Raw genomic sequence first — 144,179 nt, forward strand, 5'->3', positions numbered from 1 at the left:
GAATGTACATGGAGTTCAAGGAAACATCTCCTCCCGTTTTCCTAAGTGTTCTCAACAGCTTGGCAAAATTCTTTAGGATCAAGTTGTAATTTTACCTACAGTGTGTGAAATTACCAGCTGTCAAAATAGGATTTCTAATGGCTGCTGTTGAATGAATTTGATTTAGTCATATCATCAGTGACCTTGACTGCTTTTCAGACCAGACATTCCTTCTTCCTCTAAGTCCTGAATACAAAAAGATCTATATTTTATAGATATAAATACTGCTTACATTGACCTGTTTGTGATAGTGTATTGACTTGAGCCCTGCACAGTTTTGGTTGTATGTGTGCGTGTGTGTCTAAACTTTCCAAATAATTTTGTGTTGAAGACCTTCACTATGCAATAGAGATGATTTGTTTTCTTCACTACTATTTCCTTCATTGCATTTCATCTTAGGACATGATCTGTGGAATAACTACATTCCTGCAGTGTCTAGTTATAGTTTAGTTTGGCCTTTACTGACATATACTGGTGTGTTATGAAGTTGGGACTACGGATCTGAGTGGTTTATGTATCTGACTCAAGATTTATCATCTTTACAGTCTTCATTTGCCATTCTGGCATACACACAGCACACTTTCTCTTTCCCCTATAACAAATAACCTTTAGGATCTAGGACTCAATTTTTCAAACATGTCAGAGTGTTTAGTAATGCTTAAAGAGGTAACATTTCTGTATGGGGGATGTGGAACTTTTTGATTGATGACACCCTTCTGGAATCTTTAACCAAACAGGGGAAGAAAACACATTGTAGGAGGTGGGCTATGTTTTTTAGGTTTTGTCCCACAGATAGAAAGTTAGTTCTCAGGCAGTCAGTCTTCTGTGACTGCCTTTGGGTGATCATTCATATTTTACCTTGTAAATATTTTAGACAGATTTGGAGGATACTATTAAAAACTGAAAAAAAGAAAAGAAAAGGAAACCAACAAGAAAATATAAATATAAAAACTAACGTAGAGGTAGGCAGGCAGAAGCCATTAGTGTAGGCTTCTGCCTGCACTAGTCAAATCTAAGAATAAAAGAAAATTACTTCTATGAATACAGCAGCTTTGTGTGATTATGTTGCTCTCCACAAATCTTGCTCTATGTTCAAAGGTATAGAACTCAAAAGGAAACAAAGATTTTTCTCTGGGAATCATCCATTTAAAAAAAAAAAAATAACTTGCCCCATGTCAGTTAAAAAGTCATTTGTTTTATTGTGTTTAAATAATTTCAGTGTCATTTTTAAATATCTGTATATTTTGAAAGAAATTTTCTTTTCAAGACAATCAAAGTGACAAGTCCGTAAAGTGATGGCTTTCTTCATATTAGAATATTAATCTGACTGCTAAGGTCTACATGTTCATCTGCTATTAGAAACACCATTCAAGGTGTGTAACTGCATAACTATATAACTGAATACTGTGCATGCACATACAGTTATGCCGCTCAACCTTCTGGCTGGGATCATTCCAGTTTTATGTAAACATCAGCTGTCCTTTTTAAGCAGATGAACCTTGTTTACACTATAAAACTGCCATAACACCTTAATAAGTTACTTCATCACTGTAAGGAAGAGTATTGGAATCTCTATTACAATGTTCTGGGTATCATAATGAGGCATACACATTTCAGTTGTTTCAGGGTACGATCATGCTTTTGGTCTTTACCATTGAAACTCAAGAGGTAACATCCAGATGAGCCTGCACGTGCCTCTTACCGCATCTCAAAGCAGTTTGAGATGCGGCAAGAGGCACACTGAGAACAAAAAAATGTTCCCTGTGCTGTATATTTGCAGTGGGGGCTCAGAATTTGATACCTGGATATCCAGGTATCAAAATAAAACACAGGGGGAAAAAAGTGGGGCAGGGCACAGTCCAAGATCATGTTCAAGATCATGAGGAAACCGGAGGCTCAGGTCCTCCAAAACCAGCCAGAGCATCTCTATGGCTCCCTTGCCCCACTGCTGAACCATGCTGCCTGCCCATGCGGGGCAAACAGCAGTGCAAGCTGCAGGGACCTGAACCTGGGCTCCATTCCAGGTAAGTAGGGGGTGGAAAAGGACTGAAGGGAGTAGACTGTGAGGGTGTAAGGGACCATGGGGCAGCCCAGGAGAGGTGGGTCCCCTGCTCACCCCCCACAGGGCCCAGAAATCCACCCCCCCCACCCCTACATGGCCTGCAGCTCACCAGCAGCAGCAGTGGCCAGTGGGGTGCTTGGGGCCTCGTGGCACAGCCCCCTGTGTGGCACAAGGCAACACAGCTCAGCCTCAGCCACCTGGCACTTTCTCTGACATTTCATGAGTGTGGCCCAGCTCAACATGTACCACGCAGGACCATGCACCTTCAAGCAGCGCCAGGCCACTTGGGCTGTCACCCAAGGCCCCACGCTACTCACGAGGACTGCCTGTAGCACCAAGCCATGTCATGTGTGTATGAAAGTGGCCTGGGCTGACAGCACTTGGGGCCATGCAAACAGAATCCAGCCCTGCATGGCAGGTGGTCCCCATAATTAGTGCAGGGTTCCGGATGACAGTCCAAGTGGCCCAGAGCTGCTAAAGGTGTGGGCCCTATGTGGCACAGTGCAGGGCCAGGCCACACCCATGCGATGTGGCAGAGAAGGTGTTGGGTGCCAGGCAGCTGAGCCAAGCTGCGCTGCCTCATGCCATGTAGGGTGGCTGTGCTAGGAGGCCCCAGGTGCCCCGGGGGCTGCTGCCACTGTGGCTGAGCTGTGGGCTGTACTTGGAGGTTGGGACCATGTGGAGAGTCTCTGGGTGCTGCAGGGGGCTTTGGCCCATGTAGAGGGGGCTCTGGGACATGCAGAGGGGCTATAGCCCCATTGGGGGGAGGGTCTGTAGCCCCTGCAGAAGAGCTCTGGGCACTGTGGGGGGGCTGTAGTCCCTGCAGGGGGTCTCTTGGTCCTGCAGGGGAACTGTAGCCTCCTTGGAGGGCTCTAGGCCCTGTGGGGATGGAGCTGTGGGCCTAGTTGGGGCAGGCTGTGGCCCCTATGGTGGGGAGAATCTGTGACCTGTGGGGGGGCTTCACCCTGCAGGGGGCAGGGGACCCACCCCTCCTGAGCAGCCCCCCACAAAGCCTCCCACATCCTCAGCCTCCCCCCCATAATCCACCCACAAACCCAACACCCCCAAAACCCCTCACCTGCATAAATGGCCCTGTGGGTCAGGAGTGAGAGGACTGGGGCAGGGGGCAGGCTGTGGGTGTAGAGAGAGAGGTAAGGGCAGGGATAGTGCACTGGTATATCAGTGCTGCACATCCTGGTGAGTGAAGGGGATAGGGGCAGGTCTGATTTTTCTATGACAAGAAAGCCAGCAGTAAATGCCAAAGTGTACAGATATTTAGAATTTATTTTATTATTGTGATAGAGGCACTGGCAGGCTTCCAAATTGCTTTAAACTTGTAAATATCAAGAAAACATTGCCCACTGATCTTTCTCTATATAGTGACATTTAATTTTAATAGCAAAAGAACACTAGCTTGGGTATCTTAATGAGAGGATTTGGGGTTCTCATCAGAGAATTTGCAATTTTTAAACAGGGAGCACTAGGATCTCTGTTGGTGAGACAAGTGGCAAGACCCAGGCAGAGGAGCCTGTCCAGGGCCAGCACTGGGGACCCACCTGGAGGGCAGATGAATTAGCTGACCTGTTGGCCGTTTGGGGCCAGGAGGACACATTTGGACAGTTCAGAGTGGGCCACCAGAAGCAGCACATCTTCTGGGTGATAGCTGCCCAAATGGCAGTGCAGGGGCATCCCATTTGGGTCTGGCCGGTGTGCAACCATGGGGCCACAGGTCCAAGGGGGTGGATGCTATCACAGGTGGCAGCAGGTCACAGCCCCCACTGCCACACTGCTGCAGTGGGTAGAGAGGCTGCTTCAGGTCAGGGCTGCTTCAGCAGTCCAGCTGGCACAAGGGGTAGTGTCCTTAGATACCAACTGGCTGGGCCTCAGAAGCTGCTGAGGGCAAGTAGCCCTAAGCTACTCACCAGGGCAGGTTTTTATACTGCTGGAGCTAGCACAGGTGCTTGCCCTAGGCTCTAGCTCCCCCTGGCTGCAGATCTGGGAAGAGCTGGGCAGGGTTATTTTGCCCAAAGTGATACAACTTGTCCCACACCAAAGCGCATGTCCAGGCATGTGCACTGAGGGAAAAATCCTTGGCTCATATCTGTGCCTCTCCTATTTGAGTTGCTGCAAGCACACATGCCTGCATGTGTGGACGTGCCCAAGAAGTTCAGTTTGGATAAGCATTTAAAAACTGTGACATGGATGTTTATCCATATGATTTGAATCAACTGAGTGTCCCATCAATTCTTTCTAACAGATGATGTTATTTGAGAACTAGTTCACAACTGTGTGTGAGCCAGGTCTTTAAAACCAGTGGATGGGAGAGAGCACCCTCACAGAGGGTATGTTGAGCGCTTGCACCCACTGGGATTCCAGGGAATGCTGGCGAATTTTCACTTTTCTGCTCTGGGATTCTAGGAACTGGGGCATTGCAACAGACCAAAAGGGAGACTCTTCTAGAGTTGGGGACCTGGAGATTTCAATATTTATACTTTGTGGTGGTGACAAAGGTCCAGATCTCTGCCCCCGGATCCCTCAGCCTGAAGGCAGTAACTTGGGTTGGGATATTGGCTTCACAGCAGCTAATGTGGATGCCCTGCCAACTCCAATTCACACCAGAACTATTGGGCTTTTCCTTCTTCTGAGTAAGGACTTTTTGAAATCCTGGGACAGGCTTGATCATGCTAGGGAAGTCTACATAGCCTGGCTGTTCAAGAGCCACAAAACCTGGGAGCCTCTACAACTGGATAGAGGAAAAAAAAAAAAAGACAATTTTTTAAGTCTTGCAACTATCATTAATGGCTTGCATACACAGGCAAAATATCACTACCACTGAGCAGCCAGAGGGGTCTGGGAAGGTTGTTTCACTTATAAAAATTATCTTGATGTTTTTAACAGGAAAATATTTACTGAATATCCAGTATGGGGGAAACTAAACTAAATTATTAAAAAAAGAGAGATAGGTTTGAAGTTTGATATGTGCCAAGAAAAAGAAAGAAAAGAAATTTCCTGCTAAAGATCCAATGGTTTGGCTAGATCTAGACCTAACATATTGTTTCCATTTTCTCAAGCAATTAATTGTTTTTATTCTCAGATGTTTCAGGCTTAAGCCTTGCAGAGAGAACCAACTAGAAAGCAAAGAGAAACCAGAAAATGATAAGCAACCTATCTGGATCCATTTGGAGTTGGCCAGATTCTTGCACTTGGCAAGCCTGTCCTCAAACACCTAATTGTGTTGCCCTTGGTTGCTGATCCACAGATGAGAGCTGCTTGCTACTGGTCACAGCTAATGGGTATAAACTGAGATTTGTTTTAATGGGCTCCCAGACTTAAAATATCATTAAGAAGTGTGTTACCAGAGAATAAATGGCTATCCTTTTCTCAAAGTCCTTTTCTGCAGCAAGCTGGGTTCTTAAAAAAAAAAAAAAATAGAACTATCAATTGTTTTTTGTTTTTTTTAAAAACAAGATTCAAAAAATTTGGAGCAAGACATTTTGGATTAAATCCCCATTGCTTATACAACCCCTTCTTGGACTCTGTCCCACTAGAATCACATCAGAAAACCCCTAACTCTTGCAATGAAATGAAGGAAGGAAGGAAGGAAGGAAGGAAGGAAAGGAGATAATGGGCTGTTGCTAAGAAAGTTTTTTTTTTAATTAACTTGCTTTTACTTTATTAAAAACAAAATAATATTAGAAATATTTATATGCTTTGCCTAAATGCAAAGACAAAACAATTAACCAACTTCACTATTACTAGAAAAGAGGCCAGAACAGCAGCTTTTAAAATGAGCAAAAAATCATTTTAACGTTTTCTTTTTTTTTCTTTTCATTCTTTGTGTCTAATTTGAAAAACAGCCTCTAAATTATGCAATTCACATCCAGATAGTTTAATTGTAAGTTCAAACAATTAAATTACATTGTACACCATTAATGCTCAAACCTCACAGTGTGTTATCTTTTCTGAGATGTTCTGTAGTTATTTTTGAAAGGATGGGTGAAGTTAAAAACTTTTAATTGATCCTGCCTAAAAGTATAAAGTTTACATTTTCTGTAGATTAGCTGCATCTGTTCTAATACAGCAAGTATTAACACATTTAAACTGTAATTGTGCTCCAATTTACCCTCTTTTTATTGCTACAAAAGAAATGGAAGAAGAATTAAATTATTTCATTTCATGCAAATGAAGTCATTTGGTCATAGATTTACATTGTTCTTTGCTCATTTTTAGGTGAATATATTAACAGTGGAGGCAGAAACATAACAAGGCATTTGGGTGCCTGGGACCATAGTGACTTCCAGCTGCTACTGTGCCTCCATTTGGCTTCAGTGACAGCTGCTATTTTTTCACCCCTCCAAGTCAGTGCCCAGGGTTGCTGCCCCAGTAGCCCCACCTTAGTTACACTAATGAGTGGAGGAGGAAATGTTTCTGGAAGTATAAAGACCAAATACAATAGGCTGAGAATTAAACGTTTGTTATGTGTCTCCACATGCCTAGATAAGAATCTTCTATCAATTAAGGTAGTCATTTTGGACATGTATAGGTTTTCTCTTTAGAAATATAATTCAAGTACTTATTTCACATGTTACCATCAATCAGTACTCCTCTTAAAACATACACCATCTATAACATAATTCTGTAGATATGAAAAACTTCCAGAATTAAGAGCCAGAAGATTAATTGTTAATGTAAGCTTCCACATATGCTATATAAAGGGAAAATAGTACAGTCATTAGTAAAGGAAAACTGGGCTTGGTAATGAAGATGCAAGACCAATAGAGGCTAAAAATGTAAGCAGAAACCTGACATTATGGGACAAGCTATAATGTCCTCCTCCCCTTTTCTGCCCCAACTTTTCCCAATAAATGTCTTAATTCCTGTCTTACAATTTCTCTGTTGTGCATAGCAGTTTAATAAAGTTATTGGAGGTTTAGTGAGATGGTTCTGCTCCGTACATGTCTTTTCACTGCACCTTATGAAGTGAGCTTGGGCTCATGAAAGATCATGATATATAATTTAATTAGTCTATAAAAGGTACAGAGTGTCTCCCTACCTTCCATGGGACACTCCAGACCAGGGGTGGGCAATTATTTTGGGAGGAGGGCCGCTCACTGAGTTTTGGCAAGCCAGGGCTGCATGGCAGGCAGCCAGGAGCAGATTCATATTAATTTTCAAAATTTTTTTATGGGCCCCACGGGCCGATAGAATGACCTGGTGGGCTGCATCTGGCCCATGGGCTGCATTTTGCTCATACCTGCTCCAGACTAAACTGACCCCTTTTGTGAAGGAAGTGTAGATTTCTACATTTAGGAAGAATTATTGAGTGTTGCAGTTTCTTACTGTAGAGGTAGAACCCAGATAGTTGTTCATTTCAATCAGACACTGTTTACAATCAATTTTGCAGCCGGCTAAAACACCAAAATAGTTTCCCCCCTTATTCAATTTGTTTTTATCTATTTTTTATTTTTATTTTTCACTTTTATGTAAAAAAAAACAAAAAAACCCAAAATTAAATCCCCCTAAACTGAAACCTTTCAGTTCCTCTCACTTCTATCAACTCTTTCTTTTTCCTTTTCTGCCCTTTTTGAATAGATGAATGACCAGAAGCCCAAGAATTTGTTGCAAAATTAAAAGCTTATATTAAATTATCATATTCATTCTGAAGAAAGGATTTTCTTTTTTTTTTTTACTTGAACAATATTTTGATGGGAAATTTCCAGTCACTTCTAATTATTTTACATATTCAAGCAAGCTTTACTAAGAATGACGGTGACATGGGTGGGGCCTCCGATTTCATGGCTGTATCATGACCAGGGCTGCCCTATTGAAGGTGGAACAAAGCAACCTCCTCCCGCCTCTGATTAGCTGAGGGGTAACAGAAGTCCCACCCCTCCCAGGCATTGATTGAAAGCCCTATCTGGAGCTTCCTGGTTTATTAATTTAAGTGATTATCACCCTCTTCAAGGGGTGGAGGGCAATAATTACTAATTAAACAAACAGCTTAAGTGTGGCAATTAAACCATTCTAATACCCAGCTGGAGTGTAAAGCAATGGAGACAACGAATTTTGAAAAATATCAACTGTAACTTTTGGTGGGCTTTTCCCCGCTCCCCCCTTCCCTTCTAGTAACAAAGAGATGGGAACTTTTTCCACCTCTCTCTCTAATCCCCTCCCCACCCCTGTTTAAGACGACAGGGAGCCTGCCTTTTTTTCCCTCTATCTTTGCTCCCTTCCCCTCCTCCTGCTCTTCTAGGAGACAGCTTTTTGCTCGCTCTTTGCCAGCGTTTCAAACATAGCCAGTTCCCTGCACATTTTGATGGGGACCTGGCTATTTTACAGGAGACTGCCAATTACATGCATTTCACAGAAATCATGATTACATGCATTTGGTAGGTCCCTACTCATGTATCATAACCCTCAACTCCAGTTAATATATTATAGGACAGATATTGATTCCAACTACGGAATTTTCATTTTATTCTGGCAACGAGAAGCTATGGAGCTGCATTAAGCAACCAGTGGCTGAATCCAAAGTCCACAGAAGGCAATATAAAAACTTTCATTGACTTCAGTGACCTTTAGTTCATGCACAACCTGAAAATTCACCTAAGCACTGGTAGCACATCTCAGGGAAAGACCTGTAACATTCCTCAGACAAAGTGGCAATAGGAAACAGTAGTCTTGAAGCTTGTCTGCTTTACACTGGAACAGCTGTTGGCAATCCCTAAGATTAGGATAGGGACAACAACACCCTCAAGGCTTGTGTTGTCCATAGTCTGTGAGGATGTTGGGATTTGGCCTTATATATAGAATATTCTACAGTGTTTTTAAATGACTTACTCCTGTAAAATTCTAATATTTTACTTTTATCTCTGAAAAAGTATTACAGATATAAAAAAACACTTTCAGTCTCATTAATAAAATTTAAGTCAGGCAATTCATAGTTTCAAAGCAGAGTTTAATAATGGACTCAGATATTGAGAGTTACATTATTAATGTGGGTTTTCTCCTTGTTAATTACCACACTTCCATCTAGGATACATAGCCACCTAGTGACTAATTTCAATTACATACAACATTTATGTGATGTACACTATTCATTATACTTCACCATCTCCATTTTATAAACATTCTGAAAAAGCTGCCAAGGATGCACCAACCAACCTGCAGTTGGTGGGCGTGACAAATAGATCCTTGATATGAACTAGATGAAGACTATATCCGTGATATTACTTAAACAGGAAGCAACCAAAGCATCATCCTGCCCTACCACCCAGCACACACAGTTAGAAGGACTCAACAATTCTTGATGTAAATCTCAACATGTTCACAAAGTAGGTAGGACAAAAACATTTGATTTGCATTTGTACTGCTGATGTCATTCTGTAAAAACTGTTAAAATATTGGGATTGGAAAATAATTCCAAATAAAATATAAACCATCACTCGAAACTTGAGCTGACACTTTGAAAAGAAAAAATAATTTTAAAAGCATGATTTTTTTTTTAAAGGTTGATGGGGACTTGGGAAAGATGTTAGAGAAGGCTGAATAATGAGCATTTTTAGATACTTTTGTAAATAGCTTACAAACAGCATTTGTAAATGCAAATAAATATTTGCTTGGGCAAAACTAGGTAATTATGCTTCTAGCTATACATAACTCTCAGAGTGTGCTATTCCCTTTAATTGGACTGCAGTTACAAGTTTGGTACTTGCATGGAATGTCTTAAATATTTGTGTATAGAAACTTTACCAAAATATTATGAAGAATATTATAATCATAACCAGGGGCATAACAAGCAGTGACTGCACCTTGGGAAATGGCAGCAGGGTGAGGGGCTAGCTCAGCTGCAGTGACTGCAGTGGCAGAAGAGGCTCAAGTACAGCAGCTAAGTGGGCATCTAGGGCTGGTGCCCTAGATGCCCACCACTAGTTATACTAGTGATCACAATCATAATCAAGAATAACATTGGAAAATTGAGCTATCCCCACCTGCTAATAATTCCTTGTAAAAATGTTCATCTTGCCTAGGACTCTACTTGCTACCAATTCCTTAATCACCGGTGAAGTGAGGACTTATCAAGCTGGGAAAACTGAGGTGCAAGCAGGTATTGGAGCTGGAGCTTGGCTAGGAAATATCCAAGGATCTTAACCTAAAGCAACACAATGGTAGCAACTCATGGAAGAGAGGGAAAGTCAAGTGTGTGTGTGGAGGAAGGGGGGGGGGGGGCGCGGGGAGGGAGAATGGCCCCGTCAATTCGTCTTTGTCTCTTGGCTCTCCAAAATTTTGACAGTTTGTCTACCATTAGGAATGATGCAATGAACTAGTTGTCTCATTACTTAAAACACCTTTGCTCCAAGACTATAGAAGAGCATGCATTTCTCATCAGTTCAGTTATGATTTCTAGTTTAAATTAAATGTTTGTTTTGTCAATTGATACCCAAAATGTATGCTTCCAAATTTAAAATGGGGGAAAGAAACTTTGTGATACTTAGTATAAATCTGAAATTCCTGGCTATTCTGTATATTTCAGAGTGCTATTTTGCTGTAGAATTACATAAAATGAGCTCTGCTGAGGGCAAAAACAAAACAAAAAAAACCCTATAGTAATCTAACATAGAACTAATTGTATTTGATACTTCACAGCTGTGCAAATTACATGCTAACAGCCATGGGTGTGGAAGCAGTGGTCGCGATGAATGAGTGTTCCCTGACGAAATGTACAAGAGATAATGCTTCTTGATGGTTTATCATATACAAGCAATGTTTTCCACTGTGCTTCTCCTGCAAAAGTGGTGTGAATCACTTGCAGGGCAGCTATCTGAATCAATATTAAGCTGACAACAATTGCAGGTATAGTTCCACATTACCACTGAACTACCACTGATAGTTTCAATAGCAAAAAAGAAGACTTTGTTATATTGTGCAAATGAGTCGATCAGAAAACCCAGAGAGTGTCGTACTATCTACAAGGGCTTTGCTTAGGTAAAGAAGAGAGTATGCATCTTCACACCGGGATCCACCTGTGTCTCTTACAAGTTAAAAAGATGCTTTAAAAGTGTTCCAAGTAAACTGACAGACAGGGGGAGTTCTTTACCTATCTAAACTAAGCTATAGGCTTCCTTAGACAATGATGTTCACCTGTGACAGTCACAGATAAATTTTAAGATATTTTTCTTTTCCCTAAAATGAATTCTATCAATGCCTCAATCTGGAAATTCTTTATTCACAACTATCTACTTTGAAGGCCCTCATTATTCAATAAAATCTAATTATCATACTAACTAGTATAATATAGTATATTTTTGTCACTGTGCTAAAGAGATGAGACAAAAAAAAAACCCTCCTGATTTTTTTTTTTTTTTCTCACAAGGGAATCCAGAACTGCAAGAGGAAATTAGGTTCACTAACCAAAATGTTCCACTAGAATATCATGTGTGTGGGAGGGGGGGATTCTTTGCGTTACATTTATCTACTATGTAAACTACATTTATATACTTCTGTTAACACTTGGTTATTTGAAATAAATCTGTCCCCCGTGATAATCAACAACCCTTTCCGTTCTCTACTACAGGAGGACAATTAAAGAAGTCAGACTCTAAATGCCTTCACTAGCCTCTGACAAACATTGCCATGGTGAAAAAGGAGAGCACCAAGGAGAAAACTAGAGTGCATTTTCCCTTTGAATGAGGCTGTGTGCCTCATAAATGGCAGAAAACCAACGAGCAGTTGGAGAAATATATTTTGAACACACAATTTCAGAGAGATTAAAAAGAAAAGAAGAAAAGTTTAAAATTAAAGTTTTTGGCTAATGCTGTTTTCAAGAACCCAGAGTTCAGAGGTATCAGGATGCCAGAATGTTAACAGATAAAACTGAAAGTTTCAAATCAGGACAAAGATTTATTAGTATCTACATTTGGACTAAAACAATACTACAGTTTCTGAATGTAGTTCCATAACCCTTTTCATTCTGAATGAAGACCACAGCATTGTGGCAATGAGTAATCCGTGGCTGGAAGTTCCACCTTTCAGATATGTTAAGCCAATGTTTCTGACCACTTATTATTAACGGTTGTTCTTCATAAGGACATTATGGTTTAATTCAGTTTCAAGTAATTATGTTCTGCTTTTGGAAATTCCTCCAGTTTCAGCAGTCACTTCCTGTTCTTAATTGTCTATCTGTGAATTACAACATAGATATTATTGTTTACCCTTGAGGGAACCATATTTAGTGACATGAACATGAAGTTTAAAACATTAAATATCTTGAGACACGTGATTCTGCATTACTAAAGCCAATGAGAATTGTGCTATTGATATCAGTGGGAACAATCAGACTGCGATATGCAATACAAAATATACTGATGAAACACATTTGAGCATGCGAGATTATTACTTTTAGAGAGTCACGTGGAATCAATCTTAGTTACACAGTTTTCTGTAAGTGGCGTAGCTTAGGCTGGTAGTGAATAGCACACACATCCATCCTTTGGTGGGGAGAGGGGAAGAGAGACAAATCTTACACCAGGTTCTGCCATTTTTAAACCAGTCTGTGTGTGCCAGACTTCTGTTCTGTTATGGGTATAGACTGGTTCTGTGGTGAAACTTTTGTTCTGTTACTGGTATAGAACAGTTTCCAATCACTTATACTGGTAAGTGTCATATTTCTACTGGCTTTTAAGTTGTCCCAAAGATCATAAGGATGATAATATTGATGAAGACAGAAACTGTCACAGCTGCAGACAAGGTTATTTTAATGTTTCGTGCATGGACATTACAATACCTAAAAAGCTAAGAAAGGAAGCGCCGAGTCTAGTCTGTGATTGTATATCACATCTCAATGAAAACCCAAGTGCTATGGGAAGTAATTTTAGTTATACTTTTAGATAACAAGGCATATTTTTCCACTTAGCAATTATAAACTAAGGGTTGCATGTGGTATCAATTTTCACTACTTATCTTGTCTTTATTTATTTATTTATTATTTGATGTGGGAAAACTGACCAATCTATTGATTGGAAAGATTGTAAAGGGTAGCACAGTGATGGCTAGGCTCTCCCATTAAATTTGAAGTATAGACTGAGTGTAGACGAAATGAGGGGCATCGCTTTAATGATGTTGGTGTTTGCATATGTCAGTGACATTTTGCGCAAGAATTCTAGCCGCTGTAGCAAATTGGTGGCGTAATGTGCCTTAAAATGACTTGGGGCGTAGCAAAGTAAAATGCCTAGGAGGAGTTTTAGTTTGCTGCCTTCCAGCTGTGGAGTGAAGCACCAGGCTCCATGAAGCTCAGGGGCTCTGCAGGAAGTCCATGCAGGCAGCCTGGCAGCAGCCTGGGAAAGGGGGCTCCACCAAGAAAAAAATAAAAGTGGTGAGCCTGAACTTTTTTTTTCCCCCCCTTTCCCTGGAGCCTGCCTGAGGTCCCAGTGCTTCCCTCCACAGTTTCAGTGCACCTGGCTCAGGTGGTCCTGGGGGGCCTGTGGGTGGGTGCCACCTGGGGGAGGGACCACTGCTGTCATAGAGGGAAGCACCAGCCCCCCACCCCCGTAGCCCAGGGACCACTCCACCCACCGGCAGCTCGCCCTCCCCTCCCCGCCACCGGAGAGCCAGTTAAGTTTGGGTGTGTGCATGACATGAGTGTTTAAAGGGCCCTAAATTGAAGTGGTGTTTTTAAAAACCCACCACTTCAATTTAGGGCCCCCACACACCCATAGACTACAAACTACAACCCACTAGCTGCATCTACATTAGACGTTTAACTGCTCTGTAGCATAGTTTACTATGCAGTAAGAATGTGCATCTACACATGCACATGCTTACCACACAGTAAACCTCACCAATAGCAAGTAAATCTGCTACCTACAAATGCAAGTAGCAAATTTAATTTCAATTAGTAGCAGTGCAGTAGCGCTCATGTAGATGCCTGACCAAGAGCAAATCAGCTCCTGGTCAGCCATCCACCAGGGGGTGAGAGATTGCTCCCTGTCCCCAGGAGCTGCCTGCTGCTGGGGTGGGCTCTTCCACCAGAGCCCGGGCAGGGACTATGTCCCTCTGCTCCGGTAGCAGGGAGCTCCAAGCCCCTGCTCCAAGATTGCGATCCTTATTTTCCAGCCCCTAGTCTGCCATTGCTCTTTACCAGGCCTCTCCACATGCAGGGATGTGGGAGCAGATTTGCAGTCTCAGGGCGGGTGCTGGTGATGCTTATCTCCCAGCACCAGTTCTGCAACCAAAAATCTGCTCCCACTTCTCTGCATGTGGAGACACCTGCCCAGGAGCATTTACTCATGAGTAGTTTACTCGCAAGTAAACTGATCCTGGATCAAATGCATGTGTAGATGTGCCCACTGTGTTGCAGAAAAGGTACTCTTTCTGATGACGTGGCTGATAAACTTCAGAATAACTTGTGGTCATTATATTTTATTTTGTTTTTCTCATAAGGCTAGGTAATCTACCTCAGCCAAATCAAACTTCAATGATATTCTAGTTCTGAAAAATTAAACTTTCTACAAAGCCATTTTCTGATTCACAATCAACTGCCATGAGGAATCTGCATTTCAAGTGATTTAGATTTGTTCATGCTGAAAAAGGCTTCTTGAAAAAGAAAAATATCTATTGACATTTACTCACATTCAGATAATATCTAATGCCACACTTGCTATGCCCTTGCTATCATGAATAAGAAATAACTATTCATACACATTTACATGATAGCTATGAGTGGTCCCCCAGAAGTTTCAAAGAAGCCAATGACTGAGCTACCATGAAGTATTAAATACCTTCCAAATCTTATAAGTGAGTGTCTTAATCTAGATAAGTAACATTCCAAATTTAGTGGGTCTAAACCTGAGAATTTATTTCAGTAGGCTCTGCATTTGAAAGAAAACTTATTAGAAACTAAGACATGTTATAAATAGCAAATTGGAAAATGAGTAAAAGATTTAGTAAGGTTTGTTCTGTTAACTACTTGTGCATCCTATGAAAAGCCCCTTAATCCTACTACACCACAGCATTATACATGCATAAATTATGCCAATGTTAACATTTCCTCACCCCACAAATTTCAAAATAAAGGCATTTTCTACATTACTTGCTTTTAAACACCTTTATTAATAAGCATCATGATCAGGGTCACTCAGCTTGCTGTTGTAAAAAAAACAAAGTTAAAATGTGGCTGAACCATTGTAACAACTAAAACTTTAGAATTTTTCCAGTCTTAAGTGTGCGGGCCGACTGGGGGTGAGCCGGGGCCCGTCTTTGCGCACACGGGCTGTGGCCAGCAGCCTGGGCGCACGGGGCCGGAGAAGACTGCGACGAGCTAGAATTGATTACGGACACGTAGTGGTTGATTAAAAGATTGTTTACTTACACCAAAAGATGGTAGTGGTGTAGGCTGGATAGCTTTCCAGGCACAGCTCCGCTTGAATCCCCATTGGAGGATTACGACAAGTCAGCTCTTTTCTCCGGAGTTGTCGAGGCTCCGTGGATTCAGTTCCCCCAGAGTTGTTGAAGCTCCGTGAGTTCGGTTCCCTCTGGAGTGGCTGAATCTCCGTGGGTTCGTACGGCACTAATCTTCTCCGGAGTTATTAAAGCTCCACGGGCTTGGTTCGGTTCCCTCTACCACGGAGTTGCTAAGGCTCTGAGGATCCGGCTTGGGTTTATAGGAAAGGGATACGTCTAGGATTGCGCTCGGCGATGGGGAGAGGCCAAAGGCTATTTAGACCTCTGTTGCCTGCTTAAGAGAGGTGCGTTGGGTCCGTAAGGGTCCGCATCGTTTAGAGATCTTCACACAACGCGAAGTCTCCTCCTCCTGGCGAGTTCTCTCTCTCTCCAGTTTTCCTCTCTCTCCGGCTTGGGCGGAAGCCACCCAAGCCTTTTATACGGCTAGCAAGCCAATAGCTAGCTGCCATGTGTGCCTTTATTCAGAATTGGCCAATAATGTGGCACAAATCTGAATACAAATGGCGGGAACTCCTTTGCACCGTGCATCTCCAAGATGCAAAAGAAATGCACCATGCAAAGAAGCTGCAAATTTGGCGGGAAATTCCCCGTTGCACCAGAGTTCTCTCCCACAGCAGAGAACTCCGCCATGCAAGGAAGCTGTAATTTTAGCGGGAACATAATTTAGTGTTGCCGAAGCACACACAAACAAAAACTCACAACTTTGGGTTGTGACATTAAGAAGCACACACTTTTGTGTGTGTGTTTGGTTTTTCATTCTAACCCAACCATTTATTCACTCTTTATAGCCAGTTTTACGGATATTTTTTTTAGTACCAATTACTTTCCCTTGCTCTCTGAACTAAAGCTAGGCCAAGACTATTCATACCAAGCTCTTGTTCATGGGTTTGTGGTCCTATGTGCTCCATATTTCTACTTCTTATGACAGGCTACAGGCAGGGCCATTGCAATATGGGGAATGCCAGTCACACTGCATTTGATCTCACAGATATATACTTGGTGGTGTACTCGAGGTGGCAATTCATTTCAACACATCAGTGCTTTTGGATATCTAATCCAGGTTGGGTATGTATGTAGCACATTGGCAACTTCTGTTTTGTTATCTGTAGTCCAAGTAGGTGTCACAGACCGTGTTACTCATGATGCCTTCTTCTGCAGCTAGAAAGGGTACACATCATGGCACTACACAAATGCATTTCCTTATGGAATTCTAGTTTGGTTGCCTTATGTCTTCATTCAGTATGGACTCTCCTGCAAGACTTCCAGTCTGCTGAGGTACTTTGGAATCATTTATAAGCACTTTCATTAGTCTAACTTCCATAAAACAAAGTTTTCCATTGAAAGCAGATAATTCACTTCCCCTGCCCTTTCCCCCCAAAACCTGAAGGTATATAAAATCAGTTTTCCATTAAAAAAAAAAAAAAAAATCTTCAAAAACATTTTAAATAGAAACATTTAAAATAGAAATCAGCTGGAAAAAAAAGAAGCTAAGAACAGACAGCTGTGTCCTTTTCTAAATCAATCTCCAAACTTCTGAGGTTGTCCTATCACTAATATTTTGTATTGGTATGAATCAGTAGGTAGATAATCATCTACAGAAGACATTGTATCTGTCTATTTAATCTCATGGCCCTGTTATATAAAAAGGTACGTGCTTTAGTCCTGGACTAGAAGTGTTAACAGAAATAGATAGCAAATTAATTGCCAAAGGAATTACACAGAGTTCAAACCAAATAATTCTCATCAATATTAGTGGATTCCTGTAGCTTGACTTTGATAATTTTCCACAATGACATGATGTACACCATTGTCAGTTCCACTTTTTCTATATAAATATTATAATCATGTTGCAGAAAAGATCTACAAGTTCTCTTATGATTTTACTTTATGTAGTGGTTCAACACACAGTTGTGCTGTATCCCAAAACATTTTACCACTAGATCATTATTTACTAATGGGCTTTAGGGTAGCAATAGAACAAAACCTCCAAGGCACCAAGATTAATATTTAATCCAGCATTTCTGGCCTTTAATAATTTATTAAAGCCATGCTGTTTTGCACTGTCCTGGAAATACTAAATTCCATTAATGATAACCATGATCCTCACTGGACTCAGATTTTAGCAACCAGCAAACACACAACTTCTAGAAATTAAACTAAAATAATGATCATCATAAGAATTAACAACACAGAGGAAAATGGTATTTTGAGTATTTGGCCATTTATAAAAAAAATCCCCATTATTTCTAGGAGAGGGCTGAAACCTAAGTTCCTTTTATCATCTATTACTCTTAGACTCTCTTGCTAATAAGAACATCAGAAAAAAAAAAAATAGACAGCTACCTTGGGGGACTGATGTTCTCCAGGGATAGGTAATAAGATAATGGAGCCTTTCTCCTCTAGGATGCCAGCTCAAATCTAGTTCAGCCGAGCCACTTGCTGTAATTGATGGCTCTTCAGTAGAATAAATTAATTGGTTTCACAGTCCATTTCCTAATGGTCACATTCACATACAATATTTGTTATTAATTTCAACATCATAGCAACAAATGCAGAACTAAATGTACTCAGTTCTAGATAAATACAGTTCATCCAGGTCAGGGTTGATGCAAAGAGCCTTCTACAACTATTTTCTTGCCATTCTTATTCTGCAAATAGAAGAATTCGGTTTGCAGTGTTCTCAGAGTGCCTTTTGCAAACACTTTCTCCATGAAGCTAAATAAAAGCAACAACTCTAACCAATATTTGGACCATGACTTCCCTTTCCACTTAAGCTTCAGATAGCTTGGAGTATGCTAACTTCCCACAGGCTTGGTATGGGACAAAAGGAAAACAGTACAGAAACTCTCTCTCTCTTCCCCAAGAAAAGGTGGAAAATCATCTCCTCTATGTTTTACTGAATAAGCAGAGGTCATACAAGCCAATTTCTCACTGCTACATAAGTAAAATCTTTCCTGAGATTTTAGTTTTGGAAAAATATTAACAAGCTTTATTTTCCAACAGGTGCACTCCCAATGATTTCAATGAATTTCAGGTGCCTGAGAACAGAGACCTCATTTTACCTTCTAGAAAGCAACTTGTTGTAACATTTTCCTCTGACAGTACTTCTGAAAAATACCAAATTCAGTTTTAATACTTCAAATAGTATTTAAAAGAAAACAGAGACTTATGCCATAATTAATGGTAAATCAGAACACTTGTATAACTAACAACTTGATTGTTTTTTCTTTTTTTTTTAACAAAGGAATATAGAAACCACAATAGAGGCATTTGTCTCTAATAAGGAAGAGTGACTAGTTCCTTGTCCTTATGTAGTGACGAGAGGCTTCAGCTTAGCACAACTATTGACATAGAAGTCATAGAAAATAGGCTTGAAAAGGATATCAGGAAGTCATCTAGTCCAACCCTCATCACCCCCACTTAAGACTGGAACCTTTCTTTTGAAATAGTCCTGGAAACAAATTTGTCTAATCTGCAATAAAATAAGTGATGGAAATTCCACCTCCTATCTAGGTGATCTGTCCGAGTATTGCCTTCATAGAAACTATGTTCATGACAGTCAAAGAGGGTATTATGGCTGTTCTTAAAGTTAAGCACTGAAGTTTTTCACTGGATCCTTAAAAATGAAATGAATATAGAAGATCCATAAAGGAATTATATCTCTGCTAGTAATTTCAGTAGATTTCAATGGCTGGGGGGAGGTGGGGCGGGGGACAAACAAAAAAAAAGCCCACCAACAAAAGAATACTGTGGAACATGTTGGCAATGGGGTACTTTTCTCTCTCTCTCTCTGATAAATGTCACAAGTAGGACTATTATACTGAAGGCAGCAGTATCCCATTTATCTTCCTCCTCCTCCCATTATGTTGCAGCAGCATCTATTACATTCAGATTGTATTCCATGGCCAAATATGCTTAGTCACCTTTTACTTTTTTTTTTTTTTGCATGTGTGTTTTTTGATATCAAAGGCTTGATCCAGTGCCCACTGAAGTAAATATAAAGGATCCCATTTATTTCAGTAATGCTGAAGACTGAGGCCTTTACATATAATCTTGCCAGTCACCTACTATTAAGATGTCTTTACAATCTCAACCTATCATTCTCCCAGGACAACTATAATTTCTATCTTATCTTTAGCATTTTCCTCTGTATGATAATCTTTTTCCTTATGAATAATTTTATTTTAAATTATTTTTTTGAATATTAATTATCATTTTTTCTAATGAAGATGCTCTTTTTTATTGCAAGATTTGCATTCTTCATATTAGGCGATGTGGAGACAGCCCCATCTTATTACCCCTAGCTCCACCAGTAAAAATGAAGTGGAGTAAGAAGAAACCACTCTCTCCATTTTTATTTCTTCTAACATTTTAGCAGTAGGAAAGGGGACACAGGAGTAAAATAAGATAGTAAAATAAAATAAGATGCTCAAGTGGAAAACTACATCAAAACACTTCTCTCACAAATTTTGTTTTCCAGTGGGGAGAGGGAGAGGATATTAACTAGAGTTGTAAGCTGAAGAGAGAGGGTAAAATCTGCTTTGTTAAAGAAGGAAAGCGAAGAAAAAAAAAGTTAAAATTTAATTGTTTTCCATTTTTAGAAACATTTTGAAAACCATTTCTGCAGGTCCTCCCCCAACAATTGGGCTCATTTCAAGTTAGACCTTTTTTTAATACTTTTTGAAAAGTTCATTTCTAAGAAACCTGTTTTGGAGAAAAAAATAAATGTAATTGAAAGCATTTCCACTAGTTCTAGTCTTCACGTTACATCGCCTAGGGATGGCAGCATTTGCCTGACCTGAGCACTTCTTACCAACTGTCAATTTTCCTTTAGCTTCTAGTTGCAGCAATCTAATGCCACTTTAGTTAAAGTGAAACTCATCCCTTCTGTATAGATCCTTGTTTTTCCAGAACCTAATAAACCTGTTTTCACAAAAAAAAGACTCACTACTTTTTTTTAAAAAAAATCTATCATTGTACACTATGTTAGTTGGCCCGACCCTGGGACTGAAACAAGTAGCATTTAGGAGAAACCTGCTCTAGAAGTGTTGGGGTAATCCTTTGTATATTCTAACTTCCCCGGCATCTTTGTTAGGCTTCTCAAGCACAAAGCTTGTGATCTGTGGAGGTATGTTAACAAGTCTGAGTTCTGTGCATTTGGCAAAGAGCTGAAGCCATAAAAACCTGCTTTTGCTTTCTGAAATGTTTTGTAAATAGTGGAGTTAAAATGTTACTGTAGCTGGGAAGATCTAGGAAAGCTATGAGGTGAAGGGCTCTTTTGTTATGTTTATTATTATTATTGTTTGGTGATATCCTTTATTGATCTAATTCTAGTCAAACCTCTCTCCCAACTAAATAGCCACTTACTAGATCTTCATCAATTAATGGCTCAAGACTTTCAATATTAGGCAAACAATTCCAAACATGTTTCCTTCTTATTGCTCAGTTTCCTGGCAAACGTAAAAAGTTCTGAAGTTAGTGAGGGGTTTGCAGCAACCGACTACATCCCAGAGAGTTGGCTTTTTAAGAAGAATGCAGACAAAACAATCCAAGGTGTTTAATAAATTAGAATTCACATGATACACAGTTCATAGAATCATAGAAGTAGGGTCAGAAGGGACCTTGCAGATCTTCAGGTCCAACCCCCTGCCTGGGCAGGAGGAAAACTGGGCTCAAATGACCTCAGCCAGGTAGGCATCAAGCCGCTTCTTAAAGACCCCCAGGGTAGGAGCCAGCACCACTTCCCTTGGAAGTTGGTTCCAGATCCTAGCCGCCCAAACTGTGAAGTAGTTCTTACGGATGTCTAATCTAAACCTACTCTCCAACAACTTGTGGCCGTTATTCCTTGTTATCCCAGGGGGCGCTAGGGGAAACAAGGTCTCCCCCAAACCCTTCTGGTCCCCCCTAGTGAGTTTATAGACAGTCACCAGGTCCCCCCTCAGCCTTGTCTTATGAAGGCTGAACAGGTTCAGGTCCCGTAACCTCTTGTTGTAGGGTCTGCCCTGCTGTCCCCGGATCATGCGGGTGGCCCTCCTCTGGAACCTCTCAATGTTGTCCACATCCCTCTTGAAGTGCAGCGCCCAGAACTGGACACAGTACTCCAGCTATGGCCTGACCAGTGTCACGTAGAGGGGGAGGATCGCCTCCTTGGACCTACTTGAGATGCACCTGTGGATGCATGATAAGGTCCGGTTAGCCCTGCCGACCGTGACCTCGCATTGTTGGCCCATGTTCATCTTGGAGTCAATGATGATTCCAAGATCCCTTTCTGCCTCTGTGCTCTCAAGAAGAGAGTTTCCTGTCTTATAAGTGTGCTGCTGGTTACTACTGCCCAAGTGCAGCACCCTGCACTTGTCCGTATTGAAACGCATTCTGTTTTTGTTAGCCCACCCCTGCAACCTATCCAGGTCTTTCTGCAGTCTCTCCCTCCCTGCTAATGTGCCCACCTCTCCCCATATTTTGGTATCATCAGCAAATTTCAACAGGTTGCTTTTCACCCCGTCATCCAAATTGCTGATAAAGAAATTGAACAGCGCGGGCCCAAGGACCGAGCCCTGGGGGACTATGCTGCCCACTTCCCCCCAGGTAGAATATATCCTGTCCACCACCACACTCTGAGTATGACCCTTCAGCCAATTCGCAATCCATCTGACCATGTAGGCATCGATGCCACAGTCACCTAGTTTTTTAATGAGGATGGGGTGGTCGACAGTGTCAAAGGCCTCGCTGAAGTCCAGAAAGACTACATCCACAGCGACACCTGCATCTAATGCTTTTGTGACCTGATCGTAAAAGGCAATCAGGTTGGTCTGACATGACCTGCCCCTAATGAAACCGTGTTGGTTGCCCTTGAGCGTCATCCCTGATGCCGGCCCGTTATATGTTATATACATTATCATTAACACAGGCCTGTGCAACTGGAAGTATGTGTGTTGGTGATATTTCAGTATGGCAAGTGATATTATAATGGTTACATGGTAAGCCATTTTAGCGGTTTTGGTGCTTTTCTACCAACTCCATGCATTCTCAAGGAAAAATTGTTACAAAAATGAAAAGATCACAACAAATTGCTTTAAAGCCTCTTCAAATACCGTTCCCAATATAGTTCATCTTTTTTCCTGCAACTTCTATGAAGCATAATTAGAATTAATGGTACAACAGATGATTTACAGATGCTCTTTTGGGGTGATATGTTAAAGTCCTGACTCCAGCTCTTTTAAATAATATTAGTTCCTAACTCATGCTAACAATATATGCACATGTGTATGCATGCACACATGTGAATACAAAATACCAAAATGTTTATCCTGATCCACTGCATAACAAATGTGTTAAATCCTTAAATCCTATTTCAACTAATGAGCAGGCTTCTCTGTGATTTTCAACCACAATCCTTTTGGAAAAGTTCTACAGAATTTGATAGACCCTAACCTTTCTATGGATCTGGTTAACCAATTTGTGTTGAGATGTGTGTTTCACTTCTACAGGTTGGTTTAAAAAGTGAGAAAGCGAGGCAATAACTAATGTTTTACATATGTTTTGTTTACTAAAAACATACAACAATTTATAAGGAACCTACTATATTTAGATGGAGAAGTTTCCTCCTGATTAAAATTGGGTGCATCTACATGTGCCCCTACGGTGCTGTTGTTACTACACCGTTATTTAGTACTTCCAAAAGGAAGTAATAAATGATGGTGCAGTAACAACCGATACTGCACTGTGCTGGCAGTAGCATCACAGGTAGTGCCTGCCATTGCTACAACACATGTACTTCATGAAGGAGAAGCAGTTAATAGATATATGTATGTGCAAATAGAAGGGAAGCTTTAGGAAAGAAAAATTCTTGGAGTCAAATAGGAAGCTATGCCCAGCCAGAAATGCTAGTATTAATTAAACTCACACCACACCAACAATAACAGCAATGATTAAAATTACAGTGTCTTTTCCCCTTACTTACAAAAACCTTTTAAAAACAAGCACTTGAGAAGCTTTCATGAGTAAAACTTCGGTAGCCATGAGGTGCATGTGCCAGGAGAAGTTTTAGTCATTTTGGTTTTTTTCTGCTATTTATATGCAGGAGAAAGTATGTTTGTAAAATGGTTGATTTATTATAATTGCCAGTAGGTCATTTTTCAGCACTTAACACACTTAATTCAAATACTATACAAAAGAAACTAATTATAAAAGCAAAATAGAAATGCTATAACAACCATGACCACTCCTCTCGCCCCTAATTGCACTATATATATAAAAAAAAAAAGTTTTAGAAGAACCTAAATGGCCAGTATTTTATATATTCTTCAAGATGGATATGCTTTCCACTGCTTAAAAACAAACAAACAAACAACAATTGAAAAAAAAACAAACAAAAAACCCTCTCTTTCTTCTCTCTTGGTTTTGAAATTGCTCACCTTTTTCCTTCTTGCAGATCAGACAAAAGACCTGTGTAACTGCTGCAGAAAGCTAGTATGATGGAATGAAGAATAAAGCTCCATTTCTCCTATATGAGTTTCATTTGAGGGTCTCTTTTTCTGTCTCTTATGAATAACCTAATGTTATGATGTTGGAGAAATATTATAGTAGTGATGGTCCAGGAAATGTGGGTGATATTTTTTATTGGACCAACTATTGCATGGCTGAGATATAACCACAAAATTTCTTGTCTAATCATATGACATTTTGAACAAGTTCTCTTGCTGATATATAGAACTGATAAAATGATTTTCTTACAGAAATATTATTTGACTTTAACACACAAAATTGAACATAATGAAAGGAAAATGGAGGACTAGGAGCTTTTTGCCATCTCAGAAACAGTAGAGAATCCCCCTAATGGATATCATAATTTTTATATTATTTAAAAAAAATGGCAAGTCAGTTTTCAAACTATCCAACCCAATATATTTCACAAAAATAATCTGTATGATTCTGAATTTAATAGTTGGGTGATATGGGCACAACTATTCACTTGAAATAATTTACAAAAAAAAAAAAAATAGTAATATGGTGTGGATAGCAAAAGTTTTATTGTGAAAGTATAATCTAAATATACAGTGGGTACATCTACATGACATGTTTACTGTGCAGTTGACTAATTACCTGTGCAGTAAATGTCTCAGTGTCTAAACATGCACCCCTATTAGACTGGAGTAAACCAATTTAGAAAATTAAAAAACTCTGCAGCAGCATATGTGCAGATGTTGTCCAGCTGGCTGGGGCATAAGGGTACTTCAGTGCGAGGGTTGCCTGTTGGCTAATCCTGCACTGAAACTCTCTTGTGCCCCAGGCAGCCCTGGGCTGCTAGGCTGACTCCTAGGGCTCCCTGCCAGCAGCCCCGGCTTTATGTGCTGTTCCCAAATTATTGCTCCAGAGTTAATTGCTCCTGGACATCTGTTCAAATGGTGTATGTGGGAGCAATTAACTGCAGAGCAATAAGCTCCATAGTTTATACAAGTGCCGTAATTGAAAGTGTAGATGTGCCCAGTTTCTCCTCCCAAGTGCTCAATGATTTGAGTGTCCTATTCTAAACACAAAACAATGGGATTCTACTCTAACAGGGACACCTTGATACTACCACAATAACAAAGCCATTGCAACCAGATTTTTGCTAAGTTTCTATCTATCCTAGATGGTTCTTAATTATAGTAGTTGAAGTTTCACATAGACCAAGTACAGATGTTCAAAAAGCCCAAGGCGGAATCAAAGTTACGTGACTGTAAGCTGCCTAGGTTACATTGGTAAAGGACAGTGTATACATTTACCCTTTGGAGGTGGGGGCGGGGGTGGGGAAAATGCAAGTTGCCTGCACTGGCCTTGGCCTCTAGATTGGGTGTGTTCCTGCATGCCTCCTAGTGTGCCCCACAGGCTCCCTAGGATGCCGGAGACTGCTGAAGCACCTAGGCCATACCTGATTAGCTGCCAGACATGGACAAGCATGACCCTACACTTCCCCCCGCACTAGTACTCCAGAACCCTGTAGCTACGGCATAAAAAAGCCTTGCGGCACCACTGGTGCCCATGGCCCAGGTACCTGCCAGCAGTGGCCAAGCTGCAGAGTTCTCAGGGTTGCCTTCATGCAGACCTAGTCTCAGTGTTCTTCTCCCACAACCCCAAACCACCAGAGGCATACCACCTGCACCAGCTCCTGCTCAAGAAGGGGGGGTTCCATGCTGGGGTCTGGGGAGCAGGGTGCTTGACTCTAGCCACTGAGATGGTGTGCAGGAGCTAATGTTGGCTCCATTGGACTGTACATGATCACAGGGGTCCCTGGCTGTGTGGAAGCCAAGGTTGGACTCCATAGAGCTGTGCCCAAGCACTAGGGTGATCATCTGTCCCTAATTGGGCAGGACAGTCCCAGAATGGGATCAGGTCCCAGTCCTAGGCTGCCTGACTCCAGGACATCATTTTGTGTCATCATGTAGTGATCTAGGTTTCCCTTTGCAGGCCAGCAGTGTTCCAACTTGAAAGGGGTTGTTTGGGGTTGCCAGCAGAACAACACAGGGAGCACCATGTGCATGCCTGCACATATCCATGTTACTGGGAAAGAGTGGGGAAGCATAGAGACCAGCTGTCTTTGAGTAAGTCTTTGGGGGGGCGGAGGGGGCATGGGGAGGCAGCTCAAGGACCCCATGGTGAGGGAGGGCGAGGAGCAGGGATTGGGGCTGGGGGCACTGCCCAACCAAGATGGTGGATTGGGTCCCCGGGCCAGGATGGGGAGAGGGACAGGGACAGAACCTCGAGTGGCTTTTCCAGGGGGCACAGGGGAAGGCAGCTCCCCATCACTGTGCATGCTCCCCTAGGGATGGGGGTATGTGGGGGCATTTGCCCCACAGATTTGTAAGCAGGGTGAGGGCAGATGTGGGCTGCCTGCTGCAGGCTTGAAGCTTCTTACCCTCCCCTGGGAGCTCTACACTGCCATGGTGATGTGCCCTGTGCCTGCCTGGCAGTACCCAGGGTGATGGTGGCATGGAATTGTGCCCCCACTACTGCCAGGTGGACTGGGGTCACACAGTGGGTGTGGGGCTTCCAGGGGAAAGGCAGCAGGGCAGGGAGCCTGCATTCACTCATCCCATTCAGCTCTGCTCTGGTCATGCCACTGGTGGGGAGAGGGGTGGGGAGCAGGAGACAGGCACCTGTGCCACCCTTACATTTTATAAGAGTGATCACCCTACCAAGCACAGGAGCATGGGAGTCCATGGCTGGGTGTGCAGGAGCCAGGGTCAGACTCCACTGAGTTGTGTCTGAGCATGGGGGTTCTCCTGGGCTCAGTGTCAGCTGTGTATGTACATCATGGGGTGCTTCATGACACAGAGTGCAGGGACATGGCCTGGAAACATGGGTGCCCAGGTCCCAGGACTCATGCAGGAGACACAGACACCTCCCTTCCCTTTCTCCTCCACTGCCTGCCTGTAGCTGACAGATGGCCAGACATAGGAGATGGGGCTGAGGAGAGGGTCTGTGCTGACTTGGCTCTGGGAGAGCTCAGGGACAAGCCTGCTAGGCACTCAGCTGGCGCAGCCATGCATGGGCCAAGTGATAGTGTGCCTCATTGTGAGGGGGAGGGCTGCAGGGGAGCTGCAAAGGATGCCAGAAGACAGTGATATATTGAACCAATAGGGGATCTAGCTGAGAAATTAAATTCCCCAATTGAACCAAAATCAATTAGATTTGATGGGTTAGAGCTAGACTGTTCTTGGCAGTGACAGCTGATAGAACAAGGAGCAATGGTCTCAAGTTGCGGCAAGGGAGGTTTAGGTTGGATATTAGGGAAAACTCTCTCATTAGGAGCATGAAGAAGCATTGGATCGGGTTACCTAGAGAGGTTGTGGAATCTTGATCTTCAGAGGTTTTTAAGATCCAGTTCGACAAAGCCCTTCCTGGAATGATCTAGTTGGGGATAGTCCTGCTTTTAGCAGGGGGTTAGACTAGATGACATCCTAAGGTCCCTTTGAGCCCTATTTTCCTATGATTCTATAACGAAGTGTAGACAAAATGAGGGGCATGTGTGAATGAAACTTTAAAGCAGGTTAGATGCTTTTGTACTGCTTTAATGGTGTTGATGTTTGCACATGTCAGCAGCTTATTGTACAGTAATTCCAGCTGCTGTAGCACATGTGGCAGCATAATGCGCCTTAAATGACTTGGGGCTCAGCAAACTAAAACTCCTCCAAGAAGTTTTAGTTTGCTGCCCTACAGCCGTAGAGTGAAACACAAGGCTCTGAGTAGTTCAGGGGCTCTGCAGGAAGCCCGTGCATGCAGCCTGGCAGCAGCTCAGAAAGGCAGGCTCCACCTGAGAAAAAAAAAATCTTTTTTTCCCCCTGGAGCCTGCCTGCCTGAGCTGCACAGGGGCCTGGTGCTTCCCTCTGCAGCTGCAGTGCCCCCCGGGACTTCCTGACCTAGGTGTCTGAGTGTGAGTGCTGCCTAGGGGGTGCCACCGCTGCCATGGAGGGAAACACCAGTCCCCCCCGCAGTCCAGGGACTGCTTCACCTGCTGGCAGCTCACCCTCCCCTCCCTGCCAGAGAGGCAGATAAGTGGGAATGTGCATGACACAGGGGGTTTAAAGAGCCCTAAATTGAAGCATTGTTTTTAAAAACCCACTTCTTCAATTTAGGGCCCATTTCATCTACGCACACCAGGCTCTGACATTTTTAGATCAGTCTATGAGCAAACTTCTGTGCAGTTATGGGTTTAAAATTTCTGATCACTTCAACAGTGTAATGTTTGTACCAGGCCATGATGTTATTTACTCAGTGTGAGAGGCCATTTCAGCAGCACTCTGGGAAAGGACACAAAGTCAGTCTTTCCCTACTGCCCATGGTAGTTAACTCCACATTAGATGCAAGAGACAGTTCTGTAAATACATGGCTTGATATGTAGTAAGCAGAAGTCTCACCTCTCCACTACTTTTAGTTGTGCTGTAAAATATACAACTATGTAATATCAGGGGGATATTTACAAAATGATAAATGAGAGAGATTAGACAAAATGTTTCCTTGCTGAAGTTTTCAAGATATTAGATATTCATGATAGGAAAGAGTTAGTCACATTTTCTGGCTGCTGGTATTAAAGTAAAAACAGCGTAGCATCATATTATTCAGAGCTAGAGCTACAAAAGAGTTGTTATAGGTTTCAAACCTGCAGTAAGTGACTCTGAGTTTTTTTCTTTCCCTGTTCTCCTTTTACTTGTGGGTGATCTAAACCTTATCAATTTCTTCCCCTTGAAGTTCAGAACAGTTTGGCTCTCAGGTGACTTGTTCTCTTTCAGTTTGTTGTTACCTCTCCTCCCCAGCCTGCTGGTCTTCAAACTTATTTCTGAATTCACTTATGAGCCTTCATTAAATATGAAAGAGAATTATGAAGGCAGAGAATTGCTGAAATAGAAACCTCTGCCAAAACCAACTCACCCCCCTCCCTCTACCAAACTCAAATGTCTGATATCTATAGCAACAGTTTTTTCTGCATTGATGAATTTTAATTTTTGTTGCTCAAGGGTAACACTTCTGGAACAGCATGAGTGGTCATTATACGACATACATATCAGAGTCGCTTTCTTTAAACTCAATGCCTGAATTAATAAGGTCCTCTTTCTGTACAGTGCTGCCATATTGGCAAATACTTTTTGACTGGGTAAAAACTAAAGTGCAAAAAAATGCTTTCCTAGCTGTCAAGTGTAGTCAAGATCAGAGAGTGGCACGCAGGTTTTGATACCTCACATTAGTATGAGCATTCCCTGGAGTTCTCCACATCACTTTCATAGGTCAAGTTTGTTGGAAGTCTTGACTCAGGGAAAAAAATAAATAAAATAAAGTATACTGGCTTAAAAATATATAGAGTTAGACCAGATCAACAGCATTTCAAGGGGTTGGGGGTGGGGTAAAGGAGTCTCTTTTTACAATGTCACTGAAAAGTTCTCTCTAAAACAATGCCCATCTTTCAACATTTCAAATAATCATTCAGAATGTTCATCTGCAACTATTTATCATGTACTTCAGTTGAACACTTTTTCCCTTCTGTTTGTTTGCATACTAAATTTTGCAAGTGGTGATCTGAAAAGAACAGGCTGAAGCTGAGAATGCTGAGATCTACTACGTGCTTAAGAGAGTGTTGTGTGTGTGTGGGGGGGGGGGGTTGTCCTAAACAAACAAACAAACAAAAAACCCAACTGAATACGAAGGTATACATACCCACTGAACTGGGCATGCACTTGAAAAGTGGCGGTTTTATTTTTCTTTCAGAAAAATGGATCTCTCTCAAGCAGTGACACAAGACTCCCTGTAGCTAAAAAATACATATTAACGTGGAAAGCAAAGCATTACTTTCAATTCTACAATGTGGGGGAAAAATCTCTGTCAAATACTGGTTTTGCACATCAATCCCCTAAACTTAAAAGAAAACAAACCAAAACAACTTGAGGTTCATGGCTCCAAGATGCTGCCTAGTTGCTTCATTCTACTGGAAATCCATGCAGCGGGGCAAACTGCTTGTGTATACACATTTATTTTTTCAAATGAAAAATAGCCTTTTAGGATAAATTATTATAGTTATTGGGAGCATAGATGGACTCTTGCTAAATTCTAGCTACATAAACAGAAGCGGACTACATGACTTTTTTATAGGTCGCTGCTGCCTCTAAATACAATAATTTTGGGGTGGGGGTTAACAACTGCTCTTAAGAAAAACTCAAAAGAAATAGGGGTTCTTAATACAACTGCATGGATGAAAGGAATAAAAATGGTAGAAGAATAATTATGTTGTGATTATGCAGATTGCACACTGTTTTGCTTGAACTATACTGGAGCTGGTATTTTCCCCTCCCACTAAAAATGAAGGATGCAAAAGCCTGACATTTTTTATGCCATAGAATTGAATTTGTTGCTCTGGCACCTGTCCTATCAAATAAATACAAGCTCTGGTTCCAAGATATTTAACTAAGAAAAATGAACACTCATTTTACTACAGCATAGCAATCTTGTCCCAGCTTATCAAGAGCCAACCTGGAACTGTACACAAGCTGCTGATACTTTTTTTCTTGTAAGTGATCAGTCAATACCTGATAAGATCACTTCAGCAGCAGGGAAAGTCTTCTGATATTAACTAGTTTGAGATTTTATCATTCTCGGGTAATTGTGCTGTAACCAGATGCAAGCAGTTAGCAACTGCAGCAGCCTAAAATGAGATTATAGAGCTGCATATGAAGCATTTGTTGGAGTGATTCATTCACCTTACTTTTACCTGGTGTGTTTTTTGATTCTGTCATAATGCCTACTGCCCACAAGACACAATCATTCTAGAAAGCTAATATATGCCTTCTTATCACTAGAAAATGTTGTGTTACAATTTGAAATTGACTCACAACTGGGTAGAGTCAAAGGAAATTAAAAAGCGTAGTGATAGCAATGTGACCTTAATAACACAGAAGCAAGACTCATGGCATACCTAGTCTGTTTCCAATTATTAGCAGAAGATACTATGTTTTTAAAGCCATTAGAGCTCCCAAGTTGTTTTCTTGATCATCCAATACAAAAACCCATAGCTTTATACAGCTTTAAGGAAGTCTAGCCTAGGTAGACAGGATAAAAGCTGTAAATTACATTATCTTAACATCATCCAAGATCTCTTTCTTTGGGCCTCTGCACATACCTGGTTAAGATTTGGTTAACAAGACGCTAATGAAGCGGATGCAAGAAACATGGGCTTTTTAATTAATCATGAGCATTTAGCCCACTGTTTAAATTGTGTATGCTATTATGGTGAGGTTTCTTAATGCTCACAGTGTAGACAGGGAACCCAACGCAGGATATAAAGTCACTTTCTTTTCCCCTGTTGGGTTACATTCATTCAAGATTCAGTCACATTTATGTTACTAGTCAGTCCTCATGTTATGCAGTAGAATTTGCCACTAGCAGATACAAATCAACTTGTAATAGAGTACTTCCAAAATGGACAGATCTTGCTCTACCTACAAAATAAACTTCTCTCACTGTATAATTCATTCTAATATAGAGACAAATTATTCTTAATTTAGATTACAGCCACACACTAAATATAAAGTCTTCACACAGAGAAAGTCTGCCTTGGAGAATGTTGGCAACAAAGTGGCTCCATAAACACATTCCTTCATTTCTACAAACAAGTTTTAAAGTACCCCTTGCTAATGCTTTATTCAGTGGTGCTCACATGTTTGGCCCTGTGGGCCAGATGAATAGCATAGGGCTAGTCTACAGGCCGGGTCAGGCCCTGGGATGCCCTTGTGTGCTAGGATCAGGCTCCAGGGCAATCCTGGCACCATCTCCATGAAGCCACAGCTGAATCCTGTCTGATATTGATCCTGATCCTGGCTGAATCTCCACCTGGCTAGGATGGGCTCCAGGGAATCTGCGATATTCAGTGGAGAAATCAGACTCTGGGGGCAGGGGCACACTGCCCCTGCCCAGCCTCTGTGCAATGGGATAAAGCCCTGAACTGCCCTGAAAACCCGGTCTAGCGTATAGATTTGTTGGGAGCCCAGCAGACTGGATTACATGGTGTCAGAGGCCATATCTGGCCTTTAGGCTGGGGGTAAAACACCACTGCTTTATGCCATATATTTAATGGGGAACCAAAGATATACTGTCTATTCCAGTATTATGTATAAAAACATGATGTTTAAATGGTAAACCACAAATATTGTCCTACCAAAAAATGTTAACCGTTGTGTTAGCCTTTTCTAGGAACATCAGTATAAAAATGTTGTTTCAGACAAAAAAAAAAAAAAAGTCTCCCATTTCCCCTTTCCAAGCTTCAGAAGTGATGTGAAAAAGAGACCCTTAAAGAAACGTAGACAGGGTTGGAGCTCTGCCAAGTCTTCAAGGGAAACAGTGCAAGAGGAAGGTCAGTCAAAGAGTCTGAAGAGAAAAGAATGACCTGTCCAAAGCAATGAGAGAGAGAAAAAATGAGAGCGAGTGTGTAAAGAGAATATAAATCATTTACACATACATATATTATATACATACACACACACCTCTACACCTATTTTAATATATATTATGTATTAATATTTGCCCCTATGAAAATAACTCCTCCATATCAGGTACCAAGCTTGTTGAAATAGGGCAAAATTGTCCCCATTGCCCTCACTATCCAGTAATAGACTGAATCGTAGGCAGCCTAGCCTAGTGGTTAGTGGCTAGTGGCTTTCCCAGCAGCCTATTAGACCACCCAGACAGTGGCCAGCTAGAGTCATTAATTGAATTAGGAATGCAAGTCAAAGCCCTAGGTAGGTGGGACCCCTTAGGCAACTGATGGAGGCTGGGCTGCCTTGTAGGGTCCCTGACATATTCTTTAGATGTTAAAAAGAAGAATTCTAAATCAAGCTGTTGGTCAGAGCTTTCACAAATACGTTACATACACATGGATTCTAGTGGCATAGCTAGCCATAGAGAATGCATCAGGCCTCTTCTGGTTATTGTCTAGACAAATTATAAAGAAAGCTATTTGGTTGTGTAAGGAGATATTTACTTTTTTAGCCAATGGAGTTTATGAAAGATTGTTTAAAGTGAAAGTGAGGAAGTAAACATGTAAATGGGTCCTGAGCTCATCATCTTATTTTGTCAAAGTCTATGCCTAAAAATGACCTAACACCTTTCTTAATTTAAAACAATGGTGACAGTGCCATTCAATGAACATAATGAGAACTGATTTCCAATTTCTCATCCTCTGTATTTTTTCCTGGATGGTTTTAGGATCTGCACAAGCATGTCATCACTATAGAACTCCAAGGGATCAAGACCAAGAGCATACTTACACAATATACCAAAATGAGTCAAAACAGGATTTATCATATTAATAAGTAGCAGCTAAGATATGGTTTTAAAACACTACATACTATGCTATATATTAGCTACTTGTTTATCTATTAACACTAGTCAATAGTCAAAGGGGCAGCAGTGTGACCTAAAAATAGCTTTTAAACACCTTTCCCCCCCCCCCCTTTGGTTTTCTGCATGCATGTTTCAAAATGCATATCTGTATATGACAAAATACACTACCTCAGTTATAAATATTATCTCAGGTCATGTCTCCACATGCATATTAAATGTGATGCAATAAACTCTGGTGCATACCATGACAGAGTTTATTGCTCCTGGGTGCCATGTCTATACATGCACCCAGGATCACAGCATTTTGAGCTGGGTCAGAGTAGCCCTGGCTGGCAGGGGGCCCTGGGGGTCAGGCTACCAGTCTGGGGCTGCTCTGACCCAGGTTGATGTGCTGTGGAGGGGCTGTCTGGGGTATAAGGGTGTTCCAGTGCAAGCTTAGCCCCGCACTGAAGCACCAGTCAGCCGCATCAGCGTCTACTTGTGTGCTGCTTCAGAGTAAAAATCTCTGCAGCATGATAGTATTGTATTTAAAAGCAGTGCCCTGTCACAGAATTTAATTTACTTCAGCCTAACATCTCTATATGAGTAGATGTTGAAACATTTACTGCAGAGCTAGTAAACTCTGCAGGAAATGTCTCATGTACATGCACCCCCAGTGCAACAACCCATCAGCATCATCTTGTCACTTAAATTTCTTCCTTTTTCTTTCATTTTGTAGGCATGCATCAAAACCCTGTCACATGGAGAATTTAGTACATGTTTAATCTGTGCAGTATTAAAGGGTGTTTATACATGTGCTCCAGGAGGTGTTAAAGTGCTTCAATTAAGTGGCTCCTTGAGCCACTCGAATTAAAGCACCTGGAGCACCATGTATAATCCGCATCCCCACACTGAAAAATGGCAGCGGGGCCACCTTAAAATGCTCCCAAAGCCATTTTTCAGCATAGGGATGCTGATACATATGATACTGGAGTCTACTGGAGCATGGCAATTACCACACTCCAGCAGACTCGATTAATTGAGATTGCTGTGACTGATGGCTAGAAAATGGTATTTAGAGGTTTGCTTTTGGAAACTGGCTTTTGTCACAACCCAAGGGTGTGATTTGGTGTGTGTGCGCTTCGGCACTGCTAAATTATTTCCCGCCACTCGGAGCTTTCTTTGCAGGATGCATTTCTTAGTTGCAAAGAGAAATGCACAGTGCAAAGGAGTTCCCGCCACCTGCATGCAAATTTGTGTCCCACTATTGGCCAGTTCTAAATTATTCCCACATGGCGGCTAGTGATTGGCTTGCTAGCCGTATAAGAGGCTTGAGCAGTTTCCGCCCAAGTTGGAGGACTCCACGACTATCAGGAGGAGGAGAACTTCATGTCTTGTGAAGATCTCCAAGCGCTGCGGAGCCTATTGGACCCAGCATGTACCTTGAGAAGGCTATAGGGGTCTGATCAACCTCTGGCCTCTCCCCGTCGCCGAACGATCCCTCGACGAACCCCTTCCCTGCGCGCAAGTTCCACGAAGCCTAGCAAACTTCGTGTGAGTGTATCCAGAGCTGTTCTCCGAGTTGTTTTCTTCGGTTGACACGACGGGCTCGCATGTTTAGAGCCTTCAACCGGATTGGGCTAGAGGTTCGCGTGGAAGGAACTCTTGTCCGCTTCTCTTCTTTTCTGTCTGTAACTGCAACTCAAGCAAGTTTTCCTGCCTGCACCGCGACCATCTTCGGTGTAATTAAAATAATCTTTAATCAACCGCTAAGCTTCCGTGCCTAATTCTAGTCCGCCGGCCTGCATTCCCCGACCCGCGTGCCAGGGCTGCTGGCCACAGCCCGCCGTGCGCCCCCGAGGGCCTCGGACCGCTCCCGGCCCACACAGCTTTTAGGTAAAGTAGATATGAATTAGAATAATGGTCCAGGACAATAGCAAGGGTTAATTAATTTTTTAAAAGCCTGTCTGTGATAAAGTTTCTTCAAGGTTGTCTGTGTCTGCTATAGGCAGGCAGGGAACAGACACTCAGGCTGGGAAATTGAAGGCATGTACCACACTATTCCATAACATGAGATAAGGTGGGATCATAGTCATAGTGCCCAAGTGCAGAGTCCTTGAGAGTTCTGGTTTTGGGGAAGAGACCAAATTAAGAGAAGACAAGTAAAGCCCAAATTAGGATGTGTGCATGTGATGCATTTGTGAAACAAAGGAATATGTAGATGGGACAGAACATGGACAGTATGTAGATTGGTCTCTCTGTGTTCATCAATGGCCATAAATGAAGTGTCATCAAAGGGATTTCAAAGCAACAAAGGGCCCTGAGAGGGCATACCACCAGCCCATCTCACCCACCCCACTGGGGGTGGGGGGAGCGGGCCTCAGCCTCCAACCTCCAGACTGCTGACATCTGACAAGATGTCTGACAGATTCTCAAGAGAGAACCTCAGAGTGAATCTTGCATACTGACCAGACATACCTTGACTCTGATGACAGATCTAGAACTAGTAGATATAGAATTGTTTGCATTATTCTTGCTTCTTTGCTATCACTGTGTATCAAGAAAATTTGCCTGTTATCAAATGGAAAGGTCGTGGCCAGTCTGAGGGGTTTGGGTCCACCTGAAACAAGGTATCTGGGTCATAGATCCAGTGCCAACACCTACATGCTGTAATTACAGTGTGTTGGAACAGCCTCAATGAACGTGTATAGGCACCCAAGGTTAGAATGTGTTCTGAGTAGTTGCATGGTAATATTTACTACAATCTCTAACATGTACAGCCCCAAGACTACAACAGAAACTTGAACTAGCTCTACTGTGGTACTAGGACTAGGACTGAATATCAGCTGAGTTTTGGTACAAGCCATGGGACTCTCTGGTGCTACAGATATTTCATAGATTTCATAGACATTAGGGCTGGAAGGGACCTCAGAAGATCATCGAGTCCAGCCCCCCGCCCAAAGGGCAGGACGTCAGCTGGGGTCATAGGATCCCAGCAAGATAAGCATCCAGTTTCATCTTGAAGGTGTTCAATGAAGGCGCTTGAACAACCTCCGGCGGCAGGCTGTTCCAGACCTTGGGGGCTCAGACAGTAAAGAAATTCTTCCTTATGTCCAGCCTGAAACGATCTTGTAGTAGTTTGTGACCATTCGTCCTCGTCATCCCTTGGGGCGCTCTGGTGAACAAACGTTCGCCTAGATACTGGTGATCACCCCTGATAAACTTGTAGGTGGCCGTCAGATCACCCCTGAGCCTGCGCTTTTCCAGGCTAAAGAGCCCCAGGGCTCTCAGCCTGTCATCGTAGGGTCTGCTTCCCTGACCCCTGATCATGCGCGTGGCTCTTCTCTGGACTCTCTCAAGCTTCTCCACATCCTTTTTGAATTGTGGAGCCCAAAACTGGACGCAGTACTCCAGCTGCGGCCTCACTAAGGCCGAGTACAGGGGGAGAATGACGTCCCGGGATTTGCTTGAGAAGCATCTATGGATGCAAGCCAGCGTTTTGGTCGCTTTACTAGCCGCAGCATCGCATTGCAGGCTCATGTTCATCTTGTGGTCAATGATGACCCCCAAGTCTCTTTCTTCCATAGTGCTAACCAACATAGCACTGCAGAGCCTATAAGGATGCTGCGGGTTTTTCTTCCCAAGGTGAAGAACCTTGCATTTATCGGCGTTGAACACCATCAGATTCTCATCCACCCACTTGCTGAGCCTGTCCAGGTCAGCCTGGATCACCTGCCTGTCTTCTGGCGTGGATGCTTTGCCCCAAAGTTTGGTGTCATCGGCAAACTTGGCCAGTCCGCTTCTGACACCAGTGTCCACATCGTTAATGAAGATGTTGAACAGTATGGGTCCAAGCACAGAGCCCTGGGGGACCCCACTGGTCACAGGACACCACGATGAGTGACTTCCATCAATTACTACCCTCTGGGTCCGACCCTGGAGCCAATTTTCCAGCCAGTGGATCGTGGGGGACCCAAGGCGACAATTGGCCAGTTTCTCCAGGAGACGATCATGGGACACCAGATCGAAGGCTTTTTTGAAGTCAAGATATATGACATCAATCTCATCTCCCTTGTCCAGGTGATAGGTCACCTGGTCGTAGAAGGAAATGAGATTGGTCAAGCAAGACCTACCCGCAACAAACCCGTGCTGGCTTAAGATGTTGGCGTTGGCCAGTCCATTAAGGATGGCCTCCTTAATAAACTTTTCTAAGATCTTCCCCGGGATAGAAGTCAGGCTGATGGGCCTATAGTTAGCTGGATCCACTTTCCTCCCTTTCTTGAAGATAGGCACCACGTTGGCCTTCTTCCAGTCTTCGGGCACTACACCAGAGCACCAAGAGTTTTCAAAGATCCGCGCTAGAGGCTGGGCTATGATGCTCGCCAGCTCCTTGAGTACCCTGGGGTGAAGATTGTCAGGGCCGGCTGACTTGAAGGTATCCAGCTTCTCAAGATGTTCTTTCACAAAGTCAGCATGGAGTCCCACCAGGTCTCCGTGATCACTATGACATCGTAATTGTTTGCACTGAGCAGGAGGATGAGCTCCTCCTGCTTATTCCCCAAGCTCCTGGCATTTGTGTACAGGCAGGCAAGCGCCCCCTGGGGGGCTCCTTCCTTGCCCACAGATTTTACCAGGGCTGGGGCTGGGGCGGGCTCCCTTGAGTGCCATGATCCGCTGGCTTTACAAGATTTGCTCAGCGGGCCAGCAGTGGCGGTCGTGCCCCCGTCCCCCAGCGGGCTTAGTTTAAAGCCCGGTGGAGCAGGTCAGCCAGTCTGGCTGAGAAGAGCCTCCTCCCTAGGGGAGAGAGGTGGAGACCATCTCTTCCCAGCAGCTCGCTGCCTCTCTCGCCAAAGAGCGGGCTGTGGTCATGAAAGCCAAAGCCTTCCTGACGACACCAGCACCGCAGTCTTTGGTTGACCACATAGATCCTCCTGTCCCTTCTCAGCCCATAGCCTGAGACTGGGAGGATCGATGAGAACATCACCTGTGCCCCCAGACCCTTAAGCCCCGCTCCCAAATCCCTGTAGCGCCTCATGACCTGGCTGGGAGTGCTCTGAGCCGTGTCATTGGTGCCCACATGAATAAGGAGCATGGGATAGCGGTCTGTGGGTTTGAGGAGCTTGGGGATCCTCTCCACAATGTCCCGGATGCGGGCCCCTGGGAAGCAGCAGACTTGCCGGGCTAAGGGGTCAGGGTGGCAGATTGGCTCCTCCGTCCCCCTCAGGAGGGAGTCTCCCACAACAAACACCTTACGTTTTGTCTTGGGGAGAGCAGGGGTGGGAGTTGCAGTTGGGCTCATGTTGCCTGTGGGGGCCGGCAACTCAGCAGGCTCTGCTGGGGCAGCAAGATTTGCATACCTGTTGCTCAGTTGTGGCAGGGGTGGGGCCTTGGTGCAGCGGGCCTTAGGGCCCTTGACCACCTTGGTCCATGCCCCTGGCTGGACACAGCAGGAGGTCCCAGAGTCCTCCTCTGGCCTGGAGGGAGACTGTGATCTACCCTCTGCCTCCCGGGGGAGAAGGGCCTGGCAGTAGGAGTCTATCTCCTGCTCGCAGTCCCTGATGGCACGCAGTCTGTGGACTGTGGCCTGGAGCTCCTCCAGCTGGCATGCCAGAGACCCCAAAAGGGAGCAGACCCCGCAAGGGGAGGTCGCCATGCTCCCAGGCCCCAGAGCCTGAAAAAGGGACAGGCAGCCCCCGCAGCCGAGAGCCAGGGGCTCCGTCTGCGTGGAGCCCGGAACCAGGGGCTCCTTCTGGGTGGTTGTCTCTGAGGTGCCAGGGGGGGGGGCCGCGGAGCCCGAGGGGACCCTCGGGGTGCAGCGCATGCCCATCCGTGTCATGCCTCTGGTAGGCAGGCTACGGCTGCGACTGTCTACCCTGGGGGGTGCGCAGGCAGGGTCTGGCGCCCTCCCGCACGCCCTCCCGCGCGAACTCCGCGCTAACTCACGCGCCGGCAGAGAAGCGTGCCTGTTTGTGCAGCCTGTTCACGCGGCTCCGGTCGCGTGGCTCCCTGGGGGGCTGGGCCAAGTAGGGGCCTGGGCGGGCCTTGACCCGGCCCGGCTCCACTCAGCTGCCGCCTCCCACACACACACTAAGGGGTTAGCCCCTTCTCTCCACGGGCCCCGCTTACCCCGGCTGCGCTGGGGTCAGCAGGGGGCTCCGCGGCTGCTGGAGGGTTTCTGGGGGGCTTCGGGGGAGCGGGGGCGCAGCGAGCTTTCACCCGCGCGTCTCTCGCCGCTCCCGCATCTAACTGATATCTGGCTTTTAGCTTGATCTTGGATGAATTTGAGAAGTGAAAGATCTAGGATCCTTCCTTCTGAGATGTGGGGCTTTCCTTATGCTTTGTACAGCAGAAGGGTCCCTTGCTGATGTTACAGTTCAGTGAGGACTGCAAGCTGCTCATATTATCTTCATGGAGCAGTCTGAAGCTAGCTGAACACATGCTACTTACTAAGATTTGGAGCTACTCCTTGCACAAAAAAGAGCGTCTCCAGATTCAAACACATTTAGCATGTGTTTTACTTCTCAAACATGTGATCACTCACTTTTTAAATGCATTTAACATATGCTAAGTGTAAGGTGCAACCTGGCCCCCATTACATGGGAGATGTACCTTGGTACACGGGACACTTATAGCACACTAAGTCTGTGGAATTTTATGTAGTATTAATAGTTAGTATCCATAATGAGCAGTCACACAATAAAATTTATAATGATGGACTCATTTTGGCAGCAAGTTACAACTGTGTGAGGGTGGTGAGCTGGAGTCTGAATAGTCATGTTGGGAGTACTCATGCTGCAGACTACATCTCCCAAGTACTCCTACTGCTTTCTCATACCACAGGGCAGTCAGGCTGTCAGTCAGGGGACCTCAGTATGTGTGGAGCCCATGGGAGTGCTGGGGCAGAGGGGAATGGAGCTGATGCTAGAGGCTGGAACCCCCTAGTATTGAAGTGTAGGAGGCTAGTAGTAGCAACTGGCTTCTGCCTCTTGCTCAATGTTATAAGCATTTGCTCAATGTGTTCTTCGTCCCCAGCTTTGACCACACCATGGGGTGGGGGGGAAGTGCTACCAACAGGCAGCAAATGGGTCAAGGAAATGATATCCTACAGGTAAATTCCCAGTAGAGTGCTGACAGGTAGATAGATCCTCCATGGTTGCGTGGGCTGGGAGAAGTACACCTTAGGATGCTGAACGGCTGCAAGTTGCTTCTAGTATCTCCATAGAGTGGTCAGACAATAACATAGCACGGATTACTTACCAGTCTGGAGATACACCTTGCACAAGACAACATATATTTACAATGATAGGAGCTTACTTTGCCTGTTTTTTCCTGCTTGAACATAAAGATGCTCAGGATTTTAGCACAGTTACCATTCTATAAGTGTCCTGTGTAACAAGGGCCTTACCTAATTAAGCAAATAAATGGGCAAGATCGTAGCAACACACCAGCACAGAAGGAAAAGAGAAATTGAAGACTTTATCACTAAGTAGTAGAAAGAGTGGATTAAGAAGTATGGTTTTGGAAATACTTTTGCTAATTCTTTGTCAAGACTTATATACCTCTGTTTTTTTTCGTTTTTTTCTGGCATGAAATCAGTAGACTTCAGAGGATTTACATTTGAGAGAAATTTGGCCTTTGTTCAAAATTATCCTGAAAAAAAGCTAAAAGATTTCAATTTTTTTTTAGATTTTCTCTTTAGCATTACTATGTATTGGTTGCTTCTATAAAGATATGAAGCAGATGTTAGCAGGCTGCCTTTAAAAAAAAACCCTATCCAATTATGGTTCTAACTAGGAGTTTACACTTCAAAATAAATAAATGAAAAAAAGATACCCCCTTTTTGAGATTCTTACTGTATTAAGTCCCCACTTTTCTAATAGAAATAAGCCATTTGACTAAAAGCCAACACTGATATTACCATATTAATTGTGAATGTGGTTGGTAGAGGTGATTCTAATAATCATGTTACAAGCAAACGATGTGCTATGCCAAACACCTATGATACTTGAGTACACGGGTCATTCAAGTCTTTTCATTGACAATTCAAGGCTGAGTAAACTGACTCAGCTTTAAAAAGTATGTTTTAACTGATATTCTAGCCTGAGGTTTCATTTTTATGAAAAGTGCATATTCTATACTTTTGAAAGACTTCTGGGAGGAAGGAAATGAAAAGCCCAAAACAAAACAAACAAAAGTCACCAAACATATTTTCCATATAATACCACCACAAAAGTCAGATGGTGGCTGTGCACACACATTCAAATGATCTGGAAGACTTCTCCCAGGTTCGTTTTTCTGGTAAAAAGCCTTACCTGGAAACTCCTGAACAAACATTTGAATGGCGAGTCCCTGAGGAGAAGAAAGCTTAAAATGCTGACTTGAGATAGCCCATGCACACATCTCAGTATGGTCTGTAGGCTACCATAGTCTATTTGGAGAGAGATGGTAATAGTGCATAAGACCACCATGTCTGACTGTCTGGCCCAGACTACTCAGAGTCAGCCTGTGTGAACCCCTGCAGTACAATGCGGGGATTGTGGAGAGGGGATATTCGACTCCCTGCTTGGCTTGAGCAGAAGAGGCCAGCTCAAATGACACAAGCACCCTGGGATGCTTGAGAACTGTGCTGTGGCTTCTCTCAGAAGGGAACATGGACAGACATTTATTCTCCAAGGAGAAACTGTCCTAGGAGTGATTAAATCTGGTTGTTCCCAAGTTATTTTTCTCCTGGAGTGACTATGTTTTGTTCTGAGAGAAAAAAAAAATTGTAAACACTTATACACTCATAGCAGCAACTCTCCCAGTAGAAACTAAATGTCTGCAGGTGGAATTAGGAATCCTTCTTCAACTTTTCTTGTCTAAACCTTAAACAAGAGGCTGGATTGTCCATTCCCCTTTGGGCCGCCAGTGTCTGGAAATGGTCAAGAGAAGTTCTTTGTCATCAGAAGGTAACTTACTATAAGAGGAGAAGTCATAGAAAAGGAGAGATTTTCTGCCTAATTTTCAGTTAGGGTAAAGTCCCCATTTTTCTCCCTTTGACTGTAACTCATGCTAGATCCAGGAAACTCTAGATGAGAAGGTGGCAGCCAGTTCTACAGGACATTTTTTGACTAAGATTCCCTTGGGTGGGGTAGGCAGACAAGGTTCCTTCAGTGAATCTGATATCTTTTATTAGACAAACCCAAATAGTTGGAAAATAATTATTAAGCAAGCTTTCGGGTAAGCACCTTTCCCCCAAGCTGTCAAAAATCACTGCTTAAATATAGTACTACTGCCACTGACTTGACAAGGTTCATCTCTGCACTGGGCCAATGCAAGGTGCATGCAGCCCTTCACTTGAACACTTTAGAAATGGGATGTTAATGGTGTATGGGCTGTGTGCTGAAATTATTTTATTTAATCCTTCCCCATCTAGTGCAGCAGTCCTTGTTTAAATTGCTTGTGAATCTCTTCATTGAGTTTCAGACTCTAGGTTGTATAAAAACTTTATGCCTTCATCCCTTGGCAAATATTCTGTTCAAGACCATTTTGAAAATCCAAATGTAAAGTTGTGTGTCAAGTAATTTTACTGAAAACAAATTAGAAAAAAAGAACCCTTCATATCTCACATTCATATTCATAGGCAGATATTTTATAATCTCAGCTCAGAGTATTAAAATCAATTTTCAGGGGTTTTTTTTTGGGGGGGGGCAAGGGGGAGGTTGAGGACAAAGTAATCTGTCAGTGAAACAGAAAGAGGCAACATACAAACTTCTACAACACTCTGAGGAAGGAGAAGTGACCCGACACTGAAAATGTTAATGATAATGATAAAGGTAATAATACACAATGAATGCCTCATAACCCTTAACATAACCCCTGCACTTAATTCAGCTGTTCTTGTCTCACCCACTTTCTGCTACACACTTGTTCAAGAGTTATGTTATCTTGCCTTATAACTTTGACCTCTGAAGGTGAGGGGCACACAGTCAATCAATTCTTCATACTTTAGAGTTACCTACAGGACTTTATTCTACTGTACTATTGTATTTTATGTCTGAAAACGTCTTTGAATATTGTGAACACCCCTTTCATATCCAAAACTACTGTGAAATGCACAAAAATGCTTGTGTGTTTATATTGAAACCACGGTTTTATTTTGTTTGCTTTGAGGGAAAATAAGAAGTCATACTAAAATACCAGTGTGTTTCATTTGTGTATAACAAACTTTGTCACAGTGACAAAAATATTTATATATCTGAAGATGGAGTTTTGAGGAGGGGGGAGGGGGAAGAATGACCTTTTATCCTTAATTCACTCTCACAAATCATTCTCTGTGTTACTAAAGCTATGTATAATGAATGAGAGGAAAAGAAGAGCTACCTTTTCTTTTTAATTTAGCGGGTTCCTAAAAAAAAGTTTTATTTAGGATAAGTCTTTATTTCTATGGTGGACATGGTTCTGCTTAATTTCAACCATAAGAGTTAGTCAATTTAAAGTAATTGTAACTTTGCCAAACCTTTACTGCAGGACAGATACCCAATTACCTAATCTCAATAAATGGAGATTAAATATTAGCTACTGCAAATACAGAAACTCTTCCACAAACAACAATGTATTTATGAACTTTGGTTTCCCCATCTTCCAAAAGATGAACATTGTAACACATGCTATTCCTGGAACACAAAATGTGCAGAATCCAGTGATGTTTTAGGAGTGTTGATTATAGCTGTATTGGTCTAAGGATACAGTTGAGTTTGGCTTCTTTCTTCTTCATGTTGTGTCCTCCCTCCTCAATTTACCTGCCTCACACCCATTAACTCCTACCCCCTCTGATCTTACCTGATATGCATTTGCATTTTTACAGACCTGCATTTTGCATATTGGCTTAAGTTTGGACTCCACCCAAAAGAGTAAACAAACACCAGCAGACTCTCCCTATGCCCAAAGAGGGCTGCTTGTGCCCAAAAGCTTCTAAAGAACAATTTTCCAACTATTTAGCTGGTCTAATAAAAGATATCACATTGACCCAAAAAACCTTGTCTGCTGGAATCTAGTGAAGGTTTTATTCTAGTCAGTTTCCCTATGTTTAATTTCATGAAGTTCCATTCCCTTCCTTTGGATCTGTTTATGCACCACAGGCAATTTTGCCCCCTGCCTATAGTTCTCTGAGAAAGTATAAGAAATAAAATATTTGAACAAAGAAATTAAAATACAAACAAATCAAATCATTGAACAATCTAGGGAAAAGCCAACTTGCTTGACACAAATACACTATTGAGAATACCTCCTAGAGGCAAATAGTTATCTGTTGGTTAATGCTTAACTTTACCCTACCCTTTGGAAGGTTTTAGTTTTCTTCTTAATTAGGAAACCTATGTGAAAGGATTCACTGACCCTTATGGGAACCTTATAGCTATCAAGCCTTATTTGTACTTTCTATAAACACCTTTTTTTTAGTGTTTGAGCTGCTGCTATGTCTCTGAAAAACAACACAAAACTCCTTACTAGTTGCTGTGTAGTATAAGAAAATGAATTTAATAAAGTTTAGGATGTATGTATGTATTTAAAAATATATATATATTTCCATTTGTTCAAGTTACTCTTAAACAGAGAAGTTCAACTAACACAAAATAGAAGAGTAAGTATACAAACCTGGAGCCTGAGAAGAACTTCCAGACAGAATATGCCTTCCCCAAGGAAAAGAACATTTCTTCACTATAATTTAAATACAAATAAGTGTGAATTAGATTCTTTACCTGAATTGCTTTAACTGTTTGAGAGAGCTTAAGATCCAAACATAGATTTGCGTTTTACAAGCTTTTAGAGCAGTGGTCACCAACCAGTTGATCTCAGACTGGTCAATCATGGGGCCTCTGACAGTCAGTCAATCTCAGTCTGTCAGAGGTTCCATGATTGGGAGTGGCAGGACACATGTGGCTGGGCTGAGCCACGCTCCCTGCTGTCCAGGCTAGGCTGGGTGAGCGGGATCAGAGCCTGGTCTGGGAGGCAGGGGGGCAGGGAAGGGGCAGTAGATCCTGGGGTGCCCTTTACTTACAAAAAGTGATCTTCACCATAAAAATGTTGGTGACCACTGTTTTACAGTCAATTATGGGACACCTTCAAGTTTGGATAAGCCATTTTTTTCCTTGCTTGATATTCCCTGCCTCCTGCTTATATATTCTTCATGACTATCCACTTTCCCAATTGTGTCAATGTTTAAAGTCCAGATCCACAAAGGGATTACTACCTAAATACCTTTCTGGATATGAATACAAGAATGCCCAAAATCTCTCCTATTGAGGTAAAAAGGCTACATCAAATCTTCAGTTCCCAGCAACCAAAACTATGACCATTAATCACTCCCAATTGGTAATTTCTTAGAACAGCTGGTTCCTATTACACCAGGGATAGCACTCCAAGTTGTTTTGGCCCATATAGTTCAATGAATTTTAACAATAAATAAATTAAAAAAAATACAGCCAAGGATATTGTACAGGTGCCAAATTATAATGCATTGGCATGCTGTCTCCAGTCTAAGTGAAAGCATGATAATGTGGTGGGACACACATTTCCCCTGTGTTAAGAGGCAAACAGAATCTTTAGTTCAGAACAGAAGGTCATTGATTTTCCTTTCTCATTTTAAAGGATAATGATGTCCTTCCACATGTGTGTAGAATAAGATTATGCTTAATGATGCCATATTTTCTCTCCATACCCTTTCCCAAAAATCAGCCCTCCAAAACTGGGGTGGGTGTATTAAGGGGGAAGCTGATTTTCTGCCTGAGATAGAAGCACCCTGTTTTGCTTCCTATTCCACAGTGCAACAGTCCTTGAATTATTATTTAGGCAGGTGAGGGGGGTCAGATGGCTCTTTCTTCTTCATTCCACAGGTCTTAATGATCATCTTTCCTTTTTAATAGTCTTGATGTTCCACCAATGAAACTAATTTTTCTTAGATTTTGCTGTATTTTAGCTGCTTCTGCTTTCTCTTTCTATTTCATAGCCTTGGAGATTTTTTAGCTCTTTTAAAAAAAAAAACATAGGTCTAACCATGGAAGCCAGTCTTCAGCAGTAGCTAGGATTTGAGACTTAGGTAAGCAGGAAAGGAAGGATGAGATGGCTAAAGATTAAGCTCTGTCCCTCTTCTATGCAGCAACAACTCTGGGGAAAGAGCTTTTTAATTCATTCTTTCCAAACAAAAAAAAATGTGTATTATATTCAGGGGTGGGTTTTGGGGTTGCTGGGAACTGAAGATTGATGTAGTCTTTTTACCTCAATAGGAGAGATTGGGGGTATCATACTTACAAAGGTATTTAGGCAGTATGCAAAAAAAAGTATGCTATGGCATTGAGATGTTTAACAGGTGCCATCATTTGAGCGACTGTTCTACTAATTAAAGCACATGCATGCTACTGATTCAGAACTGCTACAAGTTCTTTAATAACCAGCGTCCAAATTTAGGGATGCAGTCATACTTATTTAGAAAAACCAAGCACCCTGAGGATTAGGCAGATTTTAAGGAATCTTCCAAAAGTGAAGCAGAATTGTCATACTAACGCAGTCCATTGCTGCATTCAATATATGAATATAACCCAACTTGCTTAGTTTTATAATGAACTACAACTGCAATTCTGAGTAATTTAAAAAACATTCCTAGTATCACTTGTACAATGAAAAAATTCAGTGAGCTTGAGAAAAAGAAAAAAGCTATGTGCAAGTTAGCGTAAAAAGTTACTTTTCGGGGATCTGATGTTAACAAATAATTTAGGTGACTATGTCCACAATTATAATACTGAAGCACTCAACTGCCATCTAACTTTGAAGGCACTTACATTTGCAACAGAAAAGTTTCCTAAGCACCTAAAGTTCTACTTCTGTATATACCCAAAGGTACCTCAGTCTGGATGGAAGTTGCTAAGCTGCAGAACATCTCCTATATACACCCATCTAGGGACTATAAACTGTGCGGGCCGGGCCCCGAGCCCGCCCTCGTCGCCATGCACGGTGGTGCCTCCAATCCCATTCTGGCCGCCATGGGCAAGCTGGGGGTGAGCCGGGGTCATACCGGACCCGTCTCCAGTGCACGCGGGCTGTGGCTGGCAGCCCGGACATGCGGGGTGGGAGAGAGCAGCGAAGCGGTTTTGCGCACGTGAGTTAGAATTAGTCACGGAGGCGTAATGGTTGATTGAAAAGATTGTTTACTTACACCCAAAGATGGTATCGGTGTAGGCTGGACAAGTTTCCAGGCACAGCTCCCGCTTGAACCCTCGTTGGAAGATTCTGACAAAATGATTGCTCCCACGGAGTTTGCTAGGCTCTGCGGGTCCGGTTAAGTTGGGTTCGAAAATTTCCCCAGAGTTATTCAGGCTCCGCGGGTCCGATAAGTTTTCCCCGGAGTTTGCTAGGCTCCGCGGGGTCCAAAATTACAGGAAAGGGATACATCTAGGATTGCGCTCGGCAACGGGGAGAGGTGAGAAGCGAAAGCTCCGTAGGCTCGGTTCTATTGCCTCTCTCGCCTGCTTAGGGGAGGCGCGTCGGGTCCGCGAGGGTCCACAGCGCTTAGAGATCTTCACACAGAATCTCTCTCTCTTCCTTCCTCCTCCGGCTTGGGCGGACACTACCGAAACCTTTTGTACGGCTAGCAAGCCAATCACTCTAGCTGCCACATGTGCCTAAATTAGGAATCGGCCAATAACATGGCGCAGATCCTAATACAAATGGCGGGAACTTCTTTACAACATGTATCACTATGGTGCAAGAAAGAGATGCACACTGTAAAGAAGTTGCAATCCGGCGGGAAATCCCCCGCTGCACCAGAGTTCTCTAGCAACAGAGAACTCTACCGTGCAAAGAAAGCGACAAATTTGGCGGGAAATAATTTAGCGGTGCCAAACCACACACACAAACAAAAAAATCACAACTTTGGGTTGTGACATCCCCCCTTGCTGAGAGCACAGCTAAATTATGCCATACTCTTCTGGGCAATCTAAAATCTGTCGTGATCGTCCAACGAGTAAACAAGCCATCAAACAAATACACAAACATAAAATTTGCTGTCCTGGGATCAAGTTACATAACAATCAAGAAATAATAACCAACATAAACACACAATCTGATTCATGACAAAACAACATGATCAGGGCTTCAGTGGGCATTGTGACGAAGTCGTACGTCAGGCCCTCACTTCCTTCCAGTGGTGTCATCCCTCTTAGGGCTCCTCCTCATCACATGCTCTGAATTCCGGATCTGTAAACAAAAAACTCTCAAAACAGATTAATGATCTGATTCAACAAACTTAAACAATCTTAAACGATTCGTATAGCTTAATTAGATGAAATCGTCGAAGATTCATCATCTGGTTCTTCTAAATAACGGAAGCCTAACTCATAAGCCAACTGCCATTGGCCTGTGTCCCCCAAAATTCGAAGCTGCCGCTTGTTGAGTCCGGAACGCTGTAAGAGAAATCCAAACATGTATCGCTCCTCTAGGGTTCTCGGTGGCAGTGGTGGAAGATCGGATCCACGTTGTCTGGTGCCTTGGGTTCTGCTCGGGTGTTGACAGTTCCAATCATAAGACAATCTTGGCTCCATCAGGATACGCAGTCTCGGCAACTGACAAAGAAGATTACTCATGGGTTGGTTTACCATTGGACTGAACAGAATTCGAAGAATGACGATGTTCTTTTGTCCGTAGATCTCGAGACAACTGTCTAGGCTGTGAGAGGTTAGTGGAACGGTTCCAGGATCTCGCAAGTGACGGTGAGGCCATGGTCTTATTCGCTGGAGCGATGTTAATCCCAGCGCACGTGCTCTTGGGTTCCAAGCACAATACGAGACACCAATCATTGCCAGCATAAGGTGATCTGCGCCGGTATATTCGGGCTGTCCTGCATGCCACACGTGGGCTTTTTGACTAATCAGTCCTGCAACAAGCGCTGGCAGTGGAATAGGCCAGTGAGTATTACATGTTATCATGTTGATGTCAGTGACATGTCCTCTACTCCACGAAGCTTGTCTGACTAAGAAGCTTGCTTCTTCTTGGTTCAGCAGGTTGGATCCAAGTTCAATGACTAAACATCCTAACCATACAGCTAGAGTTTCTTCAGGTTGAATCTTTGATGCTCTACATAAATCCTGCAACTCAGTTCTGGTGCGAGCATAATAAGTAGTAGCAACTCTATTAGTCGTTGTTGTAGGACAAGCTGCTCCTTCGGGAGATGATGCTGTCATAGACTGAACTGCTGCCACTGGGGTTACTGTTGCGGTTGCTGCTTCAGGCAGGAGGGGCAGATGCTCCCCTCCGCTTGACTCTCTCCTTCGTCAGCAGGAAGGTGTGGTCGGTCGGGACGCCGCTACGTCGCTAGGCAGGGTTTCCGGCGACGATGCTGCGTTGATGGGCGGAGTCGCTAACCGAACTCTCGCGGGTTCGTTAGAAGCTCCACCCTACTTTTCCGGTTCTTCCACATGGTCTCCCTCTTGCTGGGTGCTATCTTGGACTGACATTTCAGGCTCTTTTTTCTCAGCCGCTTCTTTGACCGATCGGATCGCCACCTGCAGCTGGGCTTTCAAACTTAAGTTTCTCTGCATTAGATTCATTATAGTACGAATAGTTGCACTACCTTCTCCCCCCTTGTCGTACCGCAAGGCCGTTCTTTCGTCCGCGGGGCGCTCCTCCATCTCCAGATCTTCATGGAGCTCGGATGGAAGCTCACGACCCCGTAATCTAGACATTACTATTCCCGGAGAGAACGGGCCGATGGGCTCCGGTTCTTCACTCTCCCGAGCATATCGTAGGCATCGGGCACACTCCCGGGTGAAAGTCGGGTTTGTTTTGCCCACCGGGTTGGGTTCGGCGAGGGACACAGTATTGAGGGGCCTAAACAGGACCCGCTCGTCTCTCATTATACACCTGAACACCGCAGGGAGCAAGTACACTTGCCTTTCTTTCGGGGTTCTGTCTTCGGAGATTCCCTCTTCTCCTTTTAGAGACAAACGTCCGCTTACAAATCTTTCACCCGTTCTGCCCGCCTGGTGGTAAGCGATATGGATCTCTAATTCTTCAAAGCTTTTCACTTGGCGTTGGTTATCGCGCCAAGGGCAATTCCTAACCAATTCTAACTCTAGCGTGCTCTCTCTTAATTCTGTCTGAGTTGTTACGTGCGCATTCTCTCCCGATCTTAATCCCATCCTCGTCGCCATGTGCGGGCTGGGCCCCGAGCCCGCCCTCATCGCCACATGCGGCGGTGCCTCCGATACCATTCTGGCCGCCATGGGCAAGCTGGGGGTGAGCCGGGGTTGTACCGGACCCATCTCCAGTGCACGCGGGCTGTGGCCGGCAGCCCGGACACGCGAGGTGGGAGAGAGCCGCGAAGCGGTTTTGCGCACGTGAGTTAGAATTAGTCACGGAGGCGTAATGGTTGATTGAAAAGATTGTTTACTTACACCCAAAGATGGTATCAGTGTAGGATGGACAAGTTTCCAGGCACAGCTCCCGCTTGAACCCTCGTTGGAGGATTCTGACAAAACGATTGCTTCCACGGAGTTTGCTAGGCTCCGCGGGTCCGGTTAAGTTGGGTTCAAAAATTTCCTCAGAGTTATTCAGGCTCCGCGGGTCCGATAAGTTTTCCCCGGAGTTTGCTAGGCTCCGTGGGGTCCAAAATTACAGGAAAGGGATACATCTAGGATTGCGCTCGGCGATGGGGAGAGGCAAGAAGTGAAAGCTCCGTAGGCTCAGTTCTATTGCCTCTCTTGCCTGCTTAGGGGACACGCGTCGGGTCCGCAAGGGTCCACAGCGCTTAGAGATCTTCACACAGAATCTCTCTCTCTTCCTTCCTCCTCCAGCTTGGGCGGACACTACCCAAGCCTTTTGTATGGCTAGCAAGCCAATCGCTAGCTGCCACGTGTGCCTAAATTAGGAATCGGCCAATAACATGGTGCGGATTGTAATACAAATGGCGGGAACTTCTTTACAATGTGTATCACCACGGTGCAAGAAAGAGATGCACCCTGCAAAGAAGCTGCAATCCGGCGGGAAATCCCCCGCTGCACCAGAGTTCTCTAGCAGCAGAGAACTCTACCATGCAAAGAAAGCAACAAATTTGGCGGGAAATAATTTAGCGGTGCCGAAGCGCGCACACAAACAAAACAAAAAAAAAAATCACAACTTTGGGTTGTGACAAACTAGGCATGATTCAATATGCACGTAATGAATGGTGTTCCACACAAAATGCAGTAGCACCACCAGTTTTGGAATGTAGCCAGAGAAGAAAGCAAAGGCCCTATCTTCTACAGTGATTCAGTAGTAAGAGCGCTCCAAAAGGAACACAACCCAAGTTCAAATTTTCTTCTGTGTCTCAGAAGAGGCAAGCCATATCATTCAAGGAAACTGACCTTATTACTAGGCAATTGGTTGTTTTGGGGGAACTGTTCAACCTTCCTGCTGAAGATGTTCTACTTTGTATAAACCAATTCAAGATTTATTGTACTAGAAAAAAAGTTAGCATTCAAGAATGAGTACAATTCTCTAGCCTGGTAGTTAGGTCACTCACCAGGGGGAAGACCTGGGTTCTCTTCCTTGACTGAGGTACCATTTATACATTTTATCTAGTTCTTGTTGCATACAGAAATCAGATTTTAAAATATTAGCAAGAATTTCTGGAAACAAGAATCAATGCTTTTTCAGAAGAGAAATCATCTTATGTTTTATAATGCATCTCATATCTGATAAGGATGGTCTGTGAGAGGGTAACTGGTTTCTCTGAGGAAACAGGAATTTAATACAACAGGACCAAACAGGATGCGAACTATGAGCCTCAGTAAGGACTGCTCACTACTAAACAGTGACATTAAATATTTAATCCATGTATTTAAATACAGCAGCATGATTTATTATTTATATCTTCACAAAGGAAAATCCACACAACTTCATTATTTTATAACTGTACAGTTTGATGCACAGACACACATGCTGTCCTGCTTGAGAACTCTGCTCAGTGCAAATGGCATTCAGATGAATGCTTTGGGTCTTCTGAAAAAGGGACAGCCAGACTTCACTGACAAACTACTGATGAAGTAGCCTTATGGTTCAGTGTAACAGACTGGTGGTATGTGTGTGTCAAATTGTGACCTCCATCTTGTTTTGTTAATACCATTTCTTTTCAGGGGCACTTTATGTATTATACCCTTCATTCTGGAGTGCAACCTTCACATCATAGTGAAGGCTGTGTTATGGACTGGAACATCCATCCTGCAGTCAGAGCTTGACACATAAGTGAATGGCAATATGACTTGCATGATGAAATCTAGAGCTACCAGCTTTGATTGTCTCAACTTGCAGCCCGCAAAACAACAAATTCAACACAAAAACTTGTCTAGACACAAAGATTGCTCAGCTTGGCACATTTAATGAGGTATTACTTCTTTGTTTAGAAAAGGAGATGTAAGAAAAAAAAGAAAAGAAAGAAAAAGAAAGAGGCATGAAGTACACGGGAAGCAGACTCAGGATTTTTGCTTTTTTTTTTTTTCCCCAAAGCTTTGTAATTCTCTATTGCCTTTTAAATTTAGCAAAGAACACAACAAGCCTGGAATGAGGACAAGAGATTTGTTTTCTTTATTGTAGTCACACTGGTCCAGATTCTGTTTCATCTATCTTAACCTTAAGATTGTCACAAAAAACAGTAAGGAGGAGGACCATTAATACACATTGGGCATCATCTATTTTTCATGAACTCAGGATGGAATAGGATCAGATTTTAGATGCCTAATTGGTAGAATAGGATCTGGTCCAAGGTCTGCACCAGGAAGCCTGCCTTAAAGAATAGCCAGTCATTTCTACCCACCTAAACTTAGAAACATGTGGGATAGAGCAATTGGGTTCACTGAAAATAGATTGGTTTCCTCTCCTAAAAGGGGCTGGACCAGGCTGCAGCATTAATAGCTGCAGAGATTTGAGATCCAGTTCAATACTCCCTATACAGAGAGCGTCTCTACATGTGCAATTAATGCGTCTGAATTTTCTGCACAGAAAATTCAGGTGCATGTAACCGTGCTCCCACACACCTCTGAACACGTACCCATATCTACAACTACTAGGAAATGGCACATTAGATTCAACTAATGTGCAGTAATTGCTGCACACAAGCAGAAAGTGTACACATACCCAGAGGGTAGCAGAAATGGTTGACACTGACTGGCTTGATTTAATAGATTGTTTTAGGAGGATATTTCCTACTCACAAGAGACTTCTCTGCTGGTCATCTGAATCTAGTTCATATCCCCTTTTCTTCTCCCAGTGCCACAAAGGGTCAGATTTCAAGAAAATCAAGTCTACAGTCTCATTTGAAAGCTCACATCAATGTAAGAGTGTAGCACTACTTTTATGACTAAATATCTAGTTGGGGGGGGGGGGGAAGAGCAGGAGAGTCCTTTCCTCTTCCTTCTCTGCGCTCCTCTTTTTTAAAAAAACAGCATTTTCACGTTATCCTGTGAACTCATTAGATTTCTTTTTTCAAAGACAGCCACTAGTCTTTTTTCCTTCATAGCATGTGCTCTTGTTTACCTTCTTTCTTACGCAGCAGTAAGCCAACAAACAAGGTAGGCCCCAGATTTTCACCAAGGGAAAAAAAAAAGGGAAATATGCCTCTAACGAGAGGTAGACACTTGTCTTAGTGCCAAGAAAAAGTGTTCATGCGCCATTAAACAGAAGGTGTATTCCTGTCTCACTATTTTTTTTGTTTGTTGCCTCAGATTGTTAATCGGAGCAAGGGCACTCTTGTCTCCAAGCACCTGCATTTAATTGCAGCTTATTGCATTCCCCACAGGGAGGATGGAACAGCTGGCCAAGAAACACTGTATTGATGCAAGAGAAGAAAGCATTTCCTACTAGGGGAAAAAAGAGAGAAAGAGGGAAAGGGGCACACAAAAAAAGTCTCTCTTTTCTCTTTCAAAATGAAGCAAAGGCAGTGGCCAAACTAAAGTACTAGTCACACTTACTTTTGTTCTGTTTTGATTTAGCTTTACTCAAGCAGGCTTGTCTGATATGTTATGGACAGTTTAATATGAAAATAAGAGATTAAAACCTCACCTTATGGGGAGGGAAAGAAGTAATGAAACATTACAGTAAGAACTACTGAACTTCCAGCCTTCTTTGTATTCATTTGTTGAAAGACTGCACACTCACTCCTGTCTGCAAGGCAGTATATACATTTCAATAAATGCCACTCTATAAGACTAAATATATGGTCTACTTCAGAAATAGTTTGCGCAGAACATGCACTAAAAATGTAGTAAAGTAGTGATGAATTAACTGTTTTTATCCTGACACTTCTACATAGATTCGTTGACTATTTTTCAAAAGGTATGCAGTGTAACTATGGGGCAGCATTCACATTTTTGTCTCCATAATAATTGTTTTCAATTTTTGAATCTTTCTAGATTTTATTTCTGTCAAAAGAACTGCAAATAGAGCATTAAAAATAACTCTGTGCACACCAAAATTTCCTCTTTTCTTTGCTTGTTGGATTTTCTATATTTGTTTTGTAAGAAAACTCATCAGGGAGAATGCCACAGGCCCTGCTTGAGAATAGGCTAAACTCCACAATAGCTCCATTCTGAATATTGACATTTCATCAACTAACTTTTGTTCATTATTTGCATTTTAAATCTAAGTCAATGTAGTTCATCTTTTCTCCCAAGTTAGGTAGTTACTGGCCGCATCTACATGAGATGCTGACTATGCAGTAGCCTGAGACTACTGCACAGTAGTGTTGTGTGGCAGAAAGTATGATGTGACACTACTGCACAGTAGTCTTGGGCTACTGTGTAATCAGTGTCACAAAAAAAAAAACCATTCGTTGGCACTACTGCATAGTAACAGGTTTCTGTGCAGTCATTTAGTAATGACTGCACAGTAGCGATTGTGTGCTTCAACCTGCTGGATCTCTGGCATGTTGCAGGATGAAAAGGTATGTGTATAAATGGCCTAAATAGTCCAGGGGCAGTAAGTAGGTGGTAAATGGATGCAGCTAACCTGCTAGGTGCCTGTTAGAGAAGTCTTCTGTGGCTGCAGGTGAATTCTACATATTCTCCTTCCTAGTTCCCAGCATGTGGAACACTTTGGTGGTGTGGCTAAATGGAAGGCAACTAGCCTGTATTCTGGTGATACCCATAGAATACACTGGTCCCTATGGACCACAGCCAACTGGCACACTAATGCCAGCATCCCTGAATTACTTATGAACAGGGTGTACATGGAACTGTCTCAAGGAATGGGAGCTCCAAGGCTAGGGACACAAGTTACACAAAGACCACTAGCACCAGAGCAAAAATGTTTAGAATCCTGGGTGCTTTATTTTAACCTATGCCATTTTTTACCCTTTGTCTTCTCTATTAGGCTGGATACCTGTAATTTTGCACTTCTAGGAGCTTCTGCAGGTAATTTTATTTGTCACACAAGTGCCTTTGCCCACAGCTCTGTTCTACCAAGGATATCTGTCTAAGTGTCACACTGACCTTTGCAGCCCTACTGTATTGTTCATTGGGCAAATAATTTGGAGCAACTCACATCTGCAAATTTCTTTTTCTTACTCAGCCAGCCATGGGTTATTAGATAACATTTGGTACATGTCAACTGACACAGTATTCACAAAAAATAGTTTCAGATTATAATAAATGAATTAACTTGTGTTCAGATTCCTGGAAAGGATCCAACATCTTGAGGGGAAAGAAAAAGTGAGAATGATCCCTGCTCAGATTTTGAAGGAAGGGCTGAGAAGATTTGTGTCAGACTGGAAAGGACATACAAACAGTTCGGCATAAATTCATGTCCTCAGTGTTTCCTATCAGATGTGCCATGTATTATGACTCCTATTATAAGATATATCATTTTTTCCATGAATTGGGTAGGGTGTCTAGGAGACTAATGCAGGGAGGTAGATATGCAACTTGGGCACCTAAAAAAAAAAACTTTAGGCATGGTGATGCTGAGCATAATGGTACTTAAATTCCTGTAATCTCATCCCAGACATGCCAAAAAAAATAAATAAATAAAAAAAAATCAATTAAAGCTAGATGCAATCAAACAAGGATATGTTCAACAGAAACCAGAGCAAAGCCCTATACTGTCTTGTTATTGTGTAGGTGCAAGAAGATATCCTGTTTATTCAGGCAATGTAAACCAGAAATTTGTTCCTGAAGTTATATATAGCATACTTCAGGAACAAATATATATAATATTTATAATAATAAAGTTTGTTTTATATAATATCTATAATAATAATAGGTTTATTCTATCTTTCTGGAGCACTCCAATTGTCTCAGTAGCCAATCACAATGCTTACTGAAATAACCAGAGTGTTCCAGACAGACAGAATAAGCCTGTTATTATTATAGATAGATCCCGAGGCATTTCAAACACATATGCAGGCAAGTCAGAGCTAGAATGAAACACTGGGCCCCCCCACTGCAGAGTGGGCAGGCTCTGCAAAAAGTGGTGAGGGGCCCGATCCCTCCCCCCTCAGAGCCTGCTTGCTTCTCCTGCAGCAAGGGGGTGAGCTGTCAATGGGCCCTGAGCTGCCAGGGACCATGGCCCTTCCCTCTGTGGTGGTGGTGCCAGCAGATAGGTCCTGCCTGGGGGGCACTGCTGCCATGGAGGGAAGCACCAGGGTTCCCTTCAGCTCAGGGACTATACAACCAGCTGGCAACTCACTCTGCAGCTGTTGGAGATGCAGGCAGGCTCCAGGCAAAGAAAAAAGACCAAGCCCCTAGCCACTTCCCACCCCTCCGTAGAACCTGCCCGTGCGAGCTGCCATCAGGTCGCACAGCCCCCAAGCTATGGGGAACTTGGTGCTTCCCTCCATGATGGCAGTGCTCTCTGGGGCAATCCAGGCAGGGTACTAGCTGCATGGTGCAGCCCTAGCTCACAGGCAGTACCCACTGGATCCAACAGTGTATGGGGCACTGGAAGCCAAGGCGTGCTCAGGGAATCTTGGGCTTGGCAGGTTTCCAGCACCCTGCACACCATCCCTGGTGCCTTCCAGCCACCTGGGACCACCTGGGAACAGGCTGGCTGCCCTGGGAAGGTGGTAGGAAAGTGGCTAGGTAGCTGGAGAAGGCAGCTGGGATGGTGCACAGGGCAATGGAAGCCTGCCAAGCCCTAGCTTCCCCAAGCACACCTGGGCTTCCAGCCCCATGTGCTGTCCCCACCACCTTCTCCAGATAGGACCCTTATACACATGAGGAATCTCACTGTAATTTGTTACATAGCAAAACTAAAATACATGGGATGTGTTTCAGTTTGCTACCTAAAAAGTCATGTAAAATCAAAATACAACACTGAATATGTACACTGTTACAAAATGTAATCATAACATGCCACCAAACATACACTGTTACACAATTCATTTGTTAAAAAGGGCAATTAAACCACTAAAAACAGCAATTTCCTCACATGTACAAGGGCCCTCTTATTCTATGACTATAAACAAGTCACAAGGTCAGATTTTTTACAACATATGTATTTATATTCCTAAGCCTGTATTTACACATGGACAGCTTTATGTAGCATTTTCAAGGGTGAGAAGTTTTGATTCCTTTAAGGTATTCAGTCAAAGGATAACTAAAAATTCTGTATATAAATAAATACTTTTGCAATAAAAGATTCTGCCATGGCTAACATTCAAAATTTATTCATGGTTTAACTTCATGTAGTCAAACAGAACTCATAAGATTTAGTAATAGCATCTTCTGATGACCCTCTTAAACTGTTTGTTTACTAATCACTGAAATATTGAATTGCACAAAATGATTCTACACACTCAAAATCAAGATTTGCAGTGGACACTGCAAGCACACTGCTTTTGTTATCCAAGTCTGAAGCCATCTTTTATCATGATGGAGATGCCACAGCATGACAGATCATGAACTGTTTCAGTTGCTATTGAAAACTGGATATTTTTAAAACCACTATGATTTGTGAAAGGGACACCAGGCCAACACAGAAAAATCTCTGGCTTTGTGGTTGTGTTTTCTACTCCCATGCATGCCATTTGAGTTATGGCCTCAATGCTTAAGGCAATCAAATTGTCATTTAAAAACATCCAAAAAATAATCCATAACTGTTATGTTAGTTCCTTGTACGATGTCCAAAACACCATCATCATGACTTCTTTTACTTTTGGACAGTCAGCAATGTCAGTTTTCAGCTATGATCTTCCTAAATTACAATTCTGATTTCTATCAATCTTTTCTAGCCCTGGCACACTAGACATGAATAGATGAATTTGGTCTGAATGAGTACTCTGAACCATCATGCCCTACCTGAAAGAAATCACCTATGGCATCAGAATCCTTCCCAGACTATATTTAAACTATCATGCTGCATTTCTGAATACCCAAAATGATGTATGGATTGTATAGCACAGCAGCAAATATATATGAGAGAGAGAGTTTTATTTATATAACTCTAAAGGATGGTATGTTTTAAAGCTTCACAGGTTTGTTAACTTTGTTGTAGGGAGAGAGAGAGAGAGAATTTGAAATAAACTGTAAGCTAAATCCTATTCTTATAAAAAGAATGAAAAGGAAGACTGGAGAAGAAAATTACAGGAGTATCCACAAGGTTGTGTGTTAATAGGGAGCTCCCTCCACTATGTAGAGCTTACTATGGTTCTTTCCTGAATCTCTGCAAGTCCACAGGAAACCAGCTCAGCCTGAGAATGTGGATATAAAAACATGTATCAGTGTAAGTGTCAAGAGGGGCACATGATGTACAGATCTATCTCAGGTAAGATCTCTCCTACTTAGGGTTAAATTGAACCTGGGAAAAACACTAGTGCAACTTGCATCATCATATCTATTGTGTGTCTGCAGCTCAGGTCAGTTCTAAGCTGGAGTAACCAACCCCTTCCTCATAAAGGCTAGGGACAGACATAACACACAAACTGGTTTAAGTGATCAAAAACTGGTTTAAATCTGTAACAGAATAGGCATTCAGTGCACATAAACCAGTTTAAAAATGGCTGAAACCAGTTTGAGAGAAACCTGGTTGAAAGTAGTATCAGACTCAACTGATTTGGCTCAAACTGGTTTATGCAATGTCTGTCCCACGCCCCTTCCTGGTTTAAGTTAAATCAGATTCCCCCAGCATCCTGGCATGCTCTCTGGGTTGGGTGGGCCCTTCCCATCTGCTCCCTGGCTGGAGCTCTGGCAGAGACTTGCAAACATACCAGCATCTGCATGGCTTCCCCCATGCCCCCTTTCCCTGCCCCTCCCCCTCACCACTCACTGCTTAAGCAGGGTTCCCTTCCTCCTTGCTCCCACAACACACGGCCATAGCCAGCATGTGGTAGGCTAGCTAATGCTGAGAGGTGTCTGTGTAAGGCACACGGGACAGTGTTGGCTTAGAGCTTTTTGGAGCTAATCAACAGGTCAACTGGTTATGTCTCTGCATTCCTTCCTTTGAAAAAAGCTGTTTAAGAAGAGCTTGAGCTCATGAGCAAGTCTTTGTTTTCTGATGGGGTGCTGAATGCTGATAAATGCTCTGTTATCAAGGAGGGGGGAACCCCTCCCTAATCAGAGTGTCCTACCAGGGCCTGGCCATGTCCCCCACCAGCTCAGCACTAAGGAAGCAAAGGGAGGACTGCTCTATTGCCCCCTGGCTTCTAGCCTGAGTCACTGCAGGCATGTGCCAGAATGTTTTCAGTCCAGAAGGGATGTCTGTACAGTTACAAACAAATTCAGTCTCACCAGGTTAGACTAACCTGCAAAGATTGAATCAATTCAGGCTTAGGCTTTTTGTATATCTGTCCCTAGTGAAGGAGACAGAGCAGTGTAATAGTAACCTATGCTTTGTCTGTCAGATAAATCGGTCATCTGTCTGCTTCTGAACCTAGCATAATTTATACTGGTAAACAAAATTGATGTCAGCATGTGGACTTTAATACCTATATTCCTCCTTCCATTCCCTTTTAGCATGGTTCCAAATGCAGCCATATTAATAGGCACTTTCTTACTTTGGCTATTGCTGGGATCCTTCATAAAGGAAAGAGCTAAAGAAAAGACAGTACATTCTAAACTGGAATTATGTTTAGCTGGCAAATTAAGAAGGGGTGGTTGATGATAAAATTATATAAATCCCGAGGCCCCAGATTTTTCTCCATTCTTGTGCTAAGTACGGCTGTCTACTTCCCTTGCACATATCCTTACCTCTCCCTGAAAAAAAACAAAAAAAACAATTTTCCTGTTCTTGGAGAGGAGGAGGGAAGCAGAATGGCTGGTAGAGTGAAAGCCACCACTTTGTTCACAATGATCAAAGGACACATCTATTCAGGGCTTCTTTGTGCCACATGGCTCATGACCCAAGGTTTTTTCAAAAGACAGTACATTAGCTATAGAAATCTAATAGCTAATACCAATTACTCTGTAGGGTTGTGCAAAGCTTCAGTAGCCAATTCAAGTCAGATTCGGGCTGATTTGGTGGCTGAATCTCCAAATCCGAATCCAATTGGGAGACCCACTAAAAGGTCCAAATCAAATTAGAAGCCTCCAAATTGTTTTGGAAAAAGATTTGATGCTGCTTCAGAGATTTAGCCATGGCCTAAACAGGCAGCAGTCCTCAACCATGCAGGACACAGCTGTCTCCAGCTGGTAAGTCTGTTGTGGTGGGTGGAGGGGGGAGCTAAGGGATGTGGGGGAGGGAGGGCAGATCAACACTCCCACAGGACGGGAGGGATTGAGGCTGAGGCTGGGACAAGCTGCCAGCCAGGATGGAGGGGCACGGGACTCAGGGAGGGGGACTCCCACCATTGCACACCACCAGTCTGGGAGGGCATGGGAGCGGGTGTATGCCTCTGGATGTGCACAGGGTGGGCTGGAGCAAGCTGCACTCTGGGAGCAAGCTGTGCCTGCATTGCGCCCCTCCCCCCCCAACCCCAGCTAGGCAACTGGCAGCAGGGCATAGCCCCCGCTCCCAGCACTGCTGTCAGCATCCCATGCCCCCCCACCCCAGCTGGACAAGCGCAGGAGGGCATAGCCCCCCTCCCAGCACCTTTTGCCACCTGTCCAGAGTACAGCTTATCCCAGCCCACCCCATGCAGATCCTGGGGCACACATCCACTCCCATGCCCTCCTGGACCAGCAGCACATGGCAGTGCGCAGTGGCTTGAGCCCCACTCCCTGAATCCTGCACCCCCCAGCCCTGACTGTGCAGCTTGTCCCAGCCCCAGCCTCAATTTCTCCCTCACTGTGGGAGCATTGATCTGCCACCCCCATTCCCCTTCCCTCCCCTCTCCACAACAGTCTTAGCAGGTGGAGACAGCTGTGTCCAGAGCAGCTGAGGACTGCTGCCTGTTTAGTCTATGGCTGAATTGAATCAGAATAGGGACTTGAATCACCAAATCAAATCACTGTCCCTCCAAATCAGCCGAATCTGAATCGGATACTTGCTGCTTCGCACAGGCCTATTACTCAGTATACTGATGGACACTTTTGCCCAGTAGGAAAGAACAATCAGTGGCTTTCCTGTTCTCTAGGGCTAGGAACAGACGTTCAAAAAGCCTGAGCCTGAATTGATTTAATATTTGCAGGTTAGTCTAACCTGGCTAGGCTGAATCAATTTGTAACTGTACAGACATCCCAGAAATGCAGGCACATGCCTGCAGTGGCTCAGGCTAGAAGCCAGGGGGCACTAGAACTGCCCTCCCTTCCCTTGTACAGGGATGAGCTGAGTGAGGAGAGGCCAGGCCCCAGCAGGATTACGGAGCATTTATCAGCTCTGTTATCAGCATTTATCACCCCATCAGAAAAACAAACAAACAAATAAAAACAACAGCCTCTCTCATTAGTTCAAATTCTTCTTAAACAAGGAATGGAGGGACATTACCAGCTGAGCTTTGATCAGCTCCAAAACACCCTAAGCCAACATTGCCATCTGCTACAGCACAGACCTAGCCAGCATGTGGTCTACTACCTAATACCGAGGTCTCTGTGTAAGGAAGAGGGACAGAGGATCCCTGCTTAGCAGGGAGTGGGATGGGGATGGGGAAAGCAGGGGGAAGGCAGGCAGACGTTGCTGTGCCTACAAGTCTCTGCCACAGCTGCAGCCAGGAAGCAGAGGGGAGGGGCCAGCTCTGTTGTGGAGCAGAGCACCCCACCCAGCCCAGAGAGCATGTCACTATGCTGAGGGAGTCTGATTTAGCTTAAACCAGAAAGGCGTCTATGACAGACATTGCATAAACCAGTTGAGCCAAATCAGTTAAGTCAGATACTACATTCAACCAGGTTTCTCTCAAACCAGTTTCAGCCATTTTCAGACTGGTTTAGATGCACTGAACATCTGTTCTGTTGCAGGTTTAAACCAGTTTCTGATCACTTAGACCGGTTTATGTGCAATGTCGGTCTCTAGCCTAGGTTATTATCTCTCCAAGTGAGAAAGTACTCATTCACAAACACACACCATTTTAATTTATACTATTTTTTAGTGTGTGGAAGACACATTTTCTGGTCCCATTAACAAAACTATGCCAAACAAAAAACTATGTTCATATTATTAGCCCAAATTTGCTTGGGAGTTATAAAGATTCCATTAAGCTTATAGGAAAATATACCCTGCATTTTTTAAATATTGTTAAGGTCATTTTTGAATAAGTCACAATTTATACACCTTATGTGAAAGTGTTCTTCCAGTATAGCAATGTATTAGCTCTTATAAAAGTTATAAAAATCATACATTAAAATAATCAACCTAAAAGTAGAGCATATGTGAGAAGCTACAAGTGACAGGAATAAGTACACGCATTTCTATTAAAGCTGTGCTAAGAGTTTGAACAACACCAGAATATATAGTAAGCAACACAGGAATCTTAGTTTATGCAGAAACTAAGACATTCCTGTACTGCTGTGATAAAGAAGTTGAATAATCTTACAGATAGACCTCCATATCGGTTCTGAATTCTAAGTATTTTTAATCTCTTATTCAAGTTTCCTTCTACAAATCTCCTGACAACCATAGTAAGTCTTGACCAAGCATGACTGACGATCCTTTTTTTTAGATCATCCTAGAATGTCATGTCTCAAGTGCTGTAAAAATCTAATTAATGCCTGATATTAAGTAGATATGTCACATTTGCTAGTCAATGAAGGAACACACTTCAGGATATGGGGGTTTATGGTTGCTGCTGTTTGTGTTGCAGGGTTCTGTTTGTTTGCTTTAATTTTTTCTTGGAAATTATCATCCAAGGAAAAGATTCTGTGAACCTTCCACACACTGAAGTAGCAATTAAATTCCTGTTTATTTCAATTAGGCCACTGACAGTAAATTGCTATCTAATAGGCAAGTAAAAGATAGTTGGTTTGGCTCTCAGAAATAGAGAAAGTAATTTCACAACTTGACTGAAGTATTAGAATATTTGTAAAATGGTAGGAATTTCCAAGGTCATAGTATTATAGGAAAATAGGGCTAGAAGGAATGTAAGGTCACCTAGCTCATCTCTGTGCTCAAGGCCGGATCATCCCAGCCAAACATCTGCCTGATTTTGAAAATTTCCAAGGATGGAGATTCCACTTCTCTGTGTACCTTGTCCCAATGCCTGACCACCCTCATGTGTGTCCCAGATCAAACAGTTTGTGCATGTATTCTAATGTGTAGAGTTAAAACCATTTCCTGGGACAAGTGATCTTCTTGTATTATTTGTCAAAAACAGTGATGAATCTGTAGCCTTTTCCATGGATGGGCCTGTAAAACTTGCTTGTTGTTTGTACAGCTAAACAGCTACAGCCTCTGGAGTGCATTTAACACCGGCATTCTCAAAGCATGGTCCAGCGGCCCTTTTGATGCAACCTACCATCCAGAACTGTCCCTTTGAAATGTCCCTTCAGGGTAGAAACATTGGGAACCCCTGCTATAAGGTATTTGTCCCTATTTGATAGGGAGTGTGGATGAGAACTCTGACTTTCAGGAAGGCAAACTAAACAAAAAATAAAAATAAATAAAATCAGGGTTTTAATTGTTTAAGTTAATTTTGGGGAAAAAAAGATTAGTTTCTTGGAAGCGGTTTTCAGCCTGAATACAATTGTACTTGTAATTTTGCACTCGCAAAACATATTGAGAATGCTCTGCTGCATTGCGATACTGGGCAGGGTTGCTGATCCTGAACCAAATGATCAGACATGATTCAGGAGTGATAAAGACTGGAAAACTCACAAAATGGCATTCTCCAGAGATTAATGCTTTTACTGATGTGGTTTCAATGATAACCTAGTTATGTAGGCATGCAGGTTCATGTATACAGATAATATATCCTGTAGCCATCTAAATTTAAAATCATCTCTCAAAGATTAACCTACAGATTTTGACATGTTCTTTAGAAATGAAATCCGGTGCTTGACAAAAAATGGTTTGCAGCTGCCTTCACCTACACTTTGCCCAAACAAGATTCTGAATCCTGGGGCATCCCCACTTTACTATGGACCTTCCAACAGATTTCTGCATTTTAGTTATGTCTTCCCTTTGGCTGCTAGCCCCTTGCTGACAGCTCCTTTCTTTTTTCTCTCTCACTTGGTCTCTGCCATCCTCTTCCCACTCTGCCTGTTAGCTGCTCTCTCTCTTTTTGTCTTCATTTTCCTACTGCATGTTTCTGTATTTTTCTCACCACTTACTAACTCTCTCAAGTGGGAAAAGATTAAAAAATAAAAACCAAAATCACCAGCCCCCCCCCCCCCCCAACATTTTAGGAACTCCGTTTAACCCACATTCCAATGATCACCATCCTGAATTAAAGGCATAGTGATACAAAACCAGTTTCAGATGAGAGTCAGTTGGAAAGCATTCCATGAAATACACCGTAGCGAGTTAACACTATCCTGACTTCAAGAACTAAGGAGCTGTGCAGAAACTAATTTATGCTAAAAACCTGGTTTCTAATCATTTGCCTACCAAGAGTGTCCTGTTAAATATTTGCATCCAAAGCAGTGTTCTAGCTCCTCATACATAGTAATATCTTTTCTTGAGATGGAAGCCGCTCAAAAATGTAAATATTAGAAACATTTAGTTGTTTGAGTCCTTGGATGTTCCAAACAATGTTACTAAAATCAAAGATAACTTAAATAGAATTTCATCCAACTTTCTGATTGCTGGAAAACCCACCACACAGTTATTTTTTCTATTTATACAGTTTATCTGGACTGCTAAAAGTGAGGCTAATTGTGAGGCCAGGCATCAGGCCAATTGCTAGAATTTTTGTATTATTCTTTTTAACCTTTACTGCAAGGACTACTACTAGTCTTCATTTGATGTTAAGGGTACATACAAAACAATTCCATCCTTGACATATTTTCAGTGTCTGAGAAGTGATTTTAGGTATACTTAAAGTCTTATCTGTGTTCAAAAGCTGATTTGCATTAACTAAAGATAAACGTGATTTTAATCAAACTTGTGACAAGCTGTGTTTGGACACATTAGATTGATGCAATGGACACAACTTGAACCCAATAAGGGAAGTTTATCATTCATTAGTAAGGATCTACTCAATTAGTGATTCCACAGATTTTGCAAAAGATGTAAAATATGGGACTGTCCACAAAATGGACTTTAAAAAAAACCCCAAACCCAAAAAAACTTTAATAAAAAATAAAGTGCTGGCTCCCCAGTGGGAGCCAGCAGTCCTTGCTGCTGCTGCTGCAGCCTGGCCCCACAGCCCACCCAGGGTGGTGGAGGGGAGGCACCAGCTGGCAAGGTGACAGAAAGGGTAGCAGTTGCCTTGCAAGGAGTGCTCTGCCTGGCTCCAGGTACTCACAAGAGGGCAGCTGCACCCTTGCCCCTCCTCCCTCCACTGGGGTATAGGCATCTAACTTAATTGATTGTGTTCATTAAGGAAAGCATAAATTAATATTTTTAAACTTTTTGTACAGCTTTAAATATAGTTTACTTATTTTATATCATTTATAAGCCCATCCAGGAAATACCCATGGAATTTGCTATTTATACCACAACCATCCCACTAAAATCGTTTCATTTGTCTGCGATTTAACTAGACCCCTATAGATGAGCATCTCCACAGTCTGCTTACGGTTAGCTACTTCAAACTAAAACACATTTTTAGTCAAATTTATACAAAATTGGTACTTAGGGTAGCTTTAGTAGTATCAATTTTGTGAAAGGAAAAAAATAAGATAAACAACTTCTAACAGAAAACAAAAACTAAAACTAAAACACACTCAAGCCACATATGCTTAACCAACTGTATACTTATTTTTAAAGGGTCATTTTACCACACAAAAATAAAGAGGGTTATATTTATATATAGATTATACAAATTTAGCAACAGGGCCAATTAAGTGATAAGGAAAAAAAAATACTACTTTTATACAACCTGTGGATTGAAGGCTTCAATATCGACTGATTTCTTTCTGCATTTACTAATTTTAGTTATCAAAAAAATTCTGCTGTAGTACAAATTTAAATACCAGACTACAAATAAAACTATGCAATTTAGCATACTGCAAGGTCTATCCTGCCTTACTTTTATGGATTCTAGAAGTAACATCAGAACACTATTCTTGCAATAAACACTACCACTTTGTTTTTATGGCTTCTTTCTTTTAATATTTTATTATATAAAATCTCAATGATGGCCACTTTGTTCTCAGTCCCTCTGGGCCTGTTGTCTGTAATTAAATATAAGTCTCCTTGATATTAGTACTGCATTGATAGATAGTTGCTTACCTACTAGGCAGCACTTAGAGAAATGGAAGTCCTTGAAAGCAAACTACATCAGAGTATAAATCAGCCCAAATGAAGACAGGTCAGAATATAGATTTTGTGGTAAGAATACACAGGAGATTGTTCTTAGAAATCCACAGATTGGAGATTACATCCATATTGATTTATCATCAGGCATGTATTGATCATTGGCTAAATGACTGTACAGATAAATGTATGTATCTTTCCACTATTGTCACTAAACTTAACCCCACTGACTACAGTACTAAAAAAAAAAAAAAAAAAAAAAAAAAAAAAAGGCTTAGACCATACGTGTTGATTTTACATTAGAACCTTAATGTAAAAGTCTTTGCACAGTGAAAATGGTCTGATAGAGGAAGCATAACCCAGCTTGTCATACCAACTGCATTAATAGCAAGTTGAAAGTATTTGAGATCTATTTCCAACCTTGTAAGTTAAAATAAAAAGAAAAGAAAAATCCCAGGGCTCCTTGACTATTTGAAATGTATTGTAATCTTTCTTTATCATGTATCTTTTATGGTCATATAGTTAGACTGCTGTCAGGATGCCAACATGCATTTATGTTCAAATTTCCTTTATTGCGAAAATATGAAAAAAAGTCTGACTATTCAGAGTAAAAAAAAACCCCGAAAAACAATTGAAACAGTAACTAACTAAATCCTATAGAAGGATTTCCATCCCAATTCCATTTTTAGTCATCCACTGCCTGGATTGCACTAGGAGGACAGCAGAGGTAGTGAGTGACCTTATCCTTACCCTGAACAAAGGTAATACTTGCTAATTGAATTGTGCCAGAATCAGAGCAAAATAATTGTTTACTGTCTCACTCAAATGCTACTGCTACAAGCTGAAACAGGAAGGGATACTTGTCTGATGGCAACTATTACCTTGTGCAATACTCTACTTACACAACTTCTGATCAAATTTCAGATGTATATTTTCCTGATTTTTTTTATTTATTTCTGAGTGACAATATGACATTTGGTTTTGAGTGTCATGAAATTCTGATTTTTGTTTTGCGTGTTTGTGTAAGATTTAATGTTTGACTAGACCATGAACTTGGATTGAAACTTGCATTAAAATTGAGCATATATAGATCCAAGCTCTTGGTACAGGCCTGCATTTAGTTTAGATACAAAGCTGACTCAACTAGTTTGAAGCTGGCTTTGAATAGTTTTCCTTTGACCACATACAAACCATTCTGTAGGCTTATAAGCATTACACCAATTGCATAATTCTTGCATTTATCCCAGCAATTTATGAATGTGCCAATAAGGAGGACAAGAAAAATAAAATATGTAGTTAGCTGATCAAAGCAAAGACATGATAAACAGACAATGATTAACACATGCTATGAAGTGTTCTATTAGAGTTGCAAGTAAACAGTATGAGCTCAAAATACAGTATGAAAGTATGCTTAAGAAACAAGGTGATATGAATATATTAAAAAAAATGCTAAATAACTGAATGAGTAGTTGCTTCCCCTAGGAGAAAGAAAAAGTCTATCAAGCCAAAAATTCTTATCCTGCAGCTGAGGATCACCACACTCCAGCTCCTGGGGTTTGAAGCTCTTGACTCTACAGCTTTAGGTAGGACTGTGTAGTGAGGGAACCAAGGCCCAACCAAGGTCCCTAAACAAAGCAGTTAGAATCAGTTCTTCTTTGTCCCTTATTATATGCCTGCATCATTTCTTACCTCACCACTGTTCTAGGCAGATTTCACCACTCATATCCCATCTTCTTTCATGGCTATCTGGACAGGTCCTCAAAAGCCTTTTGCTGGAAAAGAAGCTTCTCTGCAATGCCTTTTTCTTTTTTTCCCTCTAAGCCTCCCACTTTTCTGAACTGCAACCTTCTTGGCTTTCCAGCTGTTCCAGGGTTTGTAATTAGTCCCAACTGAGAACCTAGTTAATCTCACTGTTAACCATTTAGCATCTAGGGCAGAACATAAGGCATACAAACCACATGTAATATCTCATTGAAGAGCTCAGAAGAGTATGTTTGAACTAGTCTTATCCCAGCTTTGCATATGGGAAACAATAATTGCGCTTTCTGAGGGGGGGAAGGTAAATATTATTTTGTAAATTTTACTTATTCACAAGATGATGCTAAACACTGTAAAAGAGAAAATAGTACAGAAATAATAAGAATGGAGATAGAAAATAATGTTTTAAAGTTAGCATTTACATTTAAATTGCTAGGAATTAGCACATCAGTTTGAAAGTATACTTTAATAAGATTTGAAATGGACTGAATTTATAATATGTTGCTTCAGTAAAAGTACCCAGATTTATTGTTTTATCAGGAGAATATTGGGAGGACTAGAGCAGATAAAATGCTCAAAAGGATCAGTAAAAAGAACAGGTGCCACAAAAAGTACCTATTGGCACAGTGAGTTAATTTCAATGTGTCAAACTGAGCAGCATAAAAAGAATTGTGCTGTCAATTGTCATCATACTTGTGTGACCACTGCTGGGCAAGTTTTACCACCTAATTATTTTAGGATTCCCCAAAGCACTCATATTGCAGCATAAGGTGTGCTGTTTCCATATGAATGGTCAGCATTCAGTTAAAAGGTGTCACAGTGAATATCTTTTCTTGATCTGGAAATGTTGCTTGTAAATTTTAATGGACTGATTAGGTCATGCTGGATGTGGAACATAAGTTAAATAAACATCCCATATTACTGGAAGTGAACCGGAACAAGACAAAAATCCTGTTTACTGAGGTTTTTGTGAAATAAAAATTACAATGTAAAAGCAAGCCTATCTCTTTCAAAATCAAATATAAAAGCCAGAGGCCTTGCAAAAGTAAGGGTTAAAAAGGATAAGGCTGGTTGCAAGAGGGAAAGTAAACATCAGCAAGGAAAATGACTATTTAAGACAAAAAAACTGCCCGCCCTCCCAACTTCCCGTTGTCTCAAGGACTATTGTTTGTAAATTCTCCATGAAGAAATGTAGACTGCAAATTAAAAGAAGGTTTGTCTGACACAGTATAGTTTTGGGAATAAACTACCAGTAAGAATGTGGGATCCAAAAACCTCGCTTGTTTTAAGGTGGAACTTGGTAGGTTTAAGTGTGGGAATGAATAACATGGTTCCCTGAAATAGCAGCGGACTGGATATGAGAATCCAGTAGGTGCTCCCTATGTTCCTGCAAATACTATGAGGGTTTCCTATGGCAAAGGTCAAATGTAACAATACATCAAATCAACATCCAGAAAGAAAAAGTAAGTTGACCCCACCCCCTTCTTTTTCAACACAACAGTAGGTATTCCCTAGAGTTTTTGTCTATCTCAGTCACTCTTACCAACAAATTGTGACTCCAGTTTAGCACAGTGAATCTTTCTTTTCGCATGCTGGAAAAGAGAACTGTCATAAAGTGGAATTAATTCCTCAGTTGTGATACTTTGCAAATCTCTGGAGAATTTCTACACAGATATTTATAACAGCTTATCAGAAAGGTGTAATTTTAAGTTAATGGTATTAAATTAATGCAAAATCTGATGTGAACACTCTTAATCCAGTAAGAATGTGGTTGATGTTAATTAAAATCAGGCCAATTTCCTGGCAACTTAAATTATATCAATAGTGCATTAAAAACACAAAGCAAGACAAGAAAATGCAATTCTCTGTCCAAGTTATTTTAGCTAACCGGGTATATACATGTATTCCCATAGCCTTAACTACAGGAGAACATGCTATTTTTTTATAGGACTCCTGTTTCATTCAGTTCACAGGATGCCTCAAATTTTGTTCTCTAGATCATACATCCTTCTGTCTTTTGCATCTCTCTCCTGCTGTTCTCCAATTTCTTACCCATCTATATCAAAGTAAAGCTGTTTAACAACAGAAGAGAAACAACATCTTCAGCAGGTAGAAGGAGCAATTTCAGGAAAAGCTGTTTTTTAAATTTTGCAACCTCAGGTGAGATGACAGTATAGCAGGATGGAGGATGCTTACTTGCTGTGTAGGGTAGAAGCTACATAGCTAAGTGAGCACATAGGACCTATGGAGTATATTAAGGTTTGATGAGTCTTCAGATAATTTGACAGCCATACTTTAATAAGACTCCACTGAGCGTGGGAAAAATGAAAATCTTCAAAGGTTCATCATTTGGCCAACAGGAAATAGCAAAACACATACAACCCTGACACAAAGACCACTTGCAAAGTTTTGAACTCTTGCTACAAAGGAATGCAATTCTAGAGCTTCTTAATTTATGCTTTTAAGAATATTGTTAGCATGGGCATCCCAAGCCATTCTCGGGAGCTATTTAGCTAAAGCTTTCTAAGAAAAAAAAGCTGGGGTTGGGACAAGGCGGAGGGGGAGAACCTTCAAGTATTTAAAAAATAGGTCCAAAGATTTAGAGTTTGGCAAAGTTTTAAATGAGAACAGGCTCTTAAGTGTCAGATGGACTTAACCATAGACAACACTATTATGGCATCTTGAGGCCTGTAATGTGGAACAACTCTTTATTACATAAAAAACCCTTAGATACGACTATTTAAAATAAAAGGTAACTGTTTTGCTGGAGCCCTTGCAAAGATCTTGTGGTTGGCCTGCTCCTCTTTTGCCACCCAGAAGTTCCTGCTGGCCCCACCCAGTGCCTCATGGGCTACCATATTTCTGGGATACCCTCTGTGTCCTAGACACTTACTTTATGTCACAACTTCCCCTTTTTATAAAATCCTAACTATACAAATAACATTAAGATAACAATGCTTACACTGAAACTAACATATTTTAATCAATCTCTTCGGACTTGTGAGCAACTTTCCGGATCTATTGTATTGCAGCCCCTCTTTGTCTGTGTATCATCTGCATCTGAATGTTTAGTCTCCTGGGCTAAATACAGACAGTCAAAAAGCCCAAAGCAGAATCAATTAAATCTAGGCAGCTTCCTCTAAGCTACGTAGGGTGAACTGGTAATCAATTGAACTGACATTGAGTTTTCAGTTGGGAAAGGCAGGGGGAGGCCTGAAGTGACCCAGAGAAGTAGGCAGGGGGCACTAGGACACATCTTCCAGCAAATTGGCCATTGCCAGCCCAGCCCAGTGTCCTGGATTGGGTCCCCAGTACATGCTCCCAACCTGCTACTGTCCCCCCCCCCGGGGGGTTAAGAAGCCCCCTATCTGGGTGCTGGCCCACCTTGGGGGAGCCTCCCCCTCAGGAGATTTCCCCCAGCCTGGGTTCCTCAGCCCAGGAAGCCCTGGGGAGCAGAGTGGGATTCCCTCCCTCCCCCTTCCCAGCTGCTGATTGCTTTAATTGCTGCCACAAGAAGGAGGGAGAAGTCCTCCAGACCAAGTGCCTGTCTGTATAGCCCAGTGTGGGGGCACTGGGGAGCCCCTGCCATGGAGGGCTTCTCCCTACCCCAACCCAGGGTCCCCCAGCCCTGGGGAGCCCCAGGAAGCTGTATGGAATTCTCCCCCTTCCAAACCCCAGCGCTGCTTGCCTTAGCTGTGGTGAGTCTTAGAGATAGCCTGGGGTAGTCTCAAGGAGTCAAGATCATTTTCTTCCAGTTCATGAGGCTGCCTGAGACTCTCAGGGGCTAAAGCAAGCATGTCTGGGGTTCAGGAGGGGAAGAATTCCCCTCATCTCCCTGGGGTTGCCCTAGCTTGGGGCATCCTGGGCTGGGGTGGGGGGAAGACCCTCTTGCCATTCTTGAAAAAACAACAACAGAACCTCTGATTTCACAAGTCAGGTTTGGTGCAGACACCTGCATGTTCTGTTTTTTGGGGGGTGGGGGGGGGGGTTGTATAGGATGTGGGCATCCCCTTCTTGAAACCTGTATACTCTTCCTTGCAAGCAGGTACTTCATTGTTAATCTAAAGTAAGCATACTTGACATCCCTGGATATTCATCACAGGAGTATTTTTGGTAGTTAAAAGTATTGTGGAGTACCTCAAATGTAGCCTCCATTCTATATACAGGTCATAATGTTTTCTTGTAGCAGCCAAAAGCTTTGAGTTTGATTCCTGGTTTGCAGCTTGGCAGCTGTGTGACACTGGGAAAGTCATTTTATTTCCCTGATCCTGTTTCCCAATCTATAAAATTAAATAAATGAGGCTTACTCTCCTCTGTAATGTTTTAAAATCAATGCAGAGGAAAGTACAATACAAGAACTGTTCATGATTTTGAAGGTGGAAGCATTAAATCAAAAGTAGAGCAACACAATAAAAAGCGGCATTTCACGTGACAGTAGTTTGATGGGTGCTTTGTTGAATAACATTGCTAGAGCATTTTGTCGTCCTTTCCACATAACTGATATAAATATAATTAAATGATCATAAACAGCATCACAACTAAAGATAATACTTAGTATGGCAATTTTAGTTAAAGACTGAATAGAATTAAGCTAATTATAGCCCTGACAAAATAAGATCAATAGGCCTCAATCATTCAGTTCAGCGTAGAGGAGTATTGACATGTTATAAGTGAGAAGAAAAACTGAAAAATCAAACCAAAACATTCCTCCCTAGATCACCAAAATACTTTAGTATGGATGTTTGGTAAACACAATATTAAATAATTAGTATTGACTTATTTCCAAAATTATTTCATATTAAGAAAATACTTTTTAAGTCATAAGCCCTTTTCTACTATTTTATAGCCACCTTTTATCCTTTATACCAGTGCTTCTCAAACTATCTGATGTGGCGGACCGTTAATTTTTTTTCCAGTGGGCCAGGGACCGGTGCCTGTTTCAGCCAGTTGCAGCAACTGCATGTAACAGTGCTACACAAATGCACGACCAGCTGTTTCTTTCTCTTTCCCCACCTCGCACAACGTGACATCACCTGGAGTGTTGGAACTGTGGCACTATGACATATCAATGTTATGCTTCTGAAAATATATTTCTTTCTTTCCTGGCAACTCACTGCGGACCAGTGACCGGTGGTTCACAGACCGGCACCAGTCCATGGACCACCACTTTGAGAAGCACTGCTTTATACCACTCATGTAGCTGCATAGTTTCTTCAGTGTTAAACTGTTAGCTTTCATTCCTGTTTGAAAGGCAATAGTTGATAGTTTTGGATTGTCAATCCTTTAGAAAGCTGCATTTGTAACAATTCAGTAAGCATAAGTTATTAAAATTAAGCCTTTAACATGCTGAGAAGTCTATGTTTATGTTCATATTGCAAGGCAAACTTTCTCAAATGAGAGTGGTGTTCTTGGTATACTTTTCTCCTTTTATGTTTTTCTTTCTTTTCCCCCCGTCTCTTTGTTCTTAAAATATCTGCTTGGCCATATTAGTCAGAATAGAAAATGATTTATTACTGTAAAGGAACATATTGAGATGGAATAAAACATTATTTATGTTGAAATAGTTTAAAAATAAGACAAGGAGTAGGAGGACATCTTTTTGCTTATTGTGATCATTTTTTAATTTAGCACCCCAAACGTGTGTTCAGTGCACTCAGGAAAACACTCAGGAATATTCTAACAAAACAAACAAAACTTTTCACATAATTATGGGCTTATTGGCTTTAAAACACCACAACCCACTTCCCCTCCAGTCATGCTTTAAGAACACATAATAATTGAAAATGAGGCCTTTGTATTTTGTGGCTTCTAGTTAACATAAATTGATTTGTCCACTTATTTTTCTGTTCCTTTTTTTAACACGTTCCAAAGTAAATCAGCCTCCCAATGTATGCATTAGTGAATGAATGTCCTGCTGTGCCTCAAGAAAACCATGTTGATCAATACTACTTCTATATAATTTGTATATTCTTTGATCATTCTCAACTAGTTATTAAAAAATCATGTCCCTGTGTTAGTCATCTATACACAGACCAGCAATTTTTGAATTCTCTAACTGTGCATTCGGCACAAAGGGAGGAGTTAAAGAAAAAGAGAAAAAAACATAATTCAATCAGGAGAAAATAACATTGACAGGGATATATAAAAATTAAATAAAACAAAACATTGGCCACTTGCAGACATTTAAAAAATGGTGCTTTACTTTAAACTTGGCCTGCTCCTTTGCCAAGCCCAGTGCATGCCCAGAAGAGACAATCCATTAGTTGAACCTGGCTCACCCAACATCTGTATAGATTGGGCACGTTAGTGGGTTTTCTTGGTATTTTTATCTAATAGCTGATTGACTCAGCTTTACCTAAAGGTGCCAAAAAGCCGTGCTGAAGCACCAGGTCTATATAAACACTGTGGAATTGGGTCAAAAGTAACGTACTGCTTCTTCTGGTAAAGTGCAGGGGTTTTTTGTTTTTGTTTTTAATGTCTGCAAGCAGCCCTTATGATTTAGACCTTTATGGCTACAATTAGATCTTTGCATATTTCTTAAAACGAAAAGCATTCTTTATGCCAAAAAAAATGCATTTCAGCAAGTAATATTATGGTGATATATTGGCACGTTTGTGAGATTATTCATAGCATTTTAGATAGGCATTAAAGGCTGTGTGAACTAACCCTCAATGATGGATTATCAACTGAAGTATAAATATTGCATTTATGTGACTACTTAGAAAATCCGTTTGAAAACTGTATTTGAACTGGGAACAAAGCAGATGCCGGGTATGTAAGCATATTAAATGCCTAACTGGTGATGGTGCGGCTGATACCATATTTATTTGAATATAAGATAAGAATTTTTCTCCCAGTCAGCATGGGAAAAAAGCTCCTTGTCTTATGTTCACATACAAGGAAACCTCATTAAATACATTGTCTATCATTAAATTAGTGCCAAAAGCAGCATGGGATCAGTAAGGAAAACCAACTGTGAAGTTGATTAAATATAGCCAACACTGAGCATGACTATCTATACACATGGCCCATATTGATCAAACAAAGTGATGGGAACCTTTTGATTTTATTTTTTTAAGAAAGTATCAAAAACTTAAAAACCTGCTTCCATCAGCTTACATTGCATTACAAAAGAAACAACATTAGTTAAAGGCCAATAAAACAATAAAGTATTGAAACTCAAAACATGCTTCCATCAGCCTGTATTACCTTACAAGAACGACATCAACTAAAAGAAAATAAAACAACAAGGCCACATCCACACAAGCATGGATGTTTGGTTCCCTGGGGGACAAGTAGCAGAGGCACACCTTGTGCTGCTCCTAGTTGTCCCTGGGGAATGCCTGAGCCATGCAGCCTCTGGTGTGTGCCAGGTTACCTCAGATGGGGTAGGATAGGCTGAGGCCAGCATTGGGCTGGCCCCAGACTTAGCTGGGGTCCTGGGGGCCTCCTGGGGCTGGAGCAGCAGCAATCATGCTGCTCAGAGCCTAGCCGGCAGCTGGAGCATAGCTTCAGCTGCCCTGGCTCCAATTTTGAGTGGCACGTGCTGCCCCTACATGCGCTGCTCTGCTTTTTTTTTTTTTTTGACCCCTGGGTATCTCCTCCCTTCACTCCCCACCCCTGCTTTGCTGCTCCTTTGCAGATGTGTCTGTGGTGCCACATACTGCATGACCATGCTAATCTGGACATGGCCTGAAGTGTCAAAACTTAAAACATGCTTCCATCAGCTTCCAAAACCTTGACAAATAAGACCAACAAAAAACATAGATCATTTATACATTATCCAATGATTCCTTCGTTCTCCAAATTCACATTAATTAGCATTTTTGTTCCTTAATACTGCACTATTTTCTGTCACCTTCCAAACTTGTCTTTTAACATTTATCACCCCTTATGATATCTCTATCTCTATTTCTATCTTGTGCCATATATGTCATAATAGCCTCTATCCTGTCTTCCCTAGCCAACCTCTGGCTATTGGGTATACCTCTGCCTCCTCTCAGGCCTCATCTTTTCATCCTCCTAGATTTATTATGGGCCAAATCTGAGTAGTCGCAAAGCTTTCTCTCATGTGTGGATGACCTCTATCTGACACAGGAAGTCTACAGGCAGACAAGATAAAGCGCTGCTCAACCTTGTACTGGCAACCGGGGATGGTCTAATCAGCAACCTAATGATTGAAGGGAAGCTGGGTGACAGTGATCATGAACTGATCACCTTCACCATCTGCCATAAAGCTGGCAAGTCAGTCAGTAATACAGAAGTCCTCGACTTCAGGAAAGCTGACTTTGACAAGCTAAGGAGACTTGTCAGAGAGGCCCTAAAAGGCCACAACCCAATGGAGAGGGGTGTTCAGGATGAGTGGTTGCTCCTCAAGGGAGAAATCCTGGATGCACAAGCAAAGTCAATCCCGTCTCAGAGGAAAGGCAGCAAAAGGGCACAGCAGCCCCCTTTGCTCTCCAGGGAACTGGCGAACCTCCTGTGTCTTAAGAGGAAGACCTCCAAAGGATGGAGGACTGGAACCGCCACCAAGGAGGAATTCTCTGCTCTTGTCCAGACCTGTAGAGAGCAAATCAGGAAAGCCAAGGCTGTGATGGAACTCCAGCTAGCTACAAATATCAAGGAAAATAAAAAGTCCTTTTTTAGATATGTGGGGAGCCGGAGGAAAAGCAAGGGCAACATTGGACCCCTGCTGAACCAGATGGGGCAACTGACGCCCAGGAAAAAGTGAACTTGCTAAATGGGTACGTTGTGTCAGTTTTTCCCCAGTTCCATGGGGCAGGCCTGCCCACTATGGGTCAGGGAGGCCCAGATGAGGGAGATTCCTTGCCCTCCATCGAAGCTGACCTTGTGAAGGAACACCTTGACAGGCTGGAAACCTTCAAGTCAGCCGGCCCTGATGGGTTACACCCAAGGGTACTCAGGGTGCTGGCGAGCATCATAGCTCAGCCCCTGGCATAGATCTTAGAGAGCTCTTGGTGCTCTGCTTAAGTGCCCGATGATTGGAAGAGGGCCAATGTCATGCCTATCTTCAAGAAAGGGAGGAAAGTAGATCCGGCAAGCTACAGACCCATCAGCCTGACCTCTATCCTGGGGAAGGTCTTAGAAAGGATTATCAAGGAGGCAATCCTTAACAGACTAGCTGAAGGCAATATCCTGAGGGATACCCAGCATGCATTTGTTGTGGGTAAGTCTTGCTTGACCAATCTCATTTCCTTTTATGACCAGATGACTTATCACCTGGACAAGGGGCAAGAGATTGACATTGTATACCTCTACTTTAAAAAAGCCTTCGATCTGGTATCCCACGATCACCTCTTGGCTAAACTAGCTAACTGCGGCCTTGACACCACCATGATCCATTGGCTGGTGAACTGGCTCTGCGGTAGGACCCAGAGGGTGGTGGTTGATGGGAGCCAATCGTCTTGGTGCACTGTGACCAGTGGGGTCCCACAAGGTTCTGTCCTAGGGCCTATACTATTTAACATCTTCATCAATGATGTGGACATTGGTGTCAAAAGCGAACTGGCCAAGTTCGCCAATGACACCAAACTCTGGGGTAAATCATCCACACCTGAGGATAGGAGGGTGATCCAGGCAGATCTGGATAGACTCATGAAATGGGTGGATGAGAACCTGATGGTGTTCAACACTGAAAAATGCAAGGTTCTCCACCTTGGGAGGAAAAACCTGCAGCATGCTTATAGGCTCGGTAGTGCTATGCTGGTTAGCACTACAGATGAAAGGGACTTGGGGGTCATGGTTGACCACAAGATGAACATGAGCCTTCAGTGTGATGCTGTGGCTAGTAAAGCGAACAAAACACTGGCTTGCATCCATAGATGCTTCTCAAGCAAATCCCGGGAACGCCTTCAAGACACATTTGGATGCTTATCTTGCTGGGATCCTATGATCCCTGCTGACTTCCTTCCCCTGGGCAGCAGGCTGGACTTGATGATCCTCAGGGGTCCCTTCCAGCCCAAATGTCTATGAAATCTTCATTGTTCTCTTCTCCATCACCTGCTCCATGCCTAGTTCTGTTTGTGTCCTGCCAGCAATATCACACAAGTTCACTCAAGCCCAAATGCAAGGTATCTTCTGCCAAGAGTTCTAGTTGTTGCAAGACTAGCAACTTTCTTGCTGTCCATATTCCTCCTCTATTCTTCCTCTGGGCCCCAGCCCATACTGCTTCTAGAGTGAGTGGGCTCTTACCATTCAGTCACTGTAGCAGTTTTTATGCCTTCTCCCAGACTGTTCTGGTGAACTGCCATTCCTATATCATATAGCATATGCTTTCTTCCCCATTACATGTTTTTCTGGGGCATTTGACTGTTCTACATGGTCCCCAAGTGTAAAGGAACACTTGTATGGTTATAATCTGATGTACTAGCAGCCAACTGAAGTCCCAGTGCTACCTCTGTAAGCTTTATTCAAACACCCACTTCCAGATTGTCTTTGCTTCCTCCCCTATGACACTTCCCACTGGAGACAGAGCCTCCTTTTCCCTAAACCAGGGTTTGATTTTTGTTGTTGTTGATGTTCTTGCAGCTATTGTCTGTATTCACAAATTTTACAATCTTTTTGTGCATTGACAGCAATATCCAGGCCCAGGACTGTGAGAGTGACCTTTTACATACGTTATATTTATGCAATAACTTCCCTGCATAATACCAGACAAACACAGCCCCTTTGGTGACCCCTTTTATCCCTTCTTTGCAGCACATACTGACAAACTTTGCATAAACAAACAAAAACACATCTGGGAAGCCTCATCCTCCCTTTAATTTCTCCTTCTATAATATTGATCTCCTAAGTCTTTCACTTTTTGGCTTTCAAAAAGAATACCATCAGTTGCTATTGAATCCTATACATGATAGTCAACAATGAAGGGAACACCACACCTGCATACAGTATGATTGAGAATACCACCAACTTAATCACATGTATCCATTCTGCCATCAACATCTAGCACGCATACCAGTGCCCCAGTTTTTATTTCACCTTCCCTTTCACCTTCTCCCAGGCCACTTTGCCTGCCAGTTCCAATTCCAATATCTTGAGTTGGTCTGTTGTGACCTGTGACCCCAGTTTTTTCTATTCCTTCCATCTTCCTCAGCACCTAACACTTTCTTTTTTGTATGTTTAGTTGTTCACCCAATGCCTTTTCATGCCCTTTTGTATGTCTTATAACCCATTGTAGGGGTGCAGTGTCTCTTGCTCAAATATTAACATTGTCCATATACAACATGCATTTTGCTTATGTGTCATTTCCTGCAGAGATTGGCATACTCTTAATCACATGATCTGTCCTGATCATCTGTACCAACAGTTTGATAAATAGGGGTGGTGAGAGGTGGCACCCTTGTCTCATGCCTGACCTGACCTTGACTTCCTCCATTAGGCCATTCACTTCTATCCTACATTGTGCTCCTTTGTACAAAGTCTTGATCCAGCTTAGATATTTTGGTGGGACCCTCATCTTGTTTGGAGTGCCAAAGAGGAACTCATACTGTATCCAGTCATATGCTTTTTCCAAATCAAGATTCAGGAGTGTGTGACTGGAGCACCCTGCCACACAGAGAGTCAGGAAAGAATAAAAGAGAAAAACTTACCTCGTGGAGCTGGAAGAACCGCAGCAAACCCCGCCGCAGTCAGGATGAATGGAGCAGTCAGCTGGGGCATGGCAGATCAAAAGCTGCCACGGCCAACCCAGCTGCCGGAATCCAAGCACAGGAAAGGAAAAGCAGTGTGGGAAGAGAACAAAAGAGAAAGGGAAAGTACCATGCCAGCAAGCAAAGAAGGAACAGCTGGGTCAGGCAGGCAGCCAATGGGGAACTGCCACAATGAACCCAGCTGAAGAGTGGGAGATTTAAGGGATGCCAAGGGAGCATGCTGAGAGAGGTGAAAGAAGAAAGAAAGCATATGAGAGAGAGAGAGAGAGAGAGAGAGAGAGAGAGAGAGAGAACAGATGAAGGAAGGAGAATGGAGAGGGCCAGAGGGTAAGCTCTGGCCCTGTGACTTACCAGACAAGGTCCAAACAAGAATTGGAGCTGATGAAGAGGCTTGAGCAACTGGTGAGTCCAATCCTGGGGGGTGAATGGAACCACTCCAGGGACCTAAAGGAAGAGGAAGGTGAAGGTGACCTTACTCCCCCAAAAGGGGAATAAGAGAGAGTGGATCCCAATCACAAGAGGGTGATGAGGGTAGAACCAGAGAGAGAGAAAGCTGTTTTGGGACCTGTGCAGGGAAGAATGGGGCAAGCAGCCACTTAGAAAAGTACCCTAGTCAAGATCCTTCAAGCAAAGATAGTAACAAACTTTAAAGGCAGCCAACAGCACCTGGAACATAAGGTGTGGTAAGGGTGGGGTATAGGGATGGTGGAGCCCTTCAAAGAGCTGCAGATGTTGAGTCCATAACCATTCTTAGTTGTCTCCCAGTATCTCCCATAACATTGAAGGTGTAGCAGGTAATCTATTATGACAAGACACTACTGTTCCAGCTGGGAGGCAACGGGGCTCCAAGTGGCATGGGAAGCCCCCTTACAGAGTGTCACATTCATTCCTGATATCAAATTCACCCAAGGAACCTTGTCTGCCTATGTCCTTAGACCAATATGGCTACAACCCAAACCCTACATTCATTCCTGGGCTTTTAGTTGTAGCCGTGTTGGTCTAGGGACATGGGCAGGCAAGGTTATTTGAGTAGATGTGATATCTTTTATTAGAACAAATGAGTAGCTGGGGGGGAAAAAAATGTTGACAAGCTTTTGGGTAAAGTTACCCTTCATCAGGCATGGGGAGTCTCTGTTATCCTGAGACTTGAAGAAATGAAATAAACTAAAAGTGTGGCAGGATGTCATTTAAAATGTAAACAGGTAGAATTAGAAAGACAAAAGTTGAGGCAGAGAGGTGAAATCCTCAAAGGGAACTTATGAAACATCTCCCGTAGATGAGCCTATGAATTTCATTTAATATACTGGATAAAAAAAAAAAATCCTAAAGGAAACCTCTAAATATCATTTTCTAGCCATAAGTGGGGACTGCACAACCCTGGTCAGGTGTCATACCCAACTGTACCTATTGAATCTACCCAGAGTAATACCCAGGCTCTCCAGGGCCCTGTCCATATTCTGTCTGGCTTCTGGATCTTTTCCACATTCTCCACTGTCTTGAAGTACCTTAATAGCCAAAAACTTATATCCTACTCTTCAATAAAGTCTGTTACATTTTAACTGATTGCTCTTTCTGGGTTAGTGTCAACAGCCCAAAAAACAAAGTGTGCCAGGTTGAGGTCATTCCTGACATTCCTTGTAGGTCTCTCAAAACCTTTGATATGATGACTCATCCCTAAAAGTTACTTCCAGTCCAAATTGCCAGGTATCTGGATTAGGCAATTCATATTAAGTGCCCAAAACTTCAGCATCCCCTGCAATATCAGCCTGCTGAAATCTAGCCAAGTTGTCTCTAGCTTTGGAATGCCCAAGTGAAAACTTTGCCTTCTGAAGCTTCTCACACAGAACTGCTTTTTTCTCTTGGCTGTCTTCAGTTGTCCTCCACCAGGTACAGTCCCCCCATCTCTTTCCTTTCTACCACCCCAAACGTTGCTGTTGCCATTGCTGTCACTGTAGCTCCAGCCACCACTGATCCCTCCTAAGCCTTCAGCCAAACCAGGTCATCATCCCTATCTTGGCCCACAAGCCAAGGAACAATCTACTGATAGGAACATACCCCAAGGCTAGATTAGTGCAGTCCATCTGAATAAGATATATGATAGAGCCCATTGTACACAGTCCTCCTCCATGTGAACTCTTTTTCAAGTCATGGTGAACAACTACATTGAATACATTTTGACTTCCTCCTCACTCCCACAACTGACTTCCCCCCCGCCCCCCATTTCCTATGATTCTTCTTCCTTCAGCAAGCTTGAATGTCTGGCATACATCACCAAATGGGGCTCCATACAGTTCACCCAGAATCCCTCTGCCCTCTCTCAGTCTTGTCACATATAATTTGTGGATCCCCACCATCCATGAGGTGGGGCTTGACCAGGTTGTCCTACACCTCATTTGCATATAAATTTTTGGAGGATCCCAGGACTCATAACAAGAACACCTGGTTTTATTCATGAGTGAAAGGCTAATTAGAATGTGGCTCCTTTGGGGGGGGGGGGCGGTATCTGGAGTACACACACACACACACACACACACACACACACACACACACACACACACAGACCCCAGGCTGTGGGGTCACCATGGACATAAATACTATTGACTGTGCTTGGGTTCAACCCAAGGAACTATATGGCAATTCATTAACTTTTTGGCTTTGGACTAATATCATGCATAGTTTGTACTTTATACAAGTAGGTACACATATATTACCTAGAAGCGGGTTTATGAAGTACCTGTGCTAAAACTTATGGCAGTTTAAAAAAAAGGTAAAATGCCAGATTAACTAAGTCTATAGGTACCCTTAGTAATTTGCCTATATACAAATTACTATAGTCATGTTTATTTCAAGGTCTTTTTTTTCCATATTTGTTCCTTATTTCCATGTGCTAAAGGAGAACAAGTGGGGAGGGGGAGGGAAGGGGCAGCTAGGGGAAGAAGTTGGGGAGGAAGAAGACAAGGAGGGGCATCTGTGCCACCAGTTTTATTTTTCTTCCTATGGCAGTCGGGGGGGGGGGGGCACATTCAAGGGAACCTCCAAAAATTAGGTTTTATACCTGGAAAATTATTTTTTAAATATACATTTTCCATATATAGAATCTAATTACTGTGGAGTCACCTTGTATTCAGGGTCAGCTTATACTTGAGTAAATATGGTAGTATCTATTCTTTTTTTTCCCCCAAAATACCCCATGATTAGAGCCCTAACCCAGGTATTGGTAACTGTAAACCCTCCTCAGCTGGAGAGGTTCAAATCAGCATCTCTTACCTCCCAGGAGTGTGTCCTAATCACTGATTTTGAGTAAACATGATTTTGGTTGTCACACATTGTATTTAAGTGCAGTTAATGTGCATTAGGTGCACTCAGAGGATCTCTACTGGATTGAACTGTTCTATGGACCTAGGTAGAGTTTACTGCCCTGTCTAGTCAAGAGCTCAGTGTTCAGAGATCTCCGAATCCACAATGCAGGTGCTGAATAGACACTAAATGGGTTTTGTTGCCTCATATTCACAGTCCATGTACATCATCTTTTTTTTGTGACTGAAACACATCTATTTCTCCTGAATTTCCTGAAACTGACCCTGTGGCATCAGCACAAAAATCATTTCTCTTCAACTGCACGTTATTAAAATTAATTATTTCTTCATATTCTGAATGGAAATGGAAAGCTTACTAAATAGAAATGTGCATGTAACTTTTATTTCTTGAGAAATCCTTATTATTATTCAGAATCTACAGATTAAAGTTTAGATATAAAATTCAGCTATAATGCAAATATATAATGGATCTTTGTAAATGTTATATATTTTTTTTTAACATGAAGCTTTCATATTCCTGTTCTATCGTGGGTCACCATATGTACAATCCATTCAATAGCCTTCATTAGCCAACATGGTAAGTGTATATTTTATACTGAAAACTTGTTTCTTATTTAGATTTTTAAAAATGTATTTAATTGTTGCACATATTTCAATTTATTTTTCATTTTCTTTGGATTACAAAATCCACACTGAGAACTGAGTATAAATTGTTCCCTTTTCAGTGTTGCTGAACAAGATAATATATCCTGATGGATGAAAAATCTAACATCAGGTTTTTTTATACATCTTATTCATGAGCACATCCAGAAAAGATGAATAGATGGCTGACTGTAATAACAAACAACTAATGATACAAAGCACTGAAGCCATTTCATTATGAATCATTTGCCTAGAATCCCCAGAACAACTCTATTAAAGGGATGGGGGGAACACTTGAAGTTTTAGAAATTTAATTCAGCTCATACAAATATCATGATTTTCAAAAGTTTATCTTCAGTTTAAAGAAAGTGTCAGGATTTTTTGGAACTTCAGAGCTAGAAATATAGTGTATAAATTCTACTTGTTTTAGTTCTTTGCCTCTGAAGTCTACTTGAAGAAGCTGACTGTGAAGAGTGCCTCTTCCCAAATGTTAGGTTAGAAAGGAACATAACAAAAATGCAAATCAAACACACACTTTCATAAAACGGTGATAACTTCTCCCCATACCAAAAACTCGAGGTTTCTTATTATGGCCCTAATCCAACAAACAATGAAGAAGACCGAAGCGATGTGTCAACTTGCACCTGGCACAACACCCCAGGATCCACAGGTCTCAGTTAAAGGCCAACAACTGTCAATGGTCAACAAGTTTGCCTATGTAGGCAGCACGCTTTCCTATGCAATCCACATCAACAACAGCATCAATGCAAGGCTAGCAAAAGCTAGTGTGGCCTTCAGCAGACTCCGTAAATTGTTGTGAAGGTTTACAAACCCATCATTCTCCTGACCCTCCTTTACGTGTGTGAAACCTGGACCATCTACCAGTGTCATGCCAAGAAACTGAACCACTTCCACCTGTGCTGCCTGTGAAATATAGTAAAGATCAAGTGGCAGGACAAAATTCTAGACACTGAGGTGCTTGGATGATCAGCATTCCCCTGTGTCCACATCCTACTGAAACTGGCACAGCTAAGATGGGCCGGCCACCTTTCAAGAATGGCTGGCACTCGCCTGCCAAAAAAATCTTCTATGACAAACTGTTAAATGGAGTATGCTTTCAAGGCACACCAAAGAAGTGCTACAGGACATCCTAAAGGTGTCCCTAAAGAGTTTTGGCATTGACCTAGAGTTGTGGGAGCAAATCACTTATGGCCATCCATCCTGGATGTCATGGGTCCAGAGCAGAGCACTGGCCTTCGAGCACTGGTGTACTGCAGAAACAGTGAGGAAGCACGTGGCCAGGAAAATAGGACCTCTCATGTCCAGTCCTCATTGCTGTCCTGCATCTGCTGCAGCAGATTGTTCAGGGAAAAGATCAGGCTTATAAGTCACCCACATACCCACACAACCTAGCCTTCACCCCCCTCCTCTCTTTCTCCTTTCTCCCTCCCCTTTTCTTTCCCACTTGCTTTCTCTCTTCTGCTCTACCCCACCTCCACACTGGATGTAGTCATCCCTGCTTATGAAGGATGAACTGAACCAACATCCTAAGTGCATGCAGAAACTCTCTGATGTTAATGAGCTACCTCACATGTTTTAAGTACTTTAGTGAATGAGGGTCTGTGTATCCTGAAACAGAGAATTATTTTTAGCCTGCAGCTTCGATGATCAGTTTTATCCTGAGCATATGAAGTAGCATCAACTCCATAACTAAGAATCTAACTCCATTATTAACACTGAGAGAACAAAGACAATTGACAATGTTTCTCTTTATTTTCAGTTACAGTGGTAGATGATACAGAGTTCCAGTTTCCTGAAGGGGAAACTGTGCATCGGGAAGTGAAGTCTGTCATATATTTATCCCAATCTTATGTTCTTTTATTTCCTGAAGTAATTAGAGACTCACTAAATGTATCTACATGAGATGTTTACTGTGAAGCTGCCTAATTAGTTCCACACTGAATGTCTCAGCATCTACACGTGCAGCACTATTAGGCCTCAGTAAACTAATGAAATCCACCATAGGTTAGTATTTGTAAATATAAGTACTATCTTACAGCTATGCTCATTAGTGCACAGCAGCACGTGTGTAGTTGCTGATGGTGTGACTGAGGCCTGAGGGTGCTTGTGTGGGGGCTGCCTGCCAGCTAGCCCTGGACTACAGCACACTCGTGCCCCAGCCAGTCCCTATGTTGAGCCACGTCAAATCAGCCCCAGGCTGGTAAGCTGACCCCCTGGGCTCTCTGCCAGCTAGGGCTGCTCTGATCCAGATCAACATTCTGTGGTCCTGGGTACACATTTAAATGCGGAACCTGGGAGCAATAAACTGATGCAAAATGCACTGGAGATTCTTTTGTTGCATTAATTGCATATGTAGATGTGCCCGCTTACTCCTAAGGTTTGAATAGTTTCTCCCTCTAACACCATGAAATCTGCCACAGACCCCTTTCATTCCTTCTCAAGTACCAGCAAGCACTTTGTCAAATAGATCCTACACAGCCCCAGGTAATATGCTGTGATCTCATTGCAAAATGGAATTCCCTCATTCCCCTTTACTGGGGTTCTATGCAAAGATACTAAAAAAAAAAAAGAGATATCAGATACCATATTACCTTTTATTCAGCAGATGCAAACATCCATAGATTCATAGATTGTTAGGAGATGGAAGGGACCTTGTAGATCATCGGGTCCAGTCCCCCTGCATGAGGGAGGAAAAGACAACTGGGGGCTAGTGACCCCAGTGAGGTGACTGTCCAGTCTCCTTTTGTAGATTTCCAGGGTAGATGACTGCATCACCACTGGAGGGAGTTAATTCCACAGTCTGGACATCCTGACTGTGAAGGAGTTTTTCCTGGAATTGAGCCTTAAGCAGCCTTCCAGGAGTTTGTATCCATTGCTTCTCATCTTCCTGAGGGGTACCCTGGTGAACAGCTGTTCACTGAGTTCTTGATGTACTCCCCTGATGTAGTGGTAAGCCACTACCAAGTCCCCTCTCAACCTTCTCTTCTGTAGGCTGAAGAGGCTCAAGTCCCTCAGCCTCTCCTCATATGACTTGTCTTGCAAGTCCCTGATCATACGTGTGGCTCTTCTCTGGACCCTCTCAAGTTCTTCCACATCCTTCATAGATTTTATAGACATTAGGGCTGGAAGGGACCTTGGAAGATCATTGAGTCCGGCTCCCTGGCCCAGGGGTAGGAAGTCAGCTGGGGTCAAAGGATCCCAGCAAGATAAATGTCCAAATGTTTCTTAAAGGAATCCAGAGTAGGTGCTTGCACCACCTCTGGTGGGAGTTTGTTCCAGGCCTTTGGGACTCAGACAGTAAAGAAGTTCTTCCTTACGTCAAGCCTGAAATGGTCTTGGAGGAGTTTGTGACCGTTTGACCTTGTCAGCCCTTGAGGCGCTCTGGTGAATAGACATTCCCCCAGATCCTGATGTACACCCCTTATATACTTATAGGCAGCCACCCCCCCGCCCCCCAAACCTGCACTTTTCCAGACTGAAGAGTCCCATAGCTCTCAGCCTCTCATCATAAGGCCTGTTTTCCTGCCCTCTGATCATGTGCATGGCTCTCCTCTGGACTTTCTCAAGCTTCTCCACATCCTTTTAAAATTATGGAGCCCAGAATTGGATGCTGTACTCTAGCTGCAGTCTCACCAGTGCAGAGTACAGTGGGAGTATCCCTTCCTTAGTTTTGCATGAGATGCAATGGTTAATTCATGCCAGCATGTTGTTTGCTCTGCTGGCCACAGCATAGCACTACTGGCTCATGTTCATGCAATGGTCGATCACTCCCCTAGATCCTTTTCCACCATGGTACTGTAGCAGAAAGCCCACTTTTCCTCCTGCCTGCATTTGCTCTCCCCTCTTTGGATATGTTTCTCTTTTTCTACCTTTTCTTCCTTCTTCTCTCTTTCACTTTAAGATAAGGAATTGTGTTTTAAAATTTGTGTGTGTGCATTTTGTATCTCCCCTTGTAGTTTGGTATTTTTATCTATTTGTGTGCCATGGCATTTGTAGCTTATATTTTATACTCCTCACCTTTCAACTTTCAACTGAATATGTTTAGTTTCATAAGTAAATTATACATTGTAACAATGTTAACAAGGGCAGGAATCAAACTGCCTTCCCTGAATCAGGCTGGCCTCTGAAAGAGTGAGTGAATCAGTGACTGAATGTGTAACATAGTAGCAGGAAGCAATTATCACCTGGAAGTTGGAGATCAACCAATGGAAGAACTCAATAGAAGACAATGTAACAACCGGGAAATCTCTAAACATCACTGATCAAGGGCTAGAAGCCCTGGCCTTAGTTAATCAACGCCAGAGACCAAATTTTGGGCTGAATATCTCCAGATCAACCACTCCCAGAGCCCTATTCTAAATTAATCAACGGACTCCCAAACCTGCACGTACATGCGGACGACCCCTAGGGCTGACAGATGCTGTCCAGTAGCCACTGGGGGGGAGGGGAAGTCCCACGAGGGTCAATGACCCCTGGATTGGGCAAACCTGAAAACTGGGGAGTCACCAAAGTCTGCCAGGGACAGATAAAAGGCAGTGAAAAGTGACCCTCAATGGCGCCCTCTTGATCTCCAACTCGACCAGACCTGTCCAGCCAGAAGGACCAGCCGGCGACCCCCTTCTGGAAGATAACACCACTCTGAAAGAAGCCTCAATGACAGACTCCAGCGCTTGTAGGATAGGTATACCTGACTCTGTAGCCTGCTACTGTGTGTGTGTATGTGTATGCATGTGTGCATGTGTGTGTGTGTGGGGACCAGCCCCAAGGTTTATGATTACAGTGTTTCAATCTGCCTAATAAACTAGAATTTTAAGGATCCCGAGTTGGACATTTGTAGCCAACAGTACAAGTCAAATTGTCACCACCAAACCTGTAGGTATTTTGGGGATTGTTTCCCCCATGTGGAGCACTTACACTTCTGAGTGGTGAACTTCATTTGGTTCCAGTCTGCCCAATTCTGTGTCCTGTCCAGGTCTGCCTGTGTCTGCAACCTATCTTCTGGCATGACCATTCTATTCCATAACTTGGTGTCATCCACAAATTTGGCGAGCGAGTGTTTCACCCCCACATCTAAATCATTGATAAAGATGTTGAAAAGCACCAGTCCAAGCACAGACACCTAAGGGATACCACTGGCCACTTTGCCAGGATAACACAGTTCCATTCATGAGAACTCACTGGGTCCTACCTTGTAGCCGGTTTTCCACCCACTGAACTGTTGAGTAGTTAAGCCCATGATCTTCCAATTTTTCCACAAGGAAAGGCAAGGATATTGTGAAATACTAGTTCAAAAGCCTTTTGGAAGTCTAGGTATATAATGTCAACTTTCTCTTCTGTGACCAGGTGGCAAGAGACATGTTCGTAGAAGGAGATGAGATTGGTAAGACAAGACCTCCCTGCGATGAAGTCATGCTGGCTGTCTTTCAGAATCTTACCCTCAATGAGCACATCACACATAGATTCTTTAATGAGTTTTTCCAGGATTTTCCATGGGATGGATGTTAGGCTGATTGGCCTATAGTTATGCGGGTCCTCCTTCTTCCTCTTCTTGAAGATGGGCACAATACTGGCCCTCTTCCAATCCTCAGGGATCTCTCCTGTGTGCCACAATTTCTGAAAGAGTTTTGCCAGGGGTTCCGCATGACCTCAGCCAGCTCTATGAGGACTCTCAGGTGAAGTCCATCTGGTCCGACTGACTTATAAATATCTAGCTTTTCTAGTTGGTCTTGCACCAGCTCAGCTTCCACAGTGGGAAGGCTATTATTCCTACCATGCCCCGGTGACCTTATTTCGCTTATCTTTCCCCTTGGTCTGGTGAAATAATGAAGCAAATTGGACATTCAAGAGTTCAGTTTTTTCCTGAGAGTCTGTTACTAGCTGTCCTGAGGTGTTAAGCAAGGACCCCATGCTTCCATTTGTTTTCCTTCTGCTCTCTACATACCCAAATAAGGACTTCTTATTGTCCTTGATTCCCCTGGCTAACTTAAACTCAGTTGCCACCTTAGCTTTCCAAATCATCTCCCTTCAAGTACAGACTACTTTTGTATCATTCTCCTTGAAGACTGCCCCTAGCTTCCACTGTGTGTATGCCTCTTTTTTTTTTCTTTTTCAAAAGGACCACAATGTCTCTAATGAGCCAGGAGGGCTTGTCAGCCCTTCTGCTATCTTTGCTCTTCATGGAAACGGTTTTCTTTTGTGCTTTGAGAATTGTGTCCTTGAGGAACAACCACTCTTTGTGTGCACCCCATTTGCCTTCCATCACTGGTCCTGCATCACCTCCCCTGCCAATACCCTGAACCTGTTGAAGTCAGCATTTTTGAAGTCCAGGACTTCAATTCTGCTAGTTGATTTGTTAACCTTGCGGTGCATAGTGAACCTGATGAGCTCATGGTTGCTGTTGCCCAGACTACCCTCAATGGTCAAGCAACACACCAGATCATCTCCTTTGGTCAAGACCAAGTCTAGGAGAGTGGTACCTCTGGTTGGCCCTTGTACTTCCTGTGTCAGAAAGAGCTCCTCAATTACCATTAAGAAGCTACATGACCAATCTGACCTAGCCAAGTGTTCCTCCCAATATGTCCAGGTAATTGAAGTTGCCCATGACAACCAAGTCCCTTGCATGCACAGCCTCTGTCAGTTCTTGAGAGACCTCCAGATAAAGTTCCTCCCCTTGGTTTGATGGCATGTAGTAAACACCCAGAGTTAGGTCTCTCTCACTTTACCCTCACCGAAGTTTGACACAGAAGGTTTTAATCTGCTTATCTTTGGAGCCAATATCACTCTCCAGAGAGGTGTACTGCTCCCTCACATAGAGAGCTACCCTTCTGCTTTTTCTCCCTGCTTGGTCCCTTCTGTGTAGGGTATATGTCTCTATGGCTATGCTCCAATCATGTCAGGAGTCCCGCCCGGTCTCCATGATCCCTACCAGGTCATATTGCCCACTAGAGAGCAGGATGGTTGGCTTCTCCTGCCTGTTCCCCATGCTCCTGGCATTGGTGTACAGGCAGCTGAGGCCCCCAACTGACAGCCTCTATTTCCTAAGATGGTGTGGGAGAACCATTCTGTTAGCATTTTCAAAAACAGTTATCTTAGTGTCCTCCATGTGCAAGCTTTCCTGTGTGCCAGTCATGAGGCATGCTCCACTTGGAGTTTCCCTGTCCCCTAGAAAAGTCAGTTTAAAGCCCTGTCTAGTAGATCAGCCATCCTGGCTGAGAACAGGCACTTACCTCTCCACATAAGGTGGATGCCATCTCATCCCAGGACTCCTCTCTCCCTGAAGTGTTTGCTGTGGTCGAAAAAACTGAATCCCTTGTTGTAGCATCAGTTATAGGCGACTGTTTATTTCTTCCACATAGCTTTCCCTCTTGGGTCCATGGCCTGCAACAGGGCACCCAGAAGAAAAAAAAACTGCTTGAGCCCCTAGTCCCATTGAGCCCAGCCCTCATAGCCCTGTAGTCCAGGATGAATAATTTGGTGGAAACTCAAAATAATTCCGAAAGGTTTGCCTTTCCTGACCCCAAAATTGAGGTTCCCTCAACCCATTCAATGTAAACAACATAAATAATATGGAATAAGGGCAAATAAATTATTTACTACTTAGATCTTTGTTTTGTATCTTTTTTTATAGAAGTAGGTACAAAAACTGGAGGTACTTGCCTAATATCTTAAGAGTTCCAAATTAGGAAAGCTATCTAGGAGGGATTTCTACAAAACCCCAAATTAAACATCACATTTTTCTAGCTTCAACCTAAAAATATGCTGAGATGGCTTGCTAAAGTGTCAACTCTCTGACTAGTAGGAGTTCATTCATAGATTCATAGATTCATAGATGTTAGGGTCAGAAGGGACCTCAATAGATCATCAAGTCCGACCCCCTGCATAAGCAGGAAAGAGTGCTGGGTCTAAATGACCCCAGCTAGATACTCGTCTAACCTCCTCTTGAAGACCCCCAAGGTAGGGGAGAGCACCACCTCCCTTGGGAGCCCGTTCCAGACCTTGGCCACTCGAACTGTGAAAAAGTTCTTCCTAATGTCCAGTCTAAATCTGCTCTCTGCTAGCTTGTGGCCATTGTTTCTTGTAACCCCCGGGGGCGCCTTGGTGAATAAATCCTCACCAATTCCCTTCTGTGCCCCCGTGATGAACTTATAGGCAGCCACAAGGTCGCCTCTCAACCTTCTCTTGCGGAGGCTGAAAAGGTCCAGTTTCTCTAGTCTCTCCTCGTAGGGCTTGGTCTGCAGGCCCTTGACCATACGAGTTGCCCTTCGCTGTACCCTCTCCAGGTTATCCGCATCCTTCTTGAAGTGTGGCGCCCAGAATTGCACGCAGTACTCCAACTGCGGTCTGACCAACGCCCTATAGAGGGGAAGTATCACCTCCCTGGACCTATTTGTCATGCATCTGCTGATGCATGATAAAGTGCCATTGGCTTTTCTGATGGCTTCGTCACACTGCCGGCTCATGTTCAACTTGGAGTCCACTAGGACTCCAAGATCCCTTTCCACCTCCGTGCCACCCAGCAGGTCATTCCCTAGGCTGTAGGTGTGCTGGACATTATTCCTCCCTAGGTGCAGCACTTTGCATTTCTCCTTCTTGAACTGCATCCTGTTGTTTTCTGCCCACTTGTCCAGCCTATCCAGGTCTGCCTGTAGCCGTTCCCTGCCCTCCGGCGTGTCCACTTCTCCCCATAGCTTTGTGTCATCTGCAAACTTGGACAGAGTACATTTCACTCCCACGTCCAAGTCGCTGATGAAGACATTAAAGAGTATCGGTCCAAGGACCGAACCCTGCGGGACCCCACTGCCCACACCCTTCCAGGTCGAGACCGACCCATCTACCACGACTCTTTGGGTGCGACCCTCTAGCCAATTCGCCACCCACCGGACTGTGCAGTCATCCACGTCACAGCCTCTTAATTTGTTCACCAGTATGGGGTGGGATACTGTATCGAAGGCCTTCCTGAAGTCCAGGTATACGACATCCACCCCTCCTCCTGTGTCCAGGCTTTTCGTAACCTGGTCATAGAAAGAGACTAGGTTGGTCAGGCACGATCTGCCCGCCTCAAACCCATGCTGGTTTCCCCTCAGCATAATTTGTCCTGCCGGGCTCTCACAAACGTGAGCCTTGATAATTTTTTCAAAGACTTTACCAAGGATGGAGGTGAGACTGACCGGCCTATAGTTGCCCGGGTCCTCCTTCCTCCCCTTTTTGAAAATGGGGACCACATTAGCCCTTTTCCAGTCCTCCGGGACTTGGCCCGTGCGCCACGAGCATTCGAATATTCCCGCCAGTGGCTCTGCAATGACGTCGGCCAGTGCCTTCAGCACCCTCGGATGGAGCCCATCCGGGCCTGCCGACTTAAAGGCATCCAGTTCTTCCAAATGACTCTGCACCACCTCAGGATCTACGCATGGAAGTCTGGCACCTTGCTGCTGCCTCTCTACAACCCCAGTGAGAGACTTGTCGTGCCCCTCGCTTAGGAACACTGAGGCAAAGAACTCGTTGAGGAGTTCAGCCTTGTCCCCTCTATCTGTCACCAATTGCTTCTGCCCATTTAGCAGGGGTCCTATTCCTCCCTGGGCCTTCCCTTTACTCCCTATGTATCTAAAAAACAATTTCTTGTTGTCCTTTACTTGGGTTGCCATCCTCAGCTCCATGGTAGCTTTGGCCCGCCTAACTGCCTCCCTTCAAGCACGAGCAGAGGAGGTATATTCATCTTTAGTGATCTCACCCTGTTTCCACTTTTTATGTGCTCCCCTTTTGGCCCTTAGGCTGCCCTGGATTTCTCTGGTCAGCCATGGAAGCCTCCTGGCCCCTTTCCCTCTTTTGCCTTGCTCAGGGATCGTCTTGCTTTGTGCCCAAAGGATCGTTTCCTTTAGGCACAGCCACCCTTCTTGGGCACCCATCCCATCAAAACTCCTACTCTGCAGTGCTTCCTTGACTAATCGCCTGAGTGCAATGAGATCAGCTTTCCTAAAGTCTAGCACTTTCACCCTACTAGTTACCTTACCCACTCGCCGTCTTATGTTGAATTCTATCATAAGGTGATCACTGTCTCCCAGATAGCTACCGATTTGGAGGTCCCCTATCATGTCATCTCCCGTTGCCAATACCAGATCCAGTTATTTCTTTGAGTTATTTCTTTTCAGTGCTTTGGGACAAGCTAAATATGATTTGCCATGCAAATTTATAAATATACAAATCCATACAAGTGTTTAACTTTGCTTTCTGTTCTAGTCTGTCTTCACGCTCACTTTTATACCTTTGATAACAAAACCTTGTTAATGTCTTGTTGAATATTTAATGAAGAAGAATAAACTGTTAAATTGCATATCAATCATTCTGTTGACTCCTTAATCTAATGAATTAGTAAATTCTTACAGTGTACTTCTACTACATAATGTAATAAAGTTATCAAAATTTGGTCGATAAGTGAACATAAGTAACCTAACCATCAGGCTGTGCTTACTTAAACATGATTAACAGCACGTGTATCTTAGCTTTTCAGTGTGACAATATATGGCTCCAGAGAAGTTGTAAATGTTTCTGAAATGTCCATGCATAACATAGATCAGGAGAATATTTTTGTCCCATCTAGAGGTTGGTCCATGTAAGAGGATAAGATTACTATAGCTATGAGCTAAAGTGACTTCTGTTCCCTTAGCCCAAGTTGTATGAAGAATATTTAAACATGACATTTATACTCTAATGATATATTCTGGCAACCCCACAGTCAACTTCAGTTTTCATTGTGGTTATTTAAAAGTTTTACAAATACCCCTAGACTAATGAACAGAGAGGAACATAAGCTAGAACACTATATTCATCTTCCTTCCTTCTAATCTTTGAGAAAAGCAGGTCGTTGATATATCTTAAATTCTGAATATGACATGTCAAACCTATTTCTATAATTTGTTTCAACTCAAACACATCAGACCTTAAGGAAATTTGTCTTTTGATATGGACTATGGTGTGATGACTAAACACAATGTTTGAAATCTTGGGTATTTCAGGTTAGGCCACCTAAACTGTGATCTGATTTTTCAAAGGTGCTGAACACAGGCTGCTCTTCTGTCAAAATCTATGAAGCCTAAGGGTACTAAGCATTTTTGAAAATCAAACCATCGATAAGCTCTGTTTCTCCCCCCCCCCCCCCATTGAATGTTGTTTCTTCTGAGAAGATGGAATTTATTATGGTCTAGCTCCAAAACTGAAGTTAAATCAAAGGTGCCAACGCTGTGGATTCACAGTATGTAATGTTGTAAAAGAAACAGTACCCTGGAATCTAATTTTAGTGACCACCACCTGAAGTGATTATTCAGCTTTTTGGATCAAACCATTCTTTCCTGAACCCATTTACTCATAATACTGATGTCTTTCATTCCTATAAATCAACCAAAATTTGATTGTTTGCTTTAGAAGGGAAGCAATCTCTTTGATATTCTTTGAGATTCTTAAAGGCAAGAAAAAATGTTTGAGTGACACTCAGGTGCAGGTTACTGCTTGTGGAAGAATCAATTAGAATGAATTACATTATAACTTTGCTTGCCTATCATGACATTAGCATATCTAGTAGAACACCTTCTGATCTTTGAAGATAATATACTACATTTACTTTTTTAGATATCATTAATAAGTGTTAGAAGCTCTGTTGTGATTTTCAGTCCAGCTCTATACTGAGGTGTAATGTGGTACCTCCTTGCCCAGCAGAGGTAGCAAGAGTCCTTGTGCTTCAGAGATAAACAGTTCCTCTTACAGATACCAGCTGCACAGAAGGAACATACCTCAGGGCACCTATATACGTGCTAGAAGTCTGCTCCAATGGGTGCTAATTAGCATGCAGTGGAGCAAACTCAATTAATCAAGGCTGCTGGAGCATGCTAATTAACACACTCCAGCAACCTCCACCATGGGTAACTGGTGCCTCCTGGCTTTGAGGGAGGCACAAGTGGCCAATCACCGATGGGGGGGGGGGTGGCACAGCCAATTGCCAACACTGGAAGTGCCACCAGCACCGCCACCACTGGCTGGTGCTCCCCATTCCCTGGCCAGCAAGGCCCAATTTCAGGGGGGAACCAGCCAGTGCTTCCCACTCCCTGGCCAGTGAGGGCAAATTTCAATCGCCTATGGCCTCCACTTCACATGTCTTCAGTGTCCCTATGCTTCAAAATGGTGGCAAAAGCACTTTAACTAGAGCTTATTAAATGCACTTTAGTTAAAGAACCCCCACCATTCTGAAGTGCAGGGCTCTGAATATATGTGATGCTGTGGGCACTTTAAGAGCCACTCTAATTAGAGTGCACCCCTGCCTACCCCAGAGCATGTGTATAGACGCCCCCATATACGTCCAGTGTGGCATGCCATTCCACTAGCCACAGAAGAAGCATATCTGAAACCACTATGCTACGATGCCTCCACCATTTTTGCGTTTATAGCAAAGAAGGGTGCCAACCCTCAAAACTTGTCAAGTACTGGAAATGGTGTGTGCCTCAACAGGCAGGTAGAGGCTTCGTACAGCCTCCCATTCAAAGAGATGTCAATCTGAACTTAAAAGCATAAATCCTTACATTTCCCTCTTGTAAAGTACAACTTTCACATTTATGTCTAAGATTCCTCAAATGTACTTTCAGGATGTTCTACATTCTCTCTTGTAAAACTCAGATATTCCATGGAACTGTGATATAGCATTGAAGAAACTGGCTTCAAAATAAAATATTTATATTTTTTGTTTATTTTATTTTCTTCCAAGAAGGAATCATTCCACCTTTCCTTTCCAAAGGACCTCTATTTCTACTGCTGCTGATTTTTTAAATTATTATGTTAACCTGTGAGAGGGGGCCATCTCAAGGCTGATCACAATGCTGGCCCACCCACCTGTCTAGGGCAGTCTGCCCACCTACCTCACCTTTGATTAAACCAATTAGGAGTTGTTAACAAGGTGGGATGATGCCCATTTTAATGCCCAATGCCAAGGGCATAATACACTGCTCCAACCTCCCCTTTACCATGTCCCACACCTTGTAGATGGCATCCAAATCACTAGGCCACTGAACCAAACTACTGCTGAGCCATACCACTCAGCCTCATGCCCCCTCACTGGGGCCTCAACTCATGCTTCCTTACTGGGGCTTGTATTCTCAAACTATGGAGGCTGACCTATGAGCAGTCCTTCAGGCCACATAGACCCTATTCTATGTGCCCCTGCACATCCCTTGAGGACTGCCTACATGGACCCTACTCTATGCCATCATGCAGAACCCTTCAGGCTGCCCCTGCAAACCCTACTCTGCCTAGCCTACTACCCCCTCACAGGAGCCACTACTCCACCCCTCCTCCCCTCACTGGGGCCACAGGGCCTTACACCCAATGGATCTCTGGTGTCTCTGTAGATGTGCCTGGACCCTTCCTGTCCCTAGTGTGGGGTTATTCACCAGGTTGTGAGGCTATAAAGTGCCCCATACTCACCTTTCACTAGGGAGATAACTGGTGTGGCATTTCCTGGAGACCACCCTGCCACATGCAGCCCCATCACACCATTCATCCCTAGTAGGTCATAGTTTCACCACTGAGCAGTTCTAATTTTTGTCATCTACCCCTCATTGGTTTTTTTTTTAATCTTAGATTTTGAATTTTTGCAACAAAGACTGCCTCTGGTACAGCACCTATCTCATTTTGCTCTGATCTCAGATGGTATGTAACACTACATTAATACAAATGTAAAATAATTCATAATTTATACAAATTTGGCTGCAACAGATAATCAACCCAGTGAAGTTGCACGGGCATAAAATGATAAAATGGAGTAAAGAAGAAGACCCAATATAGTCAGTTTTTAGTAATGTCACCACAGTGTAACTGGCTGCTTATATATATTTCTGTTAGTCCCATGTTTTCATACAGATACAACACAAAAGGCAGTCCAAGAGAAAGCAGTGTTTTGCAGAAAAATGAAATGAGTGATTTGTCCCACCACACCCCTTCCCTCCCCCATACCCATTCCCCCTGACAAACTTGCCAGCAGCAGACTTATCCCACTTTCAGAATATATCCCACATATAACATTTATACATCATTCCCATTGTTGTTATACTTCTGGTTAAATTTAGGCCACTGGTAGATTAACTTTAATAGATTATTCTGTTGCATGATTTCATGGACAGTAAACAAAATTTAGTGTAAGGCTTGAGTGAAGAAAGAGAGCAAAAGGAGGTTATATATTATATCTTCTAGTTTTCCCATCTGTTTACTGGATTCTTCTTTTTTAATATATACAAGTAGCAAGAGTATATTGAGTCAACTAGATTATAATTAATTATTGATTAGATATTACAACCTGTTGTTGAGAGTCATTTGGAAACAAGAATTCTTCCTTGCTACTTAGGTTAGCATTTGTTAAATATGCATTATTAATCTGAATTATGTTGTGTTCAAATGTAAGCCCTTAGAGCAGAGATAATGATCACAACATTAATATTTGTAACAGAATTGATTTTCCAACTTCACTAAATTAGTTGAAATATGGTATATGCTACAAATATTGAAGAATGACTGCTACAAGGGAATGTGGTCAGGTTCAGGTTTTACACATTCCACAGTACAGTAAATGTAAAAACAAGTTTCATTCATCCAAATAGTATTGCAACAACAACTGAGGTCTGAAAGATGGCTTTATTTTTTTTTTTTATTTAAATAATAAATCTTTTTCATCATAGGTAGCATGTTTATTGTCTGCTGATGGAATTCAGTTCAATGTAAAAGTAATTCTTCCCTTCATTTCAAATACCAGAATATTAGATAAGAAAAACTAGTGAAAATTAACAAGATTATGTATTTGAATATTTTCCTTTTTTACACCTGTGTGTAAATTATATGATGTTTTGTTTTGTTTTGTTTTGTTTTGAAACTGATGCAAAGAGAGAAAAATATTGCTGACCTTGATTGAAAAAATATAATTGGAAAAAAAAAAAGGAATTCTGATATTAGTTTTTTGTAAAATCAGTAGATTATAGACAACCCCATAAAATACATGAATCACTAAAAACTGTCTGAATAAACAATAATTTGATTGTTCCATGTATAGTTCAAATAGTACATTAATAACTTATACCTCAATTTCTAGTACCATCTACCAATGGAAATATAACACTAAAATTATTTTTGATTAAAGCAAGCAAAATGGGTGTATCTTTATAGAAATACCTGATTTGTCTTGGGTTTGGCAGTGTAATATAGTATTTTCTTGAAAATTGTTATCATACCATAAAAAAAAATAAGAATAAGGAAAAACTGAAATGAGAGACATGATGCATTGTTGCACCAGAGGAGAAAGCAGACCTATTTAACAATTTCTTTGCCTCCATTTTCTTGTGCAGGGACTGGGACTCCCCTACTAAGATTCAGGACAGACACAGGAGAAACTCTGCCAGGCCTAGGGTCAGGGAGGACCAAGTTAGGAAACTTATGGAGGGGCTGGACATGTTCAAATCAGCAGGTCTAGATGCTCTCCACACCAGGGTGTTGAGGGAATTGGCAGGGGTTATCGCAGGGCTCCTGGCATGGCTTTATGAGCACTCATGGTGCTCTGGCCAAGTGCTGAATGACTGGAAGAAGGCCAATGTAGTCCCCATCTTTATAAAAGGGAAGAGGGAGGACCCGGGCAACTATAGGCCCATTAGTCTTACTTCAGTCCTGGGGAATCTCTTTGAGAAGATTATCAAGGAGCACATCTGTGATGGGCCAGCAGCAGGAATGATGCTCAAGGGCAACCAGCATGGTTTCATTAGGGGCAGGTCCTGTCAGACCAACCTGATTGCCTTCTATGATCAGGTCACAAAATCATTGGATACAGGTGTCTCGGTGCATGTAGTCTTTCTGGACTTAAGAAAGGCCTTTGACACTGTCTCCCACCTCATTCTCATTAAAACGCTAGACAACTGTGGCATTGATGCCTACACAGTCAGATGGATTGCAAATTGGCTGAGGGGTCATACTCAGAGAGTGGTGGTGGACGGGTCATATTCAACCTGGAGGAAAGTGGCCAGTGGAGTCCCCCAGGGCTCAGTCCTTATAGATTCATAGATTCATAGATGTTAGGGTCAGAAGGGACCTCAATAGATCATCGAGTCCGACCCCCTGCATAAGCAGGAAAGAGTGCTGGGTCTAGATGATCCCAGCTAGATGCTCATCTAACCTCCTCTTGAAGACCCCCAGGGTAGGGGAGAGTACCACCTCCCTTGGGAGCCCGTTCCAGACCCTGGCCACTCGAACTGTGAAGAATTTCTTCCTAATGTCCAATCTAAATCTGCTGTCTGCTAGCTTGTGGCCATTATTTCTTGTAACCCCCGGGGGTGCCTTGGTGAATAAATACTCACCAATTCCCTTCTGTGCCCCCGTGATGAACTTATAGGCAGCCACAAGGTCACCTCTCAACCTTCTCTTGAGAAGGCTGAAAAGATCCAGTTTCTCTAGTCTCTTCTCATAGGGCTTGGTCTGCAGGCCCTTAACCATACGAGTGGCCCTTCTCTGGACTCTCTCCAGGTTATCCGCATCCCCCTTGAATTGCGGCGCCCAGAATTGCACGCAGTACTCCAACTGTGGTCTGACCAGCGCCCGATAGAGGGGAAGTATCACCTCCTTGGACCTATTCGTCATGCATCTGCTGATGCACGATAAAGTGCCATTGGCTTTTTTGATGGCTTCATCACACTGTCGACTCATGTTCATCTTGGAGTCCACTAGGACTCCAAGATCCCTTTCCACTTCCGTGCTACCCAGCAGGTCATTTCCTAGGCAGTAGGTGTGCTGGACATTCTTCCTCCCTAGGTACAGCACTTTGCATTTCTCCTTGTTGAACTGCATTCTGTTGTTTTCTGCCCACTTGTCCAACCTGTCCAGATCTGCTTGCAGCTGTTCCCTGCCCTCTGGTGTGTCCACATCTCCCCATAGCTTTGTGTCATCTGCAAACTTGGACAGAGTACATTTGACTCCCTCGTCCAAGTCACTGATGAAGACATTAAAGAGTATCGGTCCAAGGACCGAGCCCTGCGGGACCCCACTGCCCACACCCTTCCAGGTTGAAACCGACCCATCCACCACGACCCTCCAGCCAATTCACCACCCAACCGGACTGTGTAGTCATCCAAGTCACAGCCTCTTTACTTGTTCACCAGTATGGGGTGGGATACCGTATCGAAGGCCTTCCTGAAGTCTAAGTATACGACATCCACCCCTCCTCCTGTGTCCAAGCATTTCGTAACCTGGTCATAAAAAGAAACTAGATTGGTCAGGCACAATCTGCCTGCCATGAACCCGTGCTGATTTCCCCTCAGCATAATTTGTCCTGCCGGGCTCTCACAAATGTGAGCCTTGATAATTTTTTCAAAGACTTTGCCAAGGATGGAGGTGAGACTGACCAAGGATGGAGGTGAGACTCCATTGGACTTGGGCCCGCACTGTTCAATTTCTTTATTAGCAACTTGGACAATGGGGTGAAAAGCACTCTGTTTAAATTTGCAGACAACACCAAGATTTGGGGTGAGGTGGGCACACTAGAAGGGAAGGACAGATTACAATGGGACCTGGACAGGTTACAGGGGTGGGCAAATGAAAATAGGATGGGATTCAATACTGACAAGTGCAGGGTGCTGCACTTAGGCAGTAGGAACCAGCAGCATACCTATAGGCTGGGGAACTCCCTTCTTGAAAGCACGGTGGCAGAAAGAGATCTTGGAGTCATTATTGGCTCCAAAATGAACATAGGCCGATAATGCGAGGACATGATCAGTAGGGCTAACCGTAACTTGTGCATCCACAGATGCATCACAAGCAGGGCCAAGGAGGTGATCCTCCCCTTCTATGTGACACATGGTCAGGCCGCAACTGGAGTACTGAGTCCAGTTCTGGGTGCTGCACTTCAGGAAGGATGTGGACAGCATTGAGAGGGTCTAAAGGAGGGCCACTCACATGACCCAGGGACAGCAGGGTAGACTCTACGAGGAGAGGCTATGGGACCTTAAACTGTTTAGCCTTCACAAAAGAAGGGGGAACTGGTGGCCATCTATAAACTTACTAGGAGGGACCAGCGGGGATTGGGAGAGACCTTGTTCCCATGAGCACCTCCTGGAGTAACAAGGAATAATGGCCATAAGTTGTTAGAGGGTAGGTTTAGACTAGATATTAGAAGACACTACCTCACAGTCAGGGTGACTAGGATTTGGAACCAACTCCCAAGGGAAGTGGTGCTGGCTCCTACCTTGGGGGTCTTTAAGAGGAGGCTTGATGTTTACCTAGCTGGGGTTATTTGAGCCCAGTTTTCTCTCTTGCCAAGGGCAGGGGGTTGAACTAGAAGATCTACAAGGTCCCTTCCAACCCTACATCTATGAATCTATGAAGCTGACACCAATATGAACCCGATTTACTGGCTATTTTACAATAGCACTCCATGCCCCATCTTTGGCTTACTCTCTTTGCTTATTCTGCTTTGGAATATTAAGAGCTTTCACCTGTATAGTCACACCTGTAGTGTCAAACTTATGATAACTCCTTAAGTAGAACCCCAGTACATCCCTGATGTAGAGATTAAATAGTGCAGAGAATCAAGTTCTGGATATTTAAACCTTGGGTTAATTTCACTAGCTGTATAGTTGACAATACCTTGTGTAAAGTTTATTTGTTTCACTGCGGACATGTCTACATGAGACATTTAATGTAGAGTGGACTAATTATCTCCACAGTAAACATCTTGCATGTACACATGCAGCCCTATTAGGCCACAGGAAACTAATAAACTCTACAGCAGGGTAGTGCTTGTAAATACTCTGCATCACTGCATGTGTTGACACTGACATGACTGTCTGGGGCATGAATGTACTTCAGTGTGGGGGTTGCCTTCCTCAGGCAGCCCCTCCACAGCGTGTTGAGCCAGGTTGGAGCAGCAAGTCCCAGCTGCACATTCAAATGGCATGCCTGGGAGCAATAAACTCCAGCACAATGTACACTGGAGTTTATTGCAGAATTATAATAGTATATGTAGAAGTGCTCAGTACCCATCATTTTCCATTGTTTGTACAGATTTTCATACAGGAGTACTTGTAGTAAAAGTTAAGAACAAGAAACTGTGCTTGTAAAGTCATAACATTTGCATAGGAATTGGAAGCTTTTAAAATTCTTTAATTTAAAAAAAATTTTTTATTTAATCAATTTTTATTTAATCAATGTTTTAATTGATCAAATTTCAAATTGATGGCGTCCTTTTGAAATAGGCTTCAGAAGTGGGGAAGGGGAAAGCAAAGAAATTTTGTTTCAGTGTTTCACTTAATAGGGTCTTTGGGAGTAGATCCTGCAAGTTCTGAGCATCTGGAAATGGTAAATTCAAGGTGCAGGGTCAAGCTTTAGACTTGTGGGCTGCGTCCAGATGACCACGGACATTTGATTCCCTGGTGACTTTGCACCACCACTATTTGTCCCTAGGGAATGCCTATGCCACATGCACTTTGGCATGTGGCAACTTATCCAAGATGGTTAAGTTACTTTGGATGGTTCCAGCAGCCTTACCTTGGTCCTGGGGCTATCCCATGGCTGTAGCAGTGGTGATTCTGCCATGCAGAGCCTGGCTGGCAGCTGGAGTGTCTCTCTGGGTGACCTCACTCCCCTTTTGAGGGGCACATGTTGCCTGTATGTGTCCTGCTCCCGTTTTTTTCCCCCACAGGTTTTTTGACATCCATGAATAAAGCAAACCTGTGGGGGAAAAAAATGGAGCAGCACACACACAGAGGCAGCATGCCCTAGCAGTGTGGAGAACGTCTAAGTGTGTGGTATGTGGTGCTGTGGACATGTTTGTGGTGCCACACACCAGACGGCCGTGCTTGTCTGGACTCGAGCATGAGGTATAATTCTGGCCCAAATACAGTCACTGAGAGATTTTTTTTTTGCAATTCATTTCAATCAGACCAGGACTTAATCTGTGATATAATCACTAAGCCTAATATTTAATTATATATGTCAGACTATTTAATATTATATATACATATATATACATACATATACATACACACATATATATTTATACACACACACACACACATATATAAACACACACACATTATGGAATTAAAATAATGGGGAAAAAAAGGTTGGGCCTGAAAGCATTTATCCTGTTGGAAACAGAGGAGATACTCCTATTTGAATGAGTGTATTACTTCATGTGTCCACACATGAAAGCATGTGCACTTGCAGCAGCTCAAATAGAAGTGATGCAAATTTGAGCCAGGGCCTTTTGCCTCAGCGCACGTGCTCGGACATGCACTTTGCTGTAGAGCAAATTGTGCTGCCAGTGCATGGAGGGACCTGGCCCAGCCTCATGTGGCTTGCTAGTCATGCTTTGCACCAGAGCAGATCAAATAGCTCCAGGAGACATGGCTCCTGTGCGCGCCTTCCAGAGCCGTGTGAACTGCTCCGGTACAAAGCCAGACTAGTGAGCTGCACTGGTCTGGGCCAGGTCCCTACACATGTTGCCAGCTTCACCGCAGTTGCTCTGGTCACTTGCCCCCTGCAGCCCTGGGGACATCCCCTCCACCACTCCCCAACTGCCCCCCCCCCGCGACATCCCCCTGCCACCCACCCACACACATAAACCTCCCACCCCCATTCCCTAAATCACCTTAGACAGCACTGGGGGAAGCAGGAGCACCAAAGATATGCTCTGGTCAAAACCAGAGCATCTCTTCTAGAGGACTGACTCCCATCCTGGCTCCAGGCATGGTCTGGGACCGTGCCTTGCTCTGCTGTTCCCTGGAGCAGTTTTTTTTTTTTATGCTTGTTTTTTTGTTGTTGTTGTTGTTCTCACACGTGCCTATTGCCCTATCTCAAAGGGGTTTGAGATGGGGCAAGAGGCACGTACACACTCATCTGGACATGCCCACAGGCTTTAAAGGGTGCAGAAAATGTAGCTGAAGAGCGCTGCAGAAGTCATAATCATGAAAGGTAATTAAGGGTACTGATTTGTGTGGGAACAGGAAGGTAGAAGCAACTGCTTTTATTATGACCTACATCTTGAAGCATCCGCTATGAAGTTACAAGATAAATAAATGCATACCTGACTGCAATAGACTTAACTTCTGCTCAATGGTGAGAAGGGCAAAAACTCTTTGTGTATATGTGTATAACACATATGAAAGGATGAGCCATGGCAGGGATTGTCAAGGCAACCTTTTGAGCTGCTTTTATAGATAATTCAACTTTTATGGTTGAATAGATACAATCATATTTTATGTTTTTCCTTGCTTAGTTTTTTCTACCTCTGAATTTTTTTGGATAAATGTTCTTTACTTTTAACTTCTACTTTAGAAAATGTATAAAAATTAAGTTGTAAGCCTTTTGATTGAAACAACAGAAAAAAATGTTAAAAACAAATAAAGTATGATGGAATTATAGCAATTATAAGTTTTAAAATATAACACCAAATCTGCACCGTACTGCACCGTACTCTAGTGTCACACCCCGGCACTGCACCCCAGCTTCCACACCCCTGTTCCTGCCTACTGCCCATCCTACTGCTGAGCTGTTGCTGGGGGACAGCCTGGGGAGGGAGCCTGCACTGTCTGCAGGCCCTCCCCCACCACCATTACCAGCACCTAAGGACACCTCACCTGCCCCAGGTGCTTCAGCAGGCCACCCCCCCCACTTTCACCTTCAACGTACCTTCACCTGAAATATGCCTTGGGTGGCTTCCCCAGACAGCTGCTACCACTGCTGCTGCTTCCACTTCCACCTGCACTGCCATTGCCCCCCCCCATACTGCCTTGCACTGCACCTGCACTGGATTCCTTCCATAATTGGCTGTTGCTCCTATACTCCCTCATAACTGCTTCACCATGCCTGATCTTTTGCCTTGTTTCCTGCCTGCTGCCCTGCCTCTGGGTCCCTGGCTGAAGGCCTAAGGAGCTCCTAGACTGCATTTCAACAAGACAGAGCCCCTCCACCACTCCAGCCATCCTTTCCACCTGCCTCAGCAGCTTCCTCTGTGTGCTTTACCCTTGTGTGCTGAGTCCTGTGGCCCAACCCCCCCCCCCACCATCCCTGGTGCTTGTTGGGTGGCCATCTTGAGTCTCCCCACCCCTTGTATGTTTGTCCCTCCTCCCCCACCTTCCCTGGTTTCCTGTGGAACTGTAGCTTCCCCATAGCCTCTTTCCCCTGTAGCCTACCTGGTTTCCTGTGAGGCTGTAGCTCAGTGTGTTTCAGTCCCCTACCCCTGCCTGCCCTCATTGGATTCACTACTGTTTTGTGCTTTTGTTCTTGGTTTCCCTCTCCCTTATACTGAGTGATGGCAGGTAAGGAGCCTTCTCAGGGGCTGGATGCCCCCGCAGAGATTCCTGCAGCCCCTGCCATGGGGGCAGGCTCCAGCCAGGCCCTGGCGAGAGGCACTTGCCCCTACAGCCCCCTCCACAGGGGTAGAGATCAACCAGCCCCGACAGGGGGTGGATAAACTTGGCCTGCTGAGCTAGCATGCACCTTTGGACAGGAGCTGCACATCCCGGGCCTGTCCAAACGTGTGCTAGGGGGCCATGCCAGGCCAAGTTTCATTGGGTCTGCCCAGGCCCATTCTCCCTGCACAGACCACAGATCTGACAGCACTGCTGCTGGCATGGCCCAGCTAGTGCCATAGCAGGTGAGGGGGGTGGGCATGTGGCAGGCCCCTGCAAACCCCTTCCCCCACACACACCCTACACCACTGCCACATACCCCCTGCCACTTCCCACACCACTTCATCACTCCCCACCCACATACCCACCCACACAATCGCCCCAAGAAACCATACAACCCCTTCTGCCACAGCCTTTCCCCACTACTGTTTGCCCCACATGCAAAGGGTGCATGCTAGGGCAACAGAAGCACTGTACATATGCTCTGGCCAGATACCAGAATGTCCCTGGAGGACCCAGTACCGGTTCTGGACCATGCCCTGCCCTGCTTTTTATTCAGTGGGGAGGGAGGTGATGCATGAATTTCCAGGTATGAAATTTAGAGTCAGTGCTGAAAATGTATAGTGTGGGGACTATTTTTTGCTCCTAGTGTGCATCTTGCAGCATTTCAAACTGCTTTGAGGTGCTGCAAGAGGCATGTGCAGGCTCATCTGGACACATCCTATAAGTATTAAACTAGGTCAGCATAACTTATCTATTGTTTTTTAGGTACAATAAAATCCTATTGTGAATTAACAAGAAACAAAATACAATATTTTGAAATATAAAGAAAACTTTCTATCTAGTTGGCTGAACAACTGTTGGTTAATGTCCTTGAATCATTTTACAGTAAAGCTGAATACATATCACATACATATCCTTATTCTGTCATATATTATGAAGTCTACACAATTGTGAAAGGTTAACATTATATGCTTTACCATAAATTATTAAATGTATTCTCTAACCTGCCATACTCATCAAATGACAACTGATTTTTATTTGAATATAATAATTAGAATGTTTGCAGAGAAAAGAAAAACAAATTATTCACTTTGAAATATGCCACACCATAATATTATGTATTCTATATAAACAGACATCCTAGCTTGTGCACACATACTCACTCAGACAAAATATGCTCATTTTTCTATGTTTTCTTAATTTTTTGCAACAGATTTACCCTTAACCACTCCCTGGCTCAGCAATATCAAGGATCCTGTTTTTGTTTGTTTAAAATCCCCAAATTCCCTGATTAACCCCCCCAAATCTGCATTTTTCCATGATTAAAATGAAGTTCCCCTGTATATGTATAATATGTAATATAGAGATAGGTATAGATATTAGGTCTATATGTAGATATATATATATAATTTTATAGATAGATAGATAGATAGATAGATAGATAGATAGATAGATAGATAGATAGATATTAGTAGGCCTGTGCAAAGCAGCTAGTATTTTCTTCAGATTTGGCTGATTCAGGGGACAGCGACTTGATTCAGAGATTTGAATCACTATCCCAAATTGATTTGGCCAAATCTAATTCAGAAATTTGGCAGCTGCTGAATCTCTGAATCAGCTAGGCCCCCCCCCCCCCCCCCCAGCCCGGCAATGGCTGCCCTGCCTGCCCCAGCTCCTGGCACTTAAAAAAAAAAATAGCCCTGAATCAGCGAGTGCTGCCAGAGGCGGGGCCATCCCTGCTGCCCCCCACTGCCCCATGCTGTGTGGGCGTCTCTGCATGAGCCCCCCTGAGCCCCCCTCTTCCCAGAACTTTTCTCCATTTTTTGTCTTAAATGGCCAGAGCTGCAGTGGGCAGGGCAGTCATGGCAGGACTGGGGGAGTGGGGAGGCATCGGGGGGGCGGGGGCTTATACAGAGATCCCCATGCAGCATGGGGCAGTGGAGGGCAGCAGGGAGCATCCCCCACTCAGCAGCACCCAGTAAGCACCGGGGATTTTCTTTAAAGGGCCGGGAGCTGGGGTGGGCAGAGCAGCCATGGTGGGGCTGGGGGAGCAGGCAGGGGATGGGGCCTGGCAGGGGTCCTCCCATGGTTCCCTTTCCCTCCCCCAGACCCCTCTTTCCCACCCCCTACTTACTAGCTCCAAGTCTGGCTGCAGCTCCCTGCTGCAGCCACCGGGGACTGTCTGAATCATTGAAGTTCTCTGAATCATTTCTGAAAATTCGGAGAACTTTGAATCAATTCAGACCTTTTAATTGGTCCCCTGATTTGATTCAGATTCAGAAATTTGGCCATCAAATCAGGCCAAATCTCCTCCAAATTGAAGCACCACCTGAAGCTTTGCACAACCCTATTATATATCAGTTTGGAAGCCTATCAATGCCTCAAGCATTATAATAAAAGTCATTTCTCACTCCCAACCTGCAGCACTCTTGGCCCGGTCAGTGCCATTCACTTCCAGGGGTATACCATGGCCAGGCTACTTTGTGCAGTGCAGCAGTCTCAGCCCAGGCTGGTGTGGTGCCACTGTTGTTCCCTCCTCCCTCCAGCCTGTGCCAGAGCTGGACTCACTCCACCACTGCCCATATGAGCAGGAGCCACCACAGACACTGCAGGTGGGACTGAGACTATCTGGAGCTCCTCATCCTCCTCCAGCTGCCTGCAGCATGGCCTGAGCCAAATCTATGCTTCCAGTCCTCCCCACCATGCTGCAGCCCCAGCTCCAGCCCCAGCTGGTGGCACAGGGCAGCATGTGGTGTTTACTACCTGTACTTCAAGCCACACAGCTCCCTGCACCCCTGAAGAAACCTCCTGCACTCTTTCCCCACTGTAGGGCAGGCATCTCTGGGTTGGCCCTGCTGGCAACAATGTGAAGCTGGGCTCCCCGGTACCACTGTATGCTATCTCAGACCCCTGTGCCTTGCCACAGCCCTGGCACCCAGACAGTGTTCCCTCTCAGGTATGGTGATCTGTGACCGCACCACTTCTGTCCATTCCCGAATTGGTCCCACCTCCCCCTTTCACTGCGGGCCACTTCAGTCTGCCCCAGCCTCCTTGTGTGGCCTAGGAGTGTGTTTTTTACCATGTTCACAGCTGTTTGTTGGTTCCATCCCTCCCACATTTCAGCACAATTTCAACACAATGGAGTCTTTAATGCTTCCAGAACTTAGGTAGTGTTTAAGTTTGCCAACATTAGCTGGCACTACAATTTTGTAGCCAGAATTACTATAAGTTAGAAAGTCTTTTGAACAGTTCCATGGTAATGCTGACTACAAATCAAAATAAAACATTACAGTTATTACACCTTTTTTGATAAAAATACAAATAATGAATAATATATTGCAAAAGATTTCTCTATTACAGGGCTTCTCAGGCAGGCAGCCTCAGCTATGACCCTCAAGCTCCTGCTTAGCTACTGCTCCCATATCACTACAGCTGCAATAGCAGCCAGAGTCTACAGGCTTCCTCTCCCTACTCTGGCTTTTGCTGCCCACCCCTGCCCTAGGAGGTGAGGCAGTGCATTATGGTATGGCCCAGGGAGCCGAAGATGACCCTGGGGCCATGCGAGTGTGTGATGTAGTAACATAGGAGAGGCACATGTACAGTGCAGTGGGTGGGGGAGAGGGAGGGCTGCTGCAGATGCATAATGCAATGGGGGGCACCCATGCAAGGTATGGTCCAAGGGAGCTCATTGATCACCCTGGTAAGGACCATGAGCATGTGAACCCTGTTAGTGTGCCCTGTGAGCTATTGGGCCCACAGCCACTTAGAACTTAGAACCCTGCTTTATTATATACGGCCCCGCTGAAGCGTGTGCACTATGTAAATGCTGGAAAGCCATGCCAAACTGACATGATTCCTCTTTTGGTAAAGTGCTGTTTGTTTTTTTTTCCACATCTGTCACTATGACACCTAAGCTAGAGAAGCCTAAAGTACTTTTCTGGTTCTTACCCACTGGGTGAGTCTATACAAAATGCTTTACTGCACAGTAGCATCATTAATTATGCAGTAGGCATAGCAACCTGCCCAGAGCCTTCAGGTACTGTGGGTCATCACCTTGCCATGTGGCTCCTAGTCCCATGACATGCCCCTGTGCTGGGTGCTGTGTGCTGCAGGCAGCTGCCAAGGCCCAGCAGCATAGAGATAGCCACACAGAGGCCTGGAGAGCTGGCATGGGAGCCCCAGTGGCATCATTGCTGACACCATACACTAGGGCTGTGTGCAGCTTTGGTTGCTGATTTGATTTGGCAGAGATTCAGCCTGATTCAGTGGCTGAATCTCCTAAACCAAAGTGAATGGAGACCCTTCTCCCTGAATTGAATCAGAGCCTTCTGAATCAATTCAGAAAGATTTGATGGTTCAGACATAGACACAGTTTTAAATGTTTTTTCTACATACCTCAAGTTACCAGGCAGCTTGTGAATGCTGAGATGCTGGGGTGGATGGAGTATCCCATAGGAGCGTGAGAGGGCGGGAGGTGGGGTGTCCCCAGCATGCTCAGCAACAGACCCAGAAGTGGACTGGAAGCACTTCTGGTCCACTTCTGGGTGCACCAGGGTGCGCATGGGTTCCCTCCCTCCATCCCCACCTCAATGACTGTTGTCCTGGGTCTGGAGCAAAAGCTGCCTCTGCCTGGAGACTAGCAGCTGCTATCATCTTTGGGCAAAGTCTACCAGATTCTTTGAGGCATGCACACCCTCAGGGACACAGCCAGGGTGCTAGCTGCCTGCCTTTAGGTTCTGCCCCTCGGTGCCCTCACCCCATGGTTCCCCAAGCCAACAGGGAACACACACAAACCACATTGCAAATAGTCTGCATGTGGTAGAGGGTGTTTTATTGTTGGTGGGTAGGGTGGGTGGTAGAAGGGCTCTGGTGTTGGGGAGGGAGAGGGTGTTTGTTTGTTGTGAGGGCAATGAAGTGTTTTTCTGACTACTGTCTGCAGTAAGCATGGTGCAGGGGTGGGTGGTGGGGTGGGGGTTCATAGGTAGCTTACCAAGTGGGCTACTATGGGGAGTACAGAAAGACCTGGTTGGCCAGTGCTTCTTGTACCAGTGCCTTGGCCCCCAGTGGTGGGTGTGCAGCTCAGCCAGGGCCTCTGTGGGAGGGCTGAGCCACTGCACTGCCACTGCAGCTGGTGCCCCTGCTGCTATGCCTTCTTCACCCAGACCTCATGAAACAGCTCCCCCTGGGCTGGTAGATGTTATGCAGCATGCAGCATGTGACAATGACCCAGGGGATTTTGTCCTCAGTGAACTTAAGACAGGCTGTAAGGATGCACCAGTTCCTTGCGGTGGCCAAAGGTGCACTCCACCAGGGTGTGGATCTGGCTCAGGCACCAGTTGAAGTGGGTCTGGCAGGGGTCCAGCATGTAGGGCCTCATGATCCATGGGGGAAGCAGATAGGTAGAGTCCCCGATGAGGAGGGGCAGGACCACCATGGTGCCCAGTTACAAGTCCAGCACTCCCAGTGCAAAGTGTTCACTCTGCAGCAGGGCTGGCAGGGCAGAGTTCTGAAATATGCGGGCATCATGGACCACTGCCTGCCCAGCCGGCACTCACTTTGGTGATGGTGCTGCGGTGATCGATGGCCTGGAGCACAGAGTGGAAGCCCTGCTGGCTATAGTAGGAGCAGTCACCATAGGATAGGCAGGTGATGGGGATGTGGGGCCTGTCCGGGGCCCTGATGCACTGGGATGCATGAGCATGGAACCACACCACCACCGCCAGGGGGTCATGCACACTGAAGAGGTGGCCCACATACCAGAGGCTGGCAGGTATAGCCATCTTGAGCAGGGTGATGGCCATCTGGGTGTCTGCAAGGAGGGGCTACTAATATAGTGATGTCCTGTTATTCCAGGTGTGGGAAGAGCTTGCTCCAAGAGGTCCAGGAAGGTGACCTGGGTCATGCAGAACACCTCCATCTACTGGTCATCATCTCAGATGTGCTGGCCAACATGCAGCCACCTGTTCTGACTGGCCTAGCAGGCCCAGAGGTGGTGGGCTGAAGGCACAGGAGGGCAAGGGCTGCCCTGGTGGTGGAATCCTGAAGCCTGTCTTTGGCACCCCTGCTGGGGCCTGTGCAGCAGGACTGGGACTAGGTAGCTACTGCACAACAGTGGCATGGTGAGGCCAGACAGCTGGTCACTGTACATGGGGAAACCAGCAGGACCAAGATGGCTGTGGGCCAGCTGACAGCTGGTACAGCCAGTTGGAAGGGCCAGCCTGGTGGCCAGAAGGAGCCCAGGGTGCTGGGTATCACTGCCAAGGGAAGAGGCTGAAGCAGCCATGGCATGGGGAGGCAGAGGCAGAGGATGTGGCACGAGAGTTTCTGCAGGCTGCCCCTGTGCTATGCATGCTGCTCATGGCCAGAAACATAGTTGGCCAGGGAGCAGGAAGTGGGGCTGGCTTTTAAAGCTGGCCTCCAGCCACCAGCAACTGCAGCCAGAGCCTCCAGTTCCCCCTGGTGGTGGCAAGGGCATATTGCAGTGCCCCAGGAAATGGGAGCATTTTTCTCCCGTGTCCCTGTATGTATAGACGCCTGCCCAGCAGTGTTTACTTGCAAGTAGTTTACTTGCAAAAAAACTGGTCCTGCAGCAAATGCACATGTAGGCACATCCAAAGTGACATCATTTCATATTCCCAGAAAAAAATCCTTAATAATAATTAGGTAAGGACTGCAAAACTGCATAGACAGTACAGTGATGTGTAACGTAGGTAAAGGAGGGGAATGCAAGAAGACTGTTTCCTAATTTCCTTGAATAGCTGCATAAGGTCCTAAAAGAAATTTGCTATGAATTTTCTCTGATGATTAGGAAAAATGCCTAGATAATATTGATGTTGTACCACGGTGTCGTGTGAATGTAACCAGACTCAGCTGACTATGATCATTCTACCCGAGTCTAAGAAAACATGAGAGAAAATTACTCTTCACTTTTGCAGAACTGTCATGAAAGCTGTGGATTGAGCTGGCCCAAGCCCCTTTTGAGAAAGCCTGCCTCCAGTTTCCTAGTACAGGCAGAATGAATGTCTTTTCACCTCCACCCTCCCCCCCCCCACCACCTCCTACTGTGAGTATTGTGCTTGAAGGTACAATTTAGCCTACAGAGTTTAATTGAATTTAGCATGACTAAATGACTGAAAGTATGTTCTTTTCAATGTTTAATTTAAAAAGGTAGGGAAAACATATATTGATTTAAAATTGGATTAGCCTATAAGATTTACAACTTCCTGTGTTCAGCTGTTACAATGGAGTCCTACTTATTTGCTATGTGTTATATTAAAAGATAATGGGTAAATTTATCTTGATACTATTTTACTGTTATCACGCTCCATAATCATTTGAATTTAATTAAAAAAAATCCAAAACAAACAAAAAAAACCCTGTATGAGCTAAGTCCAGTTATATGTCTAAGTTTGATATATATGGTGAAACCAAAGCAAATCATGATTGTTGGACTAAGTTACTGCTTCCCTGAATAAAACTCAGGAAATAAGCTTCTATGCTTTCCCTTCAGTCTGAATCCTATTCAAAAGCCACTCAGACTGTGTATAAGAGGTCCGGGTATATATTTCATAATTTGTTTGTCCTGTCACAAGTTCACATTATATCTGGATATGGACAAATTAAAGCAACACAACAAAGTATATGGAACTACAGGTGAATACCACTAAAGAAATTGTAGAAATGAAGCTAGCCAGAGATAGCTTCTCTCCCTTTTCTATCTAGAGGTGGCAGTGAGATACATTTCTCTAAACCATATGTTTTACTTAAATAATATAATAAAGAAAAGATATATTGTTTAGGAAGCAATTGCAGCTAGAAACAACATGCAGATGCATTAAAATTGATCATTTTAGTAAAAAATAGAAGTATAACTAGATAACAACAATTTTCAAGTTGTCATTCAAGTCATGCTTGCGTATTGAAATCTGAAAGATAATATATTCATATTCTGTATAGGGTCCAATTATAGCATGTATTTGCCAGTAGAAAGATTTGGGGCAACAGATTTAGACATTGGCTATTCTAGGTAAGTTTTAGAATTTTTAGAATAAAGCCATTATAAAAACAATCAACCAGCATTAATATTCCTTATAATTATTATGAGTGCATTTTGTACATGTATCTGAAAATTAGTTTTCACTTTACTTATTCAAATATTTGAAGATATTCAGCTTCTTTACTGAACCCTTTATGCATGCTCCTGCTTATATGTAGTGTTCATAATCAATTTACACAAGGTAATACTGAATATTCATAATTTATTTATCTCCCCCCTCTCATTTTTTCTTTATCATTGTATTTGATTTTAAAATGTTTTGAAATGTTATGTCTTCAGCTTCTGTAAAGATTAACTTTTTCACCTATGTGACTCTGAATTGTGTGCACACAGAACTAAAACTAGAACCTGTGGTCTACAGGAAATTGTTCTACTTGGCAGGTAAACATGAAGCCTTCCCCTGGGTAAGCTTGTAAACACCATTTGAATCTTGCCTTATCTAAAGGCCATTCTTTGCTTATCTTACAAGGCTTACTCGAGGAGGAAAAATTTCTGAAACTGATATGTCAGGTAAATGTGACAAATGTAAGCATCAAAGTTGAAATCTTGACAAGTATAGACAAGCAAAGTCATCCAGAAAAAACACAGGACAGTGTCACTACTTGTTTCTATAACTTTCCTCTCAAGAGATACATAGGGCATTTCTGCTTGTGATAACTCACATTACTGTAAGGAAAAGCCCAGAACAACAGATAATTTGTCAAAGCCTGTACACTTCTGCTTTGAATCAAATGAAAAATAGGGAATGAAAATATATGGAAAGAAACCAATTTGCCAAAAATGATCTATACAGGATTAAGAAGAATCTTATTTTTATGCAGTCTTGAAAAGTTACCTCATCCAGTTTGGAAGATATTTCAAAAGCTACAACAGCAAAAAAGTAAAGCTATTATGACTTGTATATTGACATTTTTGGTTCATATCTCTTGGTTCATCAGGTTCTATTCGGCATGGCTAAATAAAGCATGCAGACCAAGAAATTTCCAGAAGGACTCAGCTAGGATCATCTCATAGCTCACCACCCTATGGAGTTGTCAGAGAGAGATTCTGAAAGAAAATAAATGTATCTATTGTGTGAATTACCCAACATCTGTGAGCAGTATATGGTTCACTGACTAACTTATCACTGTGGGAAAAGAATCCATTTGTAGGCTATAAATTACTAACCTGAAACTTCCATACTGGTAGCTTTTAATGTTCTTTATTTCAGGAATGTTGGCAAAGGATTCCAAGGTGCTGCATCTTCTTTTACTGCAAAATAGATGATCCAATTTAGGAACGTTGAAGACTAGTGAAAATCAATTTCTCCTGTCATATGTCTATGTAAAAGCAATTCAGAGGGCTACATTCACAGGTTGCATTCATTCTTATATTTTCTAGTATTCATGGTAAGGAGAGGTAGATAAGGCAGAATGATCTCAGAATAGAAAGACGACAATTGAAAGCATCACATTTTTTATTTCATATTCTATATTCTCCAAAAATATAATTTGCCACATTTCCAATCTTTATTTATCTGCGGCCTAATCCAGTTTCTACTAAAGCAAAAAGAAAGGCTATCATTGATTTCAGTGGCAGTTTGAACAGGTAATAAATCACTCTATCGTCACATTTAGCCCTGATTTAAGCAGATTGAAATCAGTGGTGTTATAGTGGGGAAGAATTCAATGCCATATCTGGCACTCATGTTTTATGAATAGGCAAAGTTTGTGCAATGTAGTCCAGAACAATTCAAGAACTTTAGGCACAAACATTTTGGACACACTCACACTTAGTGCTAACTGTAGGTATTTTATGTAAAACTTTTTTTGTAAAAGAAAATTTAAATTTGCTAAATATTTTAGGATATTTAATCCCTTATGCAGAAACCTTATAGTAAAATGTATACAATGGCCATGTTGCAAAAGAAAAACAAAAAACTGTTACATTGAGTCCAGAATGGTTTCATTTGTTTTTAGAAAGCTAGTCATTGAAATAGTAGATTGTGTATTGATCAAAGCTATTTTTGAATATGAATAAAATCTGATGAATATTTTTGCTTGAAAAAATATTTTTTTGGAAAAACTGAATGTTTAATTTCATTCATTTTTGTGGCTTAAGACTGGAGAATTAATTTTGTAGTGGTCCAGAAGTCAGCTGCTACATTTATAGTTGTAGAGACAAAAACACATTATGAATTTCTGCTGATAGACCTAGTTACTTGTACTTCATCATGTCCATCTTCTTTCTCTCCTGAGGATGGAGATCTTGATCATCAGAAATGTGAAAGCAACAGCTGAGACTACCGAAGTGACCAACAAATCCCCATCGCAATTATTTGTAAACACCATATGGTTTATAAAACAAAGAAAGAAAATACATGTAAAGACACACAAATATGAGTGTGAGAGATTAGGCACACCTGCAAAGTAAATTACAATCCCTTGCTTTTTGTAAGGACTCGGTAATCTCCTTTATTTCTTGCTTGCCATGACTTTGAAGGAAAAAAGTACAAAGATAAACACAGTCCTGAGCGATGAGGTTGGTATCTTATATGCAGTTCAGAAGACTGACTCCTCTTCACAGGGCTCCACCATCCCCATACCCTGCCCTTAGTACACCTGATGTTATAGTTTCATATTTATTATGTTTCCCCTAGGGTATTAACACTCTCAAAATACTTTGTTCTGACTCACTCGGGACACTCTCATTCCTGGTTGCTTGCCCTTTTCTTCCCTGCACAGGTCCCAAGTAGGTGGTTTCTCCATTCACTCCTGTCCTTATCAAACAGTATCTAAATATGAGAGGTTGCCTCACCTGGCTCATCACCCCAATCAGTTTTGTCTTTCTTTTTCTAGGTTCCTTCAAATGGACCCAGTGTCCACTGGAATCAGACTTACTGACACAACTGTCTCTGCTGCTTTGTCTGTCTGGTTTCATAGATAAGTCTCTTTTTGGGACTCTTCTTCTGGTTCCCTCTCTTGGCAATATGCCGTCACCAACCCATGTCCCCACAGATCTCCTCCTGGGCATTTTTCTTCTCTTTTTGGGACTCAACTATATGACAGTTCCCCTTCAATTCATCCTGGCTGTCTGCTGTATCCCCCACAGCTCCTTTCTTGCTGCTCTGTTTGCTCCCGCAGCTCCTTGGTTTTTTTTTTTTCATCCCTATTCTCCCAGGTTCTTTGCATAGGTAAGTTCCCTTTTCCCTTCTGTAACAGGGTGAAGAAGGAAACCCTGTTACTTGGTCACTGAAGGGGGTCACAGAAAGGTCAAAGGAACTCATTCTCCCGAGGGGGAGAAAGGGGTTAGAGAAAGGGCAAGGTTGATAGCTGACTTGACCCAGCACACGCCGGGAGGAACTAAAGAAGATTAAAGCAGATGCAACTGCTGACCACATTAAAAAGCAGGCACCCAAAGAAAGAGCTTTGCCAACAGGGCAGCTGTAGAGACAAGGAGACCACAGAGGATGACGAGACAAAGTAAGACTATGTAAGACCCAGAGAACCATGAAACTCTTGCAGACTGGTGAGAAGCGGGGGTACTTACCCAAGGGGTTGAAGGCAGCAAGGACTTCCAAAGACGGGTCTGGGGAACCTATACAGAGAAAATTGAAAAGAGATTAGAAGTGCCAAATGAGCGTGAGGAAGCACTGGCAACCTATCTGCACAGTGAAGGAACCGTGTCTTGGCTAGGGATCTGCAAGCTCAGTTTCTTATCGTTTTATAATCATTATGCAATAAATGAAATATTCTGTTAACATCTAGCTGGGTAGCCAATGATTATATATCTCACTTAGAGAATAATTCTTATTATTTTCCCATCTCAAGTTGTGGCAGGAAAGGTTTGAGTGAGGCCAGGGAGTCCTACACCCCCTCCCACACCTTCACTCCCTCAGAGTTCCATGACAGGGCAAGCTTGCTGCCCTTTCACAATGAGAAACAAGGTTAAGAAACTCTTATTCCCATGAGGACCCAGCTATATAAAACTGTTACCTGTTTTTAGGATTAATTTATCATGGTCAAAGATTAATGTGCAGATAGTTGTTAGGGCTCTGCAAATGGTTACATTTGCCTATGCAGGAAGGTACTTGGGGGACAGGCAGAACCCTTGCAAGTAGAAACTTGTCTGTTACTATTACTTTCAATAAAGTACATTTTTTTCTGGCTCTCTGACTTAATCAAGCTACCATATAACACAATTAATAGTAGTATTTTTTTTTTTATATTCCATTAATAGACTTCATTTAATTGTTGGAGCTGAATTCAATAGCAACACTGGGGCTAGGGACACAAATTACACATAAATCTGTATAAGTGATTGGAAACTGGTTAAAATCTGCAATAGAAAAGAAGTTCAGTGCACATAAACTGCTTTAAAAATGCCAACGTGGGTTTAAGATAAACTTGGCTGGATATAGTATCAGACTTAACTGATTTAGGTTAAATTGGTTTATTGAATTTCTGTTTCAGATCCCATCCAGATTCAAGTTAACTCACCATCCCCCAGCATCCCAGCAAAGCCCCATCTTGCAGGGTGGGTGGGCTAGGCTTGGCCCAAGCTGTCTGCTTCAGCCAAGCAAGGAGGCATGCTTTAGCACCCACTGACTTCTGGCCTGAGCCACAGCAGGAATGTGGCTGCATTTCTGGAATCAAAATGAATGTCTGTTCAATTGTTTATCAGTTCAATTTAGACAGTTTAGACTAACATGCAAAGATTGAATCAGAGGAAGGAAACCAAAATAGTCACTACTGTCCAGCACTGCCCTGTGTGTTGTGGCTGCCCAGGATGCAGAGCTACTCTGTTATAAAACTTCTGACTGATTTGCTCTCTAATAATTTTTTTTGTGCTCCTTAAAACTAGGAATAAAGCTCAGTACTATTTTTCATGTGCAGGGGTATTTCTCAACTTAAAAAAAAAAAAATTGTGCATCTCAAAGTATATGTGATGATAAGGCACTAAAACAAAACCACTCAAAATTAGCCAACTGTTTTTCACTCTTCCTTCTCAGTTAATGTGCTGCAGGGCCTTCAAGCCTGGAATCCATACAATACTTTTAAAAGGACCAATACATAACCAGAATACTGTTTGTATTGTAGTCTAGAGAACCCAGAGTAGTCATTGTTCAGGGTTAGTACAGTATTTTCTGGATAATTCTCAGTGCAAAAGAATCAGATTGTTGTTTTTTTTCCAGAGCACGACACTAGCAGAATCACTAGGGGTATCTATATACAAGCAGTGAGGCTCCTCCGACGTGCTGTAATTACAGCATTTTGGAGCAGACTTGATTAATCAAGTCTGCTGGAACATGGTAATTACTGCATTCCAGCAGCCTCCAGCATCTCATGTATCAACATCCCCACACTTAAAAATGGTGGTAGGGGTGTTTTATCTAAAGCTCATTCAACAAGCTTTAGATAGAGTGCCCCCACTGCCTTTTTTAAGCGTGGGAACACTGATGCATAAGATGCTTTGAGCACTTTAATTAGAGTGGTTCTCAGAGATCTGCTCCAATTTAAGCCCCGCCTGAGCATGTGTATAAATGTCCAGCAATTCTGCTATCTTCTGGCAGTTTCTGAAATCTAACAAGAAATAAATGGCAATTTCATTGTTGTTGTTGTTGTTTCTCTTATATAGAAGAGTATAGGTATATGTACACACACACACACACGTAATGCTGAACTCTTGAGTAAGTTGGATCAGGATTGCTATTAACTAGTGCTGAGGCTTTTGAATTGTTAACATTATGGCCCTAGTAAGTCCCCTGGTATCTTCTCAGATGTATAGGATCTGGGACTCAAATAATTTGGCATAAACTATGATAAGGATCTCATAGAACTTATTCTATCAGAACATTATGTGGGAGAAAAAGCAAATCATGAAAAAATTAAATCTGAAACAAAACATCCCATTATTTCCAAAGTTCCATGAACAAAGTTATTTCACAGCGTTTTACTCTTAAAACAAATTTGGTGTCTATGAAATAATGTGTTAACTACTTTCACAAATTCTGAAAATGAAAAATGCTTTTATTTAAAAAAAAGTTTAATAACATTCACTTTGATCTGACAAAAAAGAAAATCTCTAGCTATGACTCACAACACGCTGCATTCCAAGTCTAAAGGCCTTTTTATGAAGACCTTAGAGTGCAACATAATCATGCTTGGAATAGAAAGATGGTTATGATCATAGCTCTTTAATGAGTATTCGCTCTCTCTCTGTCTATCTCTGTCTGTCTTATGTTCCACATATTTTTTTTTTTATGGATTCTGTTCCATTTGTAGACAGCAGCATAAAGTTTTGTTTTCTAGCAAAAAATATTAGCTTCTGTGTTATTAGTGTAACACCCACATACACTTGTACTTTGTAATGTAGAGTATGTGTCTTTGGTTACTGTGTATTGTGTGTTTTTTTCCTTTTTCTTCCATTTCATCTATGGCCACTTGGAAAGCTGGAGCCTTGTATCTGGATTAGATATGTAAAATCCTCTTGCCTGGTTGGCCAAGAGGAGCATGGCCTTCTCCAGGCAGATTGGTTGAGAGAGAGAATGAAGTGTGGCATGCCTTCACTGGACAAGGCGAAAGTGATGTCATGCTAAGGTTAGCTAGGCTTGTTTGTAGGGCTGTGAGAAGCTTCAGTCCCCGATACAATTTGGCCTGATTTGGTAGCTGAATCTCTGAATCTGAATTGAATCAGGAGACCCTTTAATCTCTCCGAATCAAATTGGAACCCTCCAATTTGATTCGGAGAGATCCAGAAAGATTTATAGATTTGGACATGGACACAACTTTAAATGTTTTTTCTACATACCTCTAGGTACAAGGTGGCTTGTGAATACTGAGATGCTGGTGCAGATGGAATATCCCACAGGAGAGTGGGGGGCTCCCCAGCGTGCTTGGCAGAAGACCTGGAAGTGAACCAGAAGCACCTCCAGTCAACTTCTGGGTCCACTGTGGAATGCATGGGACAGCCCCCTGCACTCTCCCACTTGATGACTGGTGTTTCCTGAGTCTGGGAGGGCACCTGGGGTTCCCCACAGCCAATCACTAAGCCAGAGGGGCATGGGGGGCAGCACATTCCCCAGTGGACCCCCGGTAGTTTGATCTGCAAACTATTTTGCAGATCAAAATGCACAAAGCCCATTTTCTTCCAATCCAAGCTAATATCCAATCTTGGATATTAACTTGTGTTATATCAGTTAGCTAATTTGTGTTGCCAAACATTTTGGGCTTCCTTCTAGAAATCAAACGATTAAGTATTTTTTCCTTCAAAATATGAACAAGTGGAAAGGGGATTGTATACATTACTTAGTAGAACCAATGGAAAAATATCTCACTGACTTCAATAAAGAGTGAATGAAGAAACAGTGAAACAGAAGTACAAGTATTTAGAAAAGGCAAAGAAAGGGGACAGTTCAGAAGAGAAAGAGAAGATCAAATGACTAATTCTGAAGATTATAAAGCTAAAATAAAATTTAGGCCCTATATTTTGAGAACTATAAAATGGAAAAGAGATAAGAGCAGTAAAATATTATAAAACATAATGTTAAGAAATAATACAAACCTGCAAATAAATTATGAAATTAATAAAGTCATGCCTATAGCATTTGACTTAGAGAAACACTTCTAAAAGTGTGATTTAGCCCTGACCTTGCTGTTTCAGTCTTTAATGTGATTTTGTACTTCAAATTGATAAAAAGGATTAAAGTAATTCTTTCACTCACTGAAACATACTATACCCAACTAGAATTATTCTAAATTTTGTATCTACTTGTATATTCTATTGATACAGCTGTCTGAAAAAATATAAATGTTAGGTATTTTTTTATTTTAGTCTATTAAAATACTGAGGTTAAAGTACTGAATTTCAATGAGAAACAGCTACAATTTATGGAGTTAATTCAAAAACTTGAATAAACTGTAAGAGAGAGGCAAATTATCAGTCTCTGTTTTTCATTTTTCAGATACAATTTTCCTTGTATTTATGTAAATGGATTGTGCTATTCTATAGAAATTCTATTTCTGACCATTCGATATACAGCATTACCTGGGATGTGATATATGTGATGTAACTCATTAATGGCTTATTCAATATCATGGGTCACTGATGAGCTGAATTCTATATCCCTTTACCAGTTTGTCTATCCTTACGAACCATATTGATTTTTGACAGAACTCCCCACTGCATCCAACAGAGAGTTGTGCTTAAAAATCAATGGCACAATATGACCCCTAAGTATTCTAGTTGATTCTATACCAAAGATGAACTAAACAGGTTTAAAAATGTGAAAACTACATCAGCATGTGGAGTTTAAAAAAGCAAAACAAAATCTCACTCTCATCCTGTCTTGAACTGATGATTCCTGTGAATTTGAAATAAGAAAAAGGAGAAGCAGACTCTATATGGCTTATACGTGGGACTGCAGGAAGAGACGTGTAAACAGCTTTTCTTTAATGTTCCAAGCAAGAGATAGGTAGAATTAGAGTTTCTGCAAACTGAGCATGTCTACATGAGACACTTTACTGCACAGTAGACTAATCTACTGAAAGCATCACCCTGTAACTATACACAGCAGCCACTGTGCAGTAAATTAGGCTAATGCAGGGTTTTCTACTATCTGTAAATACAAGTAGATTAACTGTGCACTAGCTACTGTGCAGTAGTGCATGTGTAAGCAGCTGACCAGGGTGGTCAGGCCAAGCAGCAGGGGGCTGAGAAACTGTAATGTCCTCCAAGGGCTGTTTCCCAGGCCAATGCCCCGATAGTCCAATCAGAGAAATGTCCCCTCCCCAATCAGGGTGTGGTGCTGGGAAATAGCTCCTGGAGAAGGGGACAGTTTACCAACTCCATGCCCTGATCTGCTGATTGGGTTGCAGGGCTGGGAGGCAGCTGCCTCAATGGCAGGACAGCTCCCTGTGTCCCCTGGAGCCCAGGTCTGACCTTAGTGCCTTCTGCCAGGCTGAGGCTGGCACCTGGGGGATCCTGGAGCTCCCTCTGGCTGCTGTAGGGAGGCAAAGCAGGGCAGGAGTAGCCACGCACTGAAGTGCTTCCATCTAAAGCAAATTTGCTCCCAACAGGTACACATGTAGACATGTTCCTGGGAAAAGCTTACTGTGTGGTATTTTATTGAGCAGTAAGCTTACAGCACATTAATAGCATGTTACAGCACATTAATAGCATGTGTAGACGTGCCCACTGTGGAGGACTTAAGAGTGTTCAATTTCTGCACCTCTGAGAACACATATCAACCATAAGCAAAAAGCAAATGAGGAAGGATTATTCTCCCTATGCCACCCTGTATGAGAAGATACTTGTTATAATGAAATGTGTTGTTAAAAGATGCAATAAAAAGTAAATGGAGGACCAGACAGAAGGGCCAGACACATAAAAATGTGCATCAAAATTGGTAAGAAAACAGTGGTCTATTTAATGAAACAATGTGTTAAAAGACATAAGTTACTAATAAGGTAATGGATAGAAGTCTAGTGGAATTCAAATTCATTGAAGAGAATATGATATTCTATGCGGGGGCTGGAGATACATACTATATCACTGTATACCCCCTAGACTCATGGTAGGCTGATGATCTAGGTGGACCTAGACAGATTAATTAAATGGGCTGACCAGAACTAAATGTTGTTCAACCCTGAGAAGTGTAAAGTTCTCCATCTGGGGAGGAAAAATACAGAACAAACTTACAGGCCTGGTGGTGCTACATTAGCTAGCACCAGGTCTGAAAGGGACCTGGGGCTCATAATTGACCATAAAATGAATATAAGCCATCAGTGTGATGCTATAGTTAGCAGAACAAACAATTTTCTGTCATGCATCAACCAATGCAACTCAACCAAAACTAAGGAAGTTATTCTCCCTCTCTACTTGGCATTGGTGACGCTGTGAGGTTCGACCTAGAAACTACTATGCAAAGCCTAAGCAAAAGTGAATGTTATGTGACAAATGCCCATCTGCAATGATAAGGAGCAGACAGTCTTAGATAGAGGAAGCTTGAAAACAAAAACAGAATCAGAGGTACTGGGACAAAGAGCTCATTAAAATACTAAAAATCATGCCCCTAGGTGGGGAAGATATAAGCTAATGAAACATATATGTATGTTAATGAGATACATAGCTAAAACACAGGTATAGAGACATGCTCAGTAAAGAACTCCTTGCGTCACTCCTTTATAACCAATTAGCAAACAAGGATGCTTATGAAGATTCAAACCCTTGTATATAAGGGGCTTAGTATTGCATATCTGGTATGCTTGTTCAGTGAGATTATTCCGCTTGCACCTTTTATTGCTAGCAATAAATCTTTTTTATACTTTCACCCCTGGTATCTTTATTGGCCTTTGCATACCAGGCACGAACCCAGACTTGAGCTGGGGCCTAACAGTTTTTGGCGATCCAGATGGGACTGCCGTAGATAAGCTTTGCCCGGACTGACGACCAGCTGATTTGCTTTTCCTTATCAAATGTCGGGCGCGCCCCGGGATTTCTTTTCCCAGTGAGACTTTTTTTTCAGGAGGAGCTGGATCGCTGAGGCGGCAGTAGCCTAACGGTGCAACGCCACAGAGTGAAAGTATCAGTAACAGGCACCTGGGTGAGAGGGTAGAAAGGGCATAAGGCCTACTGTCAGTACGTCTGCCTGGGATTATTTCTGTAAGTATTCTGTCTGGCCCGAGTCCAAGACCAGTGATTTTTTCCCCTGTGAGGACAAGGACTAAGAACAGATCCCTGGATCCCAGGTAAGTCGGACAGTCAGAACCGGGAAGGCAGCCCTGAGATGGGTACTATTAACAGTAAGGTTAGGAAATGTACCCCCCTCTCTTGTGTATTGGGACATTGGGCAGAGTTTGGTGGGGATCCTATGACTAAGAAGAAAGCTAAATTCTTCTGTGAAACTGCGTGGCCACGCTATCAGCTAGATGAACAAGAATATTGGCCTCGGGAGGGAAGTGTTAATTATAATACCATCTTACAATTGATTTTGTTCTGCCGGCAGAATGGTAAATGGGAGGAATTGTTGTATGCGCAAGCGTTTATGTCTCTTTGTAGAGATAAAAATGTTTTGGAGGAATGTGGATTGGGGGAGGGAGTTGGGATCTGTGAGATGGCTGTGGCTTGACCAACTGCAAATCCTGTCCTGGACTGTCCGGAGCCGGAGGCTCCCCCCACTCTGCTGCCTTTACCTTATTCTCTTCCTCTTCCCCCTCCTCCTCCTGATTCATCTGATTCCTCATTGGCATCTGCTCTTCCTGCTTCTTCCCCCCCTGAGGCAGAAGTTGGGAATACTCCCTGACCCAGGGATCTGGAACAGTGCCAACCATGGCTGTCAGGTGCTTGGCAATCTCCAGACTCCCCGACATCTCCTGATATAAGCCCAGGAGGAGGGTGTAGAGTACAGTTAGGAGCAGACTCCGGGGTTAAGGGAAAACATCACAGCAATCTGATCCTGGCCGTGGGAAGGGAAATGGGGTATTTCCCCTAAGAGAACAAGTGGTACCCGGGCCTCTCGAAGATGACGGTGAGCCAACCTACCATCGAACCTTTGTGCATGTTCCTTTCAATACCTCAGATTTGTATAATTGGAAGAACAATAACCCCAGCTTGAGAGAGAATCCTGAAAAGGTACAAAACCAGTTTAAAATGATTTTCAAAACCCATAACCCAACTTGGGCAGATGTTCAGTCTCTTTTAGATATCCTGTTGACACCAGAGGAAAGGAGAATGGTAGTGAACAAAGCTCGTGAGTACGTGGAAAAGGAAATTACTGCAGGGAACCTGCAAGGAAATAGAGACAATCATGTCCCCATCCAGGAGCCAGATTGGAAACCAGACCAAGATATGACCTCCATCCGTGCCTATCGAGAATATATCCTCCGAGGATTGAGAGATGCTGTGAAAAAACCTCAAAATCTCAGTAAGGTGTATGAGATTCGACAGGAGGCTAATGAGACCCCGAGTGCTTTTTTGGAAAGAATTTACAATACTTTCAGGCAATACACTCGTGAGGACTCGGAGGATGCATCGAACACTCGCATGGTAAATATGATCTTTATAGGTCAGAGTGCACCAGACATTAGAAAGAAATTGCAGAAGGCAGACGGAGCAACAGGTATGCCTATTTCCCAACTAGTAGACATTGCTTACCAAGTATTTACTAACCGAGAAAGTGTTCAGGAAAAGAAACAGGACAAGAAAGAGGAGAGAAAGATGAAAATGCAGGCAGCCCTAGAGGCAGGTGCAATCATGAGAAAACCTAGAGACAAGGGATCCTGGAGACAGCCGCGGAGACGGGGTCCATTAGAGAAAGATCCATGTGCCTTTTTCAAACGAAAAGGACATTGGAAGCGGGAATGCCCTTATCGAAAAGTTGGGGAAGGTGAAAAGAAAAAAGAGGAGAGCAGTGGATTGTTCGCTTTTGGAAGGGATTCAGATTGAAGGGGACCGGAGGCCCGGGAGGGAAAGATAACCCAGATCCCAGTGTCCCCCGACGAGCCTCTGGTTAAAATGCAACTAGGGGACAGAGATGAATTGGTAGATTTTCTCGTCGATACAGGTGCTGCCCATTCTGTCTTAACTCAAAAAACTGAAACCTTTAAGTAAAAAGACTGTGCCGGTGGTAGGGGATACAGGGAAGGCAGTAACACGACCCTTCCTACAGCCAATGACCTGTAATCTTGGGCAGGCCAAAGTTACCCATCAATTCTTGTACATGCCAGACTGCCCCGTTATCCTTTTAGGGAGAGACCTCCTCTGTAAACTGCAAGCTACGTTGTCATTCCAGGATGGGCAAATGTTTTTAACAGTGCCTCCTGAAAAGGGGTGGCATTTGCAGGCTTGCCTTCTCGGCCTTCTCCGAGAGGAGAGTACACCGGATATTCCTCAACCTCTGCTCGATGCTGTTGTTCCATGGGTATGGGCAGGTCACTGACCCGGGAAGGCTAAAAATTCTGACCCTGTGAAGATTCAACTTTTGCCAGGGGCCCAGCCTCCATGTGTGAAACAATATCCAATGCGGATGGAAGCCAGGAAAGGACTGAAGCCGTTAGTTGAACGGTTCCTGGAGTATGGCCTTCTCCGTGAATGTACATCAGCTTTTAACACACCCACCTTGCCTGTGAAGAAGCCTAAGAGTAATGAATATCGTTTCGTCCAAGACTTGAGAGCTGTAAATAAAGTGGTTGTGTGTATATACCCAGCTGTGCCTAATCCGTACACCTTGCTATCTGCTTTGAACCCAGATCATAACTGGTTTACGGTTATTGATTTAAAAGATGCTTTCTTCTGTATACCGGTAGAGAGGGGATCTCAGGAAATATTTGCATTTGAATGGGAAGACCCAGATACTAGCATTAAGACTCAGTTGTGCTGGACTGTTTTACCCCAAAGATTTAAAAACAGCCCAACCCTATTCGGCAATGCATTAAGCAAGGATTTACGCAGGCTAAAATTGCCACTGTCCTGTGCTCTTTTGCAATATGTGGATGACTTGCTTTTAACAGCCACCACTGAAGCAAGCTGCCTGGAAGGAACAATTTGCCTCCTTAATTTTCTGGGTCAACAAGGATATCGGGTATCCAGAAATAAAATGCAGCCCATATCCCAGAAAGTAACATACTTGGGATTTGAATTACAGCCTGGTCAGAGAGCCCTGTTGCCTGAAAGAAAAGAAACTATATGCCGGCTGGCACCCCCAATAACAAAGAAACAACTACGAGGATTTTTAGGTACAGTAGGTTTTTGCAGGATTTGGATTCCAAATTTTGGGGTTATTGCAAAACCTCTGTATTAAGCAACACACGGAGATGAAAAGGTACTCGAATGGACTGAAGAGTGTGAGCAAGCATTCTACCAGTTAAAGCAGGCTCTCATTGAAGCACCCGCCTTAGGACTACCTGACATGAGTAAGCCTTTTTCCCTTTTTGTGCATGACCGAGGTGGGGTAGCTGTGGGAGTCTTAACACAGAAATTGGGTAGCTGGCAACGACCAGTGGCATATTTTTCAAAAAAATTAGACTTTGTGTCATGTGGATGGCCTGCTTGTCTCCGGGCTGTTGCTGCTACCTGTCTGCTAATACAAGAAGCTGAAAAATTAACCCTAGGCCATGAAATGATTGTATATGTTCCTCACGCAGTACTTACAGTCTTGGAACAGAAAGGAGGGAACTGGTTAACTCCGGGATGAATGGCTCGATATCAGGCCATCCTCCTAGATAAGCCTGAAATAAAATTGGCCATTTCTCGCAATGTAAATCCAGCAACACTGTTGCCATTTATGGGTGACACACCAGATCTTGTGCATGATTGTTTGCAAACATTGGAAACTGTTTATTCTTCAAGACCAAATTTGAGAGACAGACCTCTTGAAAAAGCTGACCTGGAGTTCTACACTGATGGCAGCTCGAGTATAGAGAATGGAATTCGAAAATCCGGATACGCTATCGTGACTACACAGAATGTGATAGAAGCAGGACCTTTAAACCCATCTGTTTCAGCTCAAAAGGCTGAACTCATTGCTATGACTCGGGCTTTGCAATTGGCGGCCAACAAAACTGTCAATATTTATACTGACTCTAAATATGTTTTCCTTGTTTTACATGCTCACGGAGCGCTATGGAGAGAGCGAGGTCTACTTGATTCAAAAGGAACAGGCATTAAGCATAGCAAGCAGATAAAAGCCCTCCTCAAGGCAGTCTGGGAACCAAAAGAGGTAGTGGTAATGCATTGCAAAGCACATCAAAAAAAAAAAAAATGATCCCTCCACTAAAGGGAATCGATTTGCTGACGCTACAGCAAAGAAAGCAGCTAAAAAACCTCAGACAGACTTGCTGCCCAAAGTAAGTAATCTGTTACCTCTCCTCCCAGACTTATACCAGCCTGTAACAACACAGTACGGGGAAAAAGACAAACAATTGATAAGAGAGTTTCAAGCAAAGAAGGGGGAGCACGGGTGGCTAGTAGCAAAGGATGGCCACATTATCATCCCAGCTGCCTGGGTTCATGTGGTAGTGAAGAGAGCTCATCATGGCACCCACTGTGGACCCAGGGCCCTGATAAGGTGGATCAGTCACTATGTAACTGGAGTGGGATTAAGAGAGGCTGCCAAGAAGGTATCAGAGACATGTGAGGTCTGCCAGAGAAATAACCCAAAAGGAGGGAGACAAGAAACTTCAGGACATCAGAGAATAGGCAATGGGCCAGGAGAAGAATGGCAGGTGGATTTTACTGAGTTACCCCAGCAACAGGGGATGAGATATCTCCTTGTCTTTGTGGACACTTTCTCTAGTTGGGTTGAGTGCTTCCCATGTCGGACTGCCCAAGCCCAAGAGGTGGTCAAGGCACTCCTACGAGAAATCATACCTCGCTTCGGACTTCCAAAAGGAATAGGGTCAGACAATGGCCCACATTTCATTGCACAAATTACTCAGAAGGTTTCTGAGTTCCTGGGAATCAGCTGGCATTTACACACCCCTTGGAGACCCCAGTCCAGTGGAAAGGTGGAACGTATGAATCAGACCTTAAAAAGACACCTTGCAAAGATTTGCCAAGAAGCTCGACTCAAATGGCCAGAGGCCCTACCCTTGGCCCTGTTACGAGTAAGGGTCGCACGACATTCTAAATTGGGATTAAGCCCATTTGAGATAATGTATGTTAAGCCTTACCCTCTGAGTCTGCCCATGGGTACTGAACAACAATTACATGTTTTAGGAGAGGGAATGATTAGAGAATATGTATGGTCTTTGGTTTCTGTTTTGTCTTCCATCCATCAGCAGGTACGGGACGTGCTACAGACACAGAACCAGTCTCCTGCCCCGGAAAATCGATTATTACCTGGGAGTTACGCTCTTGTGAAAGATTGGAACGAGGAACCACTTCGAGCCAGATGGAAGGGCCCATATAGAGTACTTTTAACAACCCCGATGGCAGCAAAGCTCGAAGGAATCAAGACTTGGATACATTCCAGTCACCTAAAGCCGGTGGCTGAACCAGAACAAGAAGAAACTCCTGCAAACTCCGGGACCGGAGGCAGAGAACAGTGGAAGGTGGAGCCAATAAGAGACTTAAAATTCCTATTCAAAAGAAAGGAACTTTGAATAATTTGTCAATCTTTGATCAAGTTTTACAAGCCTTATTATGAAATTGTTCAAGGTTTTAGTGTGGGGCACCCTGATCTGTCCACTCCTACTTATAGGAGGGGAAAATCTTTTACAACAAGAATTTGACCCTCAGGAAAATGTCTGGATTTATCTGGCCCGGGAAATATTAAATAGAATGAACTTCTGCTTAGCGGGAGTGATCAATGCTCATCTGGTTTTTACCTCATGCTTAATTGCAGTACCTACCCCTTTGAAAATTTTACAGAATTATACTATGCTGAAAGATGTAGAGATGGAAAATACATATCAGGATATATATAAGTGGGGGACTATTGTAAAAGAGAAAAGCAGAGACATGTTTTCTGTACGGGTTCAGGCAACAGCTAATGCTTCTGAATGTTTCTTAATAGTTAATTGTACCAATAATTGCTTTGAATTGAACCAAGGTAGAAAAATCTTCTGTAATAAGACCAGTCAAATATCCTATGTATACACACATACGATCCTTCGTCGAGGATGGTTTCTGGCCTGCGGGAGAATGATATAGTCATACCTTCCAGCGAATGCTACTGGGGGACCATGCACCATTGCATGGGTAACTGCAGCTCTTCCAAGGAAATCTGACCTAATGCACACTGAACAAACCCCTCTTGGTGGGAGGTTTAAACGAGCATACACTACTCTCACTGCTGATTGTGACAAGAATGATTCCCCTGGACTGTTATCTAAGGCAGAATACATAGCATTAGCTGCATCTATGGTGGGGGTTCCGGGTCTTGCTGTAAGTAATAGCAGAAATCTTAATGCAGTGGCCTGTGTTTTAGCAAAAGGACTAAATGCTACATCTCGAGTGCTCTCAGCCTTGAATGCTGAACAAAAACAACTAAGGGACGCTGTCTTAGAGAATAGAGCCGCTATTGATTATCTCTTGTTGCGACACAATCTGGGGTGTGAAACCTTAAAAGGAATGTGCTGCTTCAACCTCACTGATAATTCTGTGCTAATTGAAGACAAAATTGGTGCCTTACAATGATTGACACAGACGTTGAAAGAATCATCTGGCTTAGACTTTTCCTGGTTAACTTCCTGGCTTCCCAATTTTGGATGGTTGAAACAGTTATTTTGAATGGTTGTTCTGTTTTGTTTTATAGGGATTATGGTTTGTTTCTGTATCCAATGTATACCTGTTTGTATCACATCTATCTTCAGGCCCAAGGTGAATCAAATGATTTTGCAAACAAAGAAAGCTGAGAATACTAGATTTGTGTTAAGTCAAACTGAATGGAGCAATCATAATTAATAATAATTATGAATGCTCCAGAGGAGGGAAATGTGAGGTTCGACCTAGAAACTACTATGCAAAGCCTAAGCAAAAGTGAATGCTATGTGACGAATGCCCATCTGCAATGATAAGGAGCAGACAGTCTTAGATAGAGGAAGCTTGAAAACAAAAACAGAATCAGAGGTACTGGGACAAAGAGCTCATTAAAATACTAAAAATCACACCCCTAGGTGGGGAAGATATATGCTAATGAAACATATATGTATGTTAATGAGATACATAGCTAAAACACAGGTATAGAGACATGCTCAGTAAAGAACTCCTTGCGTCACTCCTTTATAACCAATTAGCAAACAAGGATGCTTATGAAGATTCAAACCCTTGTATATAAGGGGCTTAGTATTGCATATCTGGTGTGCTTGTTCAGTGAGATTATTCCGCTTGCACCTTTTATTGCTAGCAATAAATCTTTTTTATACTTTCACCCCTGGTATCTTTATTGGCCTTTGCATACCGGGCACGAACCCAGACTTGAGCTGGGCCCTAACAAGGCCACAGCTGGAGTGCTGAATCTAGTTCTGGGCACCACACTTCAAGAAGGATGTGGAAAAGCTTGAGAGAGTCCAGAGAAGAGCCACTTGTATGATTAGAGGCCTGAAGAGCAAGCCATACAAGTAAAGGCTGACAGATATGGGACTGTTCAGCCTAGAAAAGAGAAGACTTTGGGGGGATTTGGTGGCAGCTTACAAATATATCAGGGGAGAGCATCAGGGGCTAGGTGAACAACTATTCACCAAAGCGCCCCAGGGAAAAACTGGGAACAATGGTCATAAACTCCTAGAAGAAGGTTTCAGACTGGTTAAGGGAAAACTTCATGGTTCGTGAGACCAGACTCTGGAATAGACTCCCAGCAGGGGTGGTGCAGGCACCTACCCTGGAGATCTTCAAAAGGAGACTGGACACACACATTTCTGGGGCTATTTGATGCCAGCAGTCTTTCCTGCTCAGATCAATTGGGCTAGACTCAGTGATCTCATGAGGTTCCTTCCAGCCCTAAACTTCTGTGAATCTGTGACTAAGTTCTGGGTAAGACAGAATTCAGATTAATTCACCATATTGAATTATGAACAGAGCACTATGACAGAAACCTTTTCTATTATTTCAGCAATGCCCTGTCCACATTCCTTATCCACATTCCTGCAGGAGCAACCCTGAAGGGAGTTACCTATTTCTGCTTGTAACAGGGCAGTCCAGTCACTTAGTAAAGAGCACTCAGCTCTGTTGAGGAAGCTCAGCTGTGGGCATATAGATAATGAGGAAGTGTCCCATTAGGGCTAAATACAGACAGTCAAAAAGACAGAGGCTGAATTGATTCAATCTTCACAGGTTAGTCTAAGTTGTGTAGACTGAACTGAGAAGCAAGTGAACACACGTTCACTTCTGATTCCAGAAATGCAACCACATGTCTGCAGTGGCTTAGGCCAGAAACTGGGGGCTGGGGGAGGGGTGCTGGAGCACCCCTCCCTGCCACTGCTAAAGGGAAAGGAGAAGCCCTCCAAGGCTTTTTTTCCTCTCAATGCTCAAATGGAGGGGGTGTGGCAGAACTCAACCTCAGGCCAGTAGGCTGCAGCCAGAGGAAAGGGGGGGGGGTCTAAACCCACCTCCTTGGACCACATGGGGCCCCAACTATGATGGCCTGAGGAGCAGCCTCTGCCAGGCTCCTGTCCCTGGCAACGACCTGGCCAGGGACTCACAGGCTAAGAAGAGGAGGAGGTCCTCCCTAGAGGAGGTCCTCCCTGGTTGCACAGAACCACAGCCCATGTCTGCCTCAGGGAGAGGGGGGCAGCCCCTGTCCTCTGCTCAAGTGGAGAGCCAGGGTTGTGGCCACACCCGAGTCCCTCCCTGGCCTGGGACCCTAGCCAAAGTTTGCCTGTGAGGTCAGCTCCTGCCAGGCTTTTGCTCTCCCCCCTTGCTACTCATTCTAGTGTAGGGAGGGCATGGCCACACCCCAGCCCAGGACTCGCATGCTCAGGTGGGGAGGGAGGGGGATTTAAACCCCTGCCTCCCTGCCTCAGCATGCTAGCCCCAGGCCAGGGCATGGCCATACACCCTCCTCTCTGCTCGATGGAGTAAGAAGACCCTTGCAAGAATTGCCCTCTGCCCGCTTGAGTGGGGAGTAGGGGGAGGGGTAGAAGAATAGCAGGGGATGCCCAACCCCCAGGGAAAACAGGCTGGGGTCTGGGAAGGGTTTTTAAACTCCCCCTCTCCCTAGCCTGTATGGGAATCCAGCTGGGTTCTGCCTGGCAGGGGAAAAGCAGGGGGTATGGCCAAGTGGAAGAGCAGGGGGCATGGCCAAGTGCTAGCCAGGCTGGCACACTGAGGTGGGGGGAGAGGGGTTTAAACCCCCACTTTCCTCTTCAAAAGGGACCCTAGCCAGGGACTGCCTGGGAGGGTTGAAGCAGCCTCTGCCTGGGATTTGTCTCGCTCCCTGCTTGAGCACAGGGGTGGGAGGCATGGCCAGAAAATGGCCAGCTCAGCAGGCTAGACAGTAGGGAAGAAAACCTCATCTCCCCACCCTGCCTCAGCCTGCTGGCCTGGCTGGCATCTGGCAATGCCCTCCTGCCCCACTGCTTAATCAGGGAGCAGGGAAAGTCTGGCAGGAGCTGGCTAGAGTCCTGGGCAGGGGGAGGGGGCTTATTTCTCCCTCTAACCCTCAGCCTCATTCTGCCTGCCTGGTCCCAGGGTTTGGCCACCCCCCTTCCTCTGCTCCAGTGGTGAGTGAGGAAAAGCCTGGCAGGGCCTGCTCTACCCCCAGCAGGCAGACCTAGATGCAGTTTGGAGCTGAATTTCCTACCCACCCCCTTCTCCGCCAGCCGGAGCAGTGCTAGTTCTCCAGCTAGGGAGCAGAGGGGCTGGGCCAATCATACTTTCTGGAGTAGACAACATAGCTCATCCCAGGACTGCAAAAGATGCTGGGGGACTTTAAGTGAATGTGAACCAGGAACAGGTCTGGGATAGAATTTCCATAAACCGGTTTGACCTAAATCAGTTAAGTCTGACACTACATCCAACCAGATTTACCTTAAACCACTTTGAGCCATTTTGTAAATGGTTTAAATGCACTGAACTTCTGCTGTGTTACAAATTTAAACCAGTTTCTAGTCACTTAAACCATTTTGTGTGTGTGTGTGTGTAACTTGTGTCCCTAGCCTAAAAGGTTAAATTCCCCAGGAATAGAGCAGAGAGGAGAAAACTGGGTGAAGTAGTCTGTAAGTAGGAGACAAAGCTATGAGCTGAACAAGCTTGCCACTAGAGAGGATCTAGCTGTGGTGGGACCAGATCCAATAAAGTCTTCAAGATGATCTAAAAGCTTTCTTTCCTTTCATGTACTTGTGGGGTCCCTGTGTGAACAAAAGCATAAAATCTTAGCATATTACATGCTCAGAGACAGTAAAGACTTTCCTGTAGGAAGCATTTACTTCCCTTTCTGTGAAACAACATATTCTTTTGCCCAGGACATAGTTTAATTGCCTAAGATGCAATTTCCCTTATGAATAATTTGAATACAGCTGACGTATTGACTAAACAAGTTTTCTTCAGAACTCAAATGATGTGTGCAGTGTAAAATACGGAAAACCATGTGGTGTGGTAGCAGAAGCAAAGTGATGGAAGTATAACATTAATTTTAATGTCATTAAAGAAATCACTCAGGTTCTGTCCCTGCCAGGGACACACACGTTTTTCCAGATGTGTAGCCTACATTTTAGTTCTCAGTTGTATAACTGTTCTCTTAGCATCTCTTCATATCACCCTAGTTAAGACTGTGTGAGTTTTTCCATTATAGACCCCATTGTCAGTAGCTCATAACTTGGCTGCAAAAATCCACTTAAATTGAAATGTGGCTACAAGAGCTCTGCCTATCATTCAATCTCTCATTGTCTTTCCCTCATAAACTGCACTCTTGGGGCCTTCCTCTCCTGACTTAGAACACAAATAATTCTCATCAAAGTCAGCATGAGCAACTTCTGTCCTGCAGTGGGAGAATTGGGTTCCTGAAGCTCTAATTAAAATGCCTTTATTTTCTTTTAACTAAAACATAACAACATATTAATTAAGGGATTGACAATAACCAATTAGCACTTATTCTATGGCCATTATGAATTTTCAATGAATTAAAACTATTAAAAAAGTATGAAGTTCATATATATAATATATCTTTTAAAAATAAAATGCATATCACTGTATGTTGTTAATGGAAACAGGTGTGAAGAGCAGCTGTAATTACATAATGGATCTGAAAGGGATCCAGTGCAATACATATATTCTTTCTTCTCAACAATCTACAGAATAAAGGAATTTATTAAAAGGGATCTGTAATGGCACATGATAATTACATGTTAGAAGCTATATTGGGTCCTGTTCACATAAGGAACATCTCTTTATTGGTACGATTAACATTTTCAGGGATTGTGCCTCAGGAGGATTTATCTCCTTAGGGCTTACTAAGTTACCTTTGTAACCTTACAAAATGTTTTAACTTGAAGAGTAATGAACTACCACAATGTTATGCAATTTCAAGTTACTTGCATCTTCATTTGCCAGGGCAATCCAACCATCTGTTATACTTCTTCATCTTTCTTCTTTCCCTTTTTTTTATTGGGATGCATTACCCTCTTATCTATGCAATGTTACATCTTTAGTAATAATAACATAGTCCTCAGTTAAACTGCACAGATGAGTCATAGGGAACAGAATTCAATACATTCTGCTGTTACTTTGGATGTCTGTTCAGTGTCTGACTTACATATGATGAGCTTCAGATATATGAATACAGTGAGGACTGATAGGCGTGTCCAGATGTGTTTTCAAGTTGGTAGTCAACAGGAGATAGGCTATGTAAAGTTCCTTATGTAAGCTAAAAACAGTTAACTTCAAAGACATAGAGCTTATTGCCAAAAATTGTATCAATGACTTAGAATGAAAGTGGCTGTAAGAACACTATGTACCAATTAATTGAACAAGAATGATAAAAGAGTTTGGAATTGCTCATGAATGAGCATGGCTGAAGAAGCAGAAACACTTTATTCCTTGAGCAAATACTCAGTCATATGTAAGAAAATAATCACACAATATTGTTATAAATGTATATTCTGAAAGCTTATCTAAGCATCACTCTCATTTAAACAGAATATGCTACTGACTATAGTGTGACTTTTCCCATCTTTTCTGGTATAACATGTTTTTCTGATTTTGTATATTGGACATTATATCAAAAAGATTAAAACAAAATAAAATAAAATAAAATAAATACCTATATTACTGAAGTGTCATTCTATTTCGTTTCATAGGTTATGGGATTTCAAAGAAATCTGTACTACAACTTGTAAAAATATTTCCTCCTAAGAACTCATTAATTTTAACATTAGTGAGGAAATATATATATTTAGGTCTGCCTTGTGATCAGGGAAGTACTTTTTCTTCTGTGGGTTCTGGCAAAGCAACCTATTCTCAGACACCAATGCATCAAAGCATCTGTCAGTCAAGAGAAAGTTCAGAAAAACTGGAAAAACTGAGAGAGGAAAAAAATTTGAATTCCTAAACTATTTCTTAGTATAGATAGTTTTAAATATTAATAGGCCCACTGAAGTTGAAAAAAGGACATCAGAAGGTCTGCTCCCCCTACACACACTTTCATGATTTTTGTTTTGTTTTTTACTGCTAGCTCCTAAACGGCAAAAATCAAGCCTCTCACCCCTGTGAGCATAGTGGGCTCTGGAAGCAACATAACTGCTATAGTTCTGCCACCCATGTTAAAGAGTGATAAATATAAGAAGAGGTAAGCAGAAAGATAGGGCAAGTCATGGAATGGCTTTCTAAAACCCTAGGACAGAGACTGAATTACTGGGTTGGAATAGGCTCTATGGAGCAGCTCAGCACTTGCATGGAGAAACATTTCCCTTTGCAACGTGTTCCTTTCCAACCCAGACACTTGATTTTAATCATAAAGACCATATTTAAGAGGCAGTAGATTAAAAGAAGAGATCATTAGTCTAGCATGTGACAGTGCAGAAGCCTTAACACTCTGAACACTTGATGGAGATGCAAGATCATGGATAACACCGTTTGACAATGTGTGTCAGTTTCTCTCTTTTTAAAAATTATTTTTTAAGTTCTCTCTCATAAGCCCAGAGAGAATTTCACTGAAGTCGACAGAGAATTCTCCATGGGGAAAACTCTCCTCTTTTATATAATCGTTTATGTTTGCTCTGGGTTCGATAAGACTTCCTTCTTCTTTCTTTCTTTTTCTGGCAACATTTGCTCTCAGATAAATCAGCTGACTTTCCTAATAAATACTAGAGATTGCATATCCCACTGCATCATGATTAAGCTGTCCTTTAAATTCAAACCAATAAAAAAGGACTTCAACAACTAGGTTTTTAATGTAGCACCTTTTAACAGAGTCAATTCATTATTTTTTATTGTATTAAAAAGGGACTTTTATGATGTTATAATATGGGACAATTTGTTATGTTGCACTGGAATCATGCATAATTCATGGCTTTGTTTAGTTTTGATAAAAATCCAGTGAAACGTATTTATTATATCTAACTTGGACTTGTAGGCCACATCCAGAGGACCATGGCCATTTGCTTCCCCAGGGACAAGGAGCAGCAGCACACCTTGTGCCACTGCTCCTTGTCCCCAGGGAATGCCCATGCCATGAGCACTCTGGCACGTGGTAGATTAACTCAGGTGGGGTAGGGGAGGCTGGGGCTAGCAACTGCGCTGGCACCAACAGCCTTACCTGGGGGTCTTGAGGAGCTGCAGCCATGGCACTCCCTCAGCAGGAAGCCTGGGCAGCAGCCAGAGCATGGCTCTGGTGAGCCAGGCTCCAGTTTTGGGTGGCACATGCCCAAAGCACACCCAAGCAGGGCACCACCCAGCTTTTTTTTGGCATGGGTTTTTTTTTTACCCCAGGATGTCCCGGGGTCAACCCCCTCACCCCACCCCACGCTGCAAAGTAGCAACACAAGGCATGCCTGCATGTGCATTGTCTGGTGCTGCAGATGGATTTGTAGCACCACATACCGTATGTACATCCACACATGTCTGGATGTGGCCATATTCTTCTGAGCACAAACATGTGATAGGATTTCCATTAGATGCTAGATATTTCAAGCCTCACACAATGCACTAGAGAGAAAGTTGGGGAAAGCTGTTTCCATCCTGGAGGTCTGTATAGGCTAAGTTATCAGCTATTTAACCTGCTCAAAATTATGCTAGCATTTACAGTGGCCAGGAACAGTCATGGCACAGTGCCATATTTCTTTCTACAATAGGAGTATTCCCCTACATGGAAAGGGAGCCAGCAGAGGTGGGAAAGAGCTGGTGGAAATTTCAAGTGTTTTTATATAACATAATAAAGGTATAAAGGGCTTAACATTGGCAAGAATTTGATCCCCAGACTTTAGTTGCATAGCTTACTGTATGCTAGGGAAATTTAGGAGGAAATTCCCACTGGTGCCAATTGATAAGACACGTAAAGCAGACCAGGATCTGGTGACTCCTTGGTTTGGTTTGATCTGAGTTTTTTAGACCACTACTCAAAATAAAGTTGTACAACTAATTATACCATGACTTCCTTATTTTGTAGCTAGACTTGAATAACTCTTAACTGGTCAAGGAGGCAGTTTAAAAAAAAATGAAAACTTTAGGGTGTTTTAGATTTGTTGCAAAGAAGGTTGATTAAAAAGAGGGAGTTTTTTTTCCCCTTTGTCCCTCCAACTCACTCACTTACACTGCTGAATTTTCTTCATTATTTGTTTTATTCTGTCTACAGGGACTAAAAATAAGGTAAAATGACTTAACTCTCCCTAAAAATGTCCAGTTTTAATTTTCAGTACCTGTTCTTTTACAGATTTGTATTAAACTAGCTCTATCAGGGCCTAAATATTTCTTAAAACTAAACAATATTTAGGCTTTGGTCTTATTCATGATGTGAGCATTGCTTCTGTCTACTTTAAAAAGCGAGTTAGTCCTCCTGTAGGTTTAATGCTTTTCACTTTCAGGGGGAATGTAAAAAATGATTAAATTTCCTATTTGAATCAAAATGATGGTAAAAAAGCATGATGGCTCTTACCAAGACTAACACTCAAAGTTTAACAAGTAGTAGATACTGTGGGGTTTTTTTTTTTTTTCTCTAAAAATAGCCTGGTAAACCAAGTATACTGAACTAACTCTTATTGTACAGAGCCATTTATAGTGCTCTCTCTTACCCCTCCATGCCAAAATATTACTGCAAAGAATCTTTGCCTTATGGCTACATAGAAAACGCTATCATAAATTAATTTGTGAGTGTGTTTTTAAAAAGAAAGGAAGAATCAGATTCATGCTATGAAAAGGGAATAGGATAGAGAGTATTCTCACTTAAATAAATGCAGAATAAAAGGGGAAAAACAGGAGCTATAAAAAAGAAAGTGCCCCACTTGAAAAACACCTTGGAACTCAACAGGAGGAGCATCAGGGGAAAATAGAGTATTCAGTGATCAAAGGACTGAAATTAAATATTAATGGTTGAAGTTTGAGAGGCTGTTAGTCATTTCCCTTTCTTTCCTTCTCACTGATCTCTTCCATTTAGAAAACCATCTACACTTATCAAATCTAGTTTCATGTTAAAAAAAAACAAAAAAACCCCAACAAACTGTGTTATTTGAGAAGTTTTCATCAGAAGTGAAAGGAAACTATTTCAGGCCAAATAGTTTGCATTCCAAAAATCAAAAGCAACCTAACAAGATGGGTGTAGTTAGCTTTGTGAACTAAGGACTACACAGAATCAAGTGAAACAAAGCCATGCTTTTATATTTTTTTTAAATGCTAATAAACATTTAAGCATGTAGTATAGCTTCTATAAGAGCAGAACTACATTGCAAAAAGGAAGATGATGTACCCAGGGAGAAGACAGGACAATCAGTTAGATACCTGAAATGTTCATATGCTAATGTGAAATACAAGCAAATATTTCCTGCCAGCTTGCCCGATGGGCCACTAGGAAGCACAGGGTTCAGGGTCTCTTTCCACATAAACTGTTTGGGTCCAAGTCTTCCATGGCTTCCAGGTAATTTTGCCTTGTAAACTGCCTTGTAAACTGCCTTGCAGTTATGGACATCAAAGCTTTTTGGCTCTCTGTGATGCAAACTGGGAGTTAGGCAGCCTGGAACCCCTTGGGCCACAATATAACAGTACTTTATTTAACATAATTTGCAACATATAATAGACAAAAAAAAATTGTCTAGCTACATTATTAAAGTTAATCAAATCAATAAATCCAAATCCATTCAGATAATAAAAGCGGTTTTGTAAAGAAAGTTGGGGTTTTTTTTGCCCCAATGATGGAAAAACCATCCAAATGTATCCTGTTTTCTAAATTGTTTCATATTTGTCTAATCTGTATTATTAGTATAAAAATCAGTTCAGTATGAAACTACAGTTGTTTAATCTTATGAGAGTCAGAAATGGAGGAAGCAAGTGGAAAAAAAAAAAAGCTGTTTCTTCCTTGCCCTCCCTTGTACAGAGGCTAGATGTTGTCATAGTTCTTGCTACAACAAAGTCAAAGAACTTTGAACCTGTCTCCATTGCAAAGTTCACTTGAGTTATAATTTGAGCATTGCTTCTAACTCAAATTCCATCCCAAAATCCCAAAACACAGTACTGTGTTCAACATGACTTGGAAAGCTTGTCAGGGAACACAGGGTGCATCCTGATTTAGCACAACTTATCGCTTGCTAACAGAGTCACTCTGTGCAGTAAATCCAATCTCTCTTCAGCTCAAGAGCGGTTTTGCAGTGTGGCTGCTTTCATTTGAGCTTGGCTAATTTGAGAGGAGTTAACTAATGTTAACTCTGCAGTGATAATATTGACTTTGACAGGCTAAAGTCTACAGTTATTTTAACTTTATCTTATCAAAACAGTTGAGGTGAAGTGGTGCCAAAACCAGAGATCACATTAAATGACAGAGCTTGATTGGGCCAGGTTGGGGAAAGCATGGTGCTTCATCAAAAAGAGCATATGGATAACAGTGGGTAATCCTGGTGGTCCCCAAAGAAATATGCCTGATTTAAACACAATGATGAACAGGCTGCCATGAACGTGTCAAGAGTCAAGGTAGTAGGCAGGCTTTTACTCTCAGCTGTCCTTGTTTACTGGATTGAACCTGGATGCCAATGGCCTAACTATCCCAGCTGGACCCAGTTACCGTATTGGATGTGTCTGCCTGGTTATGACCAGCTGATCTCTCAGTATTCCTAAGGTTACTCAGAAGGACCAATACATTTCTGTCTGGCTCCTAGCTCCAGTTCAGATTCTTGTTTCCTAACAGTCAGTTCAGCAATCACTGAAGCTAAGCACAGACAGTTAAAAAGCCGAAGGTTGAATTGGTTCAATCTTTGCAGGTTAGTTTAAGCTGCATAGATTTAACAGATAAGCAAGTGAACAGACATTCACTTTTGATTCTGGAAATGCAGCCACATGCCGCAGTGTTCCAACCTAAATGCCAGTGGGTGAGGTGGGGAAGTGAGGAGGAATGCACTAGAGCACACATCCCTGCTTGCTTGAGGCAGACAGCTTAGGCCAAGACTAGCCTTCCTACCTTGCAAAGGGGGGGGGGGCGGTGTTCCATGGGAGGTACAAAGCATCCTGGGGTGCTGGGGGACTGAGTGAACTTGAATCTGGGATGGAAGTTCAATAAATCAATTTAACCTAAAACAGTTAAGTCTGATAATACATCCATCCAGGTTTATCTTAAACCATTTGGGGCCATTTTGAAAGAGGTTTATGTGCACTGAACTCTGTGGTGTTATAGATTTGAACTGGTTTCAGATCACTTATACTGATTTATGTGTAATTTCTGTGCCTAGCCTGAAAGTCCTGATCCCTTACAGCTACAGCTGCCTGCTCCAGACTCAGGTCAGGATTTCTGCTTCCTGTTCCAGAGCCCTTGGGTTTTGGCTATATCTTGGTGACTACCAATTTCTCCATTCCTTACACACACCAGCATCCTAGCCTGTCTGCTCCCGACTCCCTAGCTTATGACTTTCAAGTGACTAATTAGCTACGCAGTAAACATTGCATGTCTACATGTGTGTACCACTATTAGGCTGGGGTAAACTAACTTACTCCACACAGGATCATATTTGTAAATACAAGTATAGTCCCGCTGCAGAGTAAAAAAACTTGTCAGCAGCACATGTTCAGATGCTGCTCCAGCTGACTGGGGCATGAGAGTGCTTCAGTGGAGGGGCTGCCTGCTGGCTAGCCCCATGCTGAAGCACTCTCATACCCCAGCCAGCCCCTCCACAACACATTGAGCTGAGGACAGCAGCCCAGGGCTGGCAAACTGATCCTCCCCCCCCTCCCGCCATCTTCCTGATGGTCAGGGCTGCTTGAACTTGGCTCAATATGCTGTGCTTCCAAGCTCACATGCAGTTGCAGTGCCTGGGATCAATAAACTGCAGAGCAATAAGCCTAGGAGTTTATTCATGCACATCAATTGTTCATGTAAATGTGCCCTCATTTATGCAGGCTCATTCAGGCACCTCCAGCTGCTTGGGTTGAGGGGCAGTATTGCACATGCCTTGCTTTTAGGTCTCTGGCTCCTGTTCATGAGAAGTAATTAGTAGAGTTGGAATGGCTGCATAATTGGCAACAAGCAACCTAAATAATAATATTTTGTCTGGCTTCTTAATAACAGGAACATTCCATAGATTTGCATTATAATTTCCTAAAATACATTGCTTACCCCCCACTGCACAGGTT

General features: G+C 43.0%; 1 long non-coding RNA gene across 1 annotated transcript; it reads right to left on the minus strand.

Annotated features, from left to right (window-relative positions):
* Positions 1–11,975: 11,975 nt before the first annotated feature.
* On the minus strand, positions 11,976–68,994 carry LOC109285168 (uncharacterized). The gene is made up of 3 exons (XR_002092819.2): positions 68,810–68,994; positions 45,035–45,097; positions 11,976–12,280 (listed from the first exon to the last, which is right to left on the minus strand). It is a non-coding gene; the product is annotated as an uncharacterized LOC109285168 (long non-coding RNA).
* Positions 68,995–144,179: the final 75,185 nt, after the last annotated feature.

This window comes from Alligator mississippiensis, chromosome 2 (assembly GCF_030867095.1).
Source record: "Alligator mississippiensis isolate rAllMis1 chromosome 2, rAllMis1, whole genome shotgun sequence".
NCBI classification, from domain to species: Eukaryota; Metazoa; Chordata; order Crocodylia; family Alligatoridae; genus Alligator; species Alligator mississippiensis.